The 108,307-nt window shown below is 38.3% G+C and overlaps 7 protein-coding genes and 1 long non-coding RNA gene across 10 annotated transcripts; 7 read left to right on the plus strand and 1 right to left on the minus strand.

Moving 5' to 3' along the window:
* The first annotated feature begins 20,542 nt into the window (after positions 1–20,542).
* LOC117792570 (salivary glue protein Sgs-5) lies at positions 20,543–21,253 on the plus strand. The gene is made up of 3 exons (XM_034632764.1): positions 20,543–20,744; positions 20,806–20,994; positions 21,051–21,253. Exons 1-3 carry the CDS (start codon positions 20,543–20,545, stop codon positions 21,086–21,088), a joined length of 429 nt encoding a protein of 142 aa, XP_034488655.1. The 3' UTR covers positions 21,089–21,253.
* Positions 21,254–22,270: 1,017 nt separating this feature from the next.
* On the plus strand, positions 22,271–22,628 carry LOC117792057. The gene is made up of 2 exons (XR_004618141.1): positions 22,271–22,482; positions 22,547–22,628. It is a non-coding gene; the product is annotated as an uncharacterized LOC117792057 (long non-coding RNA).
* Positions 22,629–48,890: 26,262 nt separating this feature from the next.
* LOC117791449 (homeobox protein slou) lies at positions 48,891–58,613 on the plus strand. The gene is made up of 4 exons (XM_034631211.1): positions 48,891–50,216; positions 50,916–51,177; positions 57,885–58,165; positions 58,227–58,613. The coding sequence occupies exons 1-4, from the start codon at positions 48,891–48,893 to the stop codon at positions 58,440–58,442; spliced, it is 2,085 nt and encodes a 694-aa protein (XP_034487102.1). The 3' UTR covers positions 58,443–58,613.
* A 17,822-nt stretch (positions 58,614–76,435) lies between these two features.
* Positions 76,436–77,172, plus strand: LOC117791246 (C-type lectin 37Db-like). The gene is made up of 2 exons (XM_034630948.1): positions 76,436–76,566; positions 76,638–77,172. The coding sequence occupies exons 1-2, from the start codon at positions 76,476–76,478 to the stop codon at positions 77,075–77,077; spliced, it is 531 nt and encodes a 176-aa protein (XP_034486839.1). The 5' UTR covers positions 76,436–76,475; the 3' UTR covers positions 77,078–77,172.
* Positions 77,173–78,052: 880 nt separating this feature from the next.
* On the plus strand, positions 78,053–78,711 carry LOC117789926 (C-type lectin 37Db-like). Its single transcript, XM_034629133.1, has 2 exons — positions 78,053–78,199; positions 78,258–78,711. Exons 1-2 carry the CDS (start codon positions 78,109–78,111, stop codon positions 78,692–78,694), a joined length of 528 nt encoding a protein of 175 aa, XP_034485024.1. The 5' UTR covers positions 78,053–78,108; the 3' UTR covers positions 78,695–78,711.
* Positions 78,712–79,506: 795 nt separating this feature from the next.
* LOC117790580 (C-type lectin 37Db-like) lies at positions 79,507–80,226 on the plus strand. The gene is made up of 2 exons (XM_034630062.1): positions 79,507–79,663; positions 79,719–80,226. Exons 1-2 carry the CDS (start codon positions 79,573–79,575, stop codon positions 80,153–80,155), a joined length of 528 nt encoding a protein of 175 aa, XP_034485953.1. The 5' UTR covers positions 79,507–79,572; the 3' UTR covers positions 80,156–80,226.
* A 3,620-nt stretch (positions 80,227–83,846) lies between these two features.
* On the minus strand, positions 83,847–91,446 carry LOC117790410 (phosphatidylinositide phosphatase SAC2). Of its 3 annotated transcripts, XM_034629855.1 has the most exons (12): positions 91,212–91,445; positions 89,310–89,538; positions 88,831–89,239; positions 88,650–88,771; positions 88,226–88,591; positions 87,841–88,168; positions 87,707–87,777; positions 86,936–87,151; positions 86,467–86,700; positions 85,328–86,413; positions 84,825–84,975; positions 83,847–84,756 (listed from the first exon to the last, which is right to left on the minus strand). In XM_034629855.1, the coding sequence occupies exons 1-12, from the start codon at positions 91,306–91,308 to the stop codon at positions 84,628–84,630; spliced, it is 3,438 nt and encodes a 1,145-aa protein (XP_034485746.1). In that variant the 5' UTR covers positions 91,309–91,445; the 3' UTR covers positions 83,847–84,627. The 3 variants fall into 3 exon arrangements, with proteins under 3 accessions (XP_034485746.1, XP_034485744.1, XP_034485745.1); XM_034629853.1 differs by lacking the exon at positions 86,936–87,151; XM_034629854.1 differs by lacking the exons at positions 83,847–84,756; positions 84,825–84,975; positions 85,328–86,413; positions 86,467–86,700 and having other exon boundaries at positions 86,771–87,151; positions 91,212–91,446.
* Positions 91,447–91,931: 485 nt separating this feature from the next.
* LOC117792008 (serine protease HTRA2, mitochondrial) lies at positions 91,932–93,701 on the plus strand. Its single transcript, XM_034631954.1, has 2 exons — positions 91,932–93,133; positions 93,197–93,701. The coding sequence occupies exons 1-2, from the start codon at positions 92,013–92,015 to the stop codon at positions 93,360–93,362; spliced, it is 1,287 nt and encodes a 428-aa protein (XP_034487845.1). The 5' UTR covers positions 91,932–92,012; the 3' UTR covers positions 93,363–93,701.
* Positions 93,702–108,307: the final 14,606 nt, after the last annotated feature.

A 108,307-nucleotide genomic window follows, 5' to 3' on the forward strand; every position in this document is an offset into this window, starting at 1 on the left:
TATTTCCTCGCACTGAGCGCGTTGAATGCTTTTTTGCCTATGCATTGTCCCGTAGTTCCTGCTCCTCCCGCCGCACTATGGTCCGGATGACGATTTTTTAGGAATAAATTAATAACTCGAAAACCAATGAAGATTTTTTGGTCTAGTTTTTTTGCATTGGGCTTATGATATCAATACGCAAATGGCCTAGAAAAGTGGGCGTGGTTCCGCCTTTATTTCAGATTCTGCGATATGTAAATTTTTTGTTTTTCAAGCGATCAGGACCAAACTTACAGGTTAGGCGTGTTACTATGCCCGAAACGTGTTGGCAAAATTTCATCCAAATCGGACAACTATATCACATAGAAATAATAGGAATTATCAGTCGAAAAGTCACTTTTTTTATAAAAACGCTGTATTTTCCAAAATATTTGACCAAACTGATCGTATATGAGTGATATTATGCTACTGACATTCTGACCAACATATATCAAGATCGGAATACTATCATTTATAATATCATATTGTTCAAATTATTAAAATCGATCGTGAACTAACTTTTTGTATGAAACTAGAATTTTTTATTTTTTGTCGATTGTAAAGATTTATCATTTATTCAATACGTAAACACGAGTTTTTGTAATTTTCGCCAATGCGCACAATAAAACAAGCCAAAAAATCATAATTTTGGTCATTTTGACTCATGTGTTGTCGCCACATTTTAAACGAATACGCATTTTATAACGTGAGGTTAGCTGAAATAAAGTGAAATTGTGAAAAATGCGCAAAATTGCGCAACTTGAGCTTAATAGTACAAATTCAGAATTGATTTCTCTACAAAATACATATAGTCGCATTGCTAGCATATGCTAGCAAAATTAGTTACGGCTTTTCAAAGTTAAAATTTCATCGAATAAAATTTTTAACAAGTCAATTTTTTAAATTACAAGAAACTATACATTGAACTTTGATTTTTAACAATGGAGATAAATAAACACAAAGTACAAGCCATAATGAATATAATCCATGATAAATTTTTTTAAAAAAGCTTCTTAGCTAGTGCCACCAAGTAATTAAATTTTACCTACAAAATTGCAATAAGAGCTTCATGTGCACTTCGTTTAAATCAACTCTGTTTCACAGCTGATTGCTAAGCAGTGTTGGAAAATGTGAAAATTTTGGTTATGCAACATTTGAGGTGGAAGTATTTTGAATGCATCGCCATAAAAAAAACGTAAATTTGAACAACTTTAAGAAACGACTTTTTTCCAAAATAATCGTCATCCGGACCATAGTGCGCCGGACACTCCTCGCATTCCCACTTGCTGGATTGCCGCGCGTGTTAAATTGCAAAAATAAATTGCAAATTGCGCACTGCGAATAAATGGCAATAAAAATGCATAAAATGCTTTCGGTTATGCTCAACAAACGATTGCTAGTTTAAATAACTAGAAAGATACAAATTATGCTTGCCACCCACAGCGACAACGACAAATACAAATACAGATATAGACACATATTAACTCATACGAAAATGTATCTGGTAAAATGCATATATATGTGTCTGTTTTCTTATGTATTAAATAATGGGCAATTGTTTGAGGTGCTGCATTTCACACGTCTGCGTATAAATTGTAAGCCTTTAGATAGATTTTATATTGTTAATATAATGACAATAAATTACAGTACTTGATTATGCGATTAAAGATGAAAATCGATTTAAATATTTTGCACATTTCATCTAGAACAGATCTTCAAGGTTTTATTTAAACTACTTTATTCCGGGCATTTTAATTCACTCTCAACAAAATTAATTTGTTATCCAGAAACTCTAACAATGGTTCAGTTTCATTTGTTACACAAATAAAGGGTACTTTCTCTATTTTCATGAGTATACACATATATATATATATATATATATATATATATATATATGTATATATAGAAGCCAGTTGAACAAATTAGGCTGAGAGACTCTTCCTTCCAAATCCTTGAGATGTATTCGCATATTTTTTATTTTGGTTTTTTTTTGGCTGCTCTCAACATTTTTCTATGGATGCAGTCAAGTGCTTGAGCATTTTATTTAAGCGCATGAATGGATTTGATGGCTTTTCTTATTTTTTTTTTGTGTTTGTCGAAGGAAATGAGCACCCAAAAAAAAAAAAAAAAAAGAATAGAAAGAAAAGAGTAAAAAATTTCAATTCATTTCATAAAATGGTTGAAAATTGTAGAGAAATTATGAAAATTGTCTGGCCTGGCCGGGTTGTTTGGGTTGAGCTTGATGGCACTTTGAATGCTTGCTTTTTGACTGCTTTTCATAATTTCAGTTTTGCCTTTTTTGTGTGTGTCTATTTTTTGGTATCTTTTTAGCATATTTGCTCATATGTAAAGTGAATTGACAGAAGTTGGAGTGGAAGTAGAATTAAAAGTCGGTGTGTGTCTGGTTGCTGGGTTTAGACGTGTTTGAGAGCCTTTTTTGTGAATACCCTTCCAGAGAAGCATATTAGCTTAAAAGATGAGTTTGAAACATAGCTTTTATTGTTCTATAAAAACTGATTTAATATTATAAGAATTACAACTGAGTTAACTAAGGGATTATAACAAGGTTTCGGTTTGGAATTTTAAATTTGACGTAAACAAAGCGTTTATAATAAATCCATTCTAGACAGGAAAATGTTTAACACTAGATAATTAATAATTAAAGATAACATATGAAACTGATTTTTACTAAAATGAAATTCTGAGAATTGATTCAATTAAAAGACAGCAATAAATAATTGTTATTAGATTCGTGTGAATATTTTCTAATAATCTATATGTATAATTATTCTTATGATTTCTTTGTATACGTTAGGTGCATAAATATAATAGAACTAATACGAGTACCTAAGAATGCTTACTATAATTTATTTAAATATGCATATCTTAAAAATATCTAATAGCTCATAGAAACTTCGACTTCATTCGAGTTGGCCTTGCCTTTTTTTTGTTAATATCATTTTTCGTGCTCATACTCACAGATATTGAATGGCTTTTCGGTAATGGCGGTGGCGTTGGCGTTGACGGTGGAGAGGGTGGTGGCAGCACGGTGATTCGCTCTTTTTTTCGGGTGGCTGGAAAGGGGGAAGGGTACGGGCGTGGGCGCTGTTTTGCCTGCAGTAATTTCTTAATTAGCTTGCGAACACAATGTGCTTATATACCAACATATATGTGTGTATCTTTGTGAGTGTAAGCACTTACATATATGCTTATATAAGCTTGTATATATACGCTTCTCTAAATGGCAAAAGTAAATGTTTTTTTTATTTTTTTTGGGTGTTGTTAGTATGTATTTAAATCAGCGCTCCAGTAAACGTGGCCAACAACGTAGCAGGCAAACGTTGAGGTACTTATTTTAATTGCAGCCCTTTTGGCCATGAAGTGCAGCAGCTTTGCACAAAGTTGACTATTGTCTATTTTGCAGGCTCTTTCAGTTTGATATGTATATAACTCTATATCTGTATATAATGCCAGACGGCAATTGCAACAACGTTGAACCGACGAATTTTCACGTTCAAATGGATTTCGAGACTTCCTGCAATGAAAAAAAAGTGAATGACCATGATATGTTTTGACCAGTCTCTTTTGTTTATCTATGTATGTGATTTTGGTTGACAGTTCAATTAAGTCCCAATGGCCACACCAGTTAAATTACGCTTAAAAAACAAGACCAACAACAACATTGTGATTTTTTGTGCAATTTTATTCGTTTAGTGGAATTGTTGTCGAGTGTCGTGAGTGGCCATTATGACTGTCGCTTTTTGTATTTTATTATCCATTTAGCACATTTATTTTTATTTCCACAACTCGCGTCACACTGCACATTATCCCTGTCATTATATATATATATGGATGTGTGTGTGTGTGTGTGTGTGTGTGCGTGTGTGTGTGTCTGTTGGTCAGCCCCGAAAACGTTGCCAATTTTTAGCCTGTGCTCCCTTTTATGACGACCTCGCATTTAATGCTTTTTATGTACTTTATTTTTTAGCCATTGCGGTTGGCGCTTCGTTTAAGGACTTTATTTTAGTGCGTAGAGCGCGTGTCCTTCGTCTAAGCAGGGTTGCTCTGAGGGGTGGTTACACACACACTCTCACACACACACACACACACACTCGCATAGTCGAATGTGTTTTGGGCATTTGCAATTGCGCCAGTTGATGTTGTTGTTTGTTGTTATTGTCTGTAATAGACTCATCAGCAGCGCATTGTGGCTTGTTCATTTAGTTTTTTTTGTCTTTTTTTATTGCTGTTGTGTTTGAGGTGCATTAATCAAGTTGCATTTCTGTTGTCTGCCCACAGCAGTCCATTTTTTATGACTTGTTCGGTCGTTCTTTTAACCTTATGGCATGTTTTTCTAGTTCATGTTTGATGCAGCTATGCTACATTTATTTCGATTGGATATAACTTGTAGTACTTTAATAATTATTTTCAATATTATTATATTATAATTGCTTACTTATTTTTTTTTTTTACATAGCATTCTTATTATTACATATAGAATAATACTCAATTTTGTTTATAAATGCTATTAATATTAATTTTAATTTTTTTATTGATTGCTTAATTTTTGCAACTGTGATTTATTATAAACTTAACTTTTTTTGAAAATAAGAGATAAATTAAGAAATTTATTTTTTTTTATAATTTTGCTGTTTTATAAATTCTTTTTATTTCTTTGTTAATACATTTATTATTATTGTAAACCCGCTACATGCTTCTTATAGCATTTTCATATAACAGTATATAACAGATTTTTTTTGGATGGAGTTTAGGACTTGAGCACAGTTATTTGTTAAACTGTAGCTCTAGTTATGTGAAACGTTAAAACGCAATTATGACTTTTTTCATAAAATAGAAAATACAAATTAATCAAGTATTAAAAAATTAATTGTTTTTAATTTAAAAAGTAGCAACAATTGAATATCTTCACTTGTTTTCATCTATACATGCATTAATTATTTGTATTCTAAATTTCGAACTTAATGGGTTAAAATATTATAATATTTTTCCAACTCTCAATGCAATGTTAACAAGAGTGTCGATCTGGCTAAAACCCTTTTATAATCTACTCGCACTCGTCTATGATTTAGTTGTGTGCATTGAATGGGTAATATGAATCTAAGCTGTTAAAGACACACCTACAATTACAACTGCGACACAAAGAGGCACTCAGCCAGTCTGGAGTTCACAGGAGTAAGAGTACAATGGCATAATCAAATTCTAGGTCATTACGCACCATATTGTTGTAAATTAATGCAATAACACAAACAATGCACAAACAGTGAACTCGAATTACACAATCACACACACACAATCACACACACACACACACACACACACACACATATTCACTTGCTTAGTCTAATGCACAATCGCAATTAACATCAAATGCATTTCTGCAAATTGGTCTAAGAAATATGAGTGGAAGATCAAGTCTCTGGCTAATTTAATGTGAGAATAGCTCAAGTTTCATTGGCGATCAACCTCGGTAAGGAGCGAAAGAGGGAACGGGAGCGAAAGCGGTAGCCGGAAACTTCCTGTTTGTGAGGCGTCAATTGTCACGCTGTAAATTCGAATCCAATTGAATGACAATAAAAATGCACTCGTCTGCTGTTTGCTGTAGGGCGGCATCAGGGATCGACAAATCGGGAGTCCTGGCTTGGCTCGGCAAAATGTTATTTGATGCGCGGCATTGTTTGGGCGCCGCATTGAATGTGTACCTACAAATTAAGGAGCCCCCCTCTCCATAGGCTGCTCGGCTCCGGGTAAAACAGGAAGTCAACAATGTTGAGCAACGAGTTATGCTGTCAGGACGTGCACAGGATACACTGTGCAAGCTGTTGTAAAACGCTTTGCCACTGCGCAACATTTTCAAATCACAGCAGTCCACACTCTGTGCGTTGATTGTTCCCTGTCTCTGACCCAACCCAGCTCGCCTTCTCCCTCTCCCACTGCCTCTCGCTGCTGCTGCTGCTCTTCTAGTTGTTGTTGTTGTTGTTTGTAATTTAATGTCATTTAGCCTGCGGCCAAATAAACCAACGATGAACCCCTTTGTGAATGTCCTCAAAACGAAGCTGGCTCAGCATGCAATATGATGTTGTTATTGTTGTATTACTTGCCATTGTAGTTGCTATTGTTGTTGTTGTTGTTGTTGCTTTTACCTGATGCCGGAAAAGAGAGCTTTGTGTGAGTTCAGAGTTAGCAGTAAGGTGAGCATTTTGATTCTGTCGCAGAGCTTCAATGAAAGTCAATTTGTGCGAAATGCATTTGCCCCAAGCTTACTTACTTTTTGATTTTCTTTTACTTTTTACTTAATAATAGTACTAATATTAATAACTAATAATAATAATAAAAAAGTCTTAAAAAATGAATTTTAAGACAATTTTTAGATTCTTAAAATAGGATAAAATATTGTGATTGTAGATTGTGATTTTCCCATTATTCTCTTGATTCAAAAAATAATTTTAAGACGATGTTCTTGATATTTATTCTATTTTTTTTTTAAACTAATAATAATAATAAACAGTTTTAAAAAGTTAATTTTAAAAAAATTTTTGGATTCTCAAAATACGATAAAATATTGTGATTGTGGATTGTGATTTTTCCATTTTTCTCTTTATTAAAAAAAATAATTTTAGGACGATTTTCTTGTTTTTTATACCATTTAAATCTAATTTAGAATCTCAAAACAGGATTAAATATTTTGATTGTAGATTGTGATTATCCAATTTTTCTCTTGATTATAAAAAATAACTTTAGGCGATTTTCTTGATGTTTATTCTATTTCAAACTAATAATAATAATGAAAAAGTTTTAAAAAATTAATTTTCAGACAATTTTTAGATTCTCAAAATAGGATAAAATATTTTGGCTGTAGATTGTGATTTTTCTCTTGATTCAAAAAATTGTAGATTGTGATTCTCCCATTTTTCTCTTGATTCAACTAATAATAATAATAAATAAATCAAAAAAAATTAATTTTAAGACAATTTTTAGAATCTCAACAATGGACTAAATATTTTGATTGTAGATTGTAATTTTTCTCTTGATTCAAAAAAAAAAAATTTTAGGACGATTTTCTTGATGTTTATTCTATTTCAGTCTAAAACTAAAAGACTAAAAGTAAATAAATTATATATAATTTGTTGCATTTCACATATTTCTATTTTTGTCGTCTGCTGTAGTATATCTCATGATTATTACTACTACTTAAAATATAAACTCGACTGAATTTGCATATTAAACTAAACATTGTGCTTATGTAATACTATCGCACAAATGGGCCAAACAAATTTGATAATAAGTTTTAGTTATTACTGAATTCTAAAGTGTTCACGATCCTTAAAACGCCATACAAATATCTAAGTCTATAACGTGTATATTCTTATTATTCGATTTAGAACACAAACCATATTTTCCCAATTATTTGTCTTTTACAAAATTCTTGTAATGTCTGTGCATGGTGTTAAATATCATCATCATAATCCTCAATGCCCAATCCACGCTCTGATGCCCTGACAACCAGTGAAAGGATTTGCAGGACCAGTGACTGTTCCATCTACCCATCCAAGTGCTGGCCAGCAGCTGAGACCCAGTTGGATTTCATGTGAACAAAATCATTTTAATTGCAAAAAATTGAACAAACTTTTGTGCCGCAGCAGTCGCCGTTTGTTTGGCTGCCTGATTGAGGCATCATTTGTTGTTGCCGTGCATGTTGCAAGTAGAATATTATTTGTTTGCTTGTTTGCCTGTTTGTTTGTTTGTTTGTTGACGTTGGCAGCTTTTGCGTTTCTGGTTAACGGCAAGTGGGTATCATAGCACCGTGGTAATGGCAACCCCATGGCGAAATCGCCCAGCGAAAACATTGAATGGCATCGCAAATGAATAAATGATTAAATGACACAAACGGAAATAAAAAGTTCAACTGGGCCAAGAGGCGGGGCAGGCCGTGTATAGTGTGAAAATTACAGGTTATGCGACATGCCGAACAATTTCCAAAAATTGACTTTATGCAAGGGTTGAAGGTTGAGAGTTAAGGCTTGAGGGTAAGGTTTTTAAGCGGCAAGTTAAATGGGTTGCATGTGGTGTGTAATTTGTACTGGGAAAATACCAGAATAAAAAGTTGCTCTGGGATGAATTTAGTTGTCGCTTTCATAGGCCTCACAGAAATCAAACGCGTCCATGTGCGAAATTGAAGTGTGAATTTATCAGTAATCTTCTTTCTCACTTTTTGCCAACATTTTGTTGGCAGTCAAATCATGAGTATATGGTTAGATGATTCCTAAGGGAATGCCTGCTGCCATCACATTGTTAGCTAATATAATTTATTATAAAATGCAAAACACTTGAGCTGTGCCATGAATAATGTCCGACAATCTCTGGATTGTCTACCAAAGATGCCAACACTTTTTTTTTTTGCTTCTCTGACTGACAGTATTATTATCTGAGGTTGAAAATCTTTGCGGTTTTAAATTACCAATTTTCGAACGCATAAATTGGCATTTAACCGTTTTGCAGACACTGAATCAATTCCCCAAGCGCAGCCCAAAATCAAAATCAAAACCGAACCCAAGCCCAAACCCATAAACGAACCTGAACCCAACAAGCAACCCACTTATCATATTAAACTATACACAAACCTGTCGACCATTTAGCAAATCTTTACTTACAATGAGAATGACAAGGAGAAAGACAACAAAAGTAACATCAAGAGCAACCCTCTCTCTTAACTTGTTGGCCTCGTCGGTTGGGTGGGATGTTTTGGATGGCACATACAACCCAATTACGAATGCTGGCTGCCGAGGCAGCAACCGACCGAGTCAGTCAAAACAAAATCAAGATAAAAGCGAAATTCAATCTGTCAAAAATAGATTACAGACCAATTATGTGCTCTTTAAGAGAACCCCAGAGTCCATACCCAGGGATGGTTTCTATTCTCTTTTTTTTTTTTCTTTTTTCCAGAAACCAGCCAACCACCCATCCACCCATCTAGTCATCCATCCATCTCTGTTTGGCCATCAGGCACAATTTCTACATCGACTCGACTACTTAGTTGTTTGTGCAATGTTTTAGGGACTGCGGCGTGTAATTGTGCCCGCTGTGCGACCGAGGGGCAAGGGACGAGGTCGAGGACGAGTTCGAGGATGAGTACGAGACTGGGGTTATTATCTGATTGGGTTGGGATGTTGGTTGGCAAGCAGCGAGTTCATTTAATCGACACCAGACGAGCCAGTTACTTGGCATAAATTCGAAATGACAGGCTATTAAGGAAACTGGCTCTTAACACATAGCAAAGACACCCAAATGGACTAGTCTTGGCCAACAAAATGTTTAGTATGCTGCCTTTAATCTGTAGGAATTTTATAAAGAATATCAAAAACAACTTTAGATGCTGTTACTTTCTATACTCCACTTGTTATTGCTATGAAAGTGCTTTAAGTAACATTCAACATTCCTAAAATAAATGAAATAAAAAAAAAATTAAATCATGCTTGAATTTCATATCAATAATGCACTTTTTCCAGTTGCATGACGTGCTACAAAACATCTTTTATTTTACGGTCGCAACTCCATTCAAGCTGAAAAGTCAGTCGGTAAAGTTTAATAAATCTGTACAAAGCAAACTAATCTGAGAGAGAGATACACTATTGTACATATATACATATGCCTGACCACGTTTTAAATGATATCAGCATGACTAAAAAAACAACTCACAAAGAGAGATAGAGAGATAGAGAGAGAGAGAGAGAGAGAGATGGTATTGCAGCTACCTTTTATACAGTTCAAGTTGGGCAAGGAGAAACTCTGTGCCGAGTAGAGGTTCAATTCCATTCAATGCATGACATTCTTTGTGTGTGTAAAGTACCATTTAAGGGTGATAATCGTTCGCTATTTGAGGGTGCAAAATGGAAAAATCATTGAAAGCGCACATCAACCAGATATGGAGAAAGGGAGACTGGGGAAATAAGTTGGAAGTGAGAGGCAGCCAAGATTAAAAGTGCATTTAATAATAGAGTTGTGCTCGGGGGACACTCACTGCTGGGATGAAGGAAATGGAGATGTAGATGGAGACGGAGATGGAGATGAAGATGATGCTTTTGCTGTTGCTTTAGTGCTTCGGGGAATACTCGACTTACATTCATGCAACATGCAGTGTGGCCAACAACGGCCTGTAGCAAGCTTAGAGTGGATTATAATGAACATCAAGTTAAACTAACTGTCTCAATAGAAGCAGCAGGGGTGCAAGGGCAGGATATGGATTCGGATGCGATAAACCAGAGAATTGGCCCATGCCAGTCTAAAAAATGTAATGGCCCAGAATTATTTGATTGCGTGGGCGGTTTGTTGGTTCGTTGGGTTGCCTGATGAGCTGGATGCTCAATGGATAAACTGAAGGTGGTGGCTGAGGTGGTTGAGCAACCCCCTTTTGGCAGTTAGCGACATATGTCGGCGACATCCTATGCCGGGTGACTTATGTCGCTATTACGTGTAAAATTGTTATAATTCCTGCGGTTACAACACATTCAACTGTATTGCACTGCAGTAAATTGAATTGAAATTTTTAACTGCAACTCGTACAGGAAGAGAGGGTGACGGGGAAGAGATTGGGCAAGTACTTTGACAGACTTTATGTGGCTTAGCCTGCACCTTGTTGAGGTGAGGCTTCATTGGTCAATGTTCGAGTACCTTGGCTCAATTAATTTCCAGTGATTGCACATTTGCCTGATAACTCACTCACGAGAATTGTGTGTGAGTTAAAGCCAATAGTTGTTGTTTGTACATGTTCGATTTGATTCGAGTTTAATTAACATCAAGTTGCCAAAGAGCTGGTTTTGTCTAATTAATTGCTGTTGAATCCAGTGTCAAAGGTGTTTTGCAGCTGCACAGTAATATAGTTATTGATTCATCAAAAATACATACTTATCATTTGCAATTTGATACTAGTATTCTATGCTCTTACTTTGCACCTGCTAGAATTTGCTAAAGCCAGTCAAAGAGCAAATCTCCCTTTTGGTCGGAAACCAATTCTTCCCCTGAGATCCAACAACAAAAGCTGCAAATCACGCGGCGAAAAGACACTACACAATATGAGAGGGGGAGGTTCACAACAAATACACACACGCACGCACACACACACACATACACTGATAAAAAATGTTCTAATATTTTGGTTCTCCGAATTTTGGTTTAAAAAATTGGTCGAGAACATCTTGGTTTTAAGAACTTTTAAAATTAGACCAAGTTCTTATTTTAATGAATTGAAATTAAAATCAAAAAATAAAAGAGCTAAAAATTATTTTAAAATTTATTTATAACTTTATAACTTTCTTAATGTTGATTTTTATAGAGATACTATTCTTTATATTAAATAGTACTTATTTATAACATCTTCCTAACATCTTAAGATTTGTATTCTTGTATTAAAAACTAGATGTTTAGATTAATGGTTTAAAAATTAGTAATATGGTTTTAAAATGTTCTTATTTTTAAAACAAAATGTTAAAGATGAATGTTCTTGATTTTAGAAGTTTGTCTTTTTTTTCCAGTGTACAAACCTACATATATATAGAGAGAGTCAAATGACATTTTGATTTTGATTTTGCGCACTTTTTGATTGATGACAGGCAACAGCGAGTCCTGTACGTATGCGTATAAGCACATATCCTAATCATAAATAAAAGCTATCAAAAGCGAGCCAGCTTTTGAGAAGTGTGCGCCTTTTTGTTCATTTTCTCGTTTGTTCGATTTGCAAGAAGCGAGCGCGCCCAAAAGGAATGAAAAGATATTTGAGCGCCTTTTGGCGCACGTCCTAAACAAAGGACACAAAGCTGAAGAGAAAAGGGCACAGCTGGGCAGGAATCAATTGTTCCCGCTTCAATGGAGCAGCCAAATGCAAATTCTTTTTGAACAGAGTGCGTTAAACAAAAGACTGTTTGGCATACACACGACTTGTGCTGCGTGGGTTGAACATTTTAGTCTAATGAAATGGCCGTCAAGCTATAGGGCTATAGCTAAAAGACGCAGAAGGAGGAATCACAACAAGGACATGCGCCAGCTTCAACACTTGTCGGCTCGCGCTGAGCCGTGTGGCTCTGTGAGCGTTAAGGTTGCCACTTTTCGCTGTCATTAAGTAAATAGAATGAGAGGAGACGCCTAGATAGGGCCAATGTAGGCGCTGTACTGTGTTGACTAAGTGATTAAAACGCCGCACAAGTGCAATTTACCTGGCCACCCTCAAGCCTGCCTCCAACTTGGCTCAGATTGTGCGCCTTTTTTCGCGCTAAAGTAACTGAAAAACCACTTTGGCCAAATTGACAACAGCTGCCTGCAGGATGTCCGGGTAACAACATTTGCATAACAAACACTCCTACTAAAGCCTCAACAGACAACAGAAAACAGGCAACAGGCAACCAACAAGTCCAACAGATCCCCATGCACGCGTTTAAAATCGCGCGCAAAACGCGAGTGTGAATTCTTCACTTCAATGCGCCGTGTTCTGTCTTTTTGTTGTCCTTTTCCTTTTCCTTTTTTTTTTCTTTTTTCATTTTTGTTAGCTCAAATCCATTAAAAAATGTACAAAGTTGCTAAGGCATGAAGCCCCGAGCTGCTGTTAACAATGCAGCCACCGCATAATAGCATATGCCAACCAAAACAAGCCAAGAATGCTGCAATCCACATAAATTGAATGACGAATGCGAGATACTCAGTAATAATTTAGCGAAAAAGTGTACAGCAATTTGTGCCACTGCATCACTAGGTTAATTAAGATGAGCCGAAAAGTAGGCAATAAAAATATTTTTATTTTGAATTTTATCCTTTTCGCATTATTTATAAACAAGTCAATTACTCAGTGGCAAAATTTTATATGAATGTAAATTAATTTATTATGCGTTATCATTTTTCTGTCTTAATTCATGCTTAATTCATTTGCTTTCCTGAATGCAAGATTTATTTATTTTTTTGTTCTTTGCGTTCAATTAACTTTTCTGCATTAATTTGTAGCTAGTTCTTTGGCTATTTCCATCGTTCACCACCTTTTTGGTTAGGTATAGCTCGTAAGGCTCAATTAATCAGTGCAAAGAGAATGTCCAGGGAAAAATGCGGCAGCAGGAAAAAATACATACACGACTTTTCGCTTTGGCATATTGTAAGCCGACACGCCCACGCCGCCTTGTCCGCCTTCTCTCCCTTCTCCGCCCTCTTCGCCCGGTCGCTTGATCAACTCAACGAATTCTCTTTGCCAAGAGTCCTTTCTGGCCTTGCTTAGATTTAGCCGATGGTGATGACGATGGCATCGCAACTGCATTGCGCCATTGCCGTGTGGTTGTTACCATGTTTTTTGCCATTTTCGTTTTTTTGCCAGCTTACTTTCATCAATGGCATTTTGCCATTTTTCAAAATTTTCGCTGACAGTTGGGCCAAAAAAAAAAAGGAACAAGGAAAGCAAACGTTAGACATAATATGAAACACATGGATCGTCCTGGTCTGTGGCAACGGGATTTGATTTATGTACCTGTCTCCTCTACTCGTATAACCCACAATGATGCTATCCGAGAGGGGGGTACGAGTTGGGTAGGCCCAACCGGTGAATGCCTTTTTGATAGACGTCAAATTGAAACATGTAACAAGATGATAAAGCAGTTTCTAGCCTGCGGGCGAGCGGAGAAGCTTACGCTCCGAGTGCGGCCACAAATTATTTAGTAAATTTCAGTGGTTTTTGCTGCGGTCTCTCCACTGGCACCACTGCATTCCATATTCATTTGGATGCTGACTGCTGGTTCGTTGACATGCATGAAAACCATATTTTGCATAGTTATTCTTTTTTTTTTTGGTTTTCTTTTGCTTTTATATGCCAAGCTCAATTTTGGAATATTTTTTGATACCTCTCTCTTCATTTTATGGCTGCTACAGGCACAGCCTGTGCGCTTGACGAACCAATAATAATTCATATTCATATGACAGCTGCCCATTTCTATGCATACTCCAAACACGACATACGAATCTAATAGCATATTCATTCTTCTTTTTTCGGGCAGATAATTCTATTTTCTTTTCGAGGGCTTCCAATTTTACGAGCTTTAATTAGAGCACGATATCCATTACAGTTAGCTCTCTATATATACAAATATTTTTTAAAAAGAAAGAAAGTTGTAGAATTGGTTAAGGACTTATGGGAAAGTTTTTCTTTATTCTTATTTTACAAGCATTAATAAAATATTCATTAAATATACATACATTACATTAACAAAATATATCTGTTGATAAACTCAAAAAACTTAATCTGGATGATCGAGAAAGTATTTATGTGAAAGGTGTTTTTTTTTTCTAATTTAACTTCCTTTAACATTAATAAACTATATCTGTTGATAAGTTTAAAAAAATCAAACTCCAAAAAATGATCTGGATAATTGAGAAAATTCCTGATACACTAATTTTTTGTGGAATATCCTGAAAGAGGATAAAATCTTACAATTCACATTGTGATAATTAATAAATAAAGTTAGAAAAAAATGTACAACTTATATTTTTTGTTCAAGGGTCATCAGAAATATGAACCAACCAAAAGCCAAAAAAAAAACGCATAAAATTGATTAAAATAATTTTAAAAAATTATTTAAAATGCATATTTATTTTTGAAACAAAAATCTACTTAGAAAAGTTAATAGCATCGTTCAGTGATAAAAGTTTTACGTTTTTGAACACATTCAACTGAAGTGGGTAAGTAGTTAAGTGCACTGTGATTTTAACATTTCAACTACAAATGAAAGGTAGCACTGTTTTAGTTCATTTCGATGAGTGTAAGCTAATCCTGCACTCATCCACTCGTCTCCCTCACATTTTGCAGCTATGTTAGGTATATGGACGTATAAACGGATATAACTAGCACTCTGTGTTTTCCGGGAATGGTCACCTAAGCATCAAGTGCCCATTAAGAGCTTAAAACCAAACAACTGAACCATTACATCTTGTAACCTCTATAATCAACGGCTTTTTGACGCGTTTTGCCGCGTGTCGTTCGAATAACCATTTGTTGTTCCTGTTGTTGCCTTGTTTGGCTGTCAACGTTCGTTAGAGTTCGACCACGCCCACTTATTACATGGCAAACAATTTGTTGGCAGAGCGGAAGAACTCAAGTGGATGGACGTTCACATTGTGCACGCGCCTACAAGCGTGTGATAATGATTCGAATGTTGCAAGCTCCGCATGCGCCGCACGTGGCACGTGGCACGGCAGAAGAAACAGTCGCTGCAAGTATCCATATCCGTTTCGGGTTGCGCTTTCATAATTGCGGCAACTGTTTAACCCAATATCAGTATCAATATTTTGTGCAAATATAAACAAGGATCTCTGCCCTGTACACTGAAAAAAAACACCAACTACTAAAATTTATAGCAGTCATCTTAAATATTTTATTTTTAAAATAAGACCATTTTAAGACTTTATAACCAATTCTTAAAATATTAATCAAAAAATCAAAGTTCTTCATACAAGAGAAAAAATTTTTAATTGTTAGGAAGGTATAAATATGTCATATTTTATAAAACGGTAATAGTGGTCCCGTGGCGCTCTGATTAGACTAGACTCGTTACAAGGAGAAAACACAGTAATATTATATATATAAGATTTACCAAACTAGAATAAAATGTTTATATATAAATTTAAACATCTTTTTTTTATTTCTTGACTTAAATTTTAAAACATTTATTCTTATAACAAGAACTTGCTCTTATTTGATATGTTCTTAAGTTAAAGATGTGTATTCTTCAAGGCTGATCCCGAGGTTTGGGTTCGAACCTTGGTTCACTTTTATACAAAAAATTAGTTTTATTGTTATACATTTTTCTCTAAATTTTGAACTATTTAAATTTTTTTTAAAAAATAAATCAAATTTTGATGATACATTAAATTTATTTGAAGATTTAAATACGACTTATTTTAATCCGAAGTCTCAAATAATTGCGTAATATTAGAAAACCATAAAATGTATGTATATTAGAAAGCGGTTCGGCTTAGGTTCGGGTTCGCAAAGTAAATAATTTCAAGGGTTCGGTTCATGATCCGGTTCAGGCTGCTTACAAAACCGAACCGAGCCGGTTCTACGAGGTTCGGTTCAGAACCGTTTTGCAGCCTTGGTTTTCTTACTTTAATAATTTTATGTTCTCAATACATGTGTTAGTTTCTTAGTTTTTAGACCAAAGTCCTAATATTAGAACACTTTTTCTATCAGTGTAGCCTGTAGCCTGTAGCGTGTTGCATGTGGCATGTGGCAGGGTAAATATGTTTTTGCGATCTGAAGTGGTACTCGACTGAAGTACTCTCTCTCTCTCTTGAGTTTCTCCCTGCCGTTTTCAGGTGAATGCGCGCGCCTTTTTGTTGTTAATTGCATTAATGTGCGTAATTTATAATCAAGTGCTGTTTGGCCTAAAGAGAACTGTGAGAACTTTGTGCCCTACTTTGTGGCAGTGCCTAAATTCTGGTAGCTGGGCAATAATGCTAAAAGTGCCAAACAGAGACTCGTAAATTGCGAGTGCGGTCTCGCACTCAGACCATTTGGCGGCGCCATTTTGTTAGCCAAAAGAAGGCGCCGAAACCAAATACGAGAATGCTTCTCGTATCCAATCCAATTCCCAGCTGCAAGTTGGCTAAAGACCCCGCCTAATAGCAGTTACTGACAACACCACATTGGCCCCCGGGGACCAGACAATTTCAATAAATATTTCACTGCATTAGGTCGACGATGGAGTCGGTAGACAAAATGGGGGAGGTGGCAGTAACCAAGGGGGGGCTGGGGAGGCGGCAATAGCCTGGCCAAATCCACAGGCAAATTGCTTTTTTTGGTCCTGGGCCGCAATAACGTGCATTAAATGTTTGCCCATTATCATTTCTGGCATTTGCGAACATCTTTTCCATTAGCCAATGGATTTTCATTTCCTTTGGCTTTGGCTTTTGCTTTGCCTTTGCTTGCCGTCGATTTGACACTTGTTCCCTTTGATATACTCAGCGTCTATTGAGCTACAAATTGATGGCAATTTCCATGACAATGCAACTGCAGCCACAATTGTTGGCAACTCTTTGCTAAGACATAAGAAAGCCATAATAGTTTGTTAGACCCTTAGTTTCGCAGCAGCAGCTAAAACAAAACAAGAAAAAAAAAAACACAGTTTCAACCATGATTGTCTTGTTAGTTGCAATTGTAGCTGTTGCTGTTGTTGTTGTTGTTGCTCTATGTGATTGCTTTTCCTAACCAACACTAAACGCAGTACAGACATGGCTAAAGGCTGCCAAGCGCTTTCCTTCATTTTCTGACAATAAATTTTCATTTTCTTGGTTGCTGTTGTTGCTGTTGTTGTTGCTGTTGCACTTGCTGCTTGATGTCTGCGTTGTTGCTGGTGTCGTCGATTGCCTCTTTGCACATATGCCCGCATTTTTGCACCACAACAATTTGGCAGGCACCGCTCATTGCCTTTATAACCCCCTCCAACCACAGAGACAACCACAACATACACTCAGAGAAACCAGGCTCAGCCGCAATTGCAGTTTGCAATTGCTCACAAGTTATCCCAAGTGGAAATTTTTGCCGTTGTTCTTCGTGTGCGGTTGTTGTTGTTGCCGTTTGTTCATTGTTAGATGAGTCAGGGCTGGCAAATCGCAATAAAACAAAAGTGATTGTCAAGTGAATACGCTTATTCCCATACTCAAATATGAATGCATACGAGTCCTACTCATATACCACCTCCCGCAGGATAACAGTAGCAAGGATATGCCATCATAATATGCAATTCATCATGTGCGCTCTTCTGCGTAATTCAGAGTGATTAAAATTGTTATTCATATTCAGCACTTGATTGATGGATGCAACTGAATACGAGTATATGAGTATAGAGTACGTGTAATCGTTGATATTCAGACTGATTGTTAAATTCAACTTCAAAACAAAACAAAGCAATTCAGACTTTTTAGTCCCTGTACTTAAAAATTAGCAGACAATACTATAATAATTAAAGCTCGCAGTATGTTTAAGTACAGGGTATTTCACAGTCTAGTTCCATCGACTGAACAAGGTTAATTAAATCTACTTTACTTGGTCGAAAAAGCCTTTGTCACGCTTATTAAATGCCTAATAAACATAATTTCGGTTAGATAATTCCCATCAATATACTCATAATTCAATAGAACAACACGCAAATTTGGCCACTTTGCCAGAAATACAAACAACTTGGCCAAGAGTCAAGTCAAGTCAGGACTTGGACGGGGCATGTTTTTTATTTTTTTGAATGTGGCAACACGCACACACGCACACGCAGGCAGTTAATTAAGGGTGTGAACTGGTTGAATAATGCGTGGAGGAGTAGGGCAAGATGGAAGGAAGAAAGGAAGGATGTGCAGGGGACAGTAAAATGGGCAGTAAATAATTCATTAGCGGCTTTTAACAATACATTTTTGTAGGACAGCCGCAGGCAAACTGGCTAACTGACTAACTGACTAGCTGGCTAACTGACTAACTGACCCACACTGAGTGAGGGACTGAGAGAATTGTATATAGGAGTAAAAATATCTCTCATTTGTGGTTTCCACTTTGAGGGCACTCATTTTAATGAAGTGGCGCGTTTTGTTGGCGGCAGCAACTAATTAGCCGGCGGTTTGAACTTTCAACTGCACTTCATTAGAGTTGGAATTCGTTTAAATTGCTGCCACGATAAGGATAAGGAAGAATGCATCAACGAGCCATCGAACCAATGCAACACAAAACACCACTAGCACCACTGGCACCACTAACACCACCTGCCCATGCTTTTGGCACATTGTACAGCGGCTGCCAAATTAAAATGCAATAATTCTTCATTTGTGTGCGCAAAAATAAAAAAAACAACAAATACTATGTGTAGGTACATAGGTGAAAAGCGCTAAAAGCCGAAGGAAATGGCAGGAAATGTGCTATAATTGAAAAATGTGGTAACAAGACGCTACGTGGCGGGCCTAATGAGTGCCCCGCTTTTTTGTTGGCCACATTTTGCATGCCAGCAACAAGACACGACCCGTTCCGTCCTGTTCTGACACGTTGCGACACGCAAACTTAAAGAAGTTGTTGTTTGTTTACGGACTCGGACTCGGACTCGGACACGGACACGGACATGGAGAGGGTGATAAATGCTCATCAAGCTTTAAGGCCGCGCTGGCAATTAACTTTTACAATGTTGTTGAAACGTAATCAAGTTGTCAGCAGAACGACAGCGTCATCGTCAAGTCCAAAGATCTGTCGAGTCGCAAATGATACTCCCTAATTACGCACAAGTTTCAGGCAAAATATTCCCAGACCTGCGCCCAACTGTCAACAAGCGGCTGCTTAAGACGCATCCTCACTTATGTGTTTGAGGGAGAGGTTTGGGTCTGATCCTGTGGGATCCATTTGGCTAATGCCCTGCAACAATTTCGCAGTCGTCTTTGCACACTTCAAATGCCTTTCAGTTGTCATAACAAAGTTGGGGCTGTTTATTTTAAGCCCCATTAGCCGTATTTCTTCTTGGGTTACAGGCAAATCGGCAAGGAATTGACAATAAGCGGCATAAATTTTAAAATTTCATTTTTATCGCATTACAATTTTCTTAACAGTTTTCCTCCTTTGCATTATCATTCTCCTTTATTTATTTGTATTTGATATTTTTTAAGCCACAGTTAAGTAATATACTTGGTTGGCATTATTGACTTTTGAGTTGATAAAGTGCCATAAATGTCACCCCATTTAAGGGGGAGAAGAGCAGGAGAGAAGGACGACAACGAAACAGCAACAATGTCGCAAAGGTAAAAGGCAAAGGACAGACGAAAAGGTAAAAAGCGCGTTGAGTTAACAGCTCCTGGGGGTTGGTTGCCAGGATAATGCGCCTCAACTCAATTGGGAATTTTAAAAGTAAAGTTGAATTTCATGTTTGGCTGCGGCAATTGTCACAGATGGTTTAATTGAAGTAATTACATACGAAATCCGTCAGGATTTGCCAGCTTCAGCTTCAGCTTCTTCTACAGCTCCAGATCCAGTCATCGCCATGGCTGCTCTTCAAATGATGACACTTTTTGTTTATTATTTTATTATCACTTACTAAGCCAACAACAGCTGGAGTATCTGCCGTGGGGGTTTACCCGGTAAGGGTTAATGGCGTTGTTTGACTTTTGTTTCCACACCATCGCCATCGCCATCACAGTCCTTGCCACTTCTAATGCTAATGAGCTAATGACTGCCGCGTGTAATTACCAGCACCAACCGCTGAAAAGGTATCATAATTATTTATTTTTGTACGTTTTTTGTGCCAGATTTAATGTACTACTTGAACCGGTTCAACAGGGTTTGTTGAAGAGCCCGCAGATCCCTAAATCGATTCCATCCTCTTTGTTTGTGGACTTAAATTTATAAATAGATATGCCATGTTTGCTTAAAACAAACTGTATAAATAATTAACTCATTTCAAAACCCTATAAAAAGACCCAAACTTGAAGTACTTACAACATAATTGTTTCACCTACCACTGGCAACATGTTCCGCATAATTTTCCTGGGAGCTGCTCTATTAGTGGTAGAAGTGAAGGCAAATCTACAGATTTTACCAGAACCGACTACGTGCAATATCTATGAGAGAAATCTGGTTTGGGTCTTGGAGGACTGCATCTGTCGTCCTATACAAAACCCTTGCCTTATGGAACAGGAAAACTCTTTACGTTTGTCTTCGAGAAAAACACGTTAGTTCAATTAAAAAGTTTTCAATTTGTAGTTTTCATAATTTTCGATATTGTCTTTCAGCTCTTGTGCCCGTATCTGAAGAGCTCTGTAAGCACTTCATTCCCAAAAAGTGTTTAATCGGTTTACCCGTGATTGCCCAGTTCCCGAAACCTCCAAAATGCGGATGTAAGGGCAAGCCAGGCACAATTACCGAAAAAAAGTTCAAGAACGTCTGCGAAATGAAGAAATATTCAGCAAAATATAAAGAGGGTACGTGAAGAGTTCACTCAAACCCAATAAATAATATAAATATTCCTTTCTTTCAGCCTATACCTCCTACAAATTCACCCTGGGCACTCGTTAAGATCCGGAATACTTTTGTTACAGATTTGTTTAATTAATTATCATCTTGTGCTTTTGAAAATCAAACTTTATGCATAATATTTTGTTATCGAAACTAATATTTCGAAAATCATGTTCACAATACTGAGCAACCAATAAATAGAAAGTGATACTTTAGTACCTAAAACTTGGTTACATATTTATTTTCTTGTATTAAACATTATATTAGTGAGAATAAAGAAGGTACGCAAATTTTCTATTGATAATTAATAAATACTGTAACAATATTGAGTTGTTATACGAGTGTGGTTAAAACTTTTATATATACTGTTTTAATATACATATTTCCAAAAACTGAAAGAATTATGACACTTTTTAAGTTGTGTCAATGTGTGGGGTCTAATATACTGAAATCTTTGGCTAAGAAATCTGCCGACTCATGTCCGCGAATATAATAAAATCTTCAGCTCTTCTTATTTTATTTTGCTTAAAAGACCTTAACTGACCCAAAGGCTTATTTACTTAATTACTTATTACTTGCACATAATATTTACATATTTGTATGTACATCTGTATAAATATGGAAAAGTTCAGTTTATTCTGAATATAGCTATTTTTGTCACCGAAATTTTTCCGCCAAGTGTCAAGGTTGAGATCCAGAAATACTGTAAGACAAGTGACGCATCTACAGTTGTCACCTTTTTGTTTATTTGCTTTTAAAAATAGCAATATTTTGTATACAGATGGCTAACAACCATAAGTATGGCTAGACATAATTTAAGCGACAAAATTTTAGAACTATATATTTAATATTTAAATTAAACTAATAAAAAGGTCGCTGGTCCGAAAATGTCAGAGATGTCTCGTATATACTTATGAAAACACGAAACTAGGTTGCTTTAGCAACATTTTTTTTATAAAAATTATATGTATGTTTTATGCAATAAACAAAAATATTTAAATTGTATTTTAGGGCTGCTTTTTATATAATTTAAAAATAAAACAAAACAAATATTTTGTATCCAATCTTCTCGGGACGCGGGCTATGCCCTTGACTTATGACTTGTTATTGGTAAACAAAACACTTTTATTAAAAAAATCTGCAATGCAACTGCTCAAACAATTGCGATATCAGGGCTTTTCACCTATAAAAAGCCTCATAGTTGCTGTAGAGTCATTCAGTTCCAATACGTGGATCGCAATGTTCAACTTGAAGTTCTTAATTCTGGTCGCAGTCATCCTGTGCTCTGCTCAGGAATGCATGGTCTCCGGTAACCCGGTGGCTGTTGCAGATTCAGCCGTTATCAGTCCTGAAGGCGGTTGTTCTTGTTGCAGGTGTTGCGGCTGTGGCGGTGCCAGTGGCTGTTGTCGTTGCAGTGGCTGAGAGTTTATTATTTGGGCTAAGCGAAATTGACGGTAATCCACTTATAATTAAAATTACAAATCAAATATAATATTTAAAAATTTCCATTCATTACAGCACTAAGATATGGATCCGACTTGCGGAGTTATTGATTTAAAATTTGTGAATTTGTTGTCATTAAAATGTTGTTAAATTTGAACACTGTGTGTTTTCATTGTGTACTTCCATTTATTTCCCCTTTCATAACTTTGGCATTACTTTGTGCGCTCAATTGTAAAGCAATGAACGCTACAATGCACAGGCAATCATTTTCATTGCATTGATCATTTTTTTATTCGGATTCATTCATTCGTTGGCAAAGTAATCTCTTTGCTCTACGCTTTACAAGTCTGATACGCTTTCTTGACTTCACAGCCACAATCGGAGACAAAGGCAAAAGTAATCATATCCTGCACCTTGCTCATTGCGTCGCCTCAGCTGCTGGCATTTCCTTTGAATACCCTGTTAGCTACCAGTGATTGGGTATATGTGTGGGAGATGAAATGAAAGTGAGAGGGTTTTTAATTATTGCTACTTTATTTTTTATAATCATGTATAAATTAAGCTGTAAAATATTCAGAGTTCCGACAGAGTATCTGATTGTCAAGTTTCCTTAAAAGTTTACCTGTTTAGTTTCATTTCGTGATCTTGTAGATTTTTTAACCTATTTCTTTTAAGTATGTCGCATCGCACACTTGAATTGACTCACTTGAGGGCATATTCTTAAGGCCGCAGGACATGCGACATCTCGTAATAACCTTAAAAGCCTTATCGAGTCATTTAGTATAAAAACAAGCAATTAAAATGATGAATATGCAATAAATGTGTATATATATACATTAAAAAGAAAAGGACAATTCACAGTCTCTACCCCCGTTGGTGCCACACGTCCATCCATACATTTTATATGCTAATGAGAAGCACCATTTTATCTAAAAAGCCAAAAAAAATGCGGACACACATTTGCCTAATGAAAATAGCGCCATTAAAATGAGAAAAACAACTTTAGATACCGAAATTCGACACACGCCGAGTTTTGTCAATTAAAATGCTACTCGTAAGAGCATAAGGTCCTGTCGACCACGTTTTGTGTCCTGCGTCCCGCTGTCTCTGAATTTGTACAAATATAGCTAGAAAGAAGCCATGGCCAAGGGTTATACATATGTATAGGTAAGTTGCATTTGTGTGTGCCAACGATCGTCTAGCAAATTAGAGATTAACACGCATGTGTCATCCTTTTTGGTTAACCCTCTGGTTCAACGACCGTCTTTGGGCAATAAAAGATACTCCTGGTTCCAAATTTGAACAGAGTGCCAAAGTCGCGGCCAGTTTTATAAATTAACGAATTAGAGCAATTTGATGCAACTATAAAACTGTCAGGCACACTTAAAACCACAGAAAGCGTTCCGAAAATGTTTAGAAATGTTGCCGGCGTGTGCTATAAAACTCAGGTAGATAAATCGAGGGGTTACCCCCGACTGACCAGACAGACACTCGTCTCTGACAGTCTGTGTGTTCAATAAGCTGTGACGATTGCAGTTGCATGCAGCACCGGACAGCACGTTAGAAGTGCAGTCAGTTAGTCAGTTAGTCAGCCAGTCAGTCGGTTAGTTTGAGTGGATTCGTGCAGGACCCATGTCATATCCAGAAAAGGTAGGCAGTAGGAAGATACATGGCTGGGTGTGTCGCACTCATATTTCTGTTGCATCTCGTAATGCCAACATATTAATTAGGCTGCCCACGAGCCTATGCGCCTGTCAGTCGATGTTGTTGTTGTTGTTGTTGTTGTTGCAGCCGCCCCGCTGTCAGCTGGGGTCAACTTCGGTCAACAGTTTAATTATATTGCAGGCGCCGTGCTTCAATTATATTGTATAATTGCGTTTCGCATTTTTTACTTTTAATACCCATTGTTTGTTAAGCAGGTGGGTATATTTGTTTAATATATTTGGCTTCTTCTTTGCTGACTTAATAGACAAATCAAACTGTTTGAGTGTAGATGCTATATGTCCTTTTTCTTACAGAGTGCTGGGCAGCTGAAAAAGTAGATGTAAGTATGATATTATTTTAACAATACCAATAAAAAAAAACATGTTTTTATATTAAGATTTTGTTCTCAAAACTAAGAATTTTTGTCTAAAAAATGCGTTGAGAACATAAAATTCTTAAATTAAGAAAACACATCTTGGTTTTAAGAACATTTCAAATAATACCAAGTTATTATTTTAAGAATAAATGTTCTTGAAATTAAAATCAAAAAATAAAAATATTGAAATGGATTTTTAAATTTATAATTTTTTTTTTTTTTTTTTTTGATTATATAGATTTTATTTTGTCTTTGTAATTTTATAAATGTTATTTTAATTCGTTAGGAGTGGGATTCGAAAAATTAGTGATATGGTCATAAAATGTTCTTATTTAAAGAACAAAATATTTAAGATGAAAGTTCTTGATTTTAGAAGTTGGTCTTTTTTTTCAGTGTAACAGCAGGGTAGTTCCTTGTCTAGCACACCCTACCATATCCTACTGTTTGTTTGTTTTATGCTCGTATTTGTTTCTCGAATTACTCAAGTCCCCAACTCTGCTTAATTTGATAATTGCAATTACGTATGCAGTCAGGCAGTTGAGCACATTATCATAGACCCTTTGTTTGTCTAGTTGATGGGTTAATTGGCATTTAATTTGTTAATTGCAAATTACTATATTATGTGCTAGTTCATTCGTACATAGGAAATACATGCTTAGCATAATCATCAATATTTGTTTACCTATTCTTTTTAAACATTCAAATTAAGTATGGAACTATTGTATTCCGCGCAATTACTTAAGGTTTAGTTTATTTCATAATTATAATTTAGAGATGTATTAATTATGCTGCCATATTACGTATACACACATTTATTTGACAGCATTTCAATTGTCGTAATCCCAGTAACGAATTAGCATCGTTGCGGGGAAAATACTCCTTGGCAAAGACAAATAAATATGTTGAGTGGGAAATGAGTGAAATGAAATTGATTGATGAGGCAGCTGAAGAGTAGAGCGAGTTCTTGTATCTAACACTTTGACAGATTGCTGAAAGTCGGATAAGTGAGTTGGTGGGTTTACAGCCAAATCCAACAGCAGGCAAAGTGTCAAAATAATAAAGCCAGCATTAACGTCAACAATGCCAACAACATTATCATTTTCATCCACATCCTCATCGAAAATAGAGAATGGAAATGTTTGTGCACTCACGAGTCAAATGTTGTGACAAAAAGGGGTGCGGCAAGGGGATGTGGATGTGGATGATTTCGAGGCCTATACACGAAATGAGATACAAATGTAGCCGCAGCATGTAAATGCTTGAAAATTGCTCTATCTGTGGCTTATTGACATTAATGTAACAATTGTCACTGGATTTATTAAGGCCCGATTATTCGAAAAGGGGTGCAGCATCGAAATTGCCAGCACTCTCTGTTTATCTTCATGGCACGAGCAGTTGTGTGTGTGTGTGTGTTATCAATCATTTGATTGATATTAATGAGCTAAAATTTGCATTATTTTATGATGAGCACACGCAGACAGAGATACAGTGTTCCCCGAGGTTGTGTGTTATTTATGTACTGCTTTTAGATTTGCAAAATGTTTGCATATATTTCAGGGGTAATTAATTCCATGCGACACGATTTCGCATTATCTTCAGTAATTTTGACTTATATCAAGTCAATTGGCATTGCCAATGAATAATCCAGTGACATTTCATACCATTGATGGTTCATACAATGGTATAAATTTAACTCATTTCAATGGTATACATTTAACTCATTCAATTTAATTGTTAAAATTATTGGAATTCAAACACAACTAAAATTTCTTAAAATATTATGTTTGTTTGTACATATGTTAAGCAGTGACACGAATTTACAAATCAAATCTGAAATGTGATGATAATTAATTTTTAAAGTGTTCTTTCTTTTAACATATTATTTTTCAGTGTTAAAAATATACATTGGCAAAAATGTGTAAATTTTTTTTTCTAATTAAGCATACTTTTTAAGGGAATTTAAGGGAGTTTCCTTAATTATTTATTAAATTTGTTTTAATCATATAATCGGATTCGATACAAGTTGTTTAATCCAATTGCGAATTCAATATTCGTACTTTTTATACGTGTAATTTCAAATTATAACGAATTTGTCGACGTTTTATGCATACAAAAAACTCAAATATCAAAGAGGGAAAATCAGCACGACAAGAAGATCAACAATAAACCCACAAGAATACAAATTACCAGGACACAAGATACACCGCCATACACAGACAACCAACAGAAATGAATGCACACACACACACGCACACACACACACACAAACAGAATGTCGCACACACAGCCATATAAATGTACAGTTTGTGGCGCATATAAAAACGGAAAGCAAATTTGAATTTTTAAATTAGTTTTTGTTAACTTTTGCTGCTGTCGCTGTTGTTGCTGTTGTTGTTGTTGTTGTTGTTGTTACCATAGCCTGGAAATGTTTAACGACTCGTAAGGAAATTGCAAAGTAAAATGTCTTCAGGAATTTCCACATTTTTATGCAGGAAGCAGAAGCAGAAGCAGCAAATGTAATAAAAAGCAAGCAAAGCGAAGGCTATGCAAAACCTCAGCAACAGCAACAGCAACAACAACAATAACAACAGCTAAAGAAACCACAAGATGGCGGTGAGTGGGTGGTTGGTGGGGTGGTTAGACTGTTGGCTCGGTGGATTTGCTCACTTGGGTGGTTTGCCTGCCACAAAATGGCGAATTAAATTTGAAATTGCTAGAAAGAGATGGCAATGAAGATGTTGAAAGTGCAAGAGAGAAAAGGCAATCTGAGAAGGAAAGAAATGTCACGACAAGTTGTGGAAAAAGTTGTGCCTGGCTTTTCCTTGCATTCCCTTCCCTTCCCTTCCCTTTCGATCCCTTTCCTTGCCTTACTTAGCTTTGCTTTGCATTTGTTGTGTAAAATATGGAAAAATATCATCTTTGCCAGATAATATGCGGCAAGGTGTGCGACAGTTGCCTCTTATGCATACCAAATATGTGGCAATAGCAGCAGGATGATGAGACGTGCATCTTCATTTCACCCTTAACACATGTCCATACCTAATTCCATTCCTATTCGCATAATCACATGAAAAGCGAATCAAAGTTTATTTGTTTTGTCAGTTATCATACGCGCTGTCCTTCTTATCAAGATGACACAGTGAATAAATTGATATACCTTTTAAGAATATTTGTCGTAGAACATTTTAATTTTAAAATAGAACAGCTTGAATCAATAATAAAATCAATTTGCTTTTTTTTTTTTTTTAATCCTTACCTATTTTTTGAAGAATTTTTAGCTATCAACTTATTTTTGCAACGAAAATTTGCAGTCTTAAGTTTGAATATTTTCTTTTTCAGTGTATATTCGTTGATTTTTAATAATTTGCCAAAACACCTATTTAGTTAACAGACCAAAAACCTGCCTTTGAAATACAAAACCTAGATTTAAACACGTTAAATTTAATATATAATGAGTTCCAAATGTATACAAATACTTATAGGGATATTTGCTTTATTCTACACATCACAACTCGAACTGTTTACATTTTACTTTTTAGGCTAGAGGCGAGAAATGGTCACAAGTACTTAGCCAAATCAGAGCAAATAAATGTAAATTGTGGCCAATAAGCTCAAAGAAAACACACATATTGTGTATAAGAATAACATACAAACGGCACAAAGCAAAATGTCATATCGGAGATGGGACGAGGGCGTGGCCAGGGGGCGAGCACACAGCAATGGGAAATGAAAGCAACAGAAACTTTGTGCAATTTATTTTGCCAAGTAAAATTACTTGTCGCTCCTGGCAAAGAATTGGAACTGACGCATAGGACCTCACATATACACATACGAATATATATATATATATATGTATGGGTTTGTGTGTGAGTTGTGTGTGTGCACACAAATTAGACAACAAACGCTGAGACGACAGCAACGAAGAACTCAAAGTGAGCCATGTCACGGAAAAAAAATATTAAAATTAGCATTAACATTTTTCGTTTGTTGTCGCTGTTGCATGTTGCACGTTGCACAGTGCGAAATGTTGCAATCGAAAATTTGCTGACGAGGGCACCCTACAAAAGATAAAAGGCAGGTCCAGAGTCATCCTCAGTAGCAGCAGATGGAACAGTAGATCCTCGCTGTGAGGATAACTTTTTGATGCTTTATTATACCCGTTACTTAAAAAATATTGTGTTCGTTGGATTGTATGTAACAGGGGGAAGGGGGCGTGGCAGACCCCCAAAAATATATATATTCTTGATCAAGATCAACAGCCAAGTCGATTGAGCAATGTGCGTCTGTCTGTCTGTCCGTCTGTATGTCCGTCGGTCAGTCCGTCAGAGTCCATAAGAGCTAGAGACTTCAAACTTGGTAAGTAGGTTCCTGGATACCGTACGCAGATCAAGTTTGCTTTTATTTTTTTAGATCGGACCTCTATTTCATATAGCTGCCATAGGAATTATAGATCGAAAATTAAGTTTTAGTAAAAAAAACTTCTTGGTTTATGGAGATATCTTAACCAAACTAATAGAATATGCATCTGGGCTGGTATTATACATTCTTGCCAAATTTGGTTCAAATCGGACCACTATATCATATAGCTACCATAGACACGCTCAGTCGAAAATCAAGTTTTAGTATGAAAAATTTTTTTGTTTTTTAAGATATCTTAACCAAACTGATAGAATATGCATTTAGTGTGGTGTTGTACAACCTGATCAAATTTGGCTCAGATCGGTTTCCTGTTTCATATAGCTGCCATAGGAACAATCGTTAGAAAATCCACTTTTAGTACAGAGTAACTGGGCACAGGGTATGCTACTGTCGAGCATGCCCGACCGCAGATACCCACTTGTTTTTTTTTCTATTTTACATTTTGTTTTGAGCATCATCCAGGATTTGTCGTTTCTTTTGCTTGTTTTGTTTTTGTTCAAGTTGCTGGGTTTATTTCGCTTTGATTTCAGTTTCAGTTTGTGGGACGGACAAACTGTCTGAATATTGTGGTTGTCGACTATGGATTCCTCCCTCCTCTTATGCCAGTCAATTTCGTCATATTCCACTTGATAAAAAGTCTGATTGGTTCTCGTGCTCAGCATCATTTGCATATTTATGATTTTATTTTGACTTGAGTTTCAGTTTCAGTTTCAGAAATCAGAATTCAGAATTCAGCCAAAGGAGCTGCTTATCTCGGAATATGATTTTTCTTTGAAAGTTTTTAATCAAAAATGCTGAGCTGCTGCTCTACATACAAATGTGCAAGGTTAAAACTAATTAATTCTATCATTCTGTCAGCTTGATTTTTCATTTGGAGCTGGCACAGATTCGTCGTCCTCCACGGCTCCGACAGCTTGACAAATGAATGTGGATGTCAAACAGCTCTGATAACTTGCCAGCAATGGCGTCCCGGCTTAAAACAAATGGCGTAGCCAATTTTGAGGTGTGGCCTAGCCGGGCCAGAACAGGACAGGCCAGATGGCAGCCGGAATGTGGGGAGGGCTCCACAGCAAAAGTACAAACTAATTTCCATGCTCGGCACGCGCACAAATACATGGAAAATCATTAGGGTGTCGGGTGGTTGAATTGTCCATGCCGTATTACAGTAATTAAATGGCAAACGCAAACTTAATTGGAGCGACCGTGTCACTGCCTCATCTTGTGTGTGTGTGTGTGCGAGTGAGCTGGCAATAAAATAAAAAAGAATTCCTAATAAAACTTAACTTGAATGTCAGCCATTTTGCAAGCGTTGCACACTGCGTGCCTATTTATTTAACAAATTAGCATAATTGTTCACAAAATAAAATTCAACTTAAGTACAAATGATGGCCAGCAAGTTGTCCCACCGTCTGACTAACTGTCCGACTGTTCGACTGTCCGACTGTCTCACCAGATAGCTGTTAATTAACATGTGGGTGCAGGACGCATCCCGCAGTGCAAATTAGTTTGTACGCCATTCTAATTGCGGAATTGCGTGTCAGTCTGCTATGAAAAGCACGCCATGTAACTGTTGTCGTTGTTGTTGCCTGGAAAATATATGAAAATTGTTTTGACTTTAGATAAGCGACAACGAGGAAGAGTCAAACGAGCTGGGCCCGTCTCGGTCTCCACCTCGGTCTCCTTCTCGGACAATGTATGTGCCGTGATAGACGCGACGGCGCTAAGCGAAAGGACAATAAATTTTATGACTTTCAGTTGAAGACAGCCACCCACTTGGCAACTCGGATCCTGGCACTTAAAAGCCACTTGCTAGCTTTAATTACTTTGTATTTTATAAGTGAACGAAAACTAAACAGCTGTTTTAGTGTCTGCACCAGCTTGATATGATCTGAATCTTTGTTTACGCCCATCCAACATTTCACCTATCATCATATATATATACCCTTTGAGCCGCTCAATAACTGACTGATTGACTGATTGACTGTCTGACTCGCCACGATTACAAAGGACGCGTCGTCTGCTGCTGCGAACAGCTTTTGTGTTTGTCCATCTGAGATAAGCTCTGTTGCCAGTTTGTTGAAAACACGCAATGACAACTTAGCCCAACTCCAGCTACCTAACATCCATATGAACTTGTCTTCGTGCTGTTATTTCCTTGTGCGATTTTGAGTGCCACTCGGACTCATATGCGATACTCGTACATGGGTACTCGTACATCCATGGGTATACAAGCAATTTTGAGCAGCAACAATGACAAGTGAGTGCCATCATCGGAGACATCAACCGAGTTCAGGGTGTGTCCTCGACTCTTTTTTCTCTTTTTTTTTTTTTAGTTGGCACTTTTCATTGTTTAAAGTGTTGGCCGGCACACAATTCTTATTGTTGTGACTACAAAAGCGTTTATGTTGCGCTTCTTATCGTGGCAAGCAATTTAACAAATGGCTAATATTATTGAGTCCGATAATAGCAACAAGCACATAGTTTGGATTATCGAAATCGCAACTTTCCAAATTGCAATTTGTAAGCTATAAGTAGCAATTGAGGGTAAGAAATAATAAAATGAAAATAGATGAAGCCGAAATAATCTTTAAAAGCTTAAAAAACAAGAGAAATGAGAAAAATCAAACTTTTAAAAGGATAAAAATCAAAATACAACTAAATAAATTAGTTGTAATAATATAATTGATAAACTTTGTATCATAAAGGCAACTGAACGTTAAGGATTCTCTTAGGAGACTCATATTCCTTGTCGTTTATTGAATGCTAGGAATAGTTACAAATATTTTCAGATACATGTTGAATAAACAAATGCTTTTCTGGTGGTTTCGAAGCAGTTATTTGAAATGTTTATATAATTATTAAATATGTAGACAATTAATTATATTACACCTATTTCTATTTACAATCAATAAACTTAATTTGCAAATTAAAATGTAACTGGAGCATAAATCGTTGTCCTACAAATGAATTCCCTTTGTGATTTAGCACAGACGCAAACCATGCAGAGCTTTTCCCTACTAAGCTTTTGCACCTCCGCCTCACGTGCCCGAAAAAAAAATAGAAACAATCACAACTTAACACACACACTCAAGCAAAAGCCTACACATACTCATTATTAACACACAGATTCGATTGGGGGGTGTGTGCAATGCACAACAATGCGTGAACACACATTATGCTGGTCTATGAGTACGTCTGTGTGTGTGCGTGTGTTGTGTGTATGCACGTTTGGAATGCGTGAGAGCTGCCTGTGATTGCTGTGCGCCTGTTTGAAAATCTACCACAAAAGAATGTGTGCCAGTGTATGACACGTCTAGATGCGTCAGTGTGCGAAAATACATATGCAAACACACACACACACACACACACACAGGCAGAAGACAGCGGCAAGTCAGACGTGCGAACGTATCAGGCAGCGTACAAGGACAAAGGGCGTGCAAGCAAGCAGTGAGATGACCTTGAGTTAAGGCATTAGCTACTCAGAGGAGAGACGACTGCAACAACCCTTAATCCGGCAATGTAACGACGTAGTAATTATTGGCATCGCTGCTCGTTATGGTTGCCTGTTACTCTAAGGTTGCTTGTAGTTACGACGTAACTGTTAACCGGTTTTGGGCCACGCCAGCTGCACTGTTCTCGCTCGATAGCGTTATCGTTATGTAACGTGGCCATGCCCATGTGATGTCAGTGTTAACGTCAAACCCAGCCCCCCGACCTATAAACCCAGCTGGAAAACGGGCGGGCTGTCGGTCGCTTGGCCTTTACTCCGCCCCGTTGAGCACGCCCAGCGCCCGGGCAGCTGGTGGTGACATGCGCAGTGTGAGCCTGCCAGCATCAGCGCCTGCTGCCTGTGCTGTTCGCCTGGTAATCCTTGGGCGGGCGTTACCTTAAGAAGGGTTAAATCGTTGATGGACACGTGTCTATTTGAAAGCGTCGCACCCACAGAGCGCCCGTGTTGCTGCTGCTGCTGCTGCTGCTGTTATGCAGAGGTTTTTGCCCGGGTTCTTGTGTTAAATCGCAAAGAACCAGTCCGGACCACTCATGCCGGTGCTGAGCGGTAGCCGCCCATGGTAGCGTTACACCCAATGCCCGTACTCGCCGAAATTGTTCATTATTGGATCTGGTCGCAGCAAAGGTTGCGTGTGACCCACCCACTGGGCGGGCAGAGTCGCGACTCGCGGTCCTTCTGTCTGCGAGTCAGCTGTCAGCGTGCAGAGGCGTCGTTCTAAAAACCACAAAAAACCACACAGAATATCTCAATGTGCCACTGTCGACAGCACCGTCACTGTTCAAAAACCCACCCCTAAGTGAGTAGCGGTATCAAGTGAACACACCCCTCGCATTCAAACACACATACGAGTACAGTTAGACTTTCGCTTTTTTAGAATTTGTCGTTATACACGTACACGTACACGTACTCGTACTCGTATACGGTTCAGTTGTGATGATGACGCGCATTGGAATGCGATTTGTCCGCTTCTTAACGATCCTGTGCGCCTGGCTGAAAACTTCAAGCGGAATTTCCTTTCGTTTGACTGTGAACATTGAGTGGCAATGAACGCACTCGTAGTTCAAGTGCTTGCCCTAACTGTACTCTTGAGCATAATATTCAATAATTTGATAAGTGTATATGTCTACCTTAACAAAGTTATGCGCACTGTTAAAGACTCTTTGTTCAAGTACAAGTTTCGTTTATAAGAAGCTTTCCTTTATAAGACAACCTACAACTTAGCCCAGAAGCATCCCCTACACAGACTAGTGCAGAGATTATTTTAAAGCGCTATTAATATATAAAATGTATTGCATTCCAACAATCCAAGCGGATTAGCTGGTACGCTCACAAGAGTATGCTATGAAAAGAGAATCAAATAAATAAGTTGTTGTCCTCGCCTGCTCGAAGGTCTGAAAGATATCTGCTAGATGTCGCCAGATTCACGATGAGGAGCAATTTTCATTGTTGCGTGTACTTTATGGTGAGAAGGACAATCCGATAGATGTCGCTAAATTCATGGTGTGGAGTAGCTTTCGTTCCTAGAACAGCACTTGGCTTGAAACCAGGGAAAAAAAGCGATTATCGACTGATACCAAAATAAATAGTTTCCAAGAAAAAATTCAATATAATAACCGTTTAATGATTGACTATATTATTGACATTACCTCGCAATTCTGCGCATCTGGTAGAAACCGCAAACGTTTTTTTTTTTGGTTTGGTTAAACTATGCTGACTTACTGAAATGGATAATCGCATAAAAGTATGCTACAACAAATATTCAAGAAACAGTCTAAGTCCTTGTTCATTTCCATAAAGATATGTAGCAGAAAGCAAGCTACAAATTAGCTTAGCACATGAGAGTATGCTACGAAAATAATACAAATTGTGGACTCTAAGTCTACGCAAGCGCTTAAAAGTATGCAACAAAACCAACCCAAGTCTTAATAAGCAAGTAAAAGTATGCTACAATAAATATAATATTTGATAAAGTGAAGCAAAATGTTCGGTGAGCGCGTGAAAGTATGCAACAATAAATATAACATGACATGAAATGACTAGCTAGACGGATACAAAAGTATGGTATGTTAATAATACAGAATACTATTGTCCATCTTAAATTCTAGGTAAGCTTCAAGAATGACCCATAGATGTCGTGATATGTCACAATTGGTTTGAAACTTGAATAATAAACTTTGTGCAATTATCGATTTACATAACGATTGTGAATCAACTGAGCACCAGAACATATCGAATACCAGTGGTAATTTTGTGACCGCCTATTTTCAAAATAATATTTCAATTGATTATCTTATTTACGAAACTTAATAAAATAGCATAAACTTTTGTTTGTGTGAGTATTTTACTAATAAGCAGCAATACTGAAACTAATCTCTATTAGCAAATCTTTAACACCTCAGTTGAATAGAATTTGTGTTCAATGCTTTTCAATAAAATAGAAAGCAATTTCTTTATGTTAAGGTTACAACGACTTAACATTCAACAAGCAGACTGACAAATAGTCTAATTAACCACCAGAGTGATGAGTTTCGACTGTCAAAGATGTATGCGACTAATTTCAACGTCCGCCACAAACTACACAAAACAAGAGGAAGAACGATATATAGAAGAAGATGGGGAAATATACAGTGATATTATGTCGAAATGTCAAAGTGAAAGACCATTAATTGCCAAGTCAAAGTAAGTTGAAGTCCCAAATCGGCTCTCAGCACTGGCTCTTAGCAGCTGGCAGAGTTGACTCCTAAGAAAGAATAAAGCGTACGACACACAGCATTGCGCTCATTTTCAATTTCCGCGGCGGCATTTTTCAATACAAATTCCTTGGAGAACTCTCGACGACATACACACTTCGGGGCTTGTCTTAAATTCTAATTAGTTGGATACTTCATTAACCGCAGCCGACAATCAACAAATGAGTAATTAGCTTGCAGCTCTTCTCGCTATTCTTGTCATCATCGTGTGCAGTTAATATTTCATAATTGAGCAATTTATATTCGCATCTTTGACAGGATCAAAGATAATGCCGACACTCAAACACGGCATGCAAATTTTATGCCCCGTTTGTTGACGCACAGCGCTGTGATAGTTCCTGGTGGGTCTCTTGTGTGTGTGTGTGTGTGGTGTGTGTGGCGCCTGAATCCGATCCAGAAATTTGCTTGTCTGCTAGGTTGTGGTAATGTCTGGCTTAATGGGAAAATGTAAGATATAATATATTTGGATGGGATACACTTAAAATAGGAATTCACTTTGTTTTCAATACCTTTTATTAAAATAATTTGAACATTTTTTTTTCAATAAATTAAAAACAATATAAATAAAATAAAAAAAAAAATAAATAAAAAAATATAAATAAAAAAATAAATAATAAAAAAATATTTATAAATTAAAATTAAAGTTAAATTAATGATAATTCTTCCTTATTTAGTCAAAAGTATTTAAATCAAATTAAAAAAATTTTAAGTCTTTGAAAATTCAACTTTTTATAAAATTATATCGTTGCGGTACCTGGTCCTAAATAAAAAGAAATGCAATAATTAGTTTGAGATTAGATTTTAAATTTCTATAAGTATTTCATCAAAGAATTAAGACTTTATTTGATGATATAATATGATATTCTTATTTACTCCTGAATTAAAAACAACTGATTCCACAGTCATTAAGATTATATAAAATGAAATGCAATAAAGTTATGTTTTTAACACTAATGTATTCCCTAAATAATCATGTTATTTTCGAGCACTTTTCTCGCCCTTAATAAGAAATTAAAAGTTGTTTAGTTGAAGGAAAAAGTGTTCATTGCACCATCATCACTTGCATAAAATACAACAACTTCCGGCTGTAGAGCACAATATGGAACTATATGTGAACAGGCAACACATATATAACATATCTTCATAGGGAATAGCTCTCAGTCTGTGCTTGACACCCGCTGCCCCTTTGCTACCTGTCTGTCTGTCTGTTGCATGCCTCGCCTGCAACGCAAACATCTTGCGCTGAATGACAGCAATAAAATCTAAATTACACAATCAAAGTGACATTAGAAATGTCATTTGGTGGCCCAGGAGCAGGCGGTTGAATATCTGTTTGCTTGTTTGTTTGCCTGTCTGTTGACAATGCCAAAACATAGGCCGAGTTGTTGTTGTTGTTTGTTGAAGTGACTGCAGCCCTAAAAACTCATCATAAATTTCATTTGATTGTCGAGCAATGTCAAGAATCTCAAGTGGAAATTTATGGTACAGGGTCGTGAGGAGTGTGGATCGCGGATTGTGCAGCTATCAATAGCAATAGACGAGGCGGTCAACGAGGCGTGTGAGTGATTTGTTGGGGGAAGAAAGGGAGAATGGGAAATGTCGAAGTTGCGCCATTTTACGTTTGTGATAAATTAATTAAAATTAGACAATAACTACAACGGGAAGCGCACTAATTAGCTGGAGACGATCGACAGCAGTCCCAGTCTCAGTCCCAGTTTCATCTGTGCCTCAATTGTCAGCAGAAACTTGTACAAAATGTCAGCGCAACAAATTTCAATTAGTTCACGCTTCACTTATTAGGCGGCAGAGGAGCACTCATAAAAAGAAAGTGCCGCCCCGACGTGCCACCAGCCAGATGCCCAATCCGAAGACGAATCCCATTCCGATTCCGATTCCCATGTCTCTCAGTCTGCTGCCTCCTTTGCCAATGAGCCGCAGCATGAGCGATGTCAGTTGGGACTCCAAGTGGAAGCAGCGGCGACATAATTAATTTGTACAACATTTTGTTGTAAATGTTGATTGTGATTTTAATTAGGCACGGGGTCGTGTATTAAGCGGCCACCCAAAGCACTTTACGAGTTAGTGCAGCCTTCGGGAATTGCCAGCTAGCTTGCAGATACAAATGTATCTTTGCGATTGCACTAAGATGCATCTGAAGTTAAAGGTTTACCATTTGATGGCAGTTCAAGTGGAATGTCGCACTATTTTCGGTTGCTCAGAGTCGCAGCTCCGATTACATGTTTTCTGTCATAGATTAGCCGCGGCACAGCCCACTTTCCATCCCATTTCAACTCACAGAACTCACTCCCCTTCAATCTGACTGTAGTTCGAGGCGTTTCACTTGCGGTAGCGCACATAATTTCACACTCCCTTCCAAGATACTTGCCACTGTTGAGCATCTGTTGATTTTGTGGCAGCCTGCTCTGTGAGTAGGGAGACCGCCCTCAACTGTAAATGTATCTTTGTATCTTTGTGTCTGTGGCTAAACTGCATATTACTTATGCCACGATGATTTAGTGTGACGCGTGACAGATTTACAAGTTGCATTTACTGCATTAATTTATCATAAATATATTTAAGAGCTGTCCAATTTGCTGGCTCAGATTATTCTACATAAATTTATGAGGAATTTCTGTTCAATAATAGATATTTCAATCAACCGGATATAGCAGTACTTTCATTACTTAGTATTTACTTTTGTCACCTCGTTGAATGCCAAATGCAGACAATTACCAGTGGCATGTTGCATGTGGCATGTGGCATGTTGGCATTTCCTGCCTCTCTAATTGAGTTCGTAAGACGCTGCCTCATTTCATTGGCAACATGCGAGCATCACAATATAAGATATTTTCGCATAATTATGGCGAGGTGTTGACACAAATATCGCTTGCAGGCCAACGAAAGCGAAACAAAAATAATTTGCCGAGCTAATTAGGATACAGTTGAATATAATGTTTTTATGACTTTTTAATGTATTTTTCTAAATTTTACATGAATTTTGTCACATTAATTTGGCCGACAACAAAGTTGCCATCGTATGCTTTATTTACTTGCCAAATTTCATTTTGTTTCGCATCATAAAATGCAATTTGACTGTCGGAAACGCCAACTGTGCTCTTGGCCATAAAATGTGCGAGATTCAAATCAGTATCTGAATCTGGATCAATTGCGTTATAAAACATAAATTCAGATGGTTGTTTGTCATAGCAAAACCCCCTCCCTCCAAAGAAAAAGACATTGATAACATTTCCGTTTGTGTTTCTGTTTCCCTTTCAGTCTGTCTCAGAGTTTGTTTCATTTTTATGTGCCATGAAATTAATTTACGATTACGACAATTTAAATTTTTAAAATGACACTAAAAATATGTTAACAACTTGGCTGCCGTCGCCGCATTGTCGCAACGAAAGTGTTAAAAAGTCTTTGCATCTTTGGAAGCAACCGCAAATGTGGCCTGGGATTTATGATGAGCTATTGTTGTTGTTGTTGTTGTTCTTGTTGCTGCTCTGTGGCATGACACATTGTTCCCGTTCCGTTGCCATTGCCAACGTTATTGAAGTGTTGACTTTATGTTTCATATTTTGTCTGAAGTCATTTAATTTCTATAAAAAGGCAGCATCCAACTTTCCTTTGGGGTTGCGAGGCTGCGGGGTTGCAAGGTTGCAAGGGGAAGCATCTTGTCATGTGACACTGACATTTATGCCACATTGGCGGCAACAACTCATTCACATTCACATTCACGGCCTATTGGCCGCCAAGTTGTTGAAGACAACAAACAACTTTATGAACTTATTAAAGGAAGTTGTTTCCCTTTATTGCCGAATAAAAGTGAACCATAAATTTGAGTGGCAATTGAAAGAGTCTCAGGTGATCAACAAGAAAGTCCACTTAGCTAGTGAATCGTATTGTTAATATTGATAGGGAGCGAAAAAGAGAGACAGAATAATGGAAGCCTGTAGTACAGTGCTACAAATGAAAGAAATTAAGTATATGGACAATAATTATTGATAAAAAACTCACATATTGCAAAATTTTCATCCAAAAACATTTTCAATTTACTTATTTAAATAATTTACACATGAATTAATTCGTTAGGATGAACATACTGACAGCATCTTTGATAAAATTCAGTTTTTCTTATTGTTTCACCCGTTTTTTTTTTAATTTGAGGTTATGTATTAAACAGTTTATTTGAAGAAATAACTTTTACAGCAAAATGTAGCTAATCAACATGCATAGAAAAAAATTTAATTTTGATAATAAAGTTTATTAATGAGCAAAGAAGTTTTAATATACATCATAAAAAGTGAAAGATAATTTTTGGATAATTACTCGATAGAAATCTACATTAATCCTCTTTCACATAAATCAACCGCTTTAAAATATTCCTTACCATTTCGTAGAATTTATATATAATTATTAATATAAGGTGCGGTCGCCGAATAATATTTTATCCTGAAATCAAATTTATTTCAAATCAAAATTTAAATTTACATTTAATTTAGACATTATAAAAATTTAATAAATTTTTAAACAGTGTGTTTAAGTAGCAATTATTATTGTATAAAAATATTGTGTAATAAAAAAGATGTGTTCAATATAATAATATATAATTTAATATGAAAAGTAACAAAATCCTATAATGTTGAAATTGTGAATTATAAAAAATGTTTTGACATTTTCGACATAGTAAATTCTCTGCTATGAAAGTCAAATGCACACTTTATTCCCCCTTTCATTTGAAATACCTTTTGGTCATTTCAGAAATCAGATATTTATGATTCATTTATTGTGGCAATTGGCAAAACCAACTATGCAATTTGATGGCTAATCATTAATGCCGAAACACTTGCAAAAACGTGTGAACTCATCCTGGAGCTGTGTCTGATTTGAAAATTATTTATTTATGGGCAAATGGACGCTCATATTGAGCAGAGCAGGCAGGGCCAAAGGCAATTCTACTTTATCTCGTTTAATATGCCAAATACACAAATAAACAAATCAAGTGATGGATCGACATCAGGTCAACACAACTGCGACTGCAATTGTAAGTCAGATGGCCAAGTTAGCAACTGATTAGGCAGTCAGCCGGGTAGCCAAACACACCAACTGCCAATTGCCAACTGCGGGTCAAATTCTTAAATCCTGCCAGGAAAATACAACAAGGCGACTTTTGTGCTTTTTTGTACATTGTTACGAGTACACAATATTTTTGAGGGCTTACAGTTGGTGTTGTTGTCGCTTCTATTATTGTTGTTGTTGTTGTTGGTGATGGAGGCAGTGACTCCTTTTGTTGCCGCATTGACTTTAAAATGTTCGTTTTTTAGCGCAGCGCCGCACTTTATTTTTATTTGCAACACTTTTTGTGGCGCCGCGCCGTTTCTCGTGGCATTCAACTGCTTTAGTAGAGGGAGGGGAAAACTGAAGGAAGCAAAACTGGAAAACATTCATAAAATATGCATTATGCAATCTAAGCTCGTGTGAGCATTGCTAAATATTTTATGCGCATGTATTGTGCAGCACACAGATACACACACACACACACACACACACACACTCGCATACTCGTGCAAAAGAAAAGCGATATTATTTATATTGGTAGTTTATGGCTTTGTTTTGTGCGTGTGTGTGTGTTTAATCATTAATTTCACAGTCAAATACAAATTAACAAATTTCTTTATGCCAAAAATATTCCACGCTTGAGCGAAGACAAATGGGCTGAGCTGCCGACTCAACCCCCAACCCCTGCCCCTTTTAATACCCTCCCTTTAGCCAAACAACAACTATTTGCCAAAGCCAAAAAGAAATGAAAGAAAATTATTAAATATGCTTTTAAATAACATGTGCCGTTTAACACATTGAGCAGCGTTGTTGTTGTTGTTGTTGTTGATTTCATTCAATTTTTAATGCGCTTGTTTGTTGCGCCCCACATAAATTTCAACTTAAATTGCGCGCGCAGTAAAAAATGTCCCACCAAAAAAGAAACTAACAGATGCAATCTCTCTCTCTCTCTTTCGCTATCACTATCGCTCTCCCTCTCGCTCTCTGTATGCCTACATGCGCCGCCTACTTAGCGCCGGCACAGTGGGTGGCTGTCTCTCTCTCTCTCTCGCTCTGTTGCTCTCTTTCTCACTCGCTTGCCAATTAGCAGTACTCGTATGTTGTGTGTGTGTGTGTTGGGGATCTGTGACTGTTTCGCCCAGTTTATTTTGATTTGCCTAAGCAGTCGGCTTCAAAATGAATTAATTTCAGATTTCGAAACGATTAAATTATGAGCAAAATGTTCTTGCTGTTTGCTCTTTGATCTGCTGCCAAATGTGCCCGAGTTGTTTGACGGACAGTTTCGATGTCTCTTATTTCTTTTTGTTCTTTTTGTTCACTTTGCTTTTCTTCTTTTCCATTCTGGCTTTGTGTGTACATCGTTTACGGCTTTTTAATGAGAATTATGTGCCTTTAATTTATGTCTCAATTTTGCGCATATTAAAATATTTATTTTGTGTTTTTTTTTTTATGTGTGCATGTACACAGAAAAAAATTTGTTTTTAAATCATGTTTAAAACACTTGATTAAGCATGATTTTTATAAGTATGAATTTAGGATAAAATGTCAATGACTCAGTATTATAAAGTCAAAATATTTGATTTAACTGAAAATAATCGTAGAGAACTTCGAAAATCAAAATATTAAATGAGAGCTAAATAAAAAACCCTGCTTTAATTATGAATTACGTTCTTGGTTACAGAAATTCAGAGATTACCGAATAATTTTATCGCGTTTGGGAATAGTTTTATCATAGAATCCAGAATTTTTTCTCTGTGTATGTGCTTACTTTGATGGCATTTCTCCTGTATATATTTTTTTGTTACAATGTCAGACATATTGCCTTTAATCCGACCACAATTAAAATTGCTTGCAATGAAACTTTGTTAGAAAATTGCTCAAATACAAATACATGTACACAATTATATAAATATGTTAGTGTGTGTGTAAAACTACAAATGCCACAAAACTTGTTATGCTCTTAATGTCCTGACAACAAGAGCTTTATTAGGAAAAGGCACTTGCTCAGTGCACAGCTGTCGACGCCCCAATCCCGCAATTTCCCCGTCCCCTTCTCCAGGATGCAGTGAGCAGAGCAGAGCAGAGCAGACTTAATATCTAAAGCAATTTACAGTTATGAAAATAAGAGACATATCCGCAAAACGACATGAACAGCAGCAACCACCACAACAACAAAAGGAACGAGGCGAGAAACTTCTGCTAACGAAGTAAGTACCCTGGAGGACACTTAAGCGTACGACCCCACAGATCCCCTCAGACCCCCTCAGATCCCCTCAGACCGCCTCAGACCCCCACCGACAGCCCCTTAGCAGCAAGATGGAACAACCTGGCCAGGCAGGCGGGAATAATGTCGCCAACATTTTTCGAAATTACACACAAATGGCCAAATAAAAGGTGCAAAACTCTGAAATAGTTGCATGCCAAGTCCATACACTGAGAGAACATTTACTCACTCACCAGCACACTCACACACACACTCACTCCCTCACTCACTTACTCACTCACTCTCCCTCTCTCTTTCTTGCTTGCGCTCTCTCGCAGTCAGAAAACGTAGTGAGTGTTTGCTTGAGTGAGTGAGAGCTGCTGGCGGCCATATTGAAATTAAACTCTCTCAACTGAGCGACGTTCATTGGCTGCCGAAGTGAACGACAAAGGAGGCGTGGTCAGTGACAGCAGCCTCTGAGTGAGTTTTAATGGGCAGAGAGCAAGTGAGAGAGCGTCTGCGCTGTGAGAGTGAGAGCGTGGGAGAGGTGTGGCAGAAAGGGAGAGGGGGAGGGGGGATACAGTGTGGCCAACGAAATGAGGGTTAAATCGCGTGCATAATTTAGCAGCTCATTTCGTTCATTTGAGTGCAATGCTCAGTCGATGTGCGCCCACAAGCTGCCTGTATATGTCTGTGTGTGTGTGTGTGTGTATCTGTGTGTGCGTGTGTGTGTGTGTGGGCGCTGGCGCAGTGGCAACGTGGCAAATATCTACTGTCGTTTACCGCTACAATGACAAGCATTTATGGCAATTAACACTTTAGCTGTTTATATGCTGCTTCCTCTGCTACGGCTATAACTGTTGTTGTTGTTGTTGTTGTTGCTGCTGCTGCTGCGACAGCGCAAAAAGCATTGCCTGTGGCTCTCGTTGTAGTTGTTGTTGTTGCTGCTTAAGTGTGTCAGCCATTAGCGCACCACCCACAAACAACAACAACAACAACAACAACAACAAAGCTGGCATTCATTTGCCTAAAATCTAATTGCATTTCATGCAAATCACGTCGTCTGGGCCACTTAGCGTCTCGTTTTTTTCATTTCATTTAATTTTTTTTGCCCTGCTCGTTTGCTCGCCATTTTGCCAGTTGGCCATGACCGTGTCCAGCACTTCCGTTTTTGTTTCCGTTTCCGATTCCGCTTGCGTTTTGCGTTTAGTGCAAATTCAATATCGTGCATAATTAATTTGCAATTAGCACGTTTCTGTTTTTGTTTTCATTTCACCAGCTTGGCGCATCTCATTCTACCTGCAAATTTTCTAATTACAAGCCGAAATAGTTTAGGGCAGTATGCTGCTCTCAATACGATGATGATGATGATGATTTGGACATGCTGCTCATAATGATGGCCATTGATGGCCGCTGGTCGTTTTTGGTCGACCGACACGTCGGCCGACGGCAATTCGTTGAACGTTTGAATTTTTCGCACGTACGCGGCCAGGTTCAGGACCAGGTCCAAATGCGTTGGCATATGAAATGAGCTGCAAATTGATGGAGGAATTAGCGCAGCATATTTAATTTGCCTGTAAAAGCCATGGCCAAGACCTCAGGCAACAGAGCACGATCCTCGGGCGTCACAGAATAGATATAAACACCTTTGGATGTGCGAAAGTTGGGAATTGTGGGTTGTAAAATAGCATAAATTAAAATAATAATAAATAAACGCTAAACCAACCAAAAATTAGCATTACATAATTTATAAATTAATATAAATTATGAATAAAAATCAACAGTGATATTCCAAGGTTAACCGAGAGTTATGTAATGTATAAAATCAGGGAAATAAAAAAAATTTAATTTGGATTAAATATATACTTATAATCAAAAAAAAAAAAACAATGTGTATGGCATCCCTTTCTCAAGATTAAGTAAAGTATTTATGGTCTTACTGTAAATATTTATCTGTCGATACAGTTATTGTATCTTTAAGAAAATATAAAAATGTATATTGAATAATTTAATTTTATTTATTTATTTAATATCTACATTAGAGTGCGTAAATATTTTTCGCGACAAAGCGGTATTGAAATTTGTAATCTACGATGAATTCGAAGAAGAATTGCCCAAAAATCATAGATATAAAATCAATATCGAGCTTTAATTTCTTTTGAGGAAGTTATTCATGTGTTTTGTATGGCAAAATTGTCTGTTACCTTAAAAAAAAAAACAGATATAAGCCAAATTATAATGAATTTAGAGATAAGAATTAGAAATAAGTCTAAACTAATTTTTGAATTGAATTTTATACATAAGCACTTTTGTCAAGTTCCTTAGAAGATTCAATAAAAAAGTTCGTTTTGCATTAATTTTAAATTAATTAATTTTTTTCCATTGAACCGCCAACTTATTTTTTTCTCTAAATTTATCATAAATCGCCCTCAATTTGGGTTTTTAAATTTTTTTGTTTTAGAGGTAAGTTTCTCCTAACAGACAATTACCAATATATAAAATAGTTATGACTTATCCGTAAAAAGTGGAAGCTCGATATTGATTTTAAACCCATGGTTTCTTGGGCAATGCTTCTTAGAATTTATCGTAGATTACGTATTTCGTAACCGCTTTGTGCATTTTTTTACTTCATACAAATTGATCCACTCTAATCTACATATTACTTTCTAAGGCAACAAGTACATAATAAATTATTCCATTAGCTATACTATACAATAATTACATTTTTAATTGAATAATAAATACTATCCAAAAAAGTTTTATTTAATCTATCAGATTAAAGCACTCCATATGTGGCATATATATTCATAGTCTATAATATGATTGCCAAATGCATCCATAATTCCATCAATTATAAAGCCATGGCCACCAAATTGGAAAACCGCAATCAAAATTGCAATGCGCTTAGCAAAGCAAAGTTGCCCCCGTCCAATTAAATCTGCCCCCCCTTTGCTCCCCGCTCCTCGTAACCCAGAAATCTGCTTGCTCGCTTACCTCGCCGACTAGTTGACTAATTTATGTATTAACTTTGAACGCTCATTAGTTTAATTAGTCAAACAAATTAACGTGGGGCGCACGGCAAGTGGAGTGCAAACAACAAAATGGCCGAATAAACAGAGAGATCCAATATAAGGGAGAGAAAGAGAGAGAGAGAGCGAGAGTGCGAGAGGATAATGACGTTGAGCATTGGCCATCTCGCTCGCACTCGCACTCGAGTACTTGGCCAGTGCACATCATTAAATATACAAATATTCAAATATTCAACATATACGATAAATGAGTAGATTCGCGATTTGAGCACAAAATGCGCATTAAAAACCAAAAAAAAAAAAAAAATGCTGCGAATAATTGGAAAATAATTTAATTAGCGCATAATTACACAGCTGACCGCAGTTGTAATTTTAATTGTGCTTGTCGCGAGGTCAGCGGCTTTTCGACAACGATTATCGATTATTTTCCTTATGCACATTCGCCTTTTAATTAGCTGTAAATCTTTTGCAGCCTGTTGAAAGCCAATGCAACAGACGGGGAGGCCGAAGGGTGAGGGGGTGGGGGTGGGTGACGTGGGGTATAAGGATGCAACGCTATTGCATGCACTATTTATTTTAACAAGAGCTGCTCATTTAATACTTATTTTCACTAATTAAATGTGAGTCAGAGAAAGAGAGACACAGTGATGTAGCGCATGAAACAAACAGAGAAAGAAAGAGAGAGTGATAGAGAGAGAGAGAGAGAGAGAGAGTCTGTGTGTGTGTTACGTATTGTAAGCGACAGCAATTTTCCGCTTTTCCGTTGCGCAAGTTTCATGTCTATGTAAACAGCAGCTTGTGTGTGTCTGGCGGGTTGCCCAACTCTCCTGGTGTGTGTGTACGCGTGTGTGTGTGACTGTACATATCGCACACTCAAACACACACACACACACATACATGCTCTGTTTGGGCGCACTTAAATAATGAATAATGACGAGACAGGCAATTAAAATAATTTGCGGTTTTACCGTGCGTATGCGCATCATTTAATTTAACATGTAAAAGGGTAAAGCGCTTAATACACTGCCACAAAATGCCACAAGCAACACAACTGATGAAATTCTAGAGTTTTATATATGTAACTGCAATATATACATATATTTATATAGCCTACTTACTGGACATGCTTCGTCAGTGAAGCATTCAAAGCTGCTTAGCTCGGTTTGCCTCATAAAGTAAACTGAGCAAAACGCACCGCCAATTTGCACAGTGTGACAGGCACACACACACATACATTTGTATGTATATATATGCAAATCACACACTCAGCTTCATCAATGGACCAATTAAAGCATCGAGTTGATGCTGGTGTTGGTAACAAGCATCTTAAAAGTAATTAAAATGAAAATGGCATAACAAGCTGCTCATTAAGAATGCCGTCTCCCCTCATTTTGTGGTTAATTATAGAGGAGCGAAGCCGAGCAGCGCTAACGAGCGCCCAGATCCGCCAGCTCCTTGGACGGCATTGCCCGTGTCGAGTACAACGGCAAAGGCAACGGAAACTAACGAAAACGAGCTAAAGAAAAAAATACACTTAAATATGCCGACAGACGACGAGGATATAAAGACGATCGTGGTTTTGGGGGGAGGTGAAGAGAAGACGCAACGGAGTGCCGTTGGAGTTCATTAAGCAACGTCCTCGCCGTTCTGCGTCCACTTAACGATGTCACTTATACGCCCCATTGTGCGCTCAAACCCGACCAAGAGCACGACCAGCCAACCAAGCAACAAACCAACCCGACTGTTAGCCAGGCCTGCAGACAGCCGGAGAATGGCCAGGCCATCCACTTAGTGAGCTCTCTTCTCTCCTATATTCACTCCACAGCCATCCCTATCTTCATTATCACTGTCATCATCATCATCATCGTCCATGAGGGACGCTGCTGTGATGCGTATAAACCGCAAATTGGATGCGATATTAAATTGTCTGTGCAAAGCGCATATAAATTTTTGTTCAATTTAAAATATTCTGCAAACTGAGCAGATGAAAGAGAGAGAGATTGAGTGACAGAGGGAGAAAGAGTGAGTGTAATGGGGAGAGAGAGAGAGAGAGCAAAGCGTGTGATGTGGGCGGTTTGAGTTTTATCCTGTGCTGATTTTGAGTTTTACATAGTGAAAAACAGCCAAAAAAAAAAAAGTGTCAAGTGGCAATGGAGAAAAGGAACGAAGAGACCAAGGCTAAAAGCTGAATGGTTTTTATTTTTACCAGAGCTAACAACTAATAAATAAACTGATTATAAATTAAAATTTTTCGAAAATTCAATTAAGCTTAAGAAAAATAGGCTAAGAGAAATGTTGTTGCCAATGCCTGTTGGCCAGTAGTTGTTGCCAATGCCAGGCACAAAAGCATAAAGCATTCATGCATATATGACTAAGAACAAACCAGGCATAAGGCAACAACAACAATAACAACAATAACAACAACAACAATCACAAGGGGCAACAACAAGGGGCACATACATATAAAAGCGCACACATTTTAAATATAAAAAGCTGAGATCCATTTCGTAGCCAACGAAGCGCATAAGCAAACAAATTTTGCGCTAAATAATTTGACAATTACTCACATCCTCGAGCGCATTTTTTGGGTGGCAATTCAAGCGAGTGAAAAACTATGTAATACTTGGAATAAAGTGCTAGAGAAAGACAGCAGTTGGTAGTGAAAGAGAGAGCGAAAGAGTGGGAGAGTGGGTGTGAGAGAGTGAGAGAGAACATGTGGCTAAGACCCAAGAACAGACCATTACGCTTGCTAACGAGTACAAGGCAAATTAAATCATTAGATGCTAGTCGAGATTAGCTGCAGCTTTAACATAGTGGCAATAGGAGGAGTCAGTTCACTCAAAGCGCACCAAATTCACTCAAACTGAGGGGCGTGTGCAACCAATTGAGAGAGCGACAGAGGGAGAGAGAGAGAGAGAGCGGAACCACTCAAAGCAACCACCAACACCAAGAGCAGCCGGACAGACGTCGCAACAGATTTGTTCACTTTCCATTTAGTTGAGTTGCCACGGGGTCACAGCTACAGCCACAGCCACAGTCACAGCTAGAATCACAGCATCTGGACAGCGAGCAACCCTCCAACTTTGCCGAGCGATTCCATTTCCGTTTCAGCCCCGCTTGCGTGCAGCTGAGTGTCGCGCGCGCGGATTACGCTCCGAATTGAGGAACGCGATAAGCGACGAGCAACTTTAGATATTGAGAGATACGCGCCGGCATCAGTGACAGTCGATTGGCTGCCAGCAAGGTGACAACAACACGTCGCGGCAGACAGAAATCCAAATTCGCAGTGAACTCAAGTGAACTGTAGACAAGAGTATTAAAGTGTATCACAGTGTATTGAACTGAAGAGACAAGTGCAACAGCAGCGACATGGTGATGTTACAGTCGCCAGTGCAAAAGCCTAGTGACAATATTGGTGCACAACCCACCGCCGTCGGTGGCCTAATGAGTCCCAACTCCAATCCCGATTCGCCCAAGTCCAACAGCTCGCCAGAGTTGGCGAATGCGGCGGGAAATGTGCCAGTTGCCGCCGATGTGTCCGTGGCCAGCAGCGCCGCCAATGCCACACCACCAAAAATACCCAAGTTTATAATAAGCGCCAGTGGATCAACTGCCAAGCAGGAACAGGAACTGCGCTATTCCATTGAGCGGCTCAAGCAGATGACAAGTGAAACTGGGCTGCTCAGTCGGCTGAGTCCCACGCACGAAGAGGGCGACAAGGAGAAGCTCAACAACAATAACAACAACAACAACACTTTGACCAACAACAACAACAATAACAATTGTAATTCACGTCGCTCACAGTCGCCGCCTGGCAGCGTCGGCAGCTTCTCGTTGCCAGCGCAACAGCGAAAGCTGCTCGAGCTGAATGCCGTGCGTCATTTGGCGCGACCGGAGCCACTGCAGCATCCACATGCGGCACTGTTGCAGCAGCATCCACACCTGCTGCAGAATCCACAGTTTCTGGCAGCAGCCGCCGCTCAGCATCATCATCAGCAGCAGCAGCAGCAACATTTACATCATCATCATCAGCAACATCCTACACATCCGCATCCACATCCACATCATCCGGCTGCGGGTGTTTATCATCTGCGTGCTCCGACCAGCGGCACTACTGCACCACCATCACCCGCTACTTCACCGCTGTCGCCACCCACATCGCCCCACGCCGGCAACAGTCAAGCGACACATTCCGAGCCACAAACTGGTTCCCCTTCGGCAACGGCTCATTCCGCGCTTCCAGCTCCACAGAATCCACCGTCGTTGCCACCACCGGCACAGCCCTTGCAGCTGCATCCTGTACTGGGCAACATTAGCCCCACAACCGCCAATGACATGGATCTGGAACGCATTAAACTGGTCGCTGCGGTTGCTGCACGCTCCAATCACAATCAAGCGCCCAGCACATCCATTTCTGCCTCTGCCTCCGCCTCTGCCTCCGCCTCAATTTCCGCAGCTGGAGCGGCCTCGAGCAGCTCCGCCTCCGCCTCTGCCTCGCCCACTGGCCGCGACTTAAGTGATTACGGCTTCAGAATACAACTGGGTGGCTTGGCGGCGGCAGCAGCTGCTGCGGCAGCCACATCCCGTCAGATTGCAGCGGCTAATTATGCGCGCAGCGACACGAGTGAGGAACTCAATGTGGATGGCAACGATGAAGACAGTAATGATGGCTCGGGATCGCACAGCACGCCTTCGGTAAGACGCTTCATTGAGGCAAAGTCCTACATAAATAGTACTTTACATTTTCATTTAGAAGCAATATTACATGTAATTAAATATAAAAAGCTTTGTCCTGACTGACTGACTGATGACCATATGATGACTGATGACAGCGTATGACCTTTATTCAGTCAAAGTCCTCCATAAATATTACTTTACATTTTTATTAAGATACAATATTACATATAATTAAATATTAAAAGCTTTGTCCTGACTGACTGACTGACTTACTTACTGATCATTGTGGAGTCCAAACCGTATAACCTAGGAGGCTAAAGTATTGCATAATCTAATTTAATTTATATATATTGTTATTTTGATCAGGTATTAATGCTGGGAGTGCTAAAAATATCCGTTGAAAGTTTTTCGGTAAAAGTTAATAACTTAAATTTGTTTCTTTTCCACTGAAGTTCTTCAATATTTTAGTATGTTAAGAAACAAAAATATTTGACAGACATATATATTTATTTATGTAGTTAAAAGTATGAAACCTTAACTACATTTCAAGTAACTTTTAATTTAATACAAATTTATAAATATACAAAAATTCGCAAATATTTGTTTGACAACTTTACTAAATTTATACAAAAAAAAAAAAAAAAAATTATAAATAAAAAAGTCGCCTTATTGAACTTGCCATTTAATAATTTCCTTGTCTATTTCTTTCTCTTATAGGTCTGCCCCGTTGATCTGACGCGTTCTGTGCCCAGCGGTGTGAGCAATGCCAACTCGGCCTCGACCAGCGGGGGCAGCGACAGGGAGGCAGCAACGAAGCGACTGGCCTTCTCCGTGGAGAACATTTTGGATCCCAACAAATTCACGGGCAACAAATTGGCAGCAACAACGCCTCCCTTTGGACATCCGCGCCAGTGGAGCTATGAGCGGGATGAGGAAATGCAGGAGCATCTGGATGATGAGCACAGCGAGGATATGTCTGGTGAGTGTCTCCCGAGTACTCATAATTCCATTTCACCCATGAATTTATATGTACAAACATATATGTATTTGTATGGGGCAGGAACAGGACCTGCAAAATGTAGTTGCCCCTTTATTTTTCGAAATTTCTAACTTTCAACTTCATGCGAGCACCATTTTGTGAGTGGGCACAGTACGGTTGTGAGTGTGTGTATATGTGTTGTGGGTGGTCTGTATTTATACTGCGGCCTGTCGAATTTTTGTATGTTTTGATTTTGATATTGATTCCCCAAACTTTCTCTTAAGAGAAGTTGCCATATTGAAAGAGCATAGATTTTATGTTGCCTGCTTTCAGGCGCTAGTCACGTACACACACACACACACACACACACACACACACATACGCTGACAGGTGGGGAGAGTGTTGTCTATAAAAGCATTTATATTTTGCGTATATTCCCAGGGAAAACAAATGTGGCAACAATGCGTTGCGATGTGAGAACGAGGCAACTTGTTTAGAAACTGCACTCATATTCAACAGGGATTTTCCATGGAATTTGTTTTAATTGACTGATTGATGTTTTAATTGGGAAAAGCAATTGCTGTGTGGAATTTTTCGATGTTTTCTTTTGGCTGCATTCTTTTTTTTTTTCTTTTCTTTTCTTATTTTTTTTTGGCATTTTCGATCTAGTTGCTTATTTTTTGCTACTCCTATGAGCGGTTGGCTAACATTTTTGCTGAAAATTAATTGATTTTCATGCTTGGCTCGTTGCAAAGAAATTGCTCAAATAAAAATTTGCAAATTTGATTGAAGTTGTTGTGGTGCACTTGGCAATGGGGCGTTGGAAGTGGCGGTGAGAAAAGCAGAGGAGTGAAGAGCTCCATTGCTAAGCTGCTGCAAAGCGCCAAAATAAACGATAGCAAAAAGTTAGCGCGGAGAGGAGGAGGAGGAGCAGATTGGGGGAGTGAGCTTGAAATTCTATATTATGCTCGCAATGAAAATGGAACACAAAAAGAGTCTATCATTGTAAATAGACGATGCGGTTTGTTTGAACTCTGTTCATAAATTGATTAAGAAAGGAATTTGAACTGAGGTTTTCAAATTGGTAGAAACTCTTGAAAAACAAGTAATAAAAACAACTTACGGCATTGGTTTTTGAGATATAAATGACATTGAGCAGTCATTTGGGAAAGCGTTAAATGAGTGTAGTGTAAATTAATTTATTAATGTAGCTTGGTTTCTTACTTGTATGATCGTTAGGAATATAAAGAGTGAAATCTTAAGCAGATCTAGTATACTTAAAGATTTCGAAACAATTAATTAGAATTGTAATATTAAATTTGTTTAGGATAAAATTATTAAATTTGTTTCAAATAAAAGTGTAGCTTGAAAACATATGATTCTTATAGTTTTGCATTTTGAAATCAAGATTTATGAGAACGCATCTGGTCTAATTGTAATGTAGTCTTAATAGTTACTGGAGGTATACATGTTTAAAAAAGTAGGCTATATTTGCGCAAACAAAATTGATAATCATAAGTAAGAATTCAACGGAGTTAATGATGCTTGGAGGTTTAATTGATTTTTAACTCGTCAAATAATATACATTTTATGAGTAATAAGCTTTTGAGAAAGCAGTTAATTAAATTATATAGTTTCGCAGTAATATAGATTTATTTATGTATATTTTACTCAATTACTCTCCTTGTGTAGTTTAAAATTTTGTTTGTCTTTAATCAATATATGAATGTACTTAATATCAGCAGATAGAACAGACAATAACCACACTCAACTTGTCAGCAATTTAGTCTCTTAAAAGTGACAGAGTGTATGTGCATGCACACACTCACAGCACACACATACGCCAACACTCACACACACACACAGACGAACAATCCACACACTTCATTGGCCACTTCGGTAAGCGCTTATGTACGAAATTATAAACAATGGAAATGGTGCTCAACACGCCAACAACAAGAGAAGCAACAACAACAAGAGCAATAACAACAACATCATTATCAGCAACAAATTATCGGTCATTGCTTTTGCTGTTGTTGTTGTTGCTCTTTGCTGTTTGTGCATTTGTGTTTGTGTTAATAAAACACAATTAACTTCATCAATGGCGCTGCAAATGGTGGAGTTGTTGGCGGTGATGTCGGTGGTGGTTGTGGTGTCGCACCACTCGAACATAACTGCTAATAAAACAGACTCAATGGCCGCGCCAACGACCCCAAGCTGCGGCAACAACATGAGGACGGACAGACAGACAGACAGACAGACAGACGGACAAACGGACAGACAAACAGACAGACGGGCAGTTAGACCAGCGAGGAGGATAATTATGTTGTCGTTCTCATTGTTGTTGCTGCTGTTATTGTTACAGCCAGTTTATTCAGTCAGTTCAAGTTTACAGCAAACAGCAATGAAGACCCAAAGTCACGTATACGCACCGTATTGCGGCCTGTGATTTAACGATTGTTCGTTGCTTGGTGATGCTGTAGTCATTAATTAGCAAGGTACTTAATTACCGCACATTCATTAGCCGCTTCAATAAAGCTGCTGTCACTCTAACAGACAGAGAGAGAGAGAGGGAGAAACAGAAAGAGACAGAGAGAGAGAGAGAGAGAGACAAAGAGAGTTAGCACTTAATTTTATGGTCTGGGAGGTGCTAATGTTGCTGTTGGTCGCTTCCGTTTATATTAGCGTAATGATGCGGCCTTTTGTCTTTGAGACTAATTAGATTTTATGACATTCAGTCCATCTCTCTCACTCTTAGAGATGTGTAAACTCTATCTTTTGCTATCTATCTGGCAGCATTGAGAATGTGCATTATGTGCATGTCGTTTAATATTTTATAAATATTACGCATACGCTGTATGTGTCAACTTGCAAATCTCTAAGGCGTCATTCATTTTCTCTGGTCGCTAGACGCATAGCAATTTGCATTTCATTTAAATTGCAAAACAACAACAACAACAGCAACAACAACAAGTCAGAGTCAAAAGCATACAACTAGCAAATGCACTAAAAGCAGCGTCGAAAGCCACAAAACAAAACACATTTACTTATGTATATACACAATAACAGGCGGGTGACTGAAATGGGGGACGGGGGGTTGGTAGGAAATAAAAACAACATGGATACTATTCGTTCTAAAAAACTGTTACATATACATACTTTCTATAGCCTAGCCTAGCCTGGCTATTGCCCAGACTGAAGCTGAAGCTTTAGCAAAAATGCGCCCCAAAAGCCATATGAAAAAACATGCGATAACTAAGTGAGAGGCGTGCTGGGGCGGGGGATGAAAGGCGGAGGCGGAGGCGGTTGCTGAACCTTGGGGTTGGGTTTGAATAAAATGGTTATATGGCAACATTTAAATGTGGGAGGACATGGACGAAACAGGGCACAACGAGCCCGACTTGGCAACCAGCAACCCCCGAAAAAGTAAAATGGCTGCGAAAACTTTTATTCTTTTCAGCACTCAATTTGGCGCTCACTCTCTGGCGCTCTCGCTCGCACTCACACAGAATGTGGCATGTGTATATAGCGGCACTATGTATGCATGTATTGGTGTATGGACTCAGAGTCAGACTCAGACTCTCATCCTTGCGTCCTGCTGCTCTGGGGGAGACTTGACAGTCGAGTCGTCCTGCTGCTGTGCGTGTCTGTAAAATTTGTAAAGTTAGGCGACAATTTTCGTTGGCATTTTTAGCAAAGCGGGTTTTTTATATGCCGTCATCAGCAACTCATTTATTATTTTATGAAAATGGCAAAATGAGACGACAAATGCTCCCCGGGGTCGCATTGGCCAGGCGTATGCGATTATAATGATTGCGACAATGGCGCTCCATGAATGTCACACAGAACCCAAATTTAAAAGCTATTTTGTAAGAGCCTGTCTGTGTATGTGTGTGTGTGCGTGAGTGGGTAAATTATGCGTTGGTGGTGGTAATTAACACTCGGATTTCATAATTAAGTTTATGGATTAAAACTGTACGTTGTCGAGCATGTTTATTTGCTTGTGAATACTCTTACCAAGAAGTGCAGTACATTGGCTATCTTAAGCTATTTGCAACAATTTCCAAAAATAGATTTTATACAGCAACAAAAATAATAATGCTAGGTTATAGATTTAATTTTGTATATATTCTATTAAGTACAAAAGTGTATTTATGCTTCGTTGTTATTTTTATAGATTTTTCTTGCTTTCTCTCTCGCTTGTGCTTTAATTTAAATTGTTGTTGTTGCACCCGAGGGGATGACGAGTTTGGCTTTTAAATTGCACCATCGAGCCGCTTGAGAGGATCCACACTTGCATATATATATTTATATGGATGTGTGTGTGTCTGTGTGTATACACACTTCTGTGGGTTGGTAAATGAGCCTTGTCTGCGCTTTTGTGCTCTCATAAACGTCGCTTTATCTTCGACGAGCCATATCATCAAAATTGCTTATGAAGTGCTTTTGGCGTAATTATAATTAACTGTAGTTATTTTACAGCTGGGAAAGAGGTCTGACTGAAAAGCTTGTTATGATAACGATAACAGAAGATGATGTTTGTTTCTTGCTTTCAAATATCATATGGTGCTTGTAAGAATATTAGATATATAATTAGCATTCCTCTGGATTAAGAGAAAAATTGAAGTATATTTATTATATATATTAATTATAATCTGATGCATTATTTGCTCAATTTATTTTTCCCCATGTTAAGATCTACTTATTGATACAAACTTTGACGTTGTTACAGCAGTGTTTTTAAAATCTTTCAAAATAAAAAATTTTAGGCAAATCGGATGATTAATAATCTACAAAAGGGGTTTTAAAACGTAATTAGAAGTACATAGTTTCAAAAGAATATAATTTATTCTTCGAGATATATTTTAATCTTACATAAATACAACTAGAAATGAAATAAATTTAAAAGTTTTTGATAAGTCTTCGACAAATTTTTTGTTTTTAGAATTTATGAGTTACTCCTATGCCATCGTCAAATATAATTATAAGATCAGCTAAAATAATGATAATTTGCATTCCCTACTTTCTGACATTCAGACAACATCCATACAACACTGTTAGTTAACATAATTGGGCGACCAGTCTGTCAGACTCCTCCTGCGGAGTTTGCAAATTTGTGGTTTCAGCGCTTATTAACCAGCTGTGGTTGCGGTTGCCAATGTTGTTTATAGGGTGCAAACACACCCCTTTGGGGGCTGAATACAATACTCCTGCCGCCCTGTACAATGTCTACTGGCCTTTCGACTTTTTCGCGTTTGTTTGCCAACACATTAAACGTCTGGTGGCAACTCCCACACAGAAGAGCTAATTCAATTGACTCAAACCAATTGTGTGGTCAGTTATCGAACTTGGAGCTGAAGCTGAATCTGAAGCTGGTCAATGGGCGTATTAATGAGTAGATTCGAGTATCTAATGTGCCATTAATGCATATCAAAGTGGCTGCAAACACTCCACAGCCCATTACCAGTGCGACAGTCGATGCGAGTCATTTGCATTTGAAAGGATATGTTGCACATTGCACGTTGCGCTTTCATGTTGCACGTTGCTCTTTGCATGGCCGGCAAATTCGTTAAATATTAAATGAAGCGTTCATGTTAATTTTCTGTTTAATTGGCGCACCGTCTGTGGCGCACTTTTAGGCATCTAACAGGCCAGGCTAATTACATGCAAACATGGCCAATCATGTTGACCAAATACCAGGCACATGCAATTTACAACGCCAACTGCTGTTCGACCTCTGTTCTCCGACCTCCGACCTCACTTTCTCACTATTTGAAGTATGCAGAGTCTGTGAGTTTTTTTTACTGCCCCCCTTTTTTGATGGGGGTTGACAGTTTTTGGAGTTACTTATCATGTTGAAGTTTAAGCCTGACAAAGGGGTAAACGTAACGAATTTTATCTTGTTGGATAATTTGTAAACAAGATAAAGTTGAAGCATATAATCCTACACTTGGAAAAAACGAACCTTTAATCGATTAAAAAAAAAAGAAAATTCCCTTTTATTCGTGCGATTTCTATTAGCAAAGTAATTTCTAAAAAATTTGACTTTATTTTTAACTGCTTTGAAGACTTTGTTTATTAATTTTCTTTTTATTTCCCAATTAAATGTATTCTCAAATTATATAAAAAAAAACTGGATATTTTATTTAATACCAATTATATATTTATGAATATTATTTATTTCTAACTGTCTTGCTAATTTCAAAACAAAAACGAATTTCTAATAAGAAAATAAGTTTTATTTAGAGTGTACTTCAAAGGCTCGGCAAGTTGCATAATTTGCCATGGGCTTAAATTATATCATACTTATCAGTTGGCCAACAGTTTATGCGTAGCCAAGAGAAAATGCCTTGGTAATCGATATGCCGACAATTGAAGAAGATGGAGGGTTCGGTTGGCTGATGTGTCACCGTCCGTTGGAATGGTTAGCTGGACAGTGGTTGGCTTAATTGAATTTTGATTGCCGCATCATTGCAATCAATTCCACGTCCATTTCACATTGACCCGACACTGACCTCCGCCCTCAACACATTCACATTCGCATGTGCGCCAACATGTGCCCAAAATTCCAATTAATTCGCAATGTGATTGATTTCCTCTTACATATCTGGCATTGTCCCTTTGGACAATCATTTGATTGATGACGAAATGTTGGCTTATGCAAAAAAAAAAAAAACTGATTCCATTCGTTTTCTTCCTCTTTGCAGCTCAGGATCTCAATGACATGGATCAGGATGATATGTGTGATGATGGCAGCGACATTGACGATCCCAGCAGTGAAACAGACTCCAAAAAAGGCGGCAGTCGCAATGGCGATGGCAAATCTGGCGGAGGAGGCGGTGGAGGTGGCTCCAAGCCACGACGTGCTCGCACCGCCTTCACCTACGAGCAGCTTGTATCCCTGGAGAACAAGTTCAAGACTACCCGATATTTAAGCGTCTGCGAACGCTTGAACTTGGCCCTCAGCCTTAGCCTGACCGAGACACAGGTGAGAGTTGCCCCGAATCAAATGTGCGACCGCATGCTGAGTGCATTTTGTGTATTTGCAGGTCAAGATCTGGTTCCAAAATCGTCGCACCAAGTGGAAAAAACAAAATCCTGGCATGGATGTGAACAGTCCGACGTTGCCGCCACCAAATGGCGGCTCCTTTGGACCCGGTGCCTATGCCAGCAGTCTGCTTTATCCCCATGCCGTGCCCTATCCGCCCTATGGACCATACTTTCATCCCCTGGGCGCTCATCACTTGAGTCATTCGCACTCATAAAATTGCAAGATGCAACAGCGTTTGTTGCAACTCTTCGATAAGCGTGCCAAGGGTGCGGGGGCAGGACCAGGACTAGGACCAGGGCCAGGTCCAGGGATGGGTCCTATTGGCGAGGCGCCTTAAGCACACATTGTAAATGTCAAATCGCTTTAAATGTTGTCGTCGCACTTGTAAATAGTTCTTGTATAGATACAAATTAAATATTTAATACCTAAATAATCTTGTAAAAATACATATTAAATATATATTGTGCACATTGTAGCGCTTAAATTGATTTAAAGAAGACCCAAAGACGTTGCTAAGTCAAATACGCCAAGAATCCAGACTTAATAAAAATTAAAATTACAAATTATTATTTATAGCACTTAAGTGGCAAGCAGAATCAAAAACAGAAACCAAAAATGGCATAAATAGCTTAAGTTTAAAAGATGTAAAAATAAATATTATAAAAATGATAAAAAAAAAATGAAAACATAATAAAACAGAGATTGTGGTATTTGAAATGCATATGTTGAGGAAAGGGCAAAAACAATTTATCGCTATGGCGCACACAGATGAACAGGCTAACAGACAGACAGACAGACAGACAGACAGACGGACAGAGTGACAGACCCATTTGGAAAGGTCCTCGCTGGCAAAGCGTGTGAAATGACAGGACAACAATGCTAAGTCAAGTGTAAAATTTTAAATTTGCTTCTCATTTGCCGCGTGCAGCTCAGCTCAAGCACTCACACTCATGCTCGCACTCAGAGTCACACTCACAGCTATTCAATTATTCGAAATTTCTTAATCCGATTTGTGTGATACAATGCGAGTCATATCCGAGTATACCCAAAAGCTGGGACGAGGTTGTCAAAACAGAAAGTGTGTGTGAGAGAGAGAGAGAGAGAGGGAGAGTGATAGAGACAAGCAAATGAATAAATTCACGGGCACACACCTCGTGCCCATTGATATTATAATAACTACTCGGCTCCTTGCGCCTTGTTGTCCTCAATGTCCTGGCCAGTACATAATTGAAACAGAAATCTACGCATGGCCAGCGCCAGGAGCGGATGAGGATTGACTGCGTCGGCGAATGCGAGTGCCGTTGACAGCGTTGACGCGAGGTAAACAAACAAACAAGGAATCGCCGGAAATCCTTTTATATCTATTACGCCACCATGCCCAATCCTGAGCTCTGTGTGAAAAGCCACGCGACACAAACATTTGCACAATTTTGATTGCATTTGCGGGCAACGCCTGCCACACAGCCACGCCCCTCGAATGGAGGCAGCAAGGATATGCCAAGCCTTTTTTTGCTTGCTGCAACGGCCATTTACATAAATAATTTATTAAAAATTTGCTTTTACATTTGTTTAAAGCTTTTGCTTAAGTACTTTGCAATTAGTCGCACAAATCCTATTTGAAGTACACCCAAACACACACACATGTATATTATGCATGACCTCACATGTGTGTGTGTGTGTGTGTGTGTGTAGGTGTACGTTAATTTCTGTAAATGTAAGTCACTAAATTATTCAACTGCAGACATGCCAGCGCATTTTGCACACGATTCAACAAACGGCGAGATGGGTTAAGGGAGAGAAGGTTTGTGGGGTGAATTAAGGGTTAAATTTGCATACAATTAAATGCTAATTTCAGTTGCAACGCGAGAGTTTAACTAGCTCTATTTCCCTAGTTTCTGTAGCTTCTCATATGTGTTCCCAGTGTGAGAATCTCTGGCAGAATGCCAACTTAAGATATGCCAATTGTAAATTTAAGCAGAACATTGACAGCTTGATATCTATAATAATTATTAAGTCAATCAGCCCAATATTCTTTATAAATGAGAATGAGAATGGGTTAATGGGAATGGCTGAGTGCTTTAGATGGGTTAAAAACTCAATCTCATCTCCACTAACTCTGGGAATAAAGTCCAAAATTTATAAAATGTTATCTGTTGTTTAGTATTTTAAAAAATATTTGGTTAATAAAATTGGTTAATGAAATTTGTTTTTTCGATTTGTGGGCGATAAAGGGGGCGTGGCCGAATTTTGAAATAAACTTGATCTGCTTGCAATATAGAGGAACCTACATACCAAGTTTGGTGTCTCTAGCTCTTATAGTCTCTGAGAAGTAGGTGTTCATACAGACGGACAGACAGACAGACAGACGGACAGACGGACATTGTGTATTTTTTAATGTCTATAGTGTTTTATAAAGTTAAATATTTCATATGGATTTTATATGTTCTTAAAGCTTAACAATTTGCTACTATTGCTTTAACAATTTTAAGGACTCTAATCACTAGTTCACTAAATACAATTTAATGTAATTTATCTCACACTTGCTGCTCACCCACAAACAAATCAGTGAAACGATAAATTAACGAGACGCCTGCCCACTTAAAGTAATACTTACCCTTATCCTTAGCCCGACCCTTTCTCCAGCCCTTATTTTTGCCCTTGGACTTGGAAGGCAAACGGCTAAACGCAAATCCAAGACAATTGCTTTCCAATTCTAAGCAAATCCCATTTTAAGCATTTCGCACCACCGCCATGGGCGACAACAACAACAACAGCAACAACCATAACAACAGAAACAACAACCATATCGAGTGACAGTTGTGATTCAGCTCGAAATGCTCATCGTGCTTTACTTGGTTCCTGGGACAACTCATTGCAGAATCAAAACGCGACACTCACGCAATTAAGTTGTTCTCCGAGCTTGTCTCAGTCTTCTCACTCTCTCTATCTCTCTCACACTCATTCATTTGGTGTGTGTTTGGGTCTTTTGGCTTAAACTACTTTGAATTTTATTTCATGCGACTTATTTGGATTGCTTCTTTATTTTGTTTTGCATTTTTTTTGTTGTCTGTTTTGTGTTTACGTATTTTACGAGAACCTTTTTTTGCGCCTGAATTGCTGCAGATTACGCATACTTCATTTCGAAGTGTGTGTGTGTGTGTGTGTGTGTGTGTGTGTGTGTGCACGCTGGCAACATTTAATCTGCACCATTGACTTTTCTACAGTCCGACCCTCATACGAGTTTTGTCACTCTCAGTTGCAGCCGACCTATTCTTCCTCTCTCTCTCTTTCTCTTTCTATATCTATCTCACTCTCCCGCTTGCTCTGCTTGTATGTAGTAAATTTTATGCGAATATTTAGTTTACTGTTCTTATCAGTGAGGCTTTATCGAAACTTATTGTGTTTGTTTAATTGAATTTGGATTGCCGCGTTGCGACTCCAAAGAAGACAACGACGACTTTGACGCTTGCGACAATTTCGCGACTGAATGCACGCCAAGAGAAGCTGGCAGAGCAGAGATAACCGAAGGAGGAGCAGCAGAATTGTGTAAGAGAGTGAGAGAGAGAGAGAGAGAGCATCTCACATGTCTAATTGGGAATGGCAGATCAACTTGCGACTTAGTTTAGTTCATTTAGTTTGCGATTTGTGGCTGCATTTTACGCTGCTAGTCTAGCAATTAAACTTTAACAAGCTTGCCACTCCCCCTCGCCAACAGCAGATGCTTGCATATGGGCGCCCATATAAATTATGACCAGAGCTTGACATAAACAAGCTCCCAAGAGTCCCTTTGCCAAAGTTATATGACAGATTTGCGCAGCGCATTTGATGAAGCGGATGAGGAAGTGGAGGGCAGGACACGCTAAAGTGTCACCAGGGAGCAGGGCTATGAAACCGCCTGCCACATGTGTCTTGAGTCAAAGCTGCGGGACGGGACGGGAAGGGGTTGCCACAGTTGCCATTGCCATTGTTGTTTTGCAAGCGAATCACATTTTGATGATTGTCAATGTGACTTTAATACCATTTTTCAACTTGACACGCTCGTGGGATGCTCCCGTGGTAGAAGGGAGGTTCAGGGGTTCAGGGTTTGAGCCTGGCACGTGCTTTTCAAGGGCTGTGCGATAAGGAAAAGGGCTGCGACAGGAGACACTGATCGCAATGCTGACATCTGTGGATTAAATTGCAATTTGTGCTCATGTAATATTGAAGCTGAGCTACTGAACTCCCGAGAAATGGAGAGAACACTTCGAGTCATAAATATAACAGTTTTTCACAGCTGCTATTAGTATATTTTTGTGGGGCAATAAAATTGTAAACTGCCTTTGTGCTTAAAATTACACTTGATTTTTTAATGGTCAATTAACTGAGAGAGATTAAACTAATAGAGAATTCTGAAGTAGAGCAAACTCGACTGCATAAGACTCGGTGGCAAACAATTGTTTCCTGCATAACTGTTGAGTTTATACGACTACAGTAGGTATTACATATAGAAAACTTAAGGCTTAAAGTTGCTCTTGTAAAAAGACCCTTTGCATTCCTTCTAAGTACAGTCTTCCCTAAAAGACTGAAATCGATAGCTTGCCACATTTTTTGATAGCATACTTATGAGCACAATTTGAGAGATATTTAGCCCCATTAGCTTGTTGGACAGCTTCAGCACATAGTAATTCATCATTCTTTAGCTAGACTCGTTACCTGTCAAGTGAAATGCATTGCGAATTCAACAAAATTAAACGCGTGCCAGTTTAATTCGCAGTTAATTCTCCGGCAAGCGCAACGAAATGAGGCACAAAGCCAAAGCTAAGGTTCAATGCTGCAACATTAGGTTGCCTTTTTATTTGGTGAGAAAACATTTACGCACTAATTTCTCGACAGCGTGCACTAAAAGGCATTCCAGTCGCATTATCCGACCAGTTGCATGCCAATTGGTTTGCAATTTGGCGTGCTTAGTTGGCGGCAAGGTTGCGAGGGTTGGCAGAGAAGTGTCCGGGTGAGGCGCGGCACGGGGAAAAGGGATGTTGTTAGCCCCGGGTTGATTCAACCACAAATAGCGCACGCGTAGCGTCCAACACGTGGCACAATTACGCGGTTAAATGCATTCAAATTGAGTTGTTTATACTGTGGGCGTATGCGAAAGTTACTGTCGATGTCGACGTCGATGCTAATGCCTCTGCTGGGAGGATGATGCCTCCTGGTGCGTGGAGGCGGCGGTCAACTGGGAGCTGTTCTTGTTGTTGTTGTTGTTGTTGAAGCATGCTTAGATGCGCGCCGTTGGCAAATCAGTTACAGTCGCAACTACTCGCATTGTTGTTGGACCCACAAAGTGCCACGCGACCGGGCATTGTTCGCAAATTTGGTAAAGTGTTGTCCTGTGAACTGCTCACCCCTTCTACTTGTCAGCTACAAACATAAAACTATCAGCATTCAAGTGCATAGCTGTGAGTGTGAGTTTTGAATGTGATCTGAATGTTTATGCTATAGCTATGAGTACCCTTTTTATGTGAAATCCGCTTATGTGTGTCTCATATTTAAGCCGACACTACAAGCAAATCAAAACAAAGCACAGCAACGGCAACGGCAACGGCCATAATTAAAAGCAGCCCAGACAGCGACTACAAACACTTCCACAAACTTTACCCAAGGCGAGCAAACAAACTACTGTAATTATAAGAAAACCCATTTCAAGCAATTAATACGAGAACGCGGGAGAAGGCAAGAGTTGAGGAACAAGGACTTTGTCTTTGAAGACGTTTATAAATGCGAGCACTTTAATACCCTGACTGAGGGTATAGAAAGTTTTTGCAAATTTATGTAACAGACAGTCGAAGGCGTCGCAGACCCAATAAAGTATATAAATATATTCCTGATCAACATTCGAGTCAATTTACTTTGCCATGTCCGTACTTCTGTATGATAAAATGGATCTCAAATGTGGTATGAGCTAGGAGACACGCAATATGAATCGGAAAAACGAAATACCTTGAGTTTTGCCACGAATTTTATAATACGAAGTATGGATCTACCCTGAAACTTTCATCACGATCGGATAATAAGTACGGAAGTTATCGGATAAAAAAAAAATAGATCAGAAATGCGTGAAAGGAAATACGTGATAGGGTATCTAAGGACCTCTCAGTCGAGCACTTTCGACTTAAGCTTTCTCTGAAGCTGACTCTTTTTGCAGTGGGTCAATCAGTGAGTTTATGCTACATTTGGCAAAGACTTCATCAAGGATACCTTTGAATTTTGCCTATTTATTCATTATGACCCCCAAAAAACCAACTCATTACAAGATGGCCAGGTCATGCAATTACGGAATAGCAACAGTCTCATCTATTTCCCTGTCCAGCATTCAAGCTTCTTAGAAATTGCACCTTTCATGTCTCGCTTTCATTTGTTGCGCTAGATTTTTCTCAATCACACACACTCACACTGTGATACCCTGGAGAATAAACTAGTTCAATCCGCATACAAATGCGAGCAGACAGACAATGGAGTCTCCCTCTCCGGTATTCCCCTTTTGTGGCTGTTTACCTAGCCGAGTCGAGTTGAAATAAACTAAGCTAGACACAAAAATAAATAGGCAGTCGAGGACATTTGCAAATGTCTTTGGTTTTTCGTGTCCTGTTCGGATAATGAGCAAATTTGTTATCATATAAAGGAGACAACAACTAAGCTCTGGTTGCCCCAAACTTGGCAGTTTTAAAATGAGCAGCCCAAAACCAACTTAATTATCCCAGCATGAGGTAAACTCTCAAGTTGGAAGACTCTTTGTATTACTTACGAGTACTCGATTGAGTTTTCCAGTCAAATGATTGTAACTTATTGTACTCATTGCTCCTGTGGCTCTAATGTGCTCGTTAAAGTTTACGCTGACAGGAAAAGAGCAAAAGCAGGCAACACCTGCGAAGTATGAAATCCTCACATGTGGTCGTTATGACAATACATCCATCCGCAACCATTTGATTTGGCGAAATTGCCAAATAATTGCCGTTGGCAACCCCGAGAATTATGAGTGAATCGTGAAGTTCGCGTTGTCAGGACTTTGCTGTTATATTCTGGTACGTGTATGTTGGTAATGTGCAAGCCGTTGCTAATTAGTACATGGCTTTTTGGTTATCAATTCTATTGGTTTTGCAGCAGTCGTTAAACGAATGCGAATCTCGTACAATGTGCGGCGTGAAATTGTCAGCTTGTCAGCGTGAAAATGTAACCCTTACTATGGGTAAGGCTATGGGACATTGGGAAAACGGGTATGATTGTAGCCTTAGCCTTTCACTTGAGCGCACGCAATTCAATTTTAAACTAACAACTTAATCCTTTATTCAATTTGAAACCCATTAAAAGGACATTGCTTATCCTTTTAAGTGAATGCAAACAGCTTTTAATGTAAATAAGAAAACGAGATCGATGCTGTCGTTTGCCAATCTCTCATTCACTCTCTCGAGAATCAGCCACAACGGGACGGGAAAAAGAAAATTAAAATGCAGCCGGTTACCGGTTACCGGTCTTCGTTCTTCGGTCTTCGGTCTTGGCCAAACGGCCAATTGACATTTGCAACCGCACTTAAGACCAACAGATGATGCGGCTCCCTGTCGGTGCTTCGAGTATCGATGGATGCTTTGGATACTTCGTTTACTCTCCATGATTCTGTGAGTTATTTGAACCACTCGAAACAAATCGAACTCTGTATGTATGTGTTTGTGTGTGTGTGTTTGTGTGTCGGTGACTGAATACCATTTGAATATTTCATGCTGTTGTGGTGCAAAATTTTAAATCGACTCAAGTCAAGTGTGCGGATGCCGAAATCAATCTCGTTTGTGTATCAACCAAATTAACATAGTCGGGGTTGGCCAAGATGAGGCAACAGTAACAGCATCAGCTGTAAGCCACTTGTCACTTGCCACTTGCCACAGAGTCAGTTGCATTTGTCGATTTTTGACTACTTAGTGCCCTTCCTTCCCCTACACATGCCTTTTCTACTTAGTTGTTAGTAGTTTGGCTTTGTCTTTCTGCTTTTTAATACCTACGAGTTTACTTTTTTAAATGTATTTTATATCAGATTCTGGTAACGCACCACCGAACCATCACACCATCACACCGCTCCGAAGCAGCCACTTCTGCTGACGCTGATGAGGACTAAGTAGAGTTTGGGAAATTCAGCATGTGCACTCACATAGTATAATTTACCCTCAACACGGCGTATCCAAGTACGAGCACAATAAAAAGTACAAACTTAGCTGCAACTTTTTCCTATGAGTTTCCTTTTTATTTTATTTTATTTTCTTCTTTTCTTTCGTAATTTTTATTTTTTTTTTTTTTGGATATGAGCTCAGTGTGGCCTTTTTTTGATTGCCTTTTGTTTTTGCTCTTTGCCTTCGTCTCTGGACTATTCTTAATGTTGTTTTCTGTAATGGGCGAGGAGTTATCTGAGAGGAGGTCAAAATTCAAAGAAATTTCAAGCACGTGTATCAAAAACATTGTAGCATATGCGGTGAATTAGATTTCTCAAGTAAAGTAAATATTGAAAATATGTAACACTTTTTAACTCACAGTTGTTAATTTAACTTGTACGTTTATCAATACATTTATAGATTAGATTCCTTAAGTCAAAGTTGGATTGCGACTGAAAAAGGACTAACGGTCTAAGAAGAACCCTTTCAACTCCCGAATTTGGGATCTGAAAGAAGCGTATTTTATTTTTTAAACGAAATTTTAAATTTCTGAAAAGAAAATTAACATGCGTAACTAAGTTAAGGAAGAAGTAATATTCAATGATCTATTTTGCTATGGTCAGCGATTATATTCCAGCATATATATACAGTCGAGCTTTCCTAACTCGAATTATCCAAAGAAAAGGTTCGACTTATGGAGACTTCGAAATATTAAAAAAATTAAAACATAAAAAATCAGAAATAAGTTCCCAAAATTGATACATTTCAAATTGCTTTTAATCTTACTTTAATATACTTTAAATTTTTAATTTTCTCTTATTATTTAAGCTAAATAGATCTGAAAACAATCAGAAATTAGGGTCCGATAATTATTTTGTTTTATGTTATTTTCTAAAAAAAAGGACTTCTAGTTTGCTAAAGGCCCTGTAGTGATCATCACTTGTAAAGTTACTAGTTTGCAAATAAACAGTCAACGCTTTTAAGGCGTTTTAAATCACAATTTATTGGTAATCTTCCCGAAAAATTCAACTTACAGAAGCACGTGCCAATATTTTTTTCGAGTTATAGAGAAATTCGACTTGTAGAAGTTCGAGTTAGGGAAGAAGAAATGTTTGTAATTTGTTCGTGACCACGATTGCCACTCAATTTTTTTAAAATTAGAGAAAATTCTAGTTATAGACGTTTGAGATAGGGAAGTTCGTCTGTATAAGGATTATCAGTTGGAGTTTGAAATGTATTCCCAGAACAAACTTATAGGAGAATCACGAATAAATCCTCTAGCCCTCGCAAGTGATACATATTAAGAAAAACTGTCAGTTATATTTTTGAACATGTTTGTTGGCACGGCAAACTGGCCATGTCCTTGACAAGCTGCATAAATACTAATATTTGAGAGCACGCGTCATTGTCGTAATACAAACAAATACGAATAATTCGAGTAGTCGGAGAGGCCACTTGAGCTGCCACTTGAATGGGAGGGAGGTTGACAGATTTTGGCATTGAGCAAACAGACTTCAAAGAGTCCAAATGTCAGCGAGTCAACGCTGAGCAAACAAATAAATGTAATTACACTGAAATTACAAAATTCTTAAAAGAGAATTAGTCTCTGTAGCTGCTCTAGCTCCTTTGGCTCTTATAAATGTTACTCAACGGCTAAAGCAAAGACATCCTTTGAGGCTTATGTTCACTTATCCAAGTCACAGCTGGCGCAGAGGACACGGCAGACTGGACACAGGACACTAATAAGTGGTCAGTGAATGGGAAAGTGCTGAGTTTTGGACTCGACATTTTAGGCAGCTACCTTCTTATCTATAAATAGCTATAAACCACTGCACAGGACACTCGTCCCTTTCTTTTCCTTTTTCCACTTGCTCTTTCATTAAAACCCGAATTTCAACACATTTGCGCGCATAATCCCTTAAGGCTCTTTAAACTTTACACACTTTTAGACGAGGTCCCCCCTTCCTGTACATGGAGCACCGAAAAACATGGCTAAATGTGCCATAAAAAGAACCAAAATAATCCTTTTTTTGCTACCAAGCGACAGGAAATGATAAAAAAAAAGAAGAGAGAAAGGTTAAAACATCAAGACTAAAAGGCGCATGCATTATGAAGGGTCTTGAGTTTTAATTGAGTGTGTGTTGCTGCTGAGTGGGTGGCAAAATATATATATATATATATATATACAAAAAAAAAAAAGAAACATTAACAACAATAACAACAAAAGTTGTTGCGAACTGTAATAAAACAATTTGCCATTTGACGCATGGTTGCGGCCTCCAAAAGGATTTGCAACAGTCCAACAGTCCAGCTTGTCCTCCTCATGTGTGTTCGTGCCCAATTAGAGTTGCAGCAGCGGTCACTTGAAGGACATTGCTAAAGCTGAGTGGGAAGAGCAAGGGAAATCGGCAGGCGTGGAGAAACTTTTTGGGATTTCCAGAAACTTTTCATTTCACGCCTCAAGTATGAGTAATTGATTCATTTATGCTGCTAATTGCAAATGAGTCGACCCCACCCTCCCCTACTTCTACCTTGTCTTCTCCACTTCTCTTAGCTCATCCAAGCTATATGCTAATTAGCAGCTTAAGCTCATTTTTAAATTAAGACTGCAAAGTTTCAAGCCAAATGCAAACTAATTTAATTAATGGCAAAACAATTGACAGACTGCACCCTCGAAAAGAAAATCTATGTCAACAAGCAATATTATTTCAAGTTTTTTTATTATTTTAATATTGCAATAGGAAAAAATGATTACTCTGATAAAAATGTTGGTCTAAAAATGCATCGAAACATAAAACTTTTAAATTAAGAAAATACATCTTAGTTTTGAGAACATTTTAAATAAGACCAATATATTATTTTGAAAATAAATGTTCTTAGAATCAAAATCAAAAAATAAAAAATTTTAATAATGATATTTAAATTGATAATTTTTTTTATTTTTAATTTTGCTTTAAATTTGACAAATTTATACTTTCCTAACAATTTAAGATTTTTGTTCTAGTATAAATATTTTTGGATAATAATATGGGCAAATACTTCATTGCTTATACTCATTACTTATAATCATTATTGGAAATAGAAAGTTAAAAAAATCAAAATAATTACGTAGCAACAGATAGTTTGTAAATAAAAAGTTCAATATCAGAAAGGACTGAACTATTAGATCAAAGAAACTAAAAGAAAGTAGAAGTTACTGCCACATGTACTTATATTTTAACTTCATGTATCTTTTTCGAATTCAAGAATATTAAATGTTTAAATTGAATATTTTCTTATAACGAATTTTGTTTTAATTTCAGATTCTCTAATTTCATTTATATACACATTCCATTCGGAAACAGTTAGATAATTAGCTTATAATAAAGGCGTATATCTACACAATAAGTGCTGGTCCGACTGTTATATATCAGCTACAAATAATGGGCATATATAGAAAAGTAAATGTAATATGAAACGCATGGAATGCACGTTAAAGGAAGCCGCCAGGAAGAATGGCATGACATAATTGTGTCGCCATTTGTTACGGCGCATCCTAAACACCAATCCGGGGAAACAGCAAGCGCCGCTGTAATAGGAACCGCAATTTACACACGACACGGCAATTATGAAATTTGTTATGGAACAGTAGGCAGAAGGGGAAGAAGGGAAAACTGTGCTGCGATGCTCACAAGTCAATTAAATAAACAACTTGCAAAGGATTTGGCTAGAGGCATCATCATCACCAGCACCAGCAACAGCTCCCCAAACCATTTCGATTGATTTATCAGCCGACAATTTGGTAAGCAAACAAAGCAAATGCTTATAAACTGATCCATGTCGGCCTGAGGCAACTTGGAGCATAAACTAAAGCTGGAGTCTTGGCTGGCGCTTATATTGTTGACAGCTCGTCGGCTAATTACACGCTACAATAAATTTAATAACTTTGCAAGCGACTCGAGTTTGTGGCATCAACACTTCGTCACGATAAACATTTTAATTAACTTAAGGCAAACGGCAGACGACTTCGGGTTGATATTTGGGGCAATGGCGTGTTGATGCCGAGGCTGCTTGTTAAGTGCTCTAGGCCTTGGCTCTGTGGCATCGTGGCAAGCTTATGACTACTTAATGCCTGCTCATTTCACACCCGATACTCGGTACTCCTTCGATGTCCCCCTAATCGATTTCAGCCTTCAGCGCAAAGTGGCAAACAATGTTTCATAATTTTAGTGCCTCTGCCTGGCGGCATTGCTTCCTGCTTCCTGCTTCCAGCATCCTGTCTGCCTGTCTGCCTGTCTGCTGCAATGCCATCATTTTTTCTGGCAATTTATGAAGCATAAATAAACTGAATTTGAAACTATGCAGCGCCAAAAGACAGCAAAGCGCTAAAAAAAACAACGCTTAAACTCATTAATTTAAACGAGATTTGACGTGAGCTCTGATAAAACCGCAATTTATATTCGCTGCCCCTGTTGAAGAACTGGAAACAAGAGCTGAAAGGAGAACGGAAACAGGAGCTGGTTGAGGGGCAATACAAGCACCATAGACACAACCTGCAATTGCCTCGTTTAGTTGGAAAACAATGGCGGACTTAGTGTGCAATGGTGTAAAAAATATGGCAATATGGCTAACAAAATTGCGGCACTGAAAGAAATACGAGTGGCTTCAGATTGGCTATCATAAATTTGAACAAGAATACAAATATTTTAAAAATAAACTATATATTGCGAGGTCCTAGCTAGAGTCGCCGACCTATTAATAATTGTTAGACACCTAAGTTTTAATTTTACTGCTTTTTAAAATATTCCTGTTCAACAAAAAATAAACTATAATTATTAATTTTTATAAATAGCGATAAAACTTTTTTTCTTATAATTTGAATTCATAATTTCAATAAAAGCTTTATTTAGTTTTGCGCGAATAAAAGTGCTTACATATATGCATTACAAATTATAGAAATTAATGAAAAATAAAAATTATTCTTTAAAATATTTTAATATTCTCAAAGGTATTACTTTCATGATATAAAAGGTCATTTGATAATTGATAATAATAATTTTGATAATTTTAAAAATTATTGAAACCATTCTTGACTATTTAAACTCGAAAATAATCCGTAAACTTTAATTATCTGTAATAATAAAATATTTTTCTCCCATCTCAGTGTATTTATTTTGTCGAGCAACCAAGACAAAAAAATCATGTCGCCTAGCCGGAACAAAAGGCCAAGTTAGCAGCAATATGGGGCAGTCATTTTGGTGTCGCTACAAACTGCGGCGGACTGACTCTATTTGCAAAAGCAATTAATTTTTTTGGGTTAGAGTCCCGCCCAATGGCACATAAATTTCAACATAAACTTGTGGTGTCACTATTCTGAATTTGGTAATTGAGTCTGGCTTTTCCAGCTAGCGCAATTGACCAAGTCGAAAACCAAGTAGCAATTTCACGTGCATTTAAATAGTGGGCGAAAAAGATTGCCACTAGATTTTAGTGTCCAGAACTAAATAAATATTTACGCGCATGTGGCTCAGAATGCAAAATAGACACAACAACAGCAGCAATCGGTCGTTAACAACAACAACTACAACAAAGAGCTCAACATGAACAACTACAAGAAAGAAAAAAATGTCAATTCCCAAAGCAAACAAGACAAATCCAAAGCAATCAGTGCGAGTCGGTTAAAGTGAAAATCAATTTGTCAAATCGAACAATTGAATTGGGCACGAAAGGATTACATACAATCAAGTGATGGTGTGTTGGAGAGAGAATGTATATGAGCTCCTTCGAGTGCCTTTCTATATAAATCAAAATATTTCCCAACTGTGCGTAAACAAATTTGCTTCGAGTGTTGTTCTCCAAAAAGGGTTATGCACTCTCCTCCTCTCTGACTCTATTTGCCATCATCTCTTTCTGTTTCTGGGTCATGTCAACCTACTTTACAATTCGTTGCATTTGCCATTTGATGCGGCAATTAGAATAGTGAAGATTTCAGTGAAAAATTTGAATTCTGCCACATCATTTAATTTGAAATAATTGAACAATTGCTGCAGCCCTTCCGGCCCCAAGCTTCTGCCACTTCTAGGGTGTGGAAATTTTTAAATTATTGCCCTGCATTGCCAGCGGGCTAACACGTCATTTATTGCCCGAAAAACACAGCCCAACCCTCCGAACCGATCTACCCGTCTGTGTAACGCGCGAATTTAAATAATCTTTTGTTGTTGCCCTGCAGCAAAATGATAAATTATTAAATTAGCTGTGGCGGCAGTTTTGCATGTTCTCTTCGGGTTTTGGCTGTCGGCTGTCGGGTATCGGGTGTTGGCTGTCGGGTGGTGGCCAGGACAAAGATCCGGGAGAGAAACACAGTCTGATTTGTGCGTACTCAGCCCATAAACGTTTTTGCTCCTTTGCCCTGCATTTGCCTGCATTTGCAAATGCTTGAACTCGTACTCGTAATGTATTCGAGACATCCTTTGCCTTTGGGTTAGTCAAAATTGAATTGTCTGGGGACAAGTTTGTAATAGAGTAAAAGGCAGGCGCCGTTAAGGACATTGGCAGGCTCATTTTGTTTTAAATTGCCGGGCTGGTTGTTGCTAATTTGCCCTTACATTAGGCAAAGAATACACTTAGCGGAATGCAGGGCAAAATTCAGCAACATTTTGTTTGGGACTACACTCAGAAAAAAACGAACAGAAAACTGAGTAGTGATAATTGTGTATTAGATATAATGATAATAGATTTCAGCAAAAGTTAAAATTATTCTGTTCAAAATATATTTATATAATTTAATTTATATTTTTAATTAGCATTTGAATTAAAGTTTCTTTCAGTGTAGATGGAAGTAAGGGTCTTGTCGCACACTTGTGCCCATTTACAATGCAAGCACGACAATTTACAATGTGTTTTTGTTCATTATAGAACTATTTCAGAGTTGACCTCCATGGTCCGCCCAAAAAACAGCCCAAGGCGAAATCAAACTCACTCAAAACCCGCCGTCGCCTGTCGCCTCAGGAAGTTGTGGAAACAACAAGGGTAAAAACCTAGAGCCAGACCTAGACCCCCGGCTGCGGGGATGCTGTGGCTGCTGTTGCCGCATTTTGAACCTTTTTTTTTTTGTTGTTGTAGCCCGCGGTGGTAGCTAATGAATAGTTGTAGTAGTAGAAACACGGAAGTAACTCGGGTACTCAAAACACATTTGTTGTGAATTACGTTGTTTGTTTGAGTGTCGACTTGATGCACTTTAATTGATGTCAATATGCAGAGATTTTTATGCTGTCCTATAGGAAAGTGGAGGGAGGTTTCAACAGTTTTGTAGATTGCATTTTGGTTGTTTACAAATATTTGCGTTTTTATCTGGTCTCTCCGATAAGGACACATGGCGCAATTATGTTGAAATCTCACTGAGAAATCTGCTCAAGTTTGTTTGTCGTTGTTACCCTTCGGTGTTGTTGGTGGCGAGAAGAGGAGAAGCAAGTGGAGGAGTTTGAGTCAAATATGCAAAGTATTTGCGCATATTAAAAACTAATTTCAAAAGTCAACATGCCAATAAAAACAACAAAGTCTTCTGTCAGACTGTCAGGCAGTCAAGCAGTCTGGGGGTGGCCTGGCAGGTACTCAAGATGCAAGAAAACACACCCCTTTTTTGATGGCTGCCTTCGGCGGCGCCGGCGCCCGCAAATTAAGCAAAAGGCACTCAATCTGAAGACTTGCTTACCCCGCAACAACCGGAGGAACAACCAGCAAGTAAATGAACATAATTTAGAAAATATGTTCCAACGGTTAATATTTAAGCGTATTTAAGGGTTGCTTTTGCGCCCTTCAAGCAGCCAACCAAAATGCGGGTGCCCCCTTTATGGGGGAGGGGTAGACGGAGGGGGAGTGGGTGGGGGTGGCTGCTGCACAAACAAAAGCCAAAAGTTATGCCGAAAATGATATTTTTCATTATTAAACACAATAATGTGGTTATTATTTTTATGATTGCGGTTGCCCAACACACACACCGCCCAATCCTCCAGCCAAGCAGTGTATTCCCGAAGGATAACGCAGAGCATTTCGAGCTGCATTCATTCGGTTAGTTTGTTTATGTTGGGCTTGCGGTCTTTGGGGATTTGGGCACGCTTAATTTTAAGTGCCCGTCGAAATGGCAAAGCAAAAAAACCAAAGCAAAGCGCAGCATGTAATGAAATATTATGGTTTGACCAGCAGCAGGAACAGGACCAAGAGCAGAGGCAGGACTTACCTCTCTCTCTCTCTCTGTGTTTGCCATGCGGACAAGCGAACAAAGGAAAACATTTGCGCCAAATGGCTTTCTGGTAATTAAGAAAAGAGCGCCTGGCTTGGATGGGGAAAGAAAACCTGGCTATTTTAAGAAGTCAATCCCCTCTCTTCCATCTCAGAACCTAGAACAAATCCAAGCACGCTCCTAAAGCAGCCACAGCTCATCTCGCACTTCTCACGCATCGCGCCCAGAGAAAAACTAACGCCTCTAATAAGGCAATTAATCAAGATAATTACCAGCGATTAATCATAAGCAGCATGATGTATGGCAGACCGTTTTGAGACTCAACTGTTGACAGTTTTGGGCGTTTTTAAAGAAACTTTCGAAAAAAAACTACGCGTAAATTATAAATGCGAAGAAATAAATCAATGAGTATCAGAATATGGGCGCAGGATATGCTCAGTGAACTGTGTGAGTTTGCCTGGATGTCGGGAGCTAGGTAAAATCCATCAATCCCTTGAAATGTCAAAGCCACAAAGCGAAACAGCCAACAAAAAGTTGTGTAAATCCTTTGCCATTCGTGTTGCTCGACTTGTTTAAAAATTGAAGAATCTCTTTTTGAAGGTTGCACGACATCCTTTCAATGGGTTGTCATATGCTTAGCATCTCATTGACCCGTGGCAGCCACAACAAGCAAAGTAGGAGAAATGAAAGCAAAAGGGAATGGGTACCACTTCAAATAAGTATAGGGATTGAGATTGTGAGAGGAGCTACTAGGTGTCAGCTAATCAGTTTAAAGGGGATGGGGACCCATGTGTATGTCTCTGTGTTGTTCGTGGGTTGCGGCACTTTTTAATTTGTAATACGAGTCGAAATTGGGTGTAACTTTAGACACGCTGTCAGGGATTTTAGGTGTGGATTACACGAAACTAACTGGCGGGGGATAACGTGATGCTGGCGGTTAAAACAGCGACAGTTCCGAAGAGGCACAAACCGCAGACACACATGTGTGAAAGTGTGACTAAAGCTGAGCATTTGGCAGCGGAAATTCTACAGGAGATTACCCTGCCTCGAAGTGAACAGACAGAAGTATCTTCTTCGATTGAAACATATGAAATTGAAAATACCTAAATTTTAAGAGCCAGCTGTGTTCAAAGTCGTGCGTTTTGACAAATATTCTCGAATAGGTCAAATAGATAATTAAATACAAAGCATTAAAGCAATTCGAACATATCGATTCTGATAAATTTACATATGCAGGCATGAATGTCATCTACTAAATAAGTATTGAAATGTACTAATTTTAAATTGTTTATCGCGAGCTTAAAGTAGTAGAGTATTATAGTACTATAATTACTATATCATATAGCTAACATCAGTCAAAAATGTTGTTTTTTTATATATATCACTGCGGACGGCAGTCCGCTCTAGTGACAAAAGTTTTACTCATTTGTGCAATTGATTATGTCTTTTACTTCCTGACCAAATTTGCTTCAAATCGGACTAATATCACCAACAAGGTATATTGGTCCTATACATATAAATATATATTTTAATTTTAATAGGTTAGGTGGCTTGAGGTCTAGATTTATAATCAAATATTGACACTAAACACTTAACAAAAACATACAAAACCTATATTTTGATATAGTAGGTAGAAAGAAAAAGTAAAACAGCTCTTAGTCAGAGTCAAGTGCAGTTTGTAGAATAGGTCAATAGTTAATTTAAGCAAAATATTTTGTAGGTTTCGGTGTTTAGATATACGAGCTTTTAATTATGTCAGCTGCTGAATTAATAATGACATTGCCTATAAAACGCAGTGTCTAAGATAAAAGTGTCGCCATTCGGTAATTGTCAGTCTGCAGTCGATCAACGTGTCACAATGAAATACTTTCTGTGTTTGGTTTTTGTAGTCTCTTTGTGCTGTGCTCTGGCATATGATATTGACTATGCAACTAAGCCGAGTCTTGACGGTATATAAGAGACATAGCAGTGATTTCGGAATTAACACTTAACTTTGCTTTTTTACCCATCTATAATATAGTCAGCTGCTCAATTTCTAATTCTAAGACGTACTCCAGGATCGGACAAAAGCACTACTTTTTGGGGCATGAGAAAGTCAACTGGTTTGAAGCCGCACACTTGTGTCGTCGTTATGGTGGAGATTTGGCTCAAATCGATTCAGCCGAGGAAATGAACGCGATTTCATCACACCTTCAGCATCAGGGATTCAAAGACAATGATTACTTTTGGATATCAGGAAACGATCTTGTCATTAACCATATGTTCCTCTCCATAAGCAGCGGATTCCCATTGACCTTCACTTCCTGGTCAGCTGGACAGCCAGACTTTCCTGGCGCAGAGCATTGCGTCCATTTGTGGCACAGGGATGGCGCCTTCCGCATGAATAACTGGAGTTGCACCGAGAAGGCATTTTATATTTGCCAGAGAGAGTATAGTTCACGTTGCCAAGTCAATCTTTAAATGGCAATGATAATGCTTAAGCTACTTGACACTTTTGGATAAAAAGGATCGAATAAAGTTAAGCAAATAAATAAAAGCGCATCATTTAAAAAGAATCTGTTTCATTTTGGATCTGCATTTTTAAATGGCTTTTTAATGTCGAATAAAGGGCCTCGGTAGTTGACCCTATCAAGCATAAAGATAACACCTATATTATTATTCCGAAGCAGCTGTTAATAAGAATCACAAAAGCTTACCTACAAAATTAAGATAAACCATCTGCCGGGTTTATTTAAATATACTAAGCAAGTACTTGGTGTATTTTAAGTATATATTTTTATGCAAACATAGTCCTCAAACAATTGCCAATTTAAACACTTATTAGCAAACAAAAATAATAAGGTAAAATATGCATACGATGCGAATAGCTTACAGCACCTAGTTGAATATTAAATACCCTTCCTGGTTGTCTGAAACTATTAAACTTGCTGAAAATAATATTTTTTCATAATAAAATATTTCTTAACGGATCTTGAGCTCTGTTGCGACTTAATGACTTATTAATCTCAATATGTGTATAAAATTACTGAGATAATTGACTTAACTGCTAGACTTGGTAGATACTCTCTTTCCACAGTTCCCCCTCTGAATTAAAAATATTTCAATTACGTAACTGACTTGAACTAGTAACAGTCTAGTTGATTATTACAAAGAAGACTTGATATGCTAATTTTATGACCAATAAACTTGTAAAGCGCACTTCATGATTTGGCTTAAAGACTATCTTTAAACTTTTAAACAATATATAATTTTGTTTAACTATTTAATAACACTGAGCAACCGGATTATACTCTTTAGGTAGAAAGAAGGAATGACTCGAAATATGTGATGCATGTTAACAGAGAACCTGAACAGAATAAATATTATCTTATTATTGGGTAAATATTTAATACCCAAAACTGTAGTATAACTTGAGATTGATTGTCGCCGGTGACTATAAATTGACAGACAGAGATTAAAGTTGTTAGTCGTAAATCGATCTCAGCTGCAGAATGATGTATTCTTGGATCGCAATATTCTCACTCTGCGTGTGCTTTTCACAGCCATTCAACTTAAACTATCCCAATGGAGCAACTACCCAAGGTAATACTATGAACAATTACAAAATGTTTTCAAATAAATGAAATTTATCGTTTGATAGTCACTTGTGATAAAAGCGAAACTCAGTCATATCTGCGGATCGGAGAGAAATACTACTTCTTAGGGAAAAACAAGGTCAACTGGTTCGACTCAGCTCACTTGTGCCGTCAATTTGGCGGAGACTTGGCTCTCATCGAATCAGCCGAGGAAATGGAGGCTATTTCGACGGCCCTGAAGAACGGACACACTGAACATGATTGGTTTTGGATATCAGGAAACGATCTTGTTGAAACCCATAAGTTCGCATCTATTACAAATGGATTACCATTGGCATTTACCTCCTGGTCAGCTGGACAACCAGACTATCCTGGCAAAGAGCAATGCATGCATTTGTGGCTTAGAGACGGCGCCTTCCGGATGAACAATTGGGTTTGCACGGAGAAGGCATATTACTTATGCCAGAGACAGAATTACACCCGCTGCTGGGATGGCTGTTAACTGCCCAAATACTCAAAGATTTTTATATAAAATGCTGAATATGTATACCCATTAATAAAAAGGAGGTACTGTAAACTCAGTGGTTTGCCTTTTTAAAAACTGTGGCATATCTCAGAAAGAGATCCTATTAGATCCTAATAATTAGAATTTGGACAGCTACATGTTTTTTTACATACTCGAATCTATATATACAGATAAATATAAAACATCTGTTAATCATGATCAGAGGCTTGTCATTATTTACTTATTCATTTTTTGCAAACAATCTTTCGAGTTTATCTTAATACACTTGGTGTATTTTAAGTGCAATTTTTATTCATACAGATATTAACTGCTTGCATATCATATTAAATATTTGTTTGCAAATACTTGAATGCAAATATGTATTTGAATATGAAAATTATTTGCAGCATGCCGAAGACTAAATACCCTTTACAACTCAACTTAGTTTTATTTTGTTTAACTTTAACTTTACTCTGAAGCTACATGATCTGCATTTCTTTCTCTTTTTCCCAATCCAACCACAAGAAATTTGGCCTATTGCCCTTAGTAATTTAAAAAACTTGCTTAAATATAGTAAACATTGTATGTTATATAATCAGCAAATTGTAAGATGTGTAAATTGAAGCATTATCACTTACCATTTCATTTTTTTTTTGGACTATTAAAGGCAACGGTGCTATTGTTAGACTTGCATATTTATTTTACAGTTTTTATATACGCTTTAAATAGAGCTTTAAATATGCTTTAAATATTATCCTAGAGTAAACATTTCATGATAAAGTCAGTCAGTTATTATGTGATTGTTTGTCGAAAGTTGCTATATAATGATAAACAGAGATCAAAACTGTTAGTTGTTGATCGAGCAGCGGTGTAGAATGGTCTTTTCGTGGATTGTAATTTTCGCACTCTGTGTGTGTTCTACACAGGCATTAAACTTAAACTACCCCAATGGAGCAACTACCCAAGGTAATATGATTGAACGAAGGAGACCCTCAAATATATTATAATTTCCGCTTGATAGTTACTTGTGATAAAGGCGAAACTCAGTCATATCAACGAATCGGAGAGAAGTACTACTTTTTAGGGGAAAAGATGTCCACCTGGTTCGAGTCAGCACACTTGTGCCGTCAATTTGGTGGAGACTTGGCTCTAATCGAATCGGCCAAGGAAATGGATGCAATTTCGACATTTCTTAAGAACCGTCGCTATGAAAATATTCGGATTTGGACATCTGGAAACGATCTTGTTGAAATCCATAAGTTCGCCTCTTTAACAAATGGATTGCCATTGTCATTCACCTCCTGGTCAGTTGGACAACCAGACAATCCTGGCATCGAGCGATGCGTTCATTTGTGGTTTAAAGACGGTGCCTTCCGCATGAACAATTGGGATTGTCCTGGAAAAGCATTTTACTTATGTCAGAGACAGAACTACACCCGGTGCTGGGATGGCTACTAAAAAAAAGTTTGTATAAAAATTAAAAATATGTAGGATTTATTAGTAAAATCGAAAATCCATAAAAGTGCTAATTCATAATTTGTTATATAAATACTCCACACAGACTATTTTGATACATAGACCACTGTGGAATACAAATAGCAATTCCACTATCCTAGTTTAAGTCGTGCAAAAAGGTTCGTAATCTCTCGATTATGGTTTCAGCCATCTAACTGCTCTAATGACAAACCCAATTTGGCCGAGTCGAGACAATAAATCACTGGCAAAATGACGCTGTCAAATGTGGAGTGACAGAAAGGAATAAAACAAAACCAAACCGATAAAAAAAAACAACGTACAAAAATAAAAACAATGACACAAAACAATTTCGCAAGAGCTGCTCGAGAAGCAGAGCAGGAGAAGCCGCCCCAAAACATTGGCTGACCACATGAAATAATCCCAACACCTCAAAGCGGCAAGGAAGTGGGAAGAGGGGAAGAGGAGAGACACATGCTCGAGCTGCCGGCAGGAATACATTGATAAAGGTGTGGAAACGTGCGATTTTGTAATTGATACTAAAAAGCCCTTAATTGGCACCTTAACGCTGCTGATGCTCTGACAAATTTCCCCAAAGGACCTGCAAGGAGGGCGGCCTGGCGTTGACATGCGTCGTGCGTGGGCTCAACTGGCCAGAAGTGGGTATGGGTTTGGGTTACAGTGTGGATTCGGGCTTGACTTGCCCGCATGGTAATCCGATACGTTTAGGTGGTAATAGACAGAGAGCGAACCGAAAAGGAATGGCAAAATCTGTGCCATATAATGCCATCGAATCATCATTAGCATGATGTGACCATGATCATGTGATTGGGAATGGTAATGGCAACAGGATTGAGAATGAGAATGTGATTCTATCAAACTCCGACCAGTCACTTAGCGGGCCAAAAACAAATGGCACTAATCCATAATTGTCTGGCCAGGCAATGCTGTTGGTCAAGTGGGACTTGAGCCAATAAATCTCATCAAACTAATTCGATACGTGTGGATCCATGTGTGTGTATGTTCGTGTGTGCGTGTGTGTGTGTGACTGTGTGGTCAATAAGGATGCAGGATGCGAGACACCCTTGCGGTTTTTGTTGCTCTTGCCTCTTGCTGCTTGTTTGCCAGCCTGTTGTCATTTGTTAACATTTCATTACATTTATTTCACTCCTCGGTCCGACTGGACACAATTGCAAAGTGGATGAATGGATTTGTTGTCGTTGTCGTTTGATGTCGTCTCGAGTGTATGATTGTATATGCGTGTGTGTGTGTGTGTGTGTGAACCAGTCCATCCCCTGTATATGTACATATTTATTTTCGCTCAAACCAATTTGTTTTATAATTGAATTTGAAATTGAAGATGACATTCGGTTTCCAATTGTTTGGCGTGTGGTGCAATAGCCACAGGCTAACCAATGGGCTAAGGCTACCATAACGAGCCCAACTGAACACTGATCTGACCTCAGCTGTCTATGTGTTTGGCTAATGGTATGCACAGATTGTCAATCCGTCTATCTGGCTGTGTGTGTGTGTGTGACCATAAATTCAATTATGTATACAATTTCAACAAATTTTTGGCTCACTTTTGCCCAAATACGCAATTTTCTATTTAATTTGCTTTCAAGTGTCAATCTGGTTGACTGTGGCCATAAACTCGAATGCTCGTATATCACGCACACATTGTGCACTTTGACCTTTAAGGTTATCTGCCTTTACAAATATTGTATGGCTTTGAATTCGTTTATGCATCATTTGAGTTTTTGGTTTATGCGATTGATTTCATTCACATTGTGTGATTACTTGAATTTTATAGTTTTACGCAAATTGTATTCATTTATCAAACGAAATACCAAAAATATACAATTTATAGGCTACTGGGACATTGAACTAAAGGAAAGTAATAGAAGTGAGAAATAATAAACAAGATATTAAACTTTCAAGAGAGAATGTAAAGTTATATCCTACATATTTTTGAACATTTTTAGAACTACGCTTCAATTGTTAAAAGTATAAAAAATTGCATTTGACGAGAAGACGAAAGTTAGGTACCATTAAGATGTCCATTAAAATTACGAAAAACATTATGAAAATAGATTAAATTTATTAATATTTAAATAAGATATAGATAAGAAAGGGAAAATTTATATCCGGTATACTGGAACTCATTTAGAAATAATGAAAGATATATTAAATTAATTCTCAATAAACAAAAGATTATTACTGATGATTTTCGCCTTCCAACTGGCAACTACTCCTAAGTTATCTTCCATCAGGCTCAAATGTAAATTAAAAGTCAATCAGAGTAAATGGAGTCAATGGTAATGGGGCAGTCTTTCACTCCCAAAGCGAATATTTAGTCGACATAAAATTAGCATACATGCCATAAAGCAAATTCGATTTCTATCAAAGGCCCAATCCGAACAGGGCGCACTAGGCTACATAATAGAGGCACTCAGCTGTGCCTCAAGCACTTAACCCGCTTTTAGCAATAAAATTAACTTTTCTAAAGACCCCGATGCTGCTGGGAAACCATCACGTACAAGTCGAACGTATAGGAAATTAATGGTTTAAGGCAAAAGTGTTTAACGAAAGTGGCAGACGGGTGCAAGGACGAGGAGGGGACTAACGTGGAGCACACATAGTACACAGAATAGATGGAAGGCAGTAAATTCTTCGACTATCTGTGTATTTCACTTTATTGGCGCATAAAAGCCAAAAAATACTGAAGGCACGACAAGACAAGACAGTTCGCCCGTCACCCCAAGCTGAGAACTGAAAACTGGGATATCTGACTGGTGGCTAAAGCATTGGTTGGGTTCAATTTGAAAGAGAAGCTGTGCTTAAGAAGGCGTGTAATTGAAACATTCAAAAGACAATTTCCAAGTCTTAGCACAGACACACTTAATGGACGCAAAAGACATGGACAAAGTTAAGAAGTGAAATGCGAAAGAAAAATGGCAAAGTAAAGCAGACGACGAGCAGGACGAGTGCGATGATGATGATGTAGAGGGTAAGGACAAGAGCAAGGGCAAATAACTGCATCAGAGTTGGCCAGGATACGTGGCAATCAAGCGTGACCGGGGGTCAAATGGGTTGGCATGAAAAATCTATACTTATTTATGCTCAGTTGTTGTTGCTACTCTTGTTGCTGTTGTTGCTAGCTGTTGGCCAAGGTGGACAATGTGGCGGCCTGTGCGTTAATTAAACAAACATTCAAAAAGATTGATGGCACTTTGATTGCAAAACAATTGATGCAACTGTGTGGCAACATTAGCATGATATTGGCTAAAAAGAAAAAATGAAAGAAAAAACGCACAACAGTTGGGCTCTTATCAAAGTTCAATATGGGGTCGTTTCGTTATCGCTCGCATACGGATTGGCCGGGCCAAAGTTCGCATAAATAAAACTCCAATATCAATAGAGGAAGAGCGATACTAATGTATACATAAGCTGATGATTGGCAGCGTTATTTGGTCCGGCTTCGTGGTGTTTTAATGGATTTTTGATTTGCTGGCCAACTTGAGGGTTGTCGTGGCTTTCATTTTTTTTTTTATCACTTATGTAAACAAGGGCCATCAACGGAACAACACTTGGCACTGACACGTTTTACTTTGGAAGTCAAAAAGGACTCTTCACAAATTATATTTCCTTGTATTGCAAATAGAAACTCGCATAATTTTAAGCTGTTTAACACATAAGTATATATTTCTAAGTAATCGGTGGCACATATGTACATACATAATTCTACATCATATTACATCTACATAAAACATTGCTATGATTAGTAAAATACATCATACTTGCGGTAATTATTTGCTCATCTACTAATTTCTCTCTACTCAGTGTATATCGTTGGCTTTTCTAAATCCTTTAGGTTCGCACAAAAATTATTGGTGTTCTCCTTAATCTATAATTCTGGAACTTTTCAACTGTGATTAGTTTCTTTTCATAATGTGGTGTATATGCTAGCCAAAAAATTGTGTTTCGTGTAGAAAAAATGTAGCTTAAGCCAAGTCTTTTGTTTGTCTTGCTTGTCTTTTAGTTTGCTTTTGGTTATTAGTGTAAAGATTTTACTATTGTTACTAATCCGATGTACGTATAACTTTTGCATTTCATAAGCAGTGTGTTGAGAAAACTCGCTATAATTGAATAATAATACTCGTTGAATCAAATCTATTCTAAGCAATTGCTCTTGGTGTTTAATTGAATAAAGCATTTCAAACTCGATGAACTTTATACACGCAAATAAATTAGTTAACGAACTACAGTAAAACCCTAGTAACAATCACAAAAATTGCAAATATCGTGCACGTACGACTAACGTTTTAAATTTATTTTCCCTAATAATGGAAGTGCTACGGAAAACATCTTGAATTAACCTGGTGAGCTTTAGAGTGAATAATTAATAAAGAATAGATTTGTATATCACTGCATGAATTCATGAAAGTTCAATCCTTTTACAGCGCAATCAGTTTGGTTTTACATTGCTGAGCTGCCCACAACTCTAATAATTGATCTCGTGTGCCGGGATCGCGTTCCGGAGGAGTGTTATCCGCCGAAACATTCGTGGGAGAGAGCACACCGGTCTGCAAACCACAAAAGAAATCAATTATTAAAAAATATCTTTTTTAGTGTAAATCTGTAGCGTATTCACCTTGGTCGCAATTTTACGCGGATCCAGATTCAAGCCAATGTTCTGCATTCCTCTGGCCAACTTAGAGAGAGGACTGGTTAGTTGTTTCAGCTTGTTGGCTTCTAGATTAGCTGGCTGTCCCAGCTGCAGATTCAAGTCATTGGCAGCGGCACTAAAAAGTTTAAAGTAAATTTCGAGGAGAAAAACGCGATATAACTTTTCCTATATTGATTTATTTTTTGAGCATTTCTGAGTAATAAAAGCACTTTGATTGTATGGAGAACAGGCACAAGGACTTCGCTAATTGTACAATAACACATGCTTTAAAATAATACATATATAATTCTTATCTTATACATAAGAAACGTACATAATACTTAATGATTGAACACAAATACAAATAAATATAAATTCTATTATAAATACTTTGACTAATACAAATCAATGAAACAAAACCAACTACAAATAGATGTATATATATATATATATATATATATATATATACTCAGGAGTAGAATACAGACCTTGATAAAGGCTTCACCAATTCTTCATCGACATCCACCTCCCTTGCCTCCTGGGCCTGAATACAAATTTGAGGATTTGGCGTTATTGGACGCACGGGCGGCGCATTCTCCAGTAAACCATTGGGCAAGGTAACATTATCCATCACCGTACTTATAGAGATAGTAAGCACATCCTCAGATGTCTTGCACATGCTATCCTTTTGCTTCAACTGTTGCATACTATTCGACGAACTTGGATGCTCCTTTTGGCTGCCCATTACGATGCCCACCGAGGGCAAAAAGGCATTTTCATTGTAATTGGACTTATCTAAAGCAATCTCGACATCCGAATCCACATCGGGCTCATACAGGCTATTGTCATGCTCTTCGGTGTCTGTGCTGCTGGTGCTATTCGAGGCACGCTTCTTGCCTCCAACGGTAAAAATGGCCTTCTCAGCTTCCATTCCAACATCTACACCTGTATCCTCTCCTTGACGCATTACTTGAGGATTAATTGTGGCGGCGCGATTGCTTGGTTGTGCTGTGTTTTGTGGCTTCTTAAATGTCTGGCCCAGTTTCGAGAACTGCCCGGCAACGTTGGACAGCGCCTTGGAACTGAGCTGCACCAGCTGAGATTCGGATAGGTTACGTGGCATTCCCTTGGGCACATCCAGCAGGGGCAGCTTACTCTTCCGTCGCTGCAAAACTCCGCCGTTGATAAATCGAACATCTGAATTGCCTGCGTTTTCTAATGCAATTCGAAACATGTCCACAATAGCTGTGAGGGACTCGGCGAGTTCCTCAGGCGTCTTTATTACAAACGCCGCATTATTGAAGAAACGCAAATTTGCCGAGCGAAACATGTGAAAGTATCCTTCTTGATGATCGACACAGTAGTTAAGACGCAAACAGAGATGAGCAGGCGGTGAGCCTTGGAACATTTTGGTTTCCTGATGCATGCCCAGTTCAATGAGACGCATCTGCGAAAGATGCACCTTCTCAAAGCGCACGATCTTATCCAGATGCGAATCATACTCGGCCACAATGTAACAATCATCTGTTAGCAACAAAACGGAGTCCACCTCGGTTTCACTGGCATCACCAGAACTACAAACGAATTGATTAATATATGTAACTCTGTGAGATGATTCAATATTTACCTAGGATCCGCATCGATGAGACCCCAAGCACCAACTGGATACTGTTCTGAGCTTAACAACAAACGGCGACAATCCTCTACCAACATCTTCGCGTGCTCAGCACTTTCACCATCGTTTTCTTCGGGTACCGCTTGGCCACCCAATGCACTCAGCGATTCCGAAGAGACTTGATTGCCCAGCATAAGATCGATAGTTGCCTGACGATAAGAGTCCTTAAATCGGGCCAGATAATAGCTGCAACATCAATGACAACTTAGGATTTAATTTATATTGCAAAAGAGAGTTTAATTCATAATAAAGCAAGTGCAGATAAATAATATTAAGATTTAATATGATAATCAATAGGATTTATAGAGTAAGAAACAAGTAAAATGTAATAATTGGAGCAACTAAAAACGTAATCATTTCAACTATGTTTGTTTGGTCATCATTTTGATCATCTGGTAGGGCCATCTTCCTAAATGCGCACCTGTTCAAGGCAATCGATTCAATCAACTTTAGCTCAGGTCCCAAGACGCCTGCATTGTAATAGCCACGTAATGGTGGTTGGAATTCGGGTGTCAGTATTTGCATAATGGTCTCTAGGATTTCATCCTCTTTCAGTTCTGTCGCCTGCTTCAGTTCGCCCTGCATCAGATCGATAATGCACTGACGGAACGAGTCGGCAAAGTTTTGTATGAAAAAGCTACGAAGAAGTTGTCATGACATTAGCTAAGAGTCAGTTAAATAGCAGGAATATCATTTGATTAGAAAGTGGAATGGTCTGGCATACCCTTCACCCAAGTACAGAGCATGGGCATTAATTATAAAGTGTATGCAATTCAAGGATTTGCTACCCAATAATTCTTATGATCTCTGGGTGAAGCGTACAGCAAATAAACAGTTAATTTAAATATTGTTTCAATTAGAAATTTAGTAAGAAGAATAGAGTAAAGCATGCGGCGTTATTAAGAAAATGTGTTAACAATTCTGAAATGGCTTTACAACTGTTGCTGTTATCTTTAACGAAACAAAATGCAACTTAAAAAGCTGCTTGATTACAGTGCGGTAAGCTGATGATGACCATCCTCAATTACTTATCATGTAGAACCCAAGAAATACGTAATTTCAACTGTGATTACTTTCGATTAATCATTATGAAATGAGGCTAATTAGATAACAAAAATAATGTTAATTAAGTGTAGGCTAACAGAGGCATAAAATAAAAAGAAATGCATAGTTAAAGAGTGCTACTACGCACCGATTGGCTGAGTTCATGCCATCTTTCATCATTCCGCTGATTTTACGCTCTCCGGTGCGAGTGTAATCACCCTAAAATAATCAAATGTAACAACGTTATGACATTACTATATATATTTTATATTATATGCCTACCTTCAAAGCATTCGTGCCCGCATATTGTCTGCTTATTATGTCACCATTGTTTGCCCAGAGCACCATAAATGGCGACTTCAGCTGCTCAGGGATCGGCGAGTACGGCGGTGAGAGTCCCAATTTAACAAGTTGAGACTCCAGCACAGCTTTGCCAATTGCCGTTTGTACCACATTCGTGCGATCCAGACAATCCATGCAGTTGACTCGAAAAACTGACTTCTGATTGCAAATCATGCCACGCTGGTCTCGCCAATGAAATCCCATGGCGCCTGCCTCTGGTCCAACTGCATCAATCAAGGCTGAGACATTCTCGAAGCGCATGCCACGACTAGTGATCAAATAGATTTTATTATGAAAGTATGGAATTATGTCTATTAATGCTCACCAATAGTCGTGAAAATCGAATGTGACATAGATTAAAAGTTCGTTGTTGTATTTTATCACATGCTCCGCAAAGGAATCTCCAATCAATTTCTCCTTGCCACTCTGCTCCACAAGGTTAACAATGCAGACCCGTTCATAGATGGACAACTCTTTGGTAAAATGTAGCTCAAAGGCTTGATGTGTTTCGGCCAAGCCACGATCGAGACGAGGTGGTGGGCGGTATTTGTAGCCGGGTTGACTCCAGAAAATGGGCACTGAGCCGCGCACCTGCGTGAAGGACAACTGATGATGACGGAATGAAAGAATCTGCTCAGTTTCCACATAATTGGCACAGTTGCCCTTTTCATCCACTCCACGACGCTTGTATCTGCAAGGTACACAATTTCATTTAGTTGTTAAAGACTGAGATCCTTATGAGTCCTTACCGTGTTCCCGCTCTATGACGCGAACGTCGCGAGACCAAAGCCAATGTGAAGCAATCGTTGCCAATGACACAAGCTTCCACTTGCATAAAGCCTTGAATGATGGGCAGTATCCATGTTTTGTCCTGCAATAATTTATAAGAATATGTTAACATTGTGTTTATTTTATATTGTAGATACCTACATTCATCTTTATTATATCCCTGATCATATGCTTGTTCCAGAAGAATCTTTCATCTGGCTGAGGCTGCGCATTGTCCACCTTCACCTCGTGCCTCTGCAGATTGTTGGTAATGTCGCAGTCGAAACTGAAGTAGAAACTGTCCGTATCATCGAAGATCTTGTGCAGCTCCTCGGTAATCCGTCTTTCAATGTGCCCTGGCTCGCGTATGCCCACCGAATTCTTCACCTGTTTGGTTGCCAGTTTTGAGGTGGCCTTAATCGTATTACCAGCCATCTTTACAGCTCCCAACACTCCAAACTTCATACCCTCTAAGATCTTTGTGCTCTTTGAGCCGGGCAAGGGCGCAGCTATTCCGCTCGCATTATTGTTGTTTGAGGATGCGCTGTGTGTGGGCGTAGAGCTGTTGCTTCTGTGAAAGGACATAAAAATAATATTAATATAAGAACTTGTATGTCTATAAGTTTATCTTGAAAACTTGCTTTGTGTGCTTGGTACAGTTGGGCAGCTCAGAATCCGGCACATCGGCGCTGAGTATGCAAATAGATTTGATTTTGTAGACCAAATGTGGCGGGTAAAGCACGCCCACAGCTGTTGCCTCCTTAATGACCACCAAATGTGGCTCATAAACATTGGGCAGAGAGATGACGCCCACAATTCCATGTGTGACACCAATACATTCAATGTCTTCCACCGAGCTGAGATCCCATCCTGAAGAAAGTGATTGTAGAGTAGCATTTATACTATGTGTGCACAGTAATCAAATTGTGTATCCTTGGTCATTTAATGAGCCAGTCTAATGGCTCGTTAGTCAGTTAGCCAGTTACTGTCATTCAGCAGCACTTGATAACTGCTTTTGCTTTTATTGCCGACTAATGACAAACAGCGTCTAATGGTAGTTGCCTATTATTGACTTTTAATTAACTATGCAACGTTGTCGCCTAGCTAATATTAGTACGTATACGCCCCCATAAATCGGAATAATCGCAATCATAAATCGGAAACAATTAAGCAATTAAAATAAAAGAATGTTTATGTTAAAAATCATTAATAAATAAAAGTAAAATATTTTATTTTCTACTTTACATTTCAAAAATATTCACGCAAGTGGGACGAAAAAGTTAATCTATAGTGATGAATAATAATCGGAAGCATAAATGTTTGTTAATGGTGGAATGAGTAAATCGTTTAATTAAAACAATGTGTTATTTATAAGCTGACTGTGAACTCATATATGTTTATAATAATCATCTCTAACCGCACGTTCAATTGTCAAGAGTCCCAGCCTCGCCTCTGAACGTGCGCTAAAAAAAAGAAAGAAATATGGAAAATGTGGCAAGTTGCACTTTACATGCCACCATCGGTTGCAATTTGCAACCTTGGGCTGAGGGACACTATTAGCTGCACTTAAATGAGAGGGTGTGTGACCTTAAAGCTTCCACATATGTGTACTTTTTAAGTAGCTTTTCTACAGTTGCAGCATTTGCTCAGAACAAAGCAATTTCCGGCTAATCTTATCACATTGTCCATTTAAGCAAACTGACCATAAATTAAATGGCAAAAGATGTGAACTCGATAAAAACACATTTGCGTGTTGACAAAACAAAAAAACACCGAAATGTTGATGTGAAAAGCTGCTTGTGACCTTGAATGAGATTTATGATTGGGAAAAGTTCCAAACAATGGCAAAAGTCAGGGACAATGCCGAATGAGTCATACGAACTCTATCTATCAAGGATATGGGCAAAGGACTCAGCTGAACTTTCATCTAAATGGAAAAGTCACATTTTCCGACAGTTGCGTGTTTACAATTGTTATTATGTCTGTGCAATTAACAATCCATTTCAATTCGGTTGGTAATTGCACTGAGGAGGGGCAGGACATGGGTCAACCAAAGGGACGGATATGCGTCCTAATTGATGGCTCAGCTATTTTTATAGCAACTATAAATAAAATGGGAATAGTAACAAAAGCTGATAGCAATGTACTTGTTTTTTTTTTCTAATGATAAAATGAGAAGCTACAAATTAAGAACCAGCCACTGACAGACGCCCACAACAAACAAAAAAGCTGGACTTAAAATCCCAGTGTAGCCTTGACATTGCCCTATAAACAAGAGCAGCTTAAACACAAACACACAGTAACACTTATACATACATACATATATATAAATATATTTACAAACAAGTCAAGTGTAAGTATGTAAATAGCCAGACCGCACGGCGTCCGTACTCGTTTTCAAGAGCAAAAACGTGAGCATAATGCTGATAAGGCTAACTGAGACGCAGCAGTAACAACGCTCAAGACAACCAATTATGAAAAACAGCAGCTGCATTCATTACACAAAAGACAAACACACAAATGATTCATCTGAGAGTTTTTACCTGGCTTGATTGTGAATTCCGATGTCTTGCGATTCCACCAGAGACTCTTATCACGCTTCACGAATATATAATGTGTATCCGTTTGGAAAACCTCCATGGTTATAGTGGTATTTAGCTTACTATATTATTTGCGACATTATACACATGCACTTAACAATTAAAACAATCTTTTTTACAATCAATTCCGTTCCATTTTTCACTCTTTCTTCAACTAACTGTTTTGGTTGCTGGTGTGGTAGGGATGCCACCCCGGTGCAAAGGCTGCCAGCCTGCAAAATTTCCCGATCTGGTTTGATTTTTTGTACTTAAAAAAAATAAGTACAATTCCGAAATTGGGTGCTTTTCATTTTTGTACTTTTACTTTTTTTTTTTTGGTAGATTTTTTTTATATTTATGCATAGTATTTTTTAGAGTTTTCTTGATTCTTTGGTATAAATTTTTTTTTTCTTAGAATTCAATTTTCTAACTCCTCGAGGGCTGACGAAATTCAAACCTTTATTAAAATGTTTAGCTTAATTTTATGTAATTTCAAATTTTAAATTTACTTAAAATTATTAATTTATTTACAAGTTATGGCATTTTGAAATTTGGATTAACATAAATTTAAATTTATCGTTAGATTTGGCGACATGGCGCCAACTCTGACCAACTATCGATAAATTGTAAGCAATAGCAGCGATAAGGTGGCGTAGCAAGCAGCTTGCTGTATGTGTCAAACAGCTGAGCACGAAAATGACAGAAAGCTAAGCACAAATTGAATAACAATAACAATTACATTTCTATACATAATCACACAAATTAATGGCGCTGCGCAGCATTAACAAGTTGGAGTTGTTTTTAAAGCGTTGCAGTGCACCCACGTTGTACTATTGCAGTTGTAGGTCCGGGCATACCAGTTTGGGCAACAGCGAGGACAAAAGCAACAGCAACAACAACAGCGATAACAACAACTACAACAAGAAGAAGGACGGTAACAACAATGATTACGGCAGATTCAGTTGGCGTAGCGCTTTTCGCTTCTTTGTGCCTTTCTCGCTTGGAGCGCTGGCCAGCACGATGGTGACACAGCGCGAGGAGCTGACACCGACGATATCGGCTCGCTCGTTGAGCGGACGCCGGCGTGAGTTCAATTTCATTGCGGATGTGGTTGCCGGCTGCGCAGACTCTGTGGTGTACATTGAGATTAAGGATACCCGCCATTTCGACTATTTCAGTGGGCAGCCGATCACGGCTTCGAATGGATCTGGCTTTGTGATTGAACAGAATGGCCTGATCTTGACGAATGCCCATGTGGTCATCAATAAGCCAAATACCATGGTGCAGGTGCGTCTCTCTGATGGCCGTACATTCCCCGCCACCATCGAGGATGTGGATCAGACATCGGATCTGGCCACACTGCGTATTCAAGTGACCAACCTGCCCGTCATGAAGCTGGGCAAGAGCAGCACTCTCCGCTCCGGCGAATGGGTGGTCGCCCTTGGCAGTCCCTTGGCGCTGAGCAACACGGTGACGGCGGGCGTCATTAGCTCCACGCAACGTGCCTCCCAGGAGCTGGGACTGCGCAACAGAGATATCAACTACCTGCAAACAGATGCGGCCATCACATTTGGCAACTCCGGTGGACCACTGGTGAATCTGGACGGCGAGGCGATCGGCGTCAACTCCATGAAGGTCACGGCTGGAATTAGCTTTGCCATACCCATTGACTATGTGAAAGTGTTCCTGGAGCGGGCGGCCGAGCGTCGCAAGAAGGGATCGGCCTACAAGACTGGATATCCGGTGAAACGGTACATGGGCATTACGATGCTGACTCTAACTCCCGACATTCTCTTCGAGTTGAAATCTCGAAGCCAGAACATGCCCAACAATCTCACCCACGGCGTCCTCGTCTGGAAGGTGATTGTTGGCTCCCCGGCGCACAGGTAAAAGTCGTCACCTATCGGCAGATCAGAGAATTCCATTGATTGATTTTACTCTCTTTGCAGTGGCGGTCTACAACCCGGCGACATTGTGACGCACATTAACAAGAAGGAGATCAAGAACTCTTCGGATGTCTACGATGCTCTGGCGGATGGCAATAAGGAATTAGATATTGTCATTCTACGGGGTATTAAGCAACTGCGTGTGACTATTACACCGGAAGATCCCTGATTCCTCATCCCTAATCAATTGCCAAATTCATATTACGCTGTCAAATTTGGTTTAATGCTTTTGCACAATCTGTAAAAATGTTTATGATTTTTGCAATATAAAAAGGAACGACAATGCAGCCGCTAATTAGCTCACTGTCACATAGCTTCCAGCAATTGTCCGTCAAGCTGCGCACGTTGACGTCAATTTAAAAAAACCAAAAAAAAAAAACATCTACAAAATAAGAAGCCATTTTACATCTTGATTTAAAATTACGGCATATGCACAAAACTATAAAGTATTTCTGATTTATGATAAAAAAAAAGAAAATTAAATGTTATTGTTATAACAATTAACAGATAAATTTAAAAGTGATTAAAGTTTTCTTATGTCATTTGTGTAAACTGCTTACAAAGTTGTCTATGAATGTATTCAAAAGCATAACTTCTCTTAAACGCATCATTTACTATCTTAAAGTGTGCAAAGAAGTTCGATTTCTCTTTCCTGGCTTCTCTTTTCACAGCGTATTTGTCTGTCTGTTGTCTGCCAGTTTGTCCGATCAAGCAACGACAAAAATGTATTTACGCTAATTGAAATATCTTGCGTTGCGATCAATCGATGCCATATTTTTTTTTTTGTAGGCCAAACCTCGGATCGACCAACAACAACAACAACAACGATAACGACAACAAGCAAAGCGTCAGCGTCGAAAACCGAAATGCAAATTTCAATAAATTTATGCAACTGCGTTCGCTTTTTGTGGGTGACATGGCAGACGATGATGATGTTGTTGCTGTTGTTGTTGCTACTGCTGCTTTTGTTGTTGTTTTCTGTCGTTGCGTGAAAAGTGAAATTCTTGTGATTATTAATTTTATTTTCGCTTTTGGCCAATAAGTGCCTGGCTGCTACGCTTTTTTAGTCTTTGCACATAAATTTACTTATTGAATTCACTTTTAGCTGTTGCAGTTGTTGTTATTGTTGTTGTTTATGTGGCAGCGGCCTTTATGACACTGTTGGCACTAAGTTACCTTTATTGCATATAAGCCGCACGCATAAATGCAGCTTTATGTTCATAAATTTACAAATACTCGACGGGGTTAAGCAAACAGACCTTTCCCGAAGTCGATGTCGATGTCGATGGCGCTTGGACTTTCTTCCATGGTCCGTTACGGTCCCTTTCCCTTAGTCGTACCCATCTACCCGGAGTATAACTAATTGAAATATTTAAATGCACCACAAGACTATCGCATGCAAATGTTTGCAATTAACTTGTGGTTGCATTTTGTTATTGTGATGCGTTTCAATTTCAAAACTGTGAGAAATCCATTGGCAGTTTGAAAATGCTTGAATATTGTAGTCCATGGATTTTGTAATTTTGCTTGTAGATAGATTGTGATTTGCAAGAAATCGGGTCTCATGATATTATGCCTGTTTTCCATTCAAATTACAAATTTATTAAAATAACGAACAGAAACAAGAGCTAAGGCCAAATATTTAAGATCTGTTATTGATAAATTAATTAAGATTAATGATTCTTACAAAAAGCCAACCGACTCATATATTATATGAATTTTATTTTTATTATAGCTGCATTATTTAAAGAACAAAACGAAATTTGAAAAAGAGCTAAAGCTCTAGGATCTATTGATAAATAATTTTTTTTTTAAACTAACGGACTTACTTAAAATATGAAATACAAAAGGAATATTAAATGTCAAGTAAATAAGGACATCAACACTAAAATTATCAAAGACTTAACGAAATACGTTTTTCAACACTTAAGCAAGTTTATTGTCAGGAAAAGAAAATTTTTAGTTTGACGCCTGAGGTTAAAACTGAGATTTTCTGTTTAATATTCCCTAAAAAGATGTCTCAGCACGATAATCAAGAAACAGATAATGAGAACTTGGAACTGGAGAATCATTTTATTATACGATTTCCCCAGGTACCTGATATCAAGTTATTTCAAAGCGGGCAACATATATCCATCATTTCTTTTCTGGCAGGATCTTTGTCATGCTGTACGTAAATCGATTGAAGTCGGAAACATTGATAAGAAACTAACTATACAATTAGATAGTGATTTGCGATTTGGCAAAGTGCGTATGAATGATCAGTTGTTGCATGCTACACTCATTGACTTGCCGACACTTGTCGAAAGCTATAATACGGCTGACAATGTAAGCCTATATAAGATAGCAGATATATCCCAGATGCTGGTTTGCTCTCGAGAGTCCGATAAATGACAAGTGAGTGAGTCGGAGAAGCTGCTGAATTCCGATGAGGAGAGCGATAAGGAGAACAATTCACCGATTCAAAACGGAAACAGGGATATGCCAAAAATAGATGAACGATTCCTTTGGCCCCATGGCATTACCCCGCCCACCAGAAATATTCGCAGGCGACGTCTCAAGAATTCGATAAAGGATAAGAATGTTGAGCCACCCGAGTCGAGTATCGTTAAAGAGCTGAAATATCTGCTACGCATGGACAGTGAAGCTGTTCGTGTGGATTACGAGTTGGTGGATGATGAAGAATCTTACTAAACTATCTACAATATCCTGCAATATTATTATTTACTCGTTAAAAAAAATTTAAATATCTTAACTAAAACAAAATAAACTGTTGCTCAGTTGTTGATGACATTAACTGAAATAAACATTTCATTTCATAATTACTTGATTATATTTCAACTATCCTAAGGGGGCTTTAAAGAAAATTTTGTTCGTTTTAGACTCCTTTATCAAGTATCCTTTCTTATAATTACTAATGTATATAAATCTTAAAGAGCATCTGTGCTTCGTTTAAGCTATTAAAATGCAATTCGTCACAATATTACATTATTTTGTTGATTTTTCAATTAAAATCATATTAATGTTGATTTTGCGGTTCGGTTGCGCTGTGCGTCTGACTTTGTTTTGTGGCTGATCAAGTTCACACGCTTTGTCTATGGCTTACAACTATATAAAGATGTTTTACAATACACATACATACTTACTCTCATAAATGGCAATAATTATAAATTGTTAACTGAGTTCGCAGTTTGGCGGTTCAATCATTATATTAATCTGATGAGGGTCAGTTGTGTTTGGGGTCTTTTGATTGAGTTATTAAACGAACTGTTAATTGCAAACACCTGACAATCAAGTTGAAACCGTGATGCTTTGTCGCGTTAACCCAAAAATGTCAGACATAAGATTTTGCACGTGTAATTACGTGTTGCCATTTGCCGCTTGACGCTTGACGCGACCTCAGCACGTCTTCGAGCTTTGGCACCTAGCAACAACACTATCAACAATAACAATAACAACAACTTTCTCAAATGTTGTTCCCATGAACTGCTCACATTTAAAGGTATCGGCAGGCTCAATGAAAACTTCATAAAGCAACTGCAAAAACACAGGCAAATGCATCTGCAACAACAACACAAACAAAAACATGCTTAACATTAAAGTTCATGACACACAACTGTAAGACATTTCAGAGCCTGCAACTTTTACCGCCAGATAACAAATGGCTGCAACTTAGCGCCCCCAAAAGTTCATATCCCGCATATGAAAAGTTCTCCCTACAAGCAAACGATCGAGCCGACACGTCGGTCATGGACAGGAAGTCATCGATGCCGACGCCGACGCCAACGCCAACATGAAATGAAGCCAAGAGCAGGCCAAAACCAAAGCCAAAGCCAAGCCAGGTCCGGCCAGGCCAGGCCGATGGCCAATGCCGTGGGCCATAAATCATTTAAATATGCCAAAAACTTACATAATAATTCTGACCAAAGCGATCAAAGCGCAAAAACCTCAAGATGATGATAATTGACAAACAGACAGACATAAAAGTGGAGGCAGGGGAAGAGTTAAAGTTTGAGATGGAGATGGAGTGGAGATGGAGGCAAAGGTAAAGTCACAATAGCCATGTGTGAATATGAATATGTATGTGTTGCCTGCCATCTATCCCGTCATTGGCCGGCATTAATCAAGAAATCGAGGAAAACTTTTGCTGGCCAAAACGAGTTGGTTAATAAAGTCATCGTCAGAGCCATCGTCATCATCATTGGAACTGTCTAAATTGAAATGTGTTTTAATGTGCCATTTTATGCAGCGTGCCAAATTTTATACACTTCGTAATGGATACGAAGTGGACCTCACTTCATTTTAAATCATGCAAATGGAAAATCATGAAAAATTATGATGATTACGCGGAAATGTGTGGCAACTGTTTGGCCACTGGGCTAAAAACTGAAACTGAGAAACTGAATTTATGAAATTGCACAAAGCTTTTGATATTTCTAAATTATTGCCAAGTCTGTGTTATTGTTGGCCAGGTCGCCCCAGGGCTCAGTGCAGTTTTCATTTACATTTCGGAAAATATCCAACAGCGCGCCAGCGGACCAAGCTTAGTGGGTCAGCTAACACATCTGGCTGGCTTGGCTGTGTAATGGGGTCTGAGGTCTGTGGCCCGGCACTGAATTCCGTTTTGTTTTCAATGCTCAGTTTTCAGAGCTCTGCCGTGTCTAGTGTTGGTCAAATATTTGCGCTAGCGTAAAAAGTCATCATCATTAATAATGATGAAAATTTCACCTGCTTGGAAAAGCGTTTTAGCTGCCCACGGCTAATGCTGATGTCAGTTGCCTGTTTCATCAATTATTCTCAAGTGCGAGAGGCATCAAGTTCGTTGCCTAAATCGTTTGTTTTCAAGCAGTGTCATATCTGTTTCGCTGGAGAATTTACTTAAGGTCTAAGCTAAAACCAGCTTCTAAGCTCAACTCAATTCGATTGTAAATGTGGTAGTATTATCTGTCAAATGTCAAATAAAGCCTCCCTTCCTCTTTCGCGCTACATTCGATTGATTGATTTGTCAGCGTTTCGTTTGTGACGAGCACAAAAATAAAAGAGACAAACATTTAACGATTTATGTTCGATTTCAATGGCTAAATGCCTTTTGACCAATTTTAGACAAATTATGCAAAACCTGCACAGGTTGTCGATGTATCGAACATTTCTATTCAATTCAGTGAAATGATGTCATCCCAATGTCGCATCAAAATGTGACCCAATGTGGGCCGTGTTCAGCTGGAATCGTTGCATAGAAATCGGGCCACCTAAATCACTTAATTGTTGCGATTTTTCACAAAATTGAAACATCTTCCGGCATTGCCATGGCAAATCGGAGCTAGTCCCAGACTCTGACTCAGAGCCAACGTCTTGGCCATCGAGAGCAAGATATACGATGTGTGTGCCGAAATTAGTTTTTCGCATGTTGCCTGGCCCGAGGCGTGAAAAGATTTTCGCATGCAAGGTGCGGCATCAAGGCGGTAGCAACGACAACAGCAACGGCAACAGCAGCATTGGCAACGGCAACGGCAACAACAGCCGCTAGCAGCTCAGCAAGTGTTGCTCTAATTTATAAAATACTTTCTGCTACCAACTTGGCAAGAGTGTGAAAGACAAAAAAGCACTAAGCACTATTTAATAAATATACATTCCTTATGGACTAATTGATACTCTGCACGATCTAGCAATACTAAGTTATTTATATTATTAATTTTTATCACTTGTTAATAGCGAAAAGTTTACTTTATTAACTGCCCTTAATGGAACTTCGCTGAGTGTATAAATTCTTTTATTCAAAGTTGAAAATGCAAAGTATAATTTACTATCATTAAATATTAAAATTTTAATTCAAATTTTGCAAAGTTTAGGTTATTAAATTGACTTGCATGTATTTTTTTTTAAATTGTAATTAATTATTGTTAATAATACTTCTCAAATTTTCTTTTTGCTTTATTTTGCTTATTTTTTTTGAGAATATCCTCTATGCTTACCATTATTCGCAGCTTTTTACAGTTGTTAATACCCTGGTTAGGCATTTTAATAGCTCTAGGGTATTTTATACAAATTAATTGCTTTGCGGTTCTCACACACATTCAAAAGCAAGGCAAAAATTTCACTTCTTTTGAATTCCGCAGCGGCCCGACGGGCGATCGAGCATCGAGTTTGGAGCTTGGGGCATTTCTTTCACACTTTTTCTCACTGTTTCTATTGCCGCATGCTTGCTGATCTTGATGTTGTTGTTGCTGTTGTTTGTGCCTTTGTTTATAACAACGCATGATGCGCTCAAGTTGCCCGCCCATCATAAATGCCGTCACATGTTTTAATTAAATGCCAGGTAGGCGGGGGGACGTACGGAGAGGCGGTAGGACAGGCGAAATAGGCACAAAGCTCTAAAAGTTTATTTTTGTATGGCGCTTTAATTGAAATTACAACACACGCGCCTGGTTTACAGCGTTTCCTTCTTTCTTTTTGTTGTTTCTTGATTATTGTTTTAGCAATAATTTATTTTTACCACGAGTATTTTCTCGCAGATGTCACAGCGATGACAATGCGGCAAAGACTAACCGAAGCCCCCTACAACACTTTCACCCCGTCAAAAACACAGAAGGCAATTTTATGAGTTGTAAGTGTTGTTGTTGCTGTTGCATTTAACAATTTTATGTTCTATTGCCTTCATAAAATTTATCAATGGCCCTAAGTCGCAAGAGTTAATATAGCACGCAAGTTCGTTGCCTAAGTCTTTTGTTTCCTATACAAATTTTATGGGCGTGAACTATGCGCCATAAAACTGTGTGGGCATCCTCCCGTGATATATGTACTATAGCTTGCATGGACGTGCGTGTGTGTATGTGTGTGTGTGTGTGTGCTATAAGCTACTTTAGTTCGTTGGATGCATCAATCAGTTGACCAACTGTAAATGCGTATTGAGCGCTGTTTTCATAAACAACATCGAAATTGATACAAAATGTCATTAATCGCAGACTCAGCGAGTGCCAAAACAGAGCAAAAAAAAAAAACAAGAGAGGAGAAGTGAAGAGAAGAGAAAAAAATCCATATAACTGAGCTGCAATCAAGTCGAACATTTGTCTCATCGCTTAAAACATTTCAATTTCACTCGGCAAAGTTTCTTTTATTTATGGTCACTAAATTACGTATCCGTGCTGCAGTCCCCGGCCAACTTGTGATTAATGATCTCGCCTTTCCAGCGACAGAGTCAGCTCCAGAGTTAGAGCTAGAGTTGCAGGCTTAAGACTTCCTAACGATACAAATGTACCGCTATCGCAGTGCAGTAGCAACATATGCATGTTGCCGCAACATGCTGCAAGTCGCACGCTAATCAGGTTAATTGTCTTTCAATTTCATTTGACTAGCTTCCGTTAAGTACTGTAGTCAGTCGTACTACCAACCAACTGACTCATTTTAATGACTTGCAAATTTATGTGATCAGCTGGCAGCTAATTCAATTAGTTTCTACCAATTCTCTGACTCACTTTGAAGTTGCACTCAAAATTTAAGGTAGCAAACTCAGTGAAATTGCTATGAAAAGGAAAGTTGCGCCTGCCAGCTATGAATTATGGCAATCTAAAGGCAACAGCAACAGCAGCAGCAGCAACAACAACAACAACAACAACATCGGCAACAACAGCGTCAACAACGAAACAAAGTTTATCTCAGGCCGCGAAAATCCTTAAAGAAAAATGCACATATTTAACTAATGATGACCACTTAACGTAAACTTAACGACAAATCAACGCCGTTAACAACACAACAGCAACACCATCAGCAACACCAACAGCAACAACTTTCCCAGACAAAAACGTCGAGTGCAGTTATTGGTGCTGCGTGGGCGTTTGAAAATTTACAAAATATATAAACATAAAAATTATTAAATGCCATGCTGATTATGCACAGGCAGAGCTCGGAATCTCCTCAGCTCCTCTCTGTTTGTTGTGCTTGTTGATGATGTTGCTGCTGCTGCTGATGCTGCTGTTGTTGATGACAACAACAATAATATTGTTAATGATAATGCTTATGAGTTTTCCTTGTAACAGCTTCAGCAACAGCAACAACAACAAAGAAAGAGTTAGAGAGAAAGAGTGGAAGAGAGTAAGTGAGTGAGAGGGACGGCGTGAGAGAGAGAGAAAAAGACAGCAACTGTCCGCCTGTTGCTCCTGCGCGCTGCAAGTTGTTGCTGTTGTTGACAGTTGATGTTGTCAGAGTGATAAACGTTGTTCATGTGCAATTAGTAAAAATGTTTTGCAGCAACATAAAAACAACAAGCTACAATCGAAACAACTTAACTGGCAGATACCCTAGCAACTACAATTAAATACTCCAAGAGAATGATATTAGTCAATGCGACTAATAGATACCTTGTGCTTAGTATCAAATTGAATTCAATGAATAGAAAGATTGCACTTCCAGCAGCAACTTGAACTAGACAATGCAACTTACAGGGTATTAAATCAGTCAATGCAGCTTGTCTATTGAGACGACTGTCTAAATCTGTGTTTGCTAATGTTTATTTTTTTTGTTGCTGCTGTTGTTTGTCTCTTAGCTCAGGCGGTTACAACAGCGCTTGTTGCTGTTGCCGTTGTGTTGCTGTTGTGTTGCAGTCGAGTGACTTGCTGCAATTGCTGCAACTTTCCATCACAATTGCAAAAATGACAATGCTAACAAACATATTGACAGTTGAAAATCAAATTGAGCATATGGCTTTGCCATAATCTACATATAAATTACGAGTACTCGTACAAGTACGAGTACGAGTACCCGAACATGCCACAAACTGTTTAGTGAATCATGGCAAGCATTTCGCGGAAATCGCAACCAGCAACGAGAGCAAAAAAACAACAACAAGCAACAACCACAACAAGAGCAAACACATTGGCAATCGGTTTTTGTGTTGTGAGTACTTTCCAAATGCCTGGGATCCATTTTATTTCATTGGCCGTCTCAGTTGGTTAGTCAGCATTTTGCATGTCAATGATTTAGCGATGCATGAGATTACACGTATATTTTGAGATAGAACAACCGACATCGACATCGCCATCGACATCGACTACGACTTTGTCTTCTGACTCATAGCCGATGCATTTTCATAGCAAATTCATTTGGTCATAAGCATAGCACGTGCTGCACTCCCGTCACTTAACTAAAGACACATCCAGAGAAAAAATGGTATTTGAAATTTAATATCAAATACTGAATTTAAAATATACCATTTATTATTTAACAAAATTTCACATATCATATTAAAATATTTAAACCAGTAAAAAGTAATCGAAATCCTCAGTTTTTTAAAGTCCTTGAATAAATCGATTGTGATAAATGGAATTAATAAATACTACTCCATTAACTTTTCCGAGTTATTAAAATGCATATGAATTGAAATTAATCTAAGAATGTATAAATATGTTATGTTAGCTTTAACTTTTCTTCACTTTGGTATTGCTATCCACACAAGAATCTTTTTTATTTGACTAAAAGAGAGTTGTTTTTAAATTTGTAGTTTAAGTATTCTAGTGAAAAACAATATGAAAAAATTATTTAAGACTAGATGATGACTAGATGCGTTATTTCTCTCGGTGTATATGCTATCGAAATCAAATTGAAATGCCAGACAAGACACAGACTGAGACGCAGACTCAGAGCAGGGCAACTTGTGTGGCATGTCGATGGGGTGATTCGGGTGTTTCGGGCGATTGCAATCAGTGGCAGCAGCTTCAGCTTCAGCTTCTGCTTGTCTTAGTCAGCTGCAAAAATAAGTTAATTGCTGGCTGGACAAAAGTTAGTCGCGCACTCTTCACGTGCAACAACGGTGAATGCTGACAAGGTCAACAACCTCGTTCCGGGCGGGAACGGAGAATTGAGACTTCTCTTTCCTTTTGCCTTTCTTTTGTGAGCCATTGAATTCAGCTTTTGAAATGTCGAACAAATGTTTTAAACTGCATGAATTGGCATTTTTTCGGACTTTTTTTTTTAGGTCGATCCCACCCTCTACCTCTCCCTCGCTTCGTCTCTTTCTCTTGCCCGCTGAGAATTCGCCAGGCAACTTTCGTGTGCGAACAAATTGAAATTAACTTACATAAAATTTGTAGGCAACAATTGTTGTTGCTTGTTGGCGCTTTGCTAGTAAATGTGGCCAAATTATGTTGTTCAAGACAATTAAGTGCCAAGAGGCGGAAACAATTTGCTGACGGCCCAAAGCTACAGCCATAGTCAAAGACAAAAGCCAATGACTATTTTGGCCAGCTAGCTACTACAGCAATAGCAACAGCAACAACAGCGATGAAAACAACCACAAAAATAAAAGTACGCGCAATTTCAACGCATTGCGCAACAAACTTAATTGAAATTGAACAACAACAAACACAACAGGCAACAATTTGCAAAATCGACATTTAGGTGTACATTAAAAATGTTGCCCGCAATTGTTGTTACTATTGTAGGCAAGCGCTGTGCCATTCTGGCCAAGTTAAGCTCAACTCAGCTCAGTTTATTCCTGTGGCCTAAAAGTGAGAGTCATGTAGACACACTTGAGACCCTTAGCTAAGCACTTTCGCAAACAGTACGCCTCCTTTGCACTCCTCAATCCTGCCACTCCTCTCTCCCACTCTCCCTCCCTCCCGCCGCCCATTCTCTTTGTTGTTGTCTGTGTGTTGCTAACAACTTGGGCTGGGCGCAGCCTTTTCATGACTTAATCTTATCAGACAAGCACTGGCATTAAAAATGCACTTCAAGGTTCTACAATGATTATGGTTTGGCTCGCCTGCATGTGCATTTTGTTAAATGGTTTTGTGGTTGGGGCTCGCATAATTCATGGTTACAGGATTACGACGAAAAGGAGCGTCGCCTCTTTTTTTTTTTGTATACCCTTGCAGAGGGTATAGTAATTTTGTGTCGATTTGTGACTGACAAAGTGAAGGGTATATATATTTTTGAGTCAATAATAAAGTGAGATTTAAGCAAACTAGTCCGTTTCTAATCTGAAAAAGTACATATGTCGGAACAGGTTGAATCGGATATCATAAATTTGACAGAGTAGCCTTTTTCTTTTTTTTTTTTTCAATATTTTAACCAAACTTCCGGAATGTGTATTTGATACTGTCATATGCATGCTAAGTAAGTTTGTCTAAACTCCTACTATTATCTACATTATAAAGCTGGCATAGGATTAATAAGTCGCAAACTTAATACAAGGCTCTGCAAGGGTATTCAGTCTTCGAAGTACCGCAGATAACCCATCCTTTCTCTTTTTTTTTCGTGTGTTAAATCAGCAACGCTTGTTTGGCCAGTCAGTCAGTCAGCCAGCTGATTCTCATTATGGGCAAATTAAGTTGTTGTGCGTGGCCCCCGCCGACCAGGAGAATCAAGGTCGTGCACAGTGCCTGCGCTTAGTTAATGCACCTTTGCCTTGACCTAAGCCAACAAAACAAAACACAGCACAGCACAGCACAACACAACGAAACACAACTCAACCTTTTTAGCTTTTCAGCTTTTCATCTTTTCTTCTTTTCAGCTGCCCACGCCTCTCGCCTCTAAGCCTTAATGCCCATTTTTATGACTGCTGCGAGTGCGTTTCTCTTTTTGATTTTGAAAATAGAAAAGTTAACAGATCCACAACAAGGCTACTGTATGTTGGCTCTGTTGAGTTGTCTGTTGCCTGTGTGTGTTGGCCATAAGCTGATTTTGTTCTGATGCGAGCAAATGCGATTTGAGCCATAAAGTTTTGTATTAGTCGCAGTCGCCGGGTATTAGTTGAGTCGTGGGTATCTATTGAGGCTTTGGTTTGGACTGGCTTTGGTTGGGGACTGTTGCATGCCGCATGTTGCTCGTTGCTCAGTTGATTTCAACAACAACAAGTCAATTGGCAATGGGCCAACAGACACTGGCGCAACATTTGCCAAAATCTCGCACAAATCACATAAATTGCCGCTCAAATCCCTCGCCATATTTGGCTAAAATGCCAAACTGCCTGGCTAATACTCATAAGTTAACTTCCAACTTGCTTTACGGTTGGCCAAGCACATTGACTGATGTTGTTGTCAATTGACAAGCATGAGAACTTTTGCGGTCGACAAATCCGTTGCCGCCTTTTGTTTCAATTTACAATGTGGTCGATCATTAACATCATGTGGCTTTAATAATCATTTTCAACAATAAGTCATTACACAAATAGTAAAACGATGATTCCAACTTTTAGCTAAACTATTTGCAATTAAATATTTTGCAATGTGCATTACGAGAATTAAGTTTTTAGCATTCAACTGCTAAATATTTATGTCAATTCAGAGAAACCTTTGCAGTTTGTTCAGTCATTGCTTTAATCATTAAATTAAACATATATTCCTATTTGCAGTTAGACGTAAGCTTAAATTACATTTAATTAAATGGAATTAGTCATTGATAGAGAGGGGAGGTACGCTTTCTTATCGATATGATATTTGCCTCCTTGCGCGTTTTTTTTTAAGACGTCTCCCGTTTTTGGAAAGCTGACCAAATAAAAGACAATCACAATCAGGGTAATACAAGTTGATATTGCGTAGGACTGAACGCGATTGTTATCTCATTGAAATTACAGTGCCCACGTACGGGCCAAGTTAGTAATAAATTCAATTTAAACGAACCACATTCAGAATCGCTCACAACTTAATGAAAGTGAAGCTGCCGGCCAAATAAGTTGGGGAATAAGAGGATGCAAAAAAATTTATTAACATATTACCAACAATTGTTGCAATTTGATTTGCTTTATGGCTGCAACGTGCCCGCGATGCGCCGCCAGCGATAAGCAGCATCTGTGGCTAGCAGCACCTCCTTTAAGATGAGATGGAACAGATGGAGATGCAGTTGGAGTTGAAGATGGAGGAGCCTGCTGATGATGATGATGCTGCTGCTGCTGCTGCTGACTCTGTCTCTGTGTCTGCCCACGATCAAAAACAAGAAATTCGCGTTAACTTGCTTCATACTCACTGCGCTGGCAAAAAGGGTTACACAATTCATTTCATCTGTGGCAAGACATAAATCAGGCCAACAACAAGCGGCGATTCCACTGGATGGGAGTCAACGCGCTGGGAGGTCGTTCAAGTATCCGGTGATATATGATTTTGTTAATTTAGTTCGTTTCAATAGGCAGCATGCATCAAGCGTCATGCACCATGTAGATAGCATGCCAAACGAGTTTGTTGTCCAAGTCTTTTGTTTTTGTCTGGGCAGAGAACTTTTGCGTAATCGAACTTGAAATGAAATCACAAAACGAGCCCGAAACAAATGTGGTTAATTGGGCATCAGCCGCTTGATGTACGTGCGACTGACCCATTGACAGGCGTTGTATGTTACACGCAGATCTTGCAACTTGCAACTTGCTACTTGCAACTGGGAGCACTCTCAAGGTTGCAGTGAAAGTGTTTTTACTTTTGTTTGCTGTTTTATGACCTTTTTTGTGCCATGGCATTGCATTTTGCAGGCTTCATGGCTGCCACCATAATATTATCCATTGCATGCTGACGAATTACATGCTATAAAAAAGCTGGCAAAGCGCCGGCCAACGTCGACGTCATCGCCGTCATCCAGTCATCCACAGTCAACTGTTCACTGTCCACTGTCCATTGTCCACTGTCCATTTGCCAGTTACAGAAACACAGAGAAAAAAAACACGCAAAGCCAATTAATGGGCGTGAAAGTTTATTATCATTTGCTTAGCGCTGCAGTTGGTGGCATAATAAAATGGGGCTGTGGCAGTGGAAGTGGCAGTGGCAGTTGCAGTGGCTACTCGGCTTTTTGTATGTGTTATCGACAACAATGGTCAGCACAAAATATATATCTGCACATATTTATCATTTTATTTGCTTTGTCCTGGCAGCTGGCGATAAATATTGAAATGTGCTGAAAAATTAGCTGCCACATGCAGCGACATTTTAATTAAACGGCTCAACTGTTTTGTTGTACAATGTTGCACAAACGGCTGATGCCTCAATTGGTTTGCATTTGTACAGTATTTTCTCTATTTTTTAAATACGTTTGTTTTTTTAATGAGGTGAGTATAAGATTTTATCAATAAATAATTTTTTTGATTGAGCAAAAATATAAATATATTAAAAAACATCGATATTTAGGTACCGCTGCTAATTGGACATAATAACAGGCCTGCTATTGGTTGCCCTATCTGCTCAATTTAATTTTGATATGGCCATAATAAAAAACTCTTTGAAATTTTGGATCACAACGAGATATCAGAGTAGGTAAACATCATTGATAGGCTAAAATAAACAAATTATATTTAATTTGAGTCAACATATTTGTTAAGCAATTAAGGAAAAACTTTGATTATACAGCATTAATAAAAATGAAATAAATATATTTAAATTTAAAACGAGACAAATTACGAGTGTGTCAATTTTCATAGCATTTACCAATTGAGCTATAATAGATAGTTCATAAAAAAGAAACCTAATTGATATCAAAGTCGCCTATCAAACCTGCAAAAATTGTGGACGTGCATAAAATATTACAGTAAGTACATCGCACGTTTGTGTTGCATGCATGTCTGTTGTCTGTAGCCATTGGCAGGCAATAATAGTATAGTCTATGGCCAATTATAAGTTCATTTACCTGAGACAATCGCATCGACAGCAGCAACAACAGCAACAACAACTGCAAATGCAACTTGGCATGCAAAACAAGAGGGAAGAAAAATGTGCATGCATGTGAAAAACAGCGCCACCGCATGATAATCAGATTTTTAACACTTTCCATTCGGTTGTTGATTGTTGATGTTGCTGCTGTTGAGTCTATTACATTACCACACTCAGTTGTCGTTGTCGTTGTTGTTGTTGTTTTATTGTATGCTGTGTGTTGTGTTGTTGCTTTTGATTTGATTAAAAACCGCAGTTATCTGCTTCATTTTGTCGTTGGATTAATGTTTAACATCGACACTTTGCTGACGTTGTCCAGTTGGTTGCATACAATGTAAGCTGCTTGTTGCCACGTATGTAATAAGTTGCATTATCCGACTTGTTGCAAGGTCATCGGCGGAAAGGTCAGCGTTAAGTTTATGCATATTATTAATTAGCTTGTCAATAATGCAAATCAATATAAAATACTCATCAACAATAACAAATTGAATTAATGCAA

This window comes from Drosophila innubila (genome assembly GCF_004354385.1).
Source record: "Drosophila innubila isolate TH190305 chromosome 3R unlocalized genomic scaffold, UK_Dinn_1.0 2_E_3R, whole genome shotgun sequence".
Classification (NCBI taxonomy): domain Eukaryota; kingdom Metazoa; phylum Arthropoda; class Insecta; order Diptera; family Drosophilidae; genus Drosophila; species Drosophila innubila.

Excerpts from the sequence above, each read along its gene's own strand:
- LOC117792570 (XM_034632764.1), top strand. The coding sequence starts at position 20,543 with ATGTTCCGCATAATTTTCCTGGGAGCTGCTCTATTAGTGGTAGAAGTG. Across the intron at positions 20,745-20,805 it reads TTTGTCTTCGAGAAAAACAC|CTCTTGTGCCCGTATCTGAA; the intron begins GTTAGTTCAATT and ends ATTGTCTTTCAG. Across the intron at positions 20,995-21,050 it reads TTCAGCAAAATATAAAGAGG|CCTATACCTCCTACAAATTC; the intron begins GTACGTGAAGAG and ends CCTTTCTTTCAG.
- LOC117791449 (XM_034631211.1), top strand. The coding sequence starts at position 48,891 with ATGGTGATGTTACAGTCGCCAGTGCAAAAGCCTAGTGACAATATTGGT. Across the intron at positions 51,178-57,884 it reads GCACAGCGAGGATATGTCTG|CTCAGGATCTCAATGACATG; the intron begins GTGAGTGTCTCC and ends TCCTCTTTGCAG. Across the intron at positions 58,166-58,226 it reads TTAGCCTGACCGAGACACAG|GTCAAGATCTGGTTCCAAAA; the intron begins GTGAGAGTTGCC and ends GTGTATTTGCAG.
- LOC117791246 (XM_034630948.1), top strand. The coding sequence starts at position 76,476 with ATGAAATACTTTCTGTGTTTGGTTTTTGTAGTCTCTTTGTGCTGTGCT. Across the intron at positions 76,567-76,637 it reads AACTAAGCCGAGTCTTGACG|TCAGCTGCTCAATTTCTAAT; the intron begins GTATATAAGAGA and ends TCTATAATATAG.
- LOC117789926 (XM_034629133.1), top strand. The coding sequence starts at position 78,109 with ATGATGTATTCTTGGATCGCAATATTCTCACTCTGCGTGTGCTTTTCA. Across the intron at positions 78,200-78,257 it reads CAATGGAGCAACTACCCAAG|TCACTTGTGATAAAAGCGAA; the intron begins GTAATACTATGA and ends ATCGTTTGATAG.
- LOC117790580 (XM_034630062.1), top strand. The coding sequence starts at position 79,573 with ATGGTCTTTTCGTGGATTGTAATTTTCGCACTCTGTGTGTGTTCTACA. Across the intron at positions 79,664-79,718 it reads CAATGGAGCAACTACCCAAG|TTACTTGTGATAAAGGCGAA; the intron begins GTAATATGATTG and ends TCCGCTTGATAG.
- LOC117790410 (XM_034629855.1), bottom strand. The coding sequence starts at position 91,308 with ATGGAGGTTTTCCAAACGGATACACATTATATATTCGTGAAGCGTGAT. Across the intron at positions 88,169-88,225 it reads TTCGATTTTCACGACTATTG|TCGTGGCATGCGCTTCGAGA; the intron begins GTGAGCATTAAT and ends TTTGATCACTAG. Across the intron at positions 87,778-87,840 it reads CGGGCACGAATGCTTTGAAG|GGTGATTACACTCGCACCGG; the intron begins GTAGGCATATAA and ends TGATTATTTTAG.
- LOC117792008 (XM_034631954.1), top strand. The coding sequence starts at position 92,013 with ATGGCGCTGCGCAGCATTAACAAGTTGGAGTTGTTTTTAAAGCGTTGC. Across the intron at positions 93,134-93,196 it reads GTTGGCTCCCCGGCGCACAG|TGGCGGTCTACAACCCGGCG; the intron begins GTAAAAGTCGTC and ends CTCTCTTTGCAG.